The 121,896-nt window shown below is 35.9% G+C and overlaps 1 long non-coding RNA gene and 1 pseudogene across 1 annotated transcript; one reads left to right on the forward strand and one right to left on the reverse strand.

The window, feature by feature from the left end:
• Positions 1-57,665: 57,665 nt before the first annotated feature.
• On the reverse strand, positions 57,666-59,385 carry LOC119866769 (annotated as a pseudogene).
• Positions 59,386-59,822: 437 nt separating this feature from the next.
• On the forward strand, positions 59,823-121,678 carry LOC111093231. The gene is made up of 5 exons (XR_005380837.1): positions 59,823-59,922; positions 101,187-101,275; positions 109,916-109,992; positions 117,501-117,596; positions 121,612-121,678. It is a non-coding gene; the product is annotated as an uncharacterized LOC111093231 (long non-coding RNA).
• The last annotated feature ends 218 nt before the right edge of the window (positions 121,679-121,896 follow it).

Raw genomic sequence — 121,896 nt, forward strand, 5'->3', positions numbered from 1 at the left:
TCCTTATCCTATACTATACACAGAAATCAACTCAAAGTGGATTAATGTCTTGAACATAAGACTTAAAACCATAAAACTCTTAGAATAATACAGGTTTTGACAATGATTGCTTGGGTTTGACACCAAAAGCAAATTAAAATAAAATAAAATAAAATAAAATAAAATAAACATTTTGGACTACATTAAACTAAAAAAAACCTCTGCACAGCAAAGGTAATCATTCACAAAATGAAAAGGCAACCTACTAAAATAGGAGAAAATATTTTCACATCTTATATCTGATAAGGACTTAATATCCAAAATATATAAATGACTCATATAACTCAATAGAAAAATAAACAATCCAATTAAAAACTGAGTAAAAGAACGGAATAGACATTTTTCCTAAGGAGACATAAAATGGACCAAGATATATGAAAGGGTATTTATTATTATTAAGCATCAAGGAAATACAAATCAAAATCACAAGAGGATATCACCTTACACCCGGTAAAATGACTATCATTAAAAAGACAAGTAATAGGTGTTGACAAGGATATAATGAAAAGGGAACACTTGTGCACTGTTTTGGGGATTGTGAATGGCTACTACGAAACTAGTACGGAGTTTTCTTAAGAAATTAAAAGTAGAACTACCATATGATCCAGTAACCACTGCTGGGTATTTATCCAAGGAAAATGGAAACAGTCTTGAAGAGTTATCTGCACTGCCTTGTTTGTCATAGCATTCTTTGTAGTAGCTAGATATGCAGATGAATGCATAAAGAAGTGGTAGACATATATACGTGGAATATTAGCCATTAAAATCAGGTAATTATGCATTTGCGACAACATGGACAGACTGCAAGGACATTATGCTAAGTGTAATATGGTCAGATAAAGAAAGACAAATACAATATAATATCACTACTATGTGGAATGGAATCTAAAAAAAAAAAAAAACAAACAAACTGCTAGAAACACGAGGTAGAATGGAAGTTACCAAGGTTTCGGGGGTGAAGGGAAATGGGAAGATGCTGGTTCAGAGTACAAATTTCCAATTATAAAATGAGTATGTGCTGGTATCTAAATGTATAACATTGTGATTATGGTTAATAATACTATAATATATACTTGAAAATTGCTAAGAGATTAGATCTTAAATACTTTCACCACAAAAAATGCTAATTGTGTCATAATGAAAGTTTTAGCTCATATATGGTGATAATATTTGCAGTATATAATTTTGTCAATACTTTGTACACCTTAAGCTTACACAATATTACATGTCAATTACATCTCACTAAAGCTGGAAAATAACTCTTTTAATTTTAAATGAAAGAAAAAATGTTTGTATAATGAAAATTTCGTAACCAGAAAAAATGTCTTAAAAGCAAATGTTAAAAATAAAACAATAAAATAAGTAAAAAGACAGACAAGCTTTGAGCTGGATTGCCTGGGTACAATTGTGTAATATTGTTCCAGTTACTGAATTTCTCTCTATCTCCACCGACTCACCAATTGAGATTATTAATAGTTCTCAACTCAGTGTTAATTAAATTAATGAATGTAAACTGTTTAGCATAATGCTTGGTAAGTAGTAGGTGTACAACAAAGTCTGACAAGTTATTATTGTCAGCCAAGGCTTCCCTGTGATCTGTGAAGCCAAGGATAGATCTTGATCATTGGAAGCAGAAACCTAGACATAGGGTAGAGCAGGGATGTGAGAATTTCTCAAGGAATCAGATCAAACTGCAAGCTGTCCCGCCTTGCTGCTCACTTTCCCACACCTTCCCAACACTATTCTTCCACAAACAGTGTCTCCAAGGAGGTAGATTTTTATCTTTCATGGAAAAAAGACAGTCATTTTTTTTTTTTAAATCACATTTTGGAGGCAATTATACAAAACATTATATTGGGCTTTTTGTGTGCAAGCCTCATTTAAAACTCCTCGGAGCCACTTGGGTGGCTCAGTCTGTTAAGCATCCCACTCTTGATCGGGGCTCAGGTCATAATCTCAGGGTGGTGAGATTGAGCCCCATTTCAGGCTCCCGACTTGGTGTGAAGCCTGCTTAAAATTCTCTCTTTCTCTTCCTCTTGCCCCTTCTCCACCCATCACCTCTCTCATTTGTATGCACGCTCTCTCTAAAACAAACAAACAAACAAACAAAAACCAAAAAGAAAAACAAGGAAACTTCATCAGAGCACTGTGAGATAGGCATTAGTCTCATTTTATAAATGAAAAAAGATGGCCGAGGAAGTTTAAGCACCCAGTCCCCCTTCCTCAGGTCAAGCAGCTAGCAAATGTCAACCCAGTTCTGTCTGGTTCCAAAGTCTTCTCTCCTTTCACTATGCCATGATATCTCCATATAAAATATGCAGAGAAATATTATCTTTTTATATCCCGCAAGGGGTAATGCCTGTTTTTGAGTGTACGTTTAACTTTATTATTTTTAAATTTTTATTATTGAAGTATAGTTGACTACAATGTTGTTAGGAAATGCCTTTTTTGATCATTGTATGTGCTCAATAAATGTTTGTTAAACAAAATGATAACTTCCAGTAAAACATAAGAGTAGTGAAATAGAGAAATTTTCTCTTGCCTGCTGTACTTTTAAAAAATAGGAAAAACTGGTCTACATTTTTCAAAATGCTTTCATATAAGTTATTTAAATTGACCTGTCAAAATGGGAAAGGCCTGACAGACATGGTTATAGAGTTTCAATGTTCTAGATCCTATATATTTTAAAAGAATCATAGTAAACTATTCAAGTTGCTCGTAATAATTTAATACAAATAAATATAAATATATGCACATTTAGAGTGCAATTGTTTTCAATAAAGGTATTTATTTGCATAAAAACTTACCTATATTTGTATTATATTTCTTATACTTTCCAGAATTTCCTTAGATTTCCAGAATATGTTATGACTTTCCAAAACATGTATATATAATTTTATGGGCTTAATATAGTATCCCCAAATATTCTACTATATAAAAGTTGGATAAATTGGCATCATCAAACCAAAACTCCTATGTTGATTTCAGAAAGGATGAGATTAAAATAAACAGTGGAAATATGATTCATAATGTTATGCATCACATAAAAATACTAGGCAGAAGACAAGCCCTTAGAAGAAATATACATTGAATGCCTCCTTTCTGTTTATTATGAAAAAAAAGGACTATTTTGAATCACAAATGCATGCATCAAAATAACTCCTAAAGTAAATCTTGAGGTATCAAGTGCATCTATATTATTGATTTTTTACTTTAGGAAGATTACAAATTGCTAAAACATTATATTCTGTATTTATGTATTTTCTGATTTAGCCTGATATTTTAAATGGTGCCCCTCATCAAGATGAAACATGTTGGGGGAACTAATTATTCATTGGGAGGGGTGGAATGCAACCGGAGATAATAAACTTAAATGATTTTCCAGAGAATAGGAGATATACCATAGGGATGGAAAAAAAGACCAAAATTATATCTAGGTTTTAATTTTCAACTTTCCAATTTTCAATATCTAAAAATCAGGTGCAGGAAGAATAATATACTTGCATATATTCTTTAAATGTCTATTTGCCTGTTAATAATAATGTGTTTTGTCAGAATAAGAAAAAAATTTAAATGAGGGGACAGATGAATTATAGTTTCTTTTATTGAAATAAAAAGACACGTGGTCACAAGACCATTAATTACTTAATAGCAAGATGTTAAATAAAAGTCATGGCTTCATTAAGTGGCTTGAGTAGGTTCAAAGACATTCAGGTTCTCTGTTCTACTATTCCACTATCCTGGGAAGGTTGCCTTTCATTCTCTAGTTTGTTGCTTTCTTGCATCACGTTAGCTGTTAAAGTTGCAGGCCTCATTTCTCTGTAACTGTTATCAAAAGCAGGAGACAGATAAATTCAAAAGAGACTGGTACTTTTTACACTTCTCCCTCCTTTAGCCCAGGGGAAAAGAAAAAGGCTACCTAGGAAGCTCTAGACATGCTTAATGTCTACACTTAGTTGTTTATAGCTGCTTTGGAAACAGAATTCAGCTTATTTGTCTTGATGGAAATCAGTTAAGAAATCAGAACTATGTGATGGGTTTCTGATTTCCATCATATAGTGAATGGCTGTTGAGTAAACCATTCAATGCATTCAGTTCTATGACAAAAACTGAGCTCCATATCAGGCTCCCTGCTGAGCGAGGAATCTGTTTCTCCCTCTTACTCTGCTCCTCCTCCCATTTGTGCTCTGTCTTGCTCACTCTCTCAAATAAATAGTCTTAAAAAATATTTTAAAAAGGAAGAGAAAGAAGATTTAATTATCTGGAAGGGAGATATATTTTATAATATAGAAGATATATATTTTATAATTCAGAAGTTACAAATATTTCTTATGCAATTTCCACAACAAACAATTGTGTTTGATGCATTTTATACTTAAGACCTGAGAAATATAGAAAAAAATATTTGAGAGCTCAAAAATTCCGTATTCATAGTTGTATGTTCTATTAAAAATTGCTATTAAAAAGTGTAGCCATTGATCGAAACCCTAAGGGTTTTAGTCTTTTAAAATTATGCCTTGTTGTACTGCTCCTGTAGGCACATTAATCTCCTTTGCTTTCATTTTAATAATCCCTCTTCTGTTTCACAGATTATTGAGGGTAATTCATTCGTCCTTTCCAAGCTAGAATTAGCTCGGATCTAAAATCAATCTAGGATATAAATCTAGAATTGAAATCCAAATCTATAGTCTGGAATCTAAATATAAAATTGAAATTTCAATCTAGGATTAAAATTGTCGGCTAGATTTGCACATTATCTCAGTCATAAGAGCTACTAGACAACAGTTTTACCAGTTGCTTTGCCATCACTTAAGATTATGTCCAACTCATAGCCAGGGGGAGGGAATTCTTACTGCCATCCATGACATTTCAGCTCAATTGAATCTCAATTTTAGTGTCAAGCTTGTAACCACAATTACAACTATCAATTCTATTAGAAAATTCTATTTCAGATGCAAGTGAAAGAAATTCATCTTCAAACTAGCTCTCACACACAAAAGGGCATTTATTAAATCATTAAATCAGGAGATTCAAGTTGTGAATTTTCATGAAGAGACAGATTTAGGGTTTCAAATGATAAAACCAGAAATCTGTGTCTCCATTGTATCTTCTCTCTTCACTACTTAGTCCTGGATTTATTATCAAAAAATCTATCATATGAGACAAAAAGAAGGCAATCACTCCTATAGGTTTATATTGCCTTCCAAACCCACAGAAGTCTTAGACATTCCCCTCAATTTCTTTCTTTTTTCTTTTTTTAAATTTTTTTAAATTATTTTTTCCCCTCAATTTCTAATTAGGTTTTCTAATGATTGTCAAAACAATTTTGGAATCTAGCACTATGGGATCATTTGGTTGGCAAGGGTTGGATCATACATATATACCTGAGATAATGTGGAAATTGGGTTCTTTTCATGTAAACCCAATGGAAGCAGTTTTCAACAGTAAATATGTATTCTCCTATCAAAAGAATGGAGGACTAAAACGGGATGAATTGATGATGATAACTGTTCTATTCATCTCACTTAAAAAGTGTTATGATAGATATATAGATTCTCAAGCAGTAATATATAAAAGTGTTGCAAAGATATTGATACGGTGTTGGGAATTCCTTGATTATTTGTTATTTTGCTATTTTGAGACACAAGGGCAAAGACACAAAGCAATAGTGTTTTTGAAAAATAGCTCCTGTCAGTTAGTGGCAGTTGTTTAAATTAATAAACAAACAAAATATTTCATAGAAATAGACTGGTCCATGCCACATAGAGTTATAGGCTTCACTTAAAGATACTGAATTCTAAAGACAGTAAAAGTGAAAGATTATCCATGAACTTTATATAAATGATAGAGCTTTCTGAAGGATGTCTGTGTGGGTATGCATGTGAAATGCTGATGCATCAGAGACTACAACAATATATCCCTGAATAATGCTTTTTCTATGTTAATTTCAAAATCAGATACAGCAAATGTTATATGGAAATCCATAGCATTCATTTAAAGTCATCTTAAGTTATAAGAACAAAAGTTGTACATATTATCTAGCAGGAGATTGATTTTCAGAAATACTTATAATCAAAGGTAAATCCATTTAAAGTTCTGAAATAACACCTTTACCTAATCTCTCTGAAATCTTTTCCGTATCATATTCAAGATAATTGAGAAGTTTTTTCAATAAAGCTCTTTTTTTACCATGTCAAATGTACTATCTTCCTACTCAAGATGGTTTATGATATACACATTTTTAGCACCTTTCTCTTTCAAAGTTCTATTGGAATAAATGACTACATATAAAAATAAAAAGTTAATTTATTTCACCATTTTAAAACTAGAAAGATCTGAGCAGTGAAGAATTAATGGACCCAATAAAGCAGGTGGAAAAAAAAGGACATAAAAATAAGTTCACATTAAGTAAAGTCTGGAAATAATACATGAAGTAGCAGAGAGCATGAGAATGAGTTAGCTAGGCACAGTTGGTCAGCTAATAAATGAAGGAACAAATTGGAAAGTTTGTCAAGTCTTGTGGTAGGCATAAGGATAAAGAGTTTATCCTGGATTTTCCATATGGCCCAGTATAATTATGGGTTCTTCTAGTGATTGAGAAAGGCAGGAGAGTCAGAAGAGAGGTGATGACAAAACCATAGGTTGTATCAATATGATCATAAATTCAAGTAGCCTCTGGAAACTGGAAAGGGCAAAGAATATATTTTCCCTCAGTCTGCAAAAAGAATTTAGTTGTGCCTACACCTTGAGTAGTTTTACTTTCATAAAATCTATTTCAGACTTCTGACCTCCAAAAATGTAAAATAGCAATATATATATATATGTATATAGTATATATATATATATATACTATATATATATAGTAGTGCTTTAGGCCACTTAATTTGCAGTATTTTTTACAGCAGCAATAAGAAACTAATACACATCTCAAAAAAAAAGGAATTTTTAATCTTTGAGTTTGAGTAACAAAAAACATTCTTGAAATTGAAGTTCTAATCACAAAGAGTTCTACATGTTTTAGTGTTGTTTGTTTTATTTTGGTTAAATAAGAGAAGCAGGATAGTGCCCTACTTATTTGAGGAGCATATCTGAGACATTCCTCTCTTGACACCCTGAGCCAGCTGCAAATCCAATCCTCTTACTCCACCACCAGAGTTTAACAAAAATACTAAGGCCCTGCATGTACCACAAGAAAAGAAGAATTTCTCCTTTGGATGCAGCAAATCAATCTTTTAAAAAAAGAGAAGCACCAAATCCAAAGAAGATTTCATCTCAAAGAAAATGAATTAGCAAAGGAGATAAATGAAAAAAGATTAAATAAAATTTTCTCAATACCCAATTAAATTCATTACATGTGAGGATTTTTATATGTTCAGTTCCTTTTCTTTGGAATAATCTACCATATCTTGATGTAGCATTTTCACTCCTTTCATCTGAGTTTCAAATTTTACTTCTCAGAGAAGATTTCCTAAAGACACTAGTTTTGTTTTTTGTTCGTTTTAATTTTTGTTAAAGTTTTCCCTCTTGCTTTACTTTTCTCCCTAAAATTTATCACTCAGGGCAGCCTGGGTGGCTCAGCGGTTTAGTGCCACCTTGGGCCCAGGGTGTGATCCTAGAGGCCCGGGATCGAGTCCCACGACGGGCTCCCTGCATGGAGCCTGCTTCTCCCTCTGCACCCCACCCCCCCTCATAAATAAAAAAAAAACAAAAACAAAAACAAAAAAACTTATCACTCAGCTCAACAGCTTTCCAACTAGGAAAGAGAGGAATCTAATTTCTCTATTTGACAGAAGAACCTCTATAAACAGCATACCTAATGGTTTTTAAAAAGTACATCATAAAAAAAAAAGTACATCATGAGGGCGGGGCAAGATGGCAGAGGAGTAGGGGCCTCAGCTCACCTGGCCCCACCAACTTACCTAGATAACTTTCAAATCATCCTGAAAACCTACAAATTCAACCTGAGATTTAAAGAGAGAACAGCTGGGAAGCTACAGAGAGAAGAGTTTTCACTTCTAACAAGGTAGGAAGGCGGAAAAAAAAAATTAAAAAAGAATCAAGTAGGGGGAGGGGCCCCACAAGGAACCAGGCTAAGGCCGGGTGGCCTTGGGGACAGGACAGCCCAGCCCCAGAGAAGCGGGAACCATAGAAATCCACACCGGATTCTTCCCGGAGGGAAAGGTGCTCAGCAGGGCACTCAGGCAGAACGGCAGGAGCGGCGGTGGAGCCTCCAGTTTCCTGGAGTCACTAACAGAGGAGGTGCGGGGGGTGGGGGTGTGGGGGGGTGAGGGGGTGGGGATGTGGAGCACACCGCAGACAGTGGGCCCGTCTCCGCAAAGGGCTAGAGCAGCGCCCGGCAGTGCCTCTGGAGCAGCCCAGGGCCCCAGGGGACACAGCCCAGGATCCTGCGGTCCCCCCGGGACGGGCGAGGCAGGGAGGGCACAGGACAGGGAGGATGCTCCTGCCACCCGGCGCCCCCTACCGGGAGCATCCAGGCCAGTGCAGCCTGGGAGACTGCGGTAGTTACTGTAGGAGCTGACTCCAGGGCTGGGGACCTGGCCTCTGCCAGTGTTGTTTTTCCTCCGGGGGAAAATCTAATACTTTCTGTGCCTGAGACAGAGTGGGGCCACCAGGGAACAGGGGCCTCACAGGATAAACAGCTCCCACTAAGCCTAGTACCCGAGGGCGGGGGCAGCTCCCCCAGGTGCACACACCTGAGAATCAGCACAGCAGGCCCCTTCCCCAGGAGACCAGCTGGAAGGACAGGGAAGAGCAAGTTCTCCACCGAACAGCGACAGAAAGCTCCTTGGGAAGTCAAGGGATTTATAGTATATAGAATCAGAGGGTACCCCTCGTTTTTTTTTTTTTTTTCAGTACAATGCAGTTATATATCAGACTGTAAATTTCCTATTTTTTTTCTCTTTTCCCACAGTAACTACAATATTATACCACCTCTTCACTTTTAAGATTCTTCCTTTTTGACTTTCATATTTCTACAATAACAGGTTCTAGATATATTTTCCACTTCTAGATTCCCTTCAACATACTCAACTTAATTTTGGGAGATATACAAGATATATTTGTTTTGTATTTTTTGTTTTCTCTGCCTCATTTTGTTCTACAATGGTGGAAGTTGATATCGCCTAAAACATGACCAGCATGCACACAGAACCAAGTGATATACCATGCTGGTTCATTCTGTGAGGTTCCTCATTCCCATTCTGTCCCCCTCTTTTATCTATGTTTTGGTGGTCAATGTTGGGGCCCTCTACAAGTATTTCTGGTTTATATAAATTTGAGACTGAGCATCTTTTAACATACAGAACTTAATATACTCAGAAACAAGAGGCTCACCCTCTACAACCCCTCAGGTAGACTACAACTTCACCAGCACTATCTCCCAGTCCCCCCACTTTTTTTCTTCTCCTTTTTCTTTTTCTTTTTTCTTTTTTTCTCTTCTTTAGGATTCCTGGCCTTTTATTTTTTACTACTTGGATTTAAAATTGTTTTTTTCAATTTAGTGGTCCTTTTGTTTTATTTTGTTCTGATCTTTGTTTTCAATTTCTGGTCTCTGACATTGGCAAAATCATCTAAAGTGAAATGTTCTTAGGTCGTGGTTGATATTCTTGACGCAGCCCACTCATACGGCCACTCTGCACTGAGCAAAATGACTAGAAGGAAGAACTCTTCACAAAAGAAAGAATAAGAAACAACACTCTCTCCCACAGAGTTACAGAATTTGGATTGCAATTTGATGTCAGAAAGCCAATTCAGAAGCACAGTTATAAAGCACAGTTTGTCTCTGGAAAAAAGCAAAAGGAATTGAGAGACTTCATGACTGCAGAATTTAGATCGAATCAGGCCAAAATTAAAAATCAATTAAATCAGATGCAATTCAAACTGAAGATCCTAATGACAAAGGTTAATTAGGTAGAAGAAAGAGTAAGTGACATAGAAGACAAGTTGATGGCAAGGAAGGAAGCTGAGGAAAAAAATAGAAAAAACAATTAAAAGACCATGAGGAAAGGTTAAGGGAAATAAATGACAGCCTCAGAAGGAAAAATCTACCTTTAATTGGGGTTCCAGAGGGTGACAAGAGGCACAGGGCCAGAAAACATATTTGAACAAAGCATAGCTGAGAACTTCCCTAATTTGGTGAAGGCAAACAGGCATTCAGATCCAGGAGACAGAGAGGTATCCCCTAACATCAATGAAAAACATTCAGCACCTCAACATTTAATAGTGAAACTTGCACATTCCATATATAAAAAGAAAATCCTTAAAGCAGCACGAGACAAGAGACCCCTAACTTATATGGGGAAAAGTATTAGATTAACAGCAAACCTCTCCACAGAGACCTGGCAGGCCAGAAAGGGCTGGCAGGATATATTCAGGGTCCTAAATGAGAAGAACATGCAGCCAAGAATACTTTGTCCAGCAAGGCTCTCATTCAGAATAGGAAAGATAAAGAGCTTCCAAGATAGGCCACCAAACAAGCTCTGCAAGAAATATTAAGGAAGACTCTGTAAAAGAAAGAGGATGCCCAAAGAAACAATACACCAAAACAGGGACTGAGTAGATATTATGATGACACTACATTCATATCTTTCAATAGTAACTCTGAACATGAATGGGCTAAATGATCCCATCAAAAGACAGGGTTTCAGACTGGATAAAAAAGCAACACCCATCTATTTACTGTCTACAAGAGACTCATTTTATTTTATTTTTTTACAAATATTTTATTTATTTATTCATGAAAGACACACACACACACAGAGAAAGAGAGAGAGAGGCAGAGGGAGAAGCAGGCTCCATGCCAGGAGCCCCATGCGGGACTCGATCCTGGGTCTCCAGGATCGCACCCTGGGCCAAAGGCAGGCACTAAACCGCTGAGCCAACCAGGGATTCCTGAGACTCATTTTAGACCTAAGGACACCAACAGCCTGAAAATGAAAGGTTGGAGAACCATTTACCATTCAAATGGTCCTCAAAAGAAAGCAGGGGTAGCCATCCTCATATCAGATAAATTAAGGTGTATCCCAAAGAGATAAAGAAGGAAACTACATCATACTTAAAGGATCTATTATCCAACAAGAAGACCTAACAATCATGACTATTTATGCCCCTAATGTGGGAGCTGCCAAGTATATCAATCAATTAATAACCAAAGTTAAGACATACTTAGATGATAATACACTACTACTGGGAGACTTGACATGGCACTTTCTGCAAATGACAGGGCTTCTAAGCACAACATCTCCAAAGAAACAAGAGCTTTAAGTGATACACTGACCAGATGGAGTTCACAGATATTTACAGAACTTTACATCCAAACGCAATGAATACACATTCTTCTCAGGGGCACATGGAACTTTCTCCAGAATAGACTACATACTGGGTCACAAATCAGGTCTTAACTGATACCAAAAGATTGGAATTTTCCCTGCATATTTTCAGACCATAATGCTTTGAAACTTGAACTCAATCACAAGAAGAAATTTGGAAGAAATTCGAACACGTGGAGGGTAAAGACCATCCTGCTAAAAGATGAAAGGGTCAACCAGGAAATTAGAGAAGAATTAAAAAAGATTCATGGAAACTATAAGAATGAAGATACAACCATTCAAAAGATTTGGGATACAGCAAAAGCAGTCCTGAGAGGGAAATACATCGCAATACAAGCATCCCTCAAAAAACTGGGAAAAACTCAAACTTACAAGCTAACCTTGCACCTAAAGGAACTTGAGAAAGAACAGCAAATAAAACCTACACCCAGCAGAAGAGAGTTAATAAAAATTCGAGCAGACTCAATGAAATCGAGACCAGAAGAACTGTAGAACAGAACAACAAAACCAGGAGTTGCTTCTTTGAAAATTAATAAGATAGATAAGCCATTAGCCAGCCTTATTAAAAACAAAAGAGAAAATACTCAAATTAATAAAATCATGAATGAAAAAGGAAAGATCACAACCAATACCAAGGAAATACAAATGATTTTAAAAACATATTAATAGCAGCTATATGCCAATAAATTAGACAATCTAGAATAAATGGACACATTTCTGGAAAACCACAAACTACCAAAACTGGAACAGGAAGAAATAAAAAACCTGAACAGGCCAATAACCAGGGAGGAAATTGAAGCATTCATTAAAATCTCCCAAGACACAAAACTCCAGGGCCAGATGGCTTCCCAGGGGAATTCTATCAAACGTTTAAAGAAGAAACAATACCTATTCTACTAAAGCTATCCTGAAATATAGAAAAGGACGGACTACGTCCAAACTTCTTTTATGAGGCCAGCATCACCTTAATTCCAAAACCAGACAAAGACCCCACCAAAAAGGAGAATTATAGGCCAATATCCCTGATGAACACAGATGCAAAAATTCTCAAGAAGTTACTAGCCAATAAGATCCAACACCATGATCAAGTGGGATTTATTCCCAGGATGCAAGGCTGGTTCAACACTCATAAAACAATCAACGTGATAGAGCATATCAACAAGAGAAAACACAAGAACCATATGATCCTCTCAATAGATGCAGAGAAAGCATTTGACAAAATACAGCATCCATTCCTGATCAAAACTCCTCAGAGTGTAGGGTTAGAGGGAACATTCCTCAGCATCTTAAAAGCCATCTATGAAAAGCCCACAGCAAATATCATTCCCAATGGAGAAACACTGGGAGCCTTTCCCCTAAGCTCAGGAACATGACAGGGATGTCCACTCTCTCCGCTGCTATTCAACATAGTATTGGAAGTCCTAGCCTCAGCAATCAGGCAACAAAAAGAAATAAAAGGCATTCATTCAAATTGGCAAAGAAGAAGTCAAACTCTCCCTCTTCGTAGATGACATGATACTCTACATAGACAACGCAAAAGACTCCACCCCAATATTCCTAGAACTCATACAGCAATTTGGTAACATGGCAGGATACAAAATCAATGCCCAGAAATCAGTGGCATTTCTATACACTAACAAAGAGACTGAAGAAGGAGAAATTAGGAAGCCAATCTCATTTACAATTGCACCCCAAAGCATAAGATGCTTAGGGATAAACCTAACCAAAGAGGTAAAGGATCTATACCCTAAAAACTATAGAACACTTCTGAAAGAAATTGAGGAAGATACAAAGAGATGGAAAAATATTCCATGCTTATGGATTGGAAGAATTAATATTGTGAAAAAAACAAACTATATAAACTAGCCATGGCTACCCAGGGCAATTTACACTTTTAATGCAATCCCTATCAAAATACCATGGACTTTCTTCAGACAGAATAAGTCATCTTAAGATTTGTGTGGAATCAGAAAAGATCCCAGGGGAATATTGAAAAAGAAAACCAGAGCCGGGGGCATCACAATACCAGATTTCAAGGTGCACTACAAAGCTGTGGTCATCAAGACAGTGTGGTACTGGCACAGAAACGGACACATAGAACAATGGAACGAATAGAGAACCCAGAAATGGGCCTTCAGCTCTATGTTCAACTACTATTCAACAAAGCAGGAAAGACTATCCATTGGAAAAAGGACAGTCTTTTCAATAAATGGTGTGGGAAAATTGGACATCCACATGCAGAAGAATGAAACTACACCACTCTCTTTCACCATACACAAAGATAAACTCAAAATGGATGAAAGATCTAAATGTGAGACAAGATTCCATCCAAATCCTAGAGAAGAACACAGGCAACACCCTTTTTGAACTTGACCACAGCAACTTCTTGCAAGATACATCTATGAAGGCAAGAGAAACAAAAGCAAAAATGAACTATTGGGACTTCATCAAGATAAAAAGCTTCTGCACAGCAAAAGAAACAGTCAACAAAACTAAAAGACAACCTACAGAATGGGAGAAGATATTTGCAAATGACATATCAGATAAAGGGCTCTTATCCAAGATCTATAAAGAACTTATTAAACTTAACAGCAAAGAAACAAACAATCCAATCATGAAATGGGCAAAAGACATGAATAGAAATTTCACAAAGGAAGACATAGACATGGCCAACACGCACATGAGAAAATGCTCCACATCACTGGCCATCAGGGAAATACAAATCAAAACCACAATGAGATACCACCTCACACCAGTCAGAATGGTGAAAATTAACAAGACAAGAAGCAAATGTTGGAGAGGATGTGGAGAATGGGGGAACCTTCTTACACTGTTGGTGGGAATGTGAACTGGTACAGCCACTCTGGAAAACTGTGTGGAGGTTCCTCAAAGAGTCAAAAATAGATCTGCCCGATGACCCAGCAATTGCACTGCTGGGGATTTACTCCAAATATACAGATGCAGTGAAACAGCAGGACACCTGCATCCCAATGTTTATAGCAGCAATGTCCACAATAGCCAAACTGTGGAAGGAGCCTCAGTGTTCATCAGAAGATGGATGGATAAAGAAGATGTGGTCTATGTATACAATGGAATATTAGTCAGCCATTACAAACGACAAATACCCACCATTTGCTTCAATATGTATAGAACTGGAGGTTATTATGCCTGTGAAGTAAGCCAATCGGAGAAAGACAAACATTATATGGTCTCATTCATTTGGGGAATATAAAAAAATAGTGAAATAGAATAAAGGGGAAAGGAGAGAAAATGAGTGGGAAATATCAGTGTGTGTGACAGAACATGAGAGACTCCTAACTCTGGGAAACGAACAAGGGGTTGTGGAAAGGGAGGTGGGCTGTGGGGTGGTGTGACTGGGTGACGGGCACTGAGGGGCCACTTGATGGGATGAGCACTGGGTGTTATGCTATATGTTGGTAAATCATATAAAAATATACAAAAAATAAAATAAAAAATATAAAATATACAAATATACAAAAAATAATATATATATAAAATATACAAAATATACAATATATAATATACAATAAATAAAATATACAATAAAAATATACAAAAAATAAAATAAAAATATACAAAATATACAATAAAATAAAATATACAAGAAATAAAATAAAAAATAAAAAAGTACGGCTCACTGAACCAATGGTATAATAAAGCAAAATGTCAAGTGCCTGGAAGAAGCAGAGTTAGGGAACAAAAATATGAGTAGAAGATCATGATTAGCAATTATGTCATTATAATTGTACCTGATTATAAAATATAAAATATACAAAAAATAAAATATAAAATATACAAAATAAAATATACAAAATATACAAAAAATAAAAATATACAATAAATAATATACAATAATAAAAATAAAATAAAATATACAAAATCTATAAATAAATATACAAAAAATAAAAATAAAAATAAAAATATACAAAAAATAAAATAAAAAATAAAAAAGTACGGCATACTTAATGGTGAAAATAAGATAATTCTGTGTGAGATAGGGAACCTGACAAGTATGTTCCCTCTTACCACTCCTATTCAACGTTGTACTGTAACTCCAAGATAATTCAATAAGACAAGAAAATGAAATAGGTTTGGAGATTGCGAAAAAAGATACACAATTTAGGGGATCCCTGGGTGGCGCAGTGGTTTGGCGCCTGCCTTTGGCCCAGGGCGCGATCCTGGAGACCCAGGATCGAATCCCACATCGGGCTCCCGGTGCATGGAGCCTGCTTCTCCCTCTACCTGTGTCTCTGCCTCCCTCTCTCTCTCTGTAACTATCATAAATAAATAAAAATTAAAAAAAAAGATACACAATTTAATCTGTTCATATGATATCATGCCTATGTAGAAAATCCCAAAGATTTAAAAAACTCTTGAAATTACTAAGTGGGATTGCCAGATTCAAGGTTAATATACAAAGTTAATCAATCAATTTCATGTACACCAGCAAAGAGCAATTGGAATTTTAAAACTAAACCCATACACAATTTATATTAGTACCCCCCAAAAATGCTTATATGTAAATCTAACAAAATGTATTCAATATATATATGATAAAACTAAAAATTTGATGAAAGAAGTCCTGGATGATGTAATAAGAAAGATATTCTACTTTTTAAATCAGAAGTATCAATATTTTAAAGATACCAGTTATTCTCAACTTTAAAGATTCAATGCAATCCCAATTAAAATTTCACAAAATTACTCTGTGGATATCTACAAACTAATTCTAAAGTTTATATGGAAAGACAGAATGCCCAGACTAACCAGTGTAATAATTTGAATAGAATTATAGCCACTAAAAAAAAAAAAAAAAAAGAATTATAGCCACTACTTGGCAGGTGTTCAATATTTGTTAAAAAAAACATCTTTAGTGAAGAGAAATGAGTACAGCCATGTACAACTATTTTGTTTTGTAGTTTATATATTTTGGGTTGAAGTTGAAAAAATGAAATTAATATTTTAGGCCTACGTTGAGTGATAACATTCCTGTCATGCCCTGACCCCCTCTCTAACTGTGGTCTTAATAAGGGTTAAATGCATGAGCTTTGTTGCATGAAACAAAGAAATGCAAAGATGGAAAACAAAAGATGATATGAGAATTGAAGGTAAAAGACAAACTGTCAATTTATGATCTCAAATATGGAGAAGTTCTCCTTTTCTAGGGGAAACAACAAACTTTTCTGATTTTGCATTTTGTTGTAATTTATTAACTGCTTCTCTTACATGCTGCTCAAACCCTGTTAAATCTTCTCAATAATTTAATCATAGAAAAAACTACATAATTTTATAATTTGCTATACTATTTGGAAATACATATTTCTCTCAAAGACCAGTATTTCACATGAGCATTTTCATAAATCAGGTACAATTATAATGACATAATTGCTAATCATGATCTTGTACTCATATTTTTGTTCCCTAACTCTGCTTCTTCCGGGCACTTGACATTTTGCTTTATTATACCATTGGTTCAGTGAGAATTAACACAACAGCTTGGATAACATCAATTGACAGGCTATGTCTGTATTGAAAAAGATATATTGCCTACAGCATATACACAAGAGTATAATGTACAATAATGTATTTTTGTTTGAATTTAAGATTGTAGAAATCTGAAGAGACTTAGGAGTTCACAACAATATTTTAATCTATAGGTTTGAAGTTTTAGTGTACCATTTCTTAGTGATAATTTCACTAATCATACCAACTAAAGTTAAGACTATGTGACAGAAAAAGAACATATTTCAAGGAAAAGCAATGGAATAATGAGTGTAAGTAATATCTACAGAGAAATTATTTTGGACCAGGTACTATTCTACATGATTTGCAAACTAACATCCACAGCAAAACCATATTTTGCAAATTAGAAAACAAAACAAAATCACAAGGTCAAGAACATTTCAGAAAGTTCCTAAATGTTACAAAGCTAATAAACGGATAAACCAAGATTGAAATGAGGCAACCTGACTTTATGTTAATCACTCTTATTACACCATTCTTGTATGTTACTAAATACAATAAATGATGGCTGTGATGATTTGAAGTAAAAAAAAAAAGAAGTAACATTAAAACCAAATATACAATAAGCATTGGAATATTATTATCTTTATATAAGAAAATATGGTCTAACATGCTAGTATTTGAATTTTGAGTTTATGCTGATGTGGTTTCAAGCCCAGACAACAGAGAATACCTACAGGTTAACATTAACTGTGTCTTGATGGTAGTTTATTGTACTATATGGATGGAGCCCAAGGTATTTTAAGACTTGTAGTAAAATTCAATCTAACAAGACTTTGGCTAAGATGTCATCTACGATATCTTATAAATGTGAAAAATTATTTCCAGGGAAGGGTTATTTTAAAAGAAAATTAAAACAATAGAGCTCTTCAAGTAGATTATGTAGGCAATGCTAACCAAGAGTTGCATTTATGAAAATATTTTCCTGATTTCTGAAATGTGTAGAATGAAATGAAGTGAAGCAAAAAGATTAGCATCTTAATCAGGGCTTTCTGGAGAACAGACCATTATGAGACAGATGTACATATGTATGCAAGATTTATGGCAAGGAATTGGCTCACATGGGGCTTGCAAGTTGGAAATTCATAGGTCAGGTTGGAAACTCAGGCAGGATTAATAGTGCAGTCATGAAGTAGAATATCTTCTTCTCTGAGAAACTTCAGTGTTTGCTTTCAAGACCTTTCAACTGATTGGAGAAGGTGCACCACATTATGGAGGATGATCTCTTTTATTTAATGTCTATTGATTATGGATATTAGCAACATCTACAACATATCTCCAAGGCAGCAGCTGGATTAGTGTTTGATTAAACAACTGGATACCAGAGTCTAGCCAAGTTAACACATAAAACCAATCATAACAAGTTCTAAATTTACAACCACAGATTCTGGATTAGTGATTGATGTGTGGTAGAAATAAAATAATGAATGTCTATTATGATCTTAAAAGATGGTCTTAAAATGAATGTCTATGATGGTAGAGTAATAAAAAAAAACAATTTACTAGAGAACAAAATGAGAATTAATCTGAGATTTGAGCAATGGATGGAGGGAGGAATAGAAAAGAATTAACTCCTGGGTGGTTCAGCCAGTTAAGTGTCTGACTCTTGATCTCAGCTCAGGTCTTGATGTCAAGGCCCTGAATTCAAGCACCATGTTGGGCTCCATGCTGGGCATGGAACCTATTAAAAAAAATTCCTGAAAAAAAAGACTGGAAACAGAAGACTTGAAACAGAAGACTGGAATAGAAATTATATGTAGTCATTTAGAAAGAAATTTTATGCTTAAGCATCTGAATAATGTGAGCTGCTCATAAGTAAAAGCATAGCTCGTCAAATATTTGGTGATGCAGATTTTTCTTACATCAGAAGTATTTTTTTGATATTTATTGCCTTTCTAATTTTGCATTCCCTCTGTTAGGATAACTACAATAAATTCATAACTATACACAAAATTATAAGTTTGATAGTTACGTATGAGATTGAAAAAATATAGATACTTTTGATGTAGAAAACAAAGAATTCAAGGATTTCATTTTTGTTAGGAAAAATCTACTCATTAATGATAGAATGTCTAGTGATTTTCATTTCCTTACGGATCTAGTGGAAAGAAGTTAGTATTAGCAGCATGTAAAAATTGTTTAGGATATAAGAATGAAATTAAACTCTCAAGAAATATATAAGGAAAGGATCCTAGAATGAAACTTCCTCATTATCAACCTCAATTTGTTATTTACTACCTTTGTGACCTTGGGAAACAGCCAACAATTTTGTACTCTTTCCTCATTTGCAGATTTGGGATAACAGTGTCTAATTCATACCGCAGTATGAAGATATAATGAATTCATGCTTAAAGTACTTTAAAAGTCTCTGTCATCATCTGTATTCTAATATTACTATTCCTATAAGAGGATCGGTAGTTATTACTCATAATTACTACGTAATTGATAGCTCACATGTTAAAACAAAGTAGAGAACAAGGAAACATGCCAACTAGGCAACAATTCATCTACTTTCAGTCTCTATTTTCTGGACTTTTCAAATATATGGACCACACCATCTTTGTGATTTGCTTTTTTTACTTATCATTATATCTTCAAGATGCATCCACTATATAGCATGTATCAGTATTTATCCTTTTTCAATGGCTGAAAAATATTTCAATATATGAATATATCATATTCTATTTACCTATTCATCTGCTTATGAACATTTGGGTTGTTTTTCCTTTTTGGCTATTATGAATGCTGCTGCTATAAATATTCATGTACAAGTTTTTAAATGAGCACGTGCATTCAATTCTCTTGGGTACATACATAGGAACAAAACTTCTAGGTCATAACTCTTATTTTTAACATTTTGAGGAAAAAAAATTGTTTTTCAAAGTAGCTGCATCATTTAAATAAATCTTACCATTAGGTAATTGCTTCCAATTATTCCACAGATTCATCAATATTTGTTACTGACCATATTTTGTATTTTATCTATTTTACTTGGTGCAAATTGTATCTCTTTTTGGTATGAAATACACTTCAGTTGCTCATCTGACATTTATATATCTTATTTCAAGAAGTGTCTATTCAAACCCATTGTTTTTATTTAGGATTGTTCTTTTTTAAAGATTTTTTAAATTTATTCATGAGAGACACATAGGGAGAGGCAGAAATATAGACAGAGAGAGAAGCAGGCTCCTTACAAGGAGCCCTATGTGGGACTCGATCCCAGGACCTGGGATCACACCCTGAGCCAAAAGCAGACAGACACTGAACCTCTGAGCCACTCAGATGCCCTAGGATTTTATTCTTTTATCATTAAGTTGTAAGAGATCTTTATACATCCTAGATCAAACTTGCTATTATATACGGTTTATAAATATTTTCTCCTATTCTTTAGCTTGTCTTTTCACTTTTTTGATGATGTACTTTAAAGTACAGACACACACAAATTTAATGCTGTCCAAATTATCTATTTGTTTTCTTTTTGCCTGTGCTTTTAGTATTATGCCTAAGATTCATCACCAAATTCAAGGTCAGAAAGATTTATCTGTACATTTTCTTCTAGGAGTTTAATAGTTTTAGCTCTTACATTTAGGTCCATGAAAAAATGGACCTAAATAAAGAATATAAAATCTGTAAATCAATTAAGTAAAACCTAAGTTAAGTTTTGTATTTGGTGAGAGAAAGGTATACAACTTCATTACTTGTGTGTCGATATCTAATTTTCTCAGTACATTTGTTGAGAAGACTCATATTTACCATTGACTTATTATGGCGTCTTTGTCAAGTCAATTGACCGTAAGTATAAGATTCATTTCTGGAATCTCAATTCTATTCCAATGAACTATTTGCCTATACTTACATTATTACAACACTGGCTCAATTACTGTATTATTGTAGTAATTTTTAAAATCATGAAGTATTAGTCCTCAAAATTTGTTCCTTTTCAAGACTGTATCGAGTATTCTGGTTCCCTTACATCTCCACACGAATGTCAGGATGAGCTTGTCAAATTTCTGAAAATGAAAAATTATCTGAGATTTCTATAGGGACTGAAATGAATCTCTAGATCAATGAGGGAATTACTGGAATTTTAAGTAATAAAGTTTTCTGATTCATGAACATGGAATTTCTTTTTATATACTTATCTCTTTGATTTCTTCCAGCAAAGTCCTATAGTTTTCAGTGTACAAGTATTGCAATTATCTGTTAAAAACATTTTAAGTGGGGATCCTCGGGTGGCTCAGTGGTTTGGCGCCTGCCTTTGGCCCAGGGCGCGATCCTGGAGTCCTGGGATCAAGTCCCACGTCAGGCTCCCGGCATGGAGCCTGCTTCTCCCTCTGCCTGTGTCTCTGCCTCTCTCTCTCTCTCTGTGACTATCATAAATAAATAAATAAATCTTAAAAAAAATTTTTTAAGTGCTTTTTTATTCTTCTTAATGCTCTTGTAAATAGTATGTTTTCATTTTTTCCATAATTGAGATACTTAATGCTAATGTGTAGAAATACAATTGATTTGTGTATATTAATCTTTTAGCTTGAAAAGTTAATGAACTCATTTCTTAATTGGTTCTCTGTGTGTGTGTGTGTGTGTGTGTGTGTGTGTGTGAATTCATTAGAATTTTCTTTATAGATGAGTGGTCACTGGCAAATAGAATTAATTCTTCCTCTAAAGTAGATATCTTTTACTACTTTTTCTTGAATAATTGCTACAAGGCATCTTTATCACCAGAGATAGAGTATTTAGGTCCAAGAAGGCAAATCTTATTTCTTCACTTTTTCAATACCCCAAGCTTAAACTTCTCTGCTTTGTCAATTTTTCATAAATATATTGTTTCCTTGTCTTAGAAGACATACAATCTTCCTACTTTGGTCACTTATTTATTTTTATGGGCCCCCTGCATGTACAAAATTAAAATTATTTCTTTCCTGTTTATCTGTCTCATGCCAGTTTAATTATTAGACTAGCTAAAGCACATAGAAGGCAAGAAGTGATCTATAGTGCTATGCCTTGGTTGCGGGAGACAGCTTTCCCCATGAGGCTTCCCACATACAGCCTTTGTAATTGCTTGTCATTAGGCCTGAGAGCTGCAGGATCATGTGTAGGTTTTTAACCAGGAGCCCAACTCTTCACCACTAATGTCCCCTCATTCTTTCCTGATTTTATTCATTTGGATTTTCTCTCTTCTCTTGTCCGGTCTATTGTCAATATTGCTGATTTTTCAACTAATCAACTTTTGATATTTTGAGTTTTTCATTGTTTTACTGTTCTCTGTTTCACTTATTTCAGATTTATTATTTACTATTTTCTTTCTTTAGCTAGCTTTGTGTTTAGCATACTCTTCTTTATGCACATTCCCAAGGTGGAAAGTAAGGTTATTGATTTGAAATTTCTCCTTTTTTATTACAGATATTTAAAGTTATAAAGGCAAACTTAATGTCACCCCACATTTCTGAAGCTTTGCTCATTTTTCTTCATTATTTTTCTTCTCTGTCCTTCAGGTTGCATAATCTCTATTGATCTCTTTAAACTTGCTGGTTCTTTCCAGCTCCAATCTATGAGCCCCTCTAGTGAACTTTTTATTTTATTTATTTTACTTCTCCAGAATTCTCTTTGGTTCCTCCCCCACACACACGCACAATTTCTTTCTCTTTACCAATATTACCTTTTGATGAAATATTGTCACTATAACTCATCAAGAAGTTCTTTGAACATAATTATAGTAGCTACCTGATAAATCTGATATCTAGTCCCTCTAGAGCACAGGCAACTTCTGCTGTCTTTTTTTTTTTTTTGTATAAGAATCACACTTTTCTTTTTTTTTCTTTTTGCATGACTAATAATTTTTATGTGTAACTGAGAATTTTAAATAATAATTCTCAGCTCTGAATGTTAACCCAGCCCCACAATAATAGCTACAACAATACCAACAATATGGCACTTGCCATTGTTGTTTTTGTCAGTGCTGGTTGTTTATTTAGTGACCTTATTGAAAAGTAAGTCTATATTCTATTGTGTGTGTCCACTGAGTCTTTGTTCAGTTATTTTCAAAGTCAGTGAATGATTGATTTAGGAATTTCTTGAATAGCTGAAATAAATCAGTCTCCAAGTACTTATGGAGGCAATCTGTATGCACAAGGGGTATGCCTCAATGCTCATGCAGGTGCTCTACAACACTAACATCACATCCTTCTTATACAGAGCCTCAAGCTCAGTTAGATGTGAGAGTTAAGAGCTTTCTTAGGTCTTTCTTGGATATATGCCCAATCCTGTACAGATATGTATCCTGTATGTGTGTAGTCTTCCTGATTCCAGGTAATACAGTTGATATTTTCAAAAGTCCTTATGAATATCTTATTTTCCATTTTTTCTTTTTAAGAATTTTGGTCAGCTTCCTGTTTGCCTAAACTGTAATTTCTGCTTCAAGCAATGCAATTAAATTTTTTTTTTTTGACAAGTGTCCTCAGGAAAAAGACTGCACTGAGTGAGCTCTGAATCAGATCAAATAACACATGCCCTGCGAGCGGGGGCTTCCAGGAACTTGTGGGACAAGTTGAATAATAAAAAATCTCAAGAAGTGATACTTTGGGGAGTGCTATATTTATCTATCTGCTCAATTTACTCCTAGGCTATGGATTTTCACTATGATTGCAGGCCTGTTGGATTTCCAGACTACTGCGGAGCTGGGGAGAAAGGAACAACAATAAGGCAGGTTAAAATGCCACAAAGCTGGCTGTTCTTACTGAGTTACAATCATTTTTCTTGAATAAACACTCTTCAGATTGTTGTGACTTTTGTAAAATTTCTGAGTTCTAAAAAAGTTGACCTCAGCAGTTTTTACAGTATTATTTGCCTTCATGAAGGAGAGGATTGTTGGAGGTCCTTACTTTGCTCTTTCTGCTGAAGTTTCTTTGTACCTTATTTTTAAATTCTCTAAACAGTAGAAGAGATGTCTGAGTCAGCAATAAGTGCTAGTAATACACACCTACACTGGACTGAATATATGTCCATTACAAATACATTACAAATATTTTTGACTCAATGTGGATAAAGAATGAAGACAACAGTGTACATGCCCAGAGTCTTTATTGGTGGCACATGAAGACAACAGCAGCATCCATGGAAGCCACCTCAGGAAGTCTGTCATCTGTGATGCTACTGACAGCAGAGCTCTGGGGTGGGTTTGCTGCCTTTAGAAATAGCTGGAGATAAGTCCCTTTGAACTAATGTTTCAGTCAGATTATGAGTTTAAGATGAAAAAATGAAAAAAAAAAGCTAAAACAGCAACCAATGGATGAGTTTGAAAATCATAGATTTATTTTCAAACATGCACAGTGCATAATGAAATGATCATCACACACTGGTCTTTCCACAAACACTCCACACATAAAATTATTGCAATCAACAATGTTATTGTTCAATTGGGAAGGATAACAATGTATTATTAGAACAAAGTCTCAAAGCAGAAAGAAAATGTCTATCATTATATTATCTGATTTCAACCTAAGTTATTTTGGTCCACTTGCCTTTTCAAAGAATTTTGCTTTACCAAAATACTTTTCAAATAAGGACAAATTCCTTTTCTTTGTAATAGTTTGTCAGTTCTCAGGGAATGGAGAGCATCTAGCTCAGGGTTGAAAAAAATTATCATGACATTCATTCTTAAAACTCCATTCATTTCAAACAGCAGAAAAAAAAAATTGAACTCTCCTCAGGAAATAGTAGTTAAAGACTAGACCTATTTTCAAAATAATAAAGAAATTGATTATTCATAACATAGCAATTGTCTTGTCTATGCATATGGTTTCTAATACATTTTTCTTTTTAAAAATATTTTATTGAGGTCTAATTGATATATAACACTATATTGATTTCTTTTTTATAATAAATTTATTTTTTATTGGTGTTCAATTTACCAACATACAGAATAACACACAGTGCTCATCCCGTCAAGTGCCCCCCTCAGTGCCCGTCACCCATTCACCCCCACCCCCCAACCCTCCTCCCCTTCCACCACCCCTAGTTCATTTCCCAGAGTTAGGAGTCTTTATGTTCTGTCTCCCTTTCTGATATTTCCCACACATTTCTTCTCCCTTCCCTTATATTCCCTTTATTGGTTTCAAGTGTGCAACATAATGATTTGCTATTTGTATATATTGTGAGATAATCAACAAACTAAGTCTAGTTACATCCATCAGCATACAAAGTTAACTTTTAGGATTTACACTCTAGACAATTTCCAAATATGCTCTACAATATTATTGACAGTATTCACCATGTTATACATTATGTCTCTAGGATTTATTGTTTTCTGTAACTTTTTCCCATTCTCCAATCCTCCCCCCATTTAGCAACCACTATTTGTTCTCTGTATGTATGATTGTGGTTTGGTTTACTCATTTGTTTTGTTTTTTAGATTTCACATTTAAATGAAATCATATTGTATTTGTCTTTGATTTATTTCACTTAACATAATAGCCTCCAGGTCCATCCATGTTGTTGCACATGGCAAGATTTTGTTCTTTTTTAGAGTGGGGCAAAAAACCATTTGCTTCGACGTGGATGGAACTGGAGGGTATTATGCTGAGTGAAATAAGTCAATCGGAGAAGGACAAACATTATATGGTCTCATTAATTTGGGGAATATAAAAAAATAGTGACAGGGAATAAAGGGGAAAGGAGAAAAAATGAGTGGGAAATATCAGAAAGGGAGACAGAACATGAGAGACTCCTAACTCTGGGAAATGAACTAGGGGTGGGGGAAGGGGAGGTGGGAAGGTGACTGGGTGACGGGCACTGAGGGGGACACTTGATGGAATGAGCACTGGGTGTTATTCTATATGTTGGCAAATTGAAAACCAATAAAAAATAAATTTACAAAAAACAAAAAAAAAAGAGTGGGGAAAAAAAAGTTCAGTCTGGGGTACTTACCTTTGGAGCGTAGCCAAAGGAACTCATGTTCTGAGAAAGCTCAGACTATAAGGAATAGCTAAATACAAGTGTCTGAGAATGCTCTAGAGAACAACTCAGCTGCCAATCAGAATAACCACCCAATATATAAGTGACTAAATATTCAACTGGTTCCAATCTCTTGACAGAGACTCTCAGCTGAGGACGCACATATTGGTGAAAGGAAACAAATAATCCCTGTTGTGCCAAATTCCTGACCCCAGAATCTGTAATAATAAGTGATTGTTTTACACCAATATTTTGGCAATTCATTTTGTAGCCATAGTATCTAGAACAATGATTAATGTAATTTACAAAGACTCACAAACACCAGAAAATGATGAATTTGAAAACCTAAATTATCTTTGTTAATATTAATATTGGTACACAGTCATAATAATACTATTATAAATATTTTGACATAAATATTTTGTGGAATTTTTAATTTTATTGATTGCTACAATCTATTTAGGTTTTAGTATTTTTATCTGTCATAATGTTTCACCTACATGTGTCTAGATGCTTATTTTTTTATTATTCTTATCTTTCTCAATTAAAAGCTCTCTGAGGGCTGGGAAGATATCCCTTATTTTGATCACCTTTGTATTTTCACAGTGCATGGAAAATCGTATAATTTCAGTAAATATTTATTGGGTGGAAAAAGGAATATCTTTTTAACATATCATTTCTATATGGCATTCAGTTATTTTTTTTCCTATCTAAAGCTGTAAACCTTAAATTCGGATAATTGTCTTCACCAAATTTTGTATTCCTTCATTCTACAACTAATATCAGTCATGAATCTTTCATTCTGAGAAAACTGGTTGGGTTTTTTTTTTTTTTTTGCAATATTTCTTATATTTCTGGTTTTGTTAGAATGAATTACTTGATTTGTTTAAGATTGAAGAAAACTATGCTCTACTCTTCAGTCAAGTATTCTCAGGTGAGAAACAACTTCTGCTTTATTCCTGGGCCTGATAGAGGCCAGATGCTTGAAGATGGGCACTTACAATGGTTGCATGCAACCTTAGCTGTCCATATAAATTGCATGTTTTCCAACTCACTAAGCAGTTCATCATTAAGTAAAGGTTATGACCAAGATTGAGCAGAAGTCATTTTCATAAATAAATGATTCATATTCCTCTGGACACCCATTCCAGGGACATGTTTCCTTCTTACAACCTGTATCAAATATTTTTGTGAGCCATGAACTAAGAAATACTACATTTTCTTGTGTTTTTTGGATTGTTTACCACAATATTCTGGCACCACTCAATAGCAGACAGCTGTAGGACTAGAGTCTCATTCAGGTATCATACTGAAGGACAGTGATGAGGAGAAATTGTACTCCCAACCTAATACAGTGTGTAGAATTTTGAACAGGGCAATGGATCATTCTTTTTACCTAAAGAGAGATAGCCATATGGATCCATACTAATTCACGAACAATGAATAAATGTCTGGCTCAGTGATCAGGGACTTTGAGGCCATATAATTAGAAAATTGGTGAAAAACAGATCTTGGGAAAAGGTACAAATGAACCTTTCCAAATGGGCACAGAGGGTGAAAATATTTGTGATTTATGTAAATGCTTATTAAAGAACACTGTCAGTATAAAATATCTTGATGGTCAGGTAGATAAGATGAAATGTTAACTGGATACCAGGCACCTACTTCTCTCCTCTCAGCTGCTCTTAAACTTGCCTAATGGTCTTATTAGAGAATATCGTACCCGGCAACAGAGATGGGAGTTACAAATAGGCACAGCAGTATAGACTTCCATTCACAAAGGCCAATCTGATCACCACTACTGATTATTGCTTAGCTTACCAAGAGCAAGACCGCAGCCCTTCAATGGCACTGTTATCTAAGGAGATAATCCAGTCATTTGGCAGGTTGATTACATTGGACACTTTTCATCATGAAAAGAACGGGGCTTTTGGCCGGGGGGCTAGATGGTGAATAGGCATTCACATACTAGATGTGACTGCTTTCTTTCCCTTATAAGTGTTTCTGCCAAAACCCTCTACTGTGAATTTACCTAATACCTTATTCAGTGTTATGATAATTCATACTAGATTTATTCTGAATATCGACTGATTTTATACCAAATGAAATGCAGCATGAACACATGCTGATGGAATTCACTGGTTTTACCATCTTCTTTATTACTGTGGCACAGCTAATCCAGTAGAATGGGGGGATGTCTTTTGTTTTATTCTTTAACATATATCGAGCTCTTTAATATATTTTTAGGTAAATTATTGTAAGTTTGCAGAAAAATTGAGAAGGTAGTACAGAGATTCCCATATATTCCACACTCAATTTCCCTCAGTATTAACATCTTCTATTAATATGGCACATTTGTTATAGTTAATAAACTGATATTAATATGTTATTATTAACTAAAATCCATACTTTATTAAGATTTCCTTATTTTTAATTCATTTAATTATTCATTAGACCTTTTGGAAAGGAAGTATTTTGAAGTATTAATGACACTTGTTGGGTGGTAACTCTGGGAGACTGAGTCAGTACTTCCCATAGCCAGGATTTACAGGGAGCTGACAACAGTACATTCATTTAATATGCAAAATTCAATTTGTGACCTTAGAAATTTCTATCCTGGTACTACAATAGCCACAAGAAATCAAGGATATGGTTCTTGACTTCAAGAAACTTGCCTTTTTATTTATACAGATGAAAAAAATATTGATGAAAATACTAGAAAAATTAATCAGTCATCTGTCAATGTGGTAAAATGTGGTAAAAAATCATAAACCAGTTAGGCTTACATTCAGTTACTTTTCTTTTATAAATAGATGTATATGCAATAAAATATAATGATTTTAATGAGCTCTGCTGCATACAACTGGGATATTAAGAATGGGAAAGAGACCAAGAAATGAAATGCAAGGCAGTAAGTGTTGTAATTCAATGACAAACTACATGACTTTAACTCCTTAATAACTGCTTTGAGGGTTTTGATATTAAAAACAGAAATGGTAATGCAAGGGTAGAAAAACTATGTGAAAATAAATGAAGACAGGCAATGAGTTCCCATGTAAATGGCATTATATAAATAAAAAGGTTCAGCTTGCCTAAGTTAACTTTTCTATGCTTGCTTCACTTCTGTCTTATTAAGGGACATAAAATATGTCATTATTTTCTCTCTACAATACAATTTCTCAGAATAGAGAACGTTAGTGGAAGTGACCTTCTTCCTCCAGCCTCCATTCTGCATCCTCTCAGCTGGCCTAACTCCCTCTGGAAACCAGAGACTGTAATTCCCAAGCTGTGTCCCAAGGGCATTCTCTTTTCATGGCTTGATTTACTGCATGAGATGGACAGATGAAACTTGTTACACTCTGACACTCTTGCTGTAGTAAAATGCGTAAGTTTTATACTCATGTTATTAAAGACAGAAGTGGTTTCACTGCAAATCTGATGATATTTTCCTTTGCTCTAAGAAATGTTTATCTCATATGTTTTGGGAGATAGTATATGTTTTAATTTAAAGGTACTTTTAAAAATGAAATAAAAATCACATGAGCAAATTCAATAATTTTTAACCAATTAAAATTACATTTTCCTTCATTAGACATAAATGTCATAAAACTTTTTACTTTGTATTATTAAAAAATACTAGAACAGAAATGTTATCTAAATGAAAGTAATGAACTATTATTTCAACAACTCTTCTGAAAATAGTGCTTTTAATATTTTAATGGATACCACCTTAATCTTTGTAGAGATGTAACACTATAATTTTATTCCATTACCTTTTATATTTGGGGCTGAGATCTTTTTAAAAGATTTATTTATTTATTCATGATAGACAGAGAGAGAGAGAGAGAGAGAGAGAGAGAGGCAGAGACACAGGCAGAGGGAGAAGCAGGCTCCCTGCCCGGAGCCCGATGCAGGACTCGATCCCGGGACTCCAGGATTGCACCCTGGGCCAAAGGCAGGCACCAAACCGCTGAGCCACCCAGGGATCCCCAAGGGCTGAGATTTTTAAGGAAAAAAAAAATTCATACGATTTCTCAATAGAAAATTTTAAGTGTGCTTGGAAAGATAACTAAAAGAAAATTTGCTCAGGTGTTTAATCTTAGAAATGATCTCTATGGCAAATAGATCATGGAGCAACTAACCTTAATGTTTTAACATTTATCTTGAGAAAAAGGAAAAAAAAATGAATTGAAAATAGTTTTAAAATCATTTTTTTAAAGATTTTATTTACTTATTCATGAGATACAGAGAAAGAAAGGCAGAGACACAGACAGAGGGTGAAGCAGGCTCCTCGCAGGGAGCCCAATGGGGGTGGGGCTCAACCACAGGACCCCGGGATCACACCCTGAGCAAAGGCAGGCTCTCAACCACTGAGTCGCTCAGGTGTCCCATTTTTAAATCATTTGAACTCAATGATAAGACCAAAGTGACTGAAAATAAAGATAGAACTACTAGGGTCAAAGGATAAGAAAAATCAATATCAATTTGGATATTTTGGAAATATGGGTTTATTTCCTGTGTGTAGTTATATCATTTATAATATGAACTTGATTGAAATAATCTCTATGTGTATACTTTTACCCCAAATGCTTTATAAATCAAATAAAATCTCACAAATTTGAGGGGTTTCAATACTTAAGCTCAAATATGCTGAGTGTAAATCACAGGATGGCTAAAATGTCTTCCTAAGAAGTTCCTAAGAGAATGAAATAAGCAAGCATGGTGAGATGTCATGGAATAAGTAAATTAATTTGATAAAACTAGAACTAGGATTTGAAGATCTGAGATATGTGCTCTGGATTAAAACAGAAGATCTTAAGGAAATGTTTAGGATGAATTCTCAGGTATAATTCAAATTCTAGACTAATGACTTTTTGAAATTAAATTGTATTTTTTTCAACTTTATTATGTTAGTTGTTTAAAATATAGCTTCTAGAATAATAATTCTACTATATAATTATGTAATTCTAAATAATTTTCTTTTTTCTTTTTATTTATGTATTTATTTATTTATTTTATAATAAATTTATTTTTTTATTGGTGTTCAATTTACCAACATACAGAATAACATCCAGTGCTCATCCCGTCAAGTGCCCCCCTCAGTGCCCGTCACCCATTCACCCCCACCCCCCCCGCCCTCCTCCCCTTCCACCACCCCTAGTTCGTTTCCCAGAGTTAGGAGTCTTCATGTTCTGTCTCCCTTTCTGATATTTCCCACACATTTCTTCTCCCTTTCCTTATATTTCCCTTTCACTATTGTTTATATTCTCCAAATGAATGAGAACATACATTGTTTGTCCTTCTCCGATTGACTTACTTCACTCAGCATAATACCCTCCAGTTCCATCGACGTTGAAGTAAATGGTGGGTATTTGTCATTTCTAATGGCTGAGGAATATTCCATTGTATACATAGACCACATCTTCTTTATCCATCCATCTTCTGATGGACACCGAGGCTCCTTCCACAGTTTGGCAATTGTGGACATTGCTGCTATAAACATCGGGGTGCAGGTGTCCCGGCGTTTCATTGCATCTGTATCTTAGGGGTAAATCCCCTGCAGTACAATTGCTGGGTCATAGGGCAGGTCTATTTTTGACTCTTTGAGGAATCTCCACACAGTTTTCCAGAGTGGCTGTACCAATTCACATTCCCACCAACAGTGTAAGAGGGTTCCCTTTTCTCTGCATCCTCTCCAACATTTGTGGTTTCCTGCCTTGTTAATTTTCCCCATTCTCACTGGTATGAGGTGGTATCTCATTGTGGTTTTGATTTGTATTTCCCCGATGGCAAGTGATGTGGAGCATTTTCTCATGTGTATGTTGGCCATGTCTATGTCTTCCTCTGTGAGATTTCTCTTCATGTCTTTTGCCCATTTCATGATTGGATTGTTTGTTTCTTTGCTGTGGAGTTTAATAAGTTCTTTATAGATCTTGGAAACTAGCCCTTTATCTGATACGGTCATTTGCAAATATCTTCTCCCATTCTGTAGGTTGTCTTTGAGTTTTGTTGACTGTATCCTTTGCTGTGCAAAGCTTCTTATCTGGATGAAGTCCCAATAGTTCATTTTTGCTTTTGTTTCTTTTGCCTTCAGTGGATGTATCTTGCAAGAAGTTACTGTGGCCGAGTTCAAAAAGGGTGTTGTCTGTGTTCTCTTCTAGGATTTTGATGGAATCTTGTCTCACATTTAGATCTTTCATCCATTTTGAGTTTATCTTTGTGTATGGTGAAAGAGAGTGGTCTAGTTTCATTCTTCTGCATGTGGATGTCCAATTTTACCAGCACCATTTATTGAAGAGACTGTCTTTTTTCCAGTAGATAGTCTTTCCTGCTTTGTCGAATATTAGTTGACCATAAAGTTCAGGGTCCACTTCTGGGTTCTCTATTCTGTTCCACTGATCTATGTGTCTGTTTTTGTGCCAGTACCACACTGTCTTGATGACCACAGCTTTGTAGTACAACCTGAAATCTGGCATTGTGATGCCCCCAGTTATGGTTTTCTTTTTTAAAATTCCCCTGGCTATTTGGGGTCTTTTCTGATTCCACACAAATCTTAAAATAATTTGTTCTAACTCTCTGAAGAAAGTCCATGGTATCTTGATAGGAATTGCATTAAACATGTACATTGCCCTGGGTAACATTGACATTTTCACAATATTAATTCTGCCAATCCATGAGCATGGAATATTTTTCCATCTCTTTGTGTCTTCCTCAATTTCTTTCAGAAGTGTTCTATAGTTTTGAGGGTATAGATCCTTTACCTCTTTGGTGAGGTTTATTCCTAGGTATCTTATGCTTTTGGGTGCAATTGTAAATAGGATTGACTCCTTAATTTCTCTTTCTTCAGTCTCAGTGTTAGTGTATAAAAATGCCATTGATTTCTGGGCATTGATTTTGTATCCTGCCACACTGCCAAATTGCTGTATGAGTTCTAGCAATCTTGGGGTGGAGTACTTTTGGGTTTTCTATGTAGAGTATCATTGTCATCGGCGAAGAGGTAGAGTTTGACTTCTTCTTTGCCAATTTGAATGCCTTTAATTGTCTTTTTGTTGTCCTGATTGCTGAGGCTAGGACTTCCAGTACTATGTTGAATAGCAGCTGGTAGAGAGTGGACATCCCTGTCGTGTTCCTGATCTTAGGGGAAAGGCTCCCAGTGCTTCCGCATTGAGAATGATATTTGCTGTGGGCTTTATGTAGATGGCTTTAAGATGCTGAGGAATGTTCCCTCTATCCCTACACTCTGAAGAGTTTTCATCAGGAATGATGCTGTATTTTGTCAAATGTTTTCTCTGCATCTAATGAGAGGATCATATGGTTCTTGGTTTTTCTCTTGCTGATATGATGAATCACATTGATTGTTTTACGAGTGTTGAACCAGCCTTGTGTCCCGGGGATAAATCCTACTTGGTCATGGTGAATAATTTTTTAATGTACTGTTGGATCCTATTGGCTAGTACCAAATAATTTTCTTATGGAGCACGAGTAAAACAAAAATGAAAAACATGAAAATCGAAAAATGACTGATTCTAGCATCAGGGCAGGAGATGTACAAGTAAGACTGGAGCAGTTTGTAGGGTCAGAAATTAGGGAAGTGATCAAAACCCAAAACTACAGGATATGCCAAAGGGACACAGGGGTCAACTGAAAGCACTTCCAATAGCCGAAGCTGGAATAATTAATTAAAGAATAAGAAAAGCAAATAATACAGTAATAGATTATAACCATACTGCTACAGACTGAACTGTGTTTCTGTAAAATGTATATATTGAAGTTCTAATGCCCAGTGTGATAGTTTTTGATGATGGGGCCCTTGGGAAATAATCAAGTTTAGATGGGGTCCCAAAGAAAGAATTAGTGCTCTCCTAGAAGAGTTTATTTTTCCTCCATCTCTCTCTGTCGGGTGAAGACACAGAGAGAAGTTGCACTGTATTAAGTCAGTAAGAGAGTCCTCACCAGGGAACTGAATCTTTCCAGACCATGATCTTGGACTTCCTAGTAGCTGTGACTGTAAGAAACATATTTTTGTTGTTAAACCACTCAATGTATGGTATCTTGATAGAAATAACTGGTTAAATGAATGACAAAATAGGAGAGAAGGGACAAAACGCTCTGCAGAATTCCAAATAATTTATGTAGATTCTCCCCTCAAGAAGGGGCAGCGTAATTCCCATAAGCACAGGCTGCACTTGTGACTTCATCCAGAGTGTGAAAAGATAGTCTGAAAAGGAGATAAGAGTAACCAAGGCATGGAACCCTAGCAAATATCCATCAGCATATGGTCAAGAGTAACAACAACCATGATAAATCATTTTGAGAGATGTACTCTTGACATGATATGATGGAAATGACTGTTTACCTTTTAGTACTTAACATAAAAGGTATATCCCAGTTTGAATGTGAGAAAAACACCACAAACAGGAGTATTTCTACAAAATACATGACCAAGACTTCTCAAAATTCTTCGGTCATCAAAAACTAGGAAAGTCTGAGAAACTGTCACAGCCAAGAGGCACCTAAGGAGACATGATGACTATGAGTAGTGTAGGGCCCTGGATGCAATCCTGGAACAGAAACAGGATATTAGGTAGAAGCTAAGGAAGTGTGAAAAATTCTAGAGTTTAGGAAATGGTTGTGCACCCACATCAGTTTCTTAGTTTTGAAAAATTGGGGAAACTGAATAGGAGTAAAATGGAAATTCTACAGACTTTTTAACTTTTGCACAAATAGGAGCTAGTCTATATAATATAAATATAAACTATTCTAAGATAAAAATATTTTTTAACAAAAAGCAAGTTGGAGATAAAGCAAAATTCCTATTGTCAGCATTGCCAGTCCTCTTGTACATGAACATTGGGATTTAATAAACATGTATTAAATTTCAGTTATGAAAAAAATGAATTTCAGTTATGTAAGTATTTTATAATGATTTTGTTATTAGTTAAATATTTAGTGAGTATCCCAATTATTTTATAATAAAGATTTAGTCTTGATTTTTTCATTTTCACCTTTTTTCTCTTCGTTATAATTTTTAGTGTTTTCCCCCTGAAACATTTTGTTCATAGAATGCTTTCCTGTTTATTCAGTAACTTAAAATATACTTCTGTGGTCATCACTCACTTGCTATCTCCCCAATAATAATAAGTTAATATCTGGACTTATTTTAGAAGTCCCTGTATTGCTATGGTTGGAATATGCAAAGGGGTGATAAATGGCAATTACCTATATCCTTCCTACCTGAATCTATTTCTTGTTTCATACCTATAATGGCATCTCTCTGTTTATATCTGTATTAACATTATTATTTTCAATCATTCTGTCTATATTTCACATCATAATGGGGAGTGTAAACTACAGAACATTAGTTAGCTACCAACACAATCTTTAATCACCTTTGTGTTGCTTCTACAATGTTTTCTTGTAGTCCTCTGTGGCATAGTGACAGAAAAACACACCTATTCCTCAGTTAGGTTCTTTCCCTCCACATGAATGAATCCTGTATTAGAAGAACACTCTGGCCTTTATCTAGTCTGTCAAGCATTCTTGTCCATAGAAATATTGGTGAATTATCTGACTGGTATGATAGAAGCATCAATATGCACAACACAATCCCTTTCTACTTTCTGTTTGAATACTTCTGTCTCTAGGAAGTAAATAAACAAAGGAAATAGGAAGGAGGAAAGGAAGGGGGATGGAAGAAAAGAGACAGAAAGAGAAAATATCTGTTCCTTCACATTATAGGCTTTCCTGGCAGACACTTCCTCTGAGGGACATGTATGCAACACTGTCTTTAATTAGGTAAGTAGATGTTTATCTATAGTTATTTCATTAATAAAGATGTTGCTTTAATTTCTGCTTGCTCAATTTCCTGTCTCACAATTGATTCTGTATCTGTCTATAGAATTATTTATTGGGTTTTCTGGAATCTACAATGTTCACTGTTATGGTCTTACTTGTCTTCTGTAATCTCCTTACCCTAATAGCAGCAAGTACTAAGAATCGGCATTTAAAAAATATATATTTTGGGGGATGCCTGGGTGGCTCAGTGGTTGATTGTCTGCCTTTGTTTCAGGGCATGATCCCGGGGTCCCAGGATCAAGTCCCACATCGGGCTTCCTGCATAGAGCCTACTTCTCTCTCTCTGCCTATGTCTCTGACTCTCTCTCTCTCTGTGTCTCTTATGAATAAATAAATAAAATCCTTAAAAAAATTTTATGGCAAGCCATTGAACATTAAACCACTAAGGACTCAGTAATTTAAATTAGCACATTGATCTAGTTCATCTTTATTATTCCCTTTTCACATATGAAAATTTAATGTGGAGGCCCAGGCTCCAGCAAGTCTAAGAAGCTTAGCCACTGAACAACATAGGCCTTAACACTAGCTCTTTCCTAATGATTTCCAAATCTGTTCTATCTCTGCTGCCCATGCTCCTGTCCTTATTTTTATTTTGTTTTAATCTCTTGTTTGGGCCATTAATTTCATTTGACCTCATTTTTTTTTTTTTATTCTATGGGCTTCTATAATTTTTTCTTTACAAACTTTCATTGTTTCACTCTGAAAACCAACACTAGTGTAATTTCCTGAACGAGGTACTCAGGTTGTTTATAATTGGACACCACCTATATGAATACCTTTCAATATTTATTAACTGAATGTCTGAAAATATATTAGCACATTGAGGTTTATAGCTTTTATTCAGTCATAATTCATGTTTTCTGGGACTACAATAGTATTGCCCAAAGTAAACGTTTGTTTTTTTGCAAGATTTTATTTATTTATGTTAAACAGCGAGAGCATGAGGGGAGGCAGGAGGAGGAGTAGAAGGAGAAGGACAAACCTGTTCTGCACTGAGCATGGAGCCCAATCTGGGGCTTTATCTCGTGATCCTGAGATCATGACCTGATCTAAAACCAAGAGTCAGGTGCTTAACTGAATGAACTACCCAGGCACCACTGCCCAAAGTAAATTTGAAAATAAAATTTACTTTTATGTTTTCTTTAAAAAAATAACTGTACCTTTAGTTGAAATAATTTTAAAATTGAATTAGATTAAAAATCAGTATTTTCTCAGCAATAGAAAAAGTTTATGGAAGGTGAACACTAAAAATAAATAAATACAAGTATAATATATTATCAGATACTTCAGGTGATTTGAAGACATGTAAACCAAGGAAAGGGGATGGGGACATGGGATGGTGCATTTTAGAGTAAGTGTCACAAAAAATGCTTCTGAGAAGGTGCAATGAGGGAGAGAAATGTGCAAATATCTGAGGAAACTGTTCAGTGCAGGTCAAATAGCAACGCAAAGGGCCTGAGATGGGATGATCCTGCTATTGGAAGAAGAGTAAAGAGGCCAGTATGCCTTGAGGGAGGAGTGAGGGGCAAAGGGGGATTTTTGAGGTCAGGGAAATGACTAAGGCTAAATCATTTAGAGTGATAACCTAAGCATGGAGTTTAACTTATACTCAAAATGAACTTACACTTGCAAAGGAAAGCAAGGAGAAACATATCACACATCTCTTCTCTTTACCTATTTTGTTCTTTGTCCATGTCTTCCTTCTTTTTGGATAAATCGCATAATCTTCAGGATTTCATTTTCATTATTTTTTTTTTTAAGAAAGAGAGAGCATGTTGGAGGTGGGGGAAGGGCAGAGGCAGAGAAAGAGAGAGAATTGTAAACAGGCTCCATATCCAATGGCTCAATGTCAGCCTCAATCTCACAACCCTGACATCATGATCTGAGCCAAAATCAAGAGTCAGATGCTTAACTAAATGAGTTACACAGGTACTCCTCATTTTCAAGATTTTAATTTATTTCATTTCATTGACTTATTAGCTATAAATTTTTAATGGCTATAATTATTGCTTTAGGATTTATAATATATATCTAATTTATCACAGTCTGATTTTAAATGATATACCATTTGACATATAGTATAAGAACCTATAGCAGTATGCTACCACTTTTCTGGTTTTTTCTTTCCATTTTTTGCTCTGGTATTCATGTCTTTATGTTAATTATTTTACACCTAAGTATAGAATGAATTTCACAGGACATTGTTACGATTTGGCTTATTTTTAAAATAAATTTAAGGGACTCCTGGGTGGTGCCCTTAGTTGAGCATCCAATTCTTGGTTTCAGCTCAGGTCAAGATCTCAAGGTCTTGAGATCAAGCCCCACATCAGCTCTTCACTCAGCACAAAGTCTGCTTCAGATTCTCTCTCCCTCTCTCTCTACTCTTCCAGTTTATGCATGCATAGATGCTTGCTCTCTCTCTCAAATAATAGATGATAGATAGATAGATGATAGATAGATAGATAGATAGATAGATAGATAGATAGATAGATAGGTTAGATAGATAAAGTAAATCTCTTTTAAAAAGACATTTAAGTTTTAAGTGTCTATTATATTCTTTCCTTTCATGGCTGAATAATATTTCATTGTATGTGCTCACTACATTTTGTTTATCCGTCAGTTAATAGATATATGAGTTATTTCCACTTAACTATTATGAATAATTTTACTATAAACATTTGTGTGCAAGTTTTTGTGGACATATATTTTTATTTCTCCAGGGTATATTTATATGCCTGAGAATAGAATTGTTGAGTCATATGGGAGTCCTGTGTTTTGCTATTTGAGAAATTGGCAGATACAACATTTCACATTCCTACTCACAAAGTTTCTCCCTTGACCAGACTCTAGCCAGGCTCCTCTGAACCCTCTTCTGAACTAGACCTCAACCTTTGTCTATAGATATTTGAACAAACACTAATGTAGTTTCGAACCGCTCAAGATTGCCTTGCTTGTTGATCCCAGCCTCCATTAAAGTGCCTGAGAAAACTGTGGCTGCCAAAAGGATTTACTTTGCTCCAGGCAGCGCCTGAACTGTGGCTGCCAAAAGGATTTACTTTGCTCCAGCAGCTCCCTGCTTTCCACAGTGTGAGAGGGTAGGATCCTCAGTTTAAAAGAGCCGCTTAGCAAATCTGTATGGTTTTCGCATGAAACAACCTCCCCCACCTCTGTCATGCTTTTTGTAATTTTTTTACTTTCCCAAATTCTACTCAAACCATGCTATTCCCCCAACTTTCCTTCCATTCAGTCACTTCTATACAAATCAGTTGAATTGAGCTCATCCTGAATGAACCCTTTTCCCTATCACAATAGTATATTAATTAGTATTTAATTAATAATTAGTATTTAATATATTTTAACTAGTGTCTTAGACTATTTGGGTTGTCATACAAAATACCATGGAGTATGTGGCTTAAACAATAGACATTCACTTCTCATGGTTCTGGAAGCTAGAAAGTCCAAGATCCAGGTACCCACATATTCTGTGTCTGATAAAGACTTTAGTCTGCAGGTGGCCGTCTTCTTGTTGTATGCTCACACAGCAAATAGAGAGGGCTCTGATCTCTTCCTTTTATGGCAAGGGTATTAATTTTGTCATGGGGGCGCTATCCTATAAGGAGCTAAATCTGACTACCTCCGAAAGCCTCCATCTCCAAATACCATTACATTGGGTTAAGACTCACCAGAAGAGTCTGAGAACACTAGTGTCTCACTTTGCTCATCTTTAATACTCCCAGCAGTGCTAAAGTATATGAAGATTCTGATTTTTCTACCTTCTCACCAATACTTATTATTTGAATTCTTGACTCTAAATTTGTTTCTTTTTATTGCTGAGTGTAATATTGCAATGTAGGACATTATGGTTGTTTCTGGTTTGGGACTATTATAAATAAAGCTATGAAAATTCATAATAATATTTTTCTATGTACATGTATTTATTTTCCTGGGATAAATGCCCTAGAGTATAATTACTGGGTCATATAATAATTGCATGTGTAGTTTTTTAAAAGGCACTGCCCAACTATTTCTGAAGTGGCTGTACAATTTTATATTCCCATCACAAACATATAAGTGATTAATTTTGGCTACATGTTATACTTTTGTAAAAGATTGATTGATTGATTATTTATTTGAGAGAAAGAGAGATGGAGCAGGGGAAGGGCAGAGGGAGAGAGAGGGAGAGAAGCAGACTATCTGCTGATCACAGAGCCTGATGGGAGGCTTGATCTCACAACCCTCATCATGACCTGAGACTAAATCAAGAGTCAACTGACTGAGCCACCCAGATGCCCCTTCTCTGCATTTTAAAAAGCATTTTGTATTGTCACTATTTTTCATTTTATCTCTTCTAATAGTGTGAAAAGACATCTACTTTTTTCATAAATAGAACTGAAATTGAGAAAAGTTTATTGTATTTATCCATATATTCACTCTTTCCATTGTTCTTTCTTCCTTCTTAATATTTCAGGATTCTTTATTTTATAATTAATTTTCCCTTTGGAGAACTTCCTCTACGTCATTCTTACAACATAGTTTTTTTTTTTTAAGATTTTATTTATTTATTCATGAAAGACACACAGAGAGAGGCAGAGACATAGGCAGAGGGAGAAGCAGGCTCCCTGCAGAGAGCCCAACTTGGGACTCAATCCCAGAACTCCAGGATCATGACCTGAACCTAAGGCAGATGCTCAACCACTGAGCCACCCACCCAGCTGCCCCTACAGGATAGGTTTTATCATGACAAATTCTCTTAGTGTCAGTTCACCTCACACTATTATCTTGATTTCCCCATCATTCCTGGAGGGTATTCTCACGGGGTACAAATTCTGTGTTGACAGGTCTTTTCCTTTAGTACATGGATCATGTCAGACTCATTTTTGGCCTTTGTAATTGCTGATGAGAATCCACTAATATTTGAATTGTTTTTCCTATTAATGGAGTTGTGCTTTCAAGGTTTTCTGTATCCAGCATTAAGAAATGCATAATATTTCTTGGTATATGTTTCTTTGGGTATGTTTGTATTTTGTTTAGCTGCCTGAATTTATGGACTTTTGGCTTTTGCCAACTTGCAAATTGTTCAGCCATTATTTTCTGTAATGTTTGTTCAGTTCTACTCACTTTCTCACTTTCCTTTTTGGAATTTTGATGATGCGAATATTAGATCTTTTGTAATAGTTCAATAGGACCCCACAGTTGTGTTCTTTTTAAAAAAATTTTTTCAGTCTATTTTCTCTCTAATAATTCTAGAATTCTATCTTCAAATTCAGTGATACTCTTCTCTGTCCTTCCCATTTTGCTGTTGAGTCTATTCATTGAGGGTTTTTCTAAATTTATTATAATGTTTTTTTAGTTATAAAATTTTCATTTGGTTGTCTTTTTACCTTCCATTTCTTCACTGTGACTTCCTATTTCTTTGCTAGGATTATTTTCCCATTTGTTTCAAGCATGTTCATAATTGCTCATTGAAACTTTTTTTGATGGCTGATTTGAAGTCATGGACTAGAAATTTCATCATCAGTATATCATCTTTGTGTCAACATATGTTGATTATCTTTTCTTATTCAAACTGAAATTTTTTGCTTGTTTCTGATATGACAAGTGGTTTTTGATAAGTACCTGGGCATTTGGGGTACTATGTTATGAGACTTTAGAGCTTATTTAAACCCATTATATTTGACTTTGTCTGACACTTCTGTGATGGAGAAGGTGGTTGCCTTGTTGATTTCAGGAGAAGGTACAAGTCAGGCTCCCCCATAGGTTTTTGTTGATACTCATGGGTAAACTTTTATATGATGGTCTGAGATAAAAGTTCAAGTTTTCTGACACGCTTTCACTGATGTTATCCTTTGCTAAAAGTATCTCTTGATACTTGTAGTCATGTGGCCTCCACTGGCACTATGGTGGAGAGAGTGTGACTTCACACCTGGGTTGAGGTAAAAGTCCTGGCTCTCCACTGGGCCTTCTTTGACATTACCCTGCAGGGACAAGAAAGAGTTTCTCACACTATCAGATTGGAGTGAAAGTCCACTCACATGACCCATGCAGTCTCCGTTGAAGCTGTGAGGCTGGAATCTTATTATTACCCAGCAAGAATGAAAGTCCTGGGTTTTTCTAAAACCCAGGTTTTTCTAAAAAAGAATATATAACAACAGAAGTCTTTGTTACCTGAAAAGCTTAAAATATTTATGCCTCACCTTTTATAGGACAAATTTATAAGCCTCTGCTTTACAGCAAAAGAAAACATGCAAGAAAGTAAAACAAACATACTATAGCTTAGCTACACAAAGTATCATGAAAGTATGATTTCTGGTTTCTAGTCTTACTACATCTCAGTAGCATGTGAGAAATATAAGCCAAAGATACACCAAGTAATCTCATTTTATTGATTCTATTGGCCCGAGGGAAGTAGGCACACAAAAAATCTATATAAATGTCAAGTTCTTAGACTGGGAGTACTCTAAATTTCTATTTAGAGTAAATCCAATTTGTTTTTTTCAACCTTTCCCTCCTCATTAGCACAACTATTATTATAGGTACCCTACAATTTTACTCCTTGTCTCCATAACCACTCTAGGAAAACCCAGACCTATACACCAATTTTCCTTCATTCAGTCCTAGCAAGCCAAGAATAACTAAAGTCAGAGATTTGTAGTTTGTCAAAGGAATTAATACAAAATGTTGTTAATGAAGTACCTGGAAGAATAGGCAACTGTTGACACAGGTGCTCTGAAAATCCAACTGCTGAAGTGGCCATTACATTATACATTGTGCCTTAATTTATAGGAGAAAACAGAAAAATTATACTTTGATTTGTTATCTTCCCCTCCTTCTTTACCATTTTCTCATTGCTCTCCTCAAACCCTTTTGTTATTTTCAAATGTATTTGCCAATAAGCTACCTCAGGTCTACTATATGCAATTATATATTCTTATGATTAGTATTGCCTCCAGGAGAAAGGATTGTGGATGTGGAGATGTAGTCAGGAACCAGCAATCATAGAAGGCCATTGATACACTTGGCAGTTGAGAAGATAACTTGATGATAGGATCTGGAGTATATTTCAAAGTTAAAAAGGCCTGGATCTAAAATCTAATATCTAAAATCTAAAAAAATCTAAAATCTAAAATCTAAAATCCACCTCAACTTCCTAGTGGTATTATGTTGTATTGGTCAAGTGGCCTTGTCTCAGTTTCCAATGGTTCACAACTCCTATCTAAGTATACCAAATTGGCTGATGCTTCCACTTGAGGTCAAACAGACCTGGGTTTGAAACCAGCCATGTTAATTACTAGCTGGGTCTTTTAAGAAAGTTATAAGTAACTAAGGTCTCTTTGTCTTAGTTTATTATTTTGTAAAATAGTAAATCTTTAATCAGGCCTGACATATATAAACACTCAATATATTTTAATTAACAACACAATCACTGTTAATACACATCACTAGGCTTCTCTTAAGTATGACTTCAATGATTGCAAAAATAACATGATTTTATAAGTTGAAGGTTCAGAAAAGACAAGAAAAGTTTTAGAAGGAGTGCCTGGGAGGCTTAGTTCATTAAATGTCCAACTCTTGATTTCAGCTCAGGTCATGATCTCAAAGTCATAAGATCAAGCCCTGCTTTGGGTTTTGGGATGGCATGGAGCCTACTTAAGATTCTCTCTCCCTCTCCATCTCCCCATTCCCCGTGCCTGTCCATCCTTGCTTGTTCATGTGCACATGTGTGTACTCTCTCTCACTCTCTCTCTCTCTCTCAAAAACAAAAGTTTTAGAAAAGACAAAAGTAAGAAAATTCAATTTATACACAAAATTGTAACTGAACAACCGACTTTACAAAATTAATTGCCATAAAATAAATCTATTGCAGTTTAGTAAACTAAACTGAAAAGTAACCCAGATTATATCTGTATGAAGGGAATTGGCATGAACTCGATGTGAATATAATAAAAAAAATTACTGCCATGATTAGAATTATGCTATGCCTTTACTTTCATCTGAATTAATTTTTTATCTTTCTGAGAATAACTTATAATTTTGCTCAAGTATTAAGAAATTATGAGAATAAATTATAACAAATATCTTCCATATTGATGTAACTGCCATGAAGAGATTTTATGTCAGTGAATAAATAAGCCTATAATAGTTCACAAAAAAAATAGGAGTGATTGCTTTGCAAATATATTGTCACTTTTTTAATGTATCCAAATATTCCCTCTTCTAGTGATTGTTTGCTTATTTCACTTGACTAGAAAACTTGATGGAATAAAGAATACTTCAAACCTACAAGTCAATTGAAATAATGCAAAGAAAATACCATTATGCACAGTAATTGAAATAATGGGATTTCTGTAAATCCCTATTAACACACAATAGCTGTAATCAATATTAGTTCCTTAAATCTATTTGCCTTGAATTATGTGTTTATAGGTAAAATCATGTATGCTTCAAAGAAATCATTATACTATAAATTGCAATATACACATACACTTATACACATAAACTGCAGTGTGTGTATATATATATGTATAATATATATATACACACAATAAAACTTTACTGATACATAAATTTAAATTTTAAAATTTTTTGCTATAAGCTTTATTCATTTATGAGAAGCTGTAGAAGTCATTAATAAATCAGTGTAACATTTAAAATCTAAAGTGATGCTTTACCATACATAAGTTATTTCTACTTTATTATCTTAAGAATTTTTTAAATCAAGCAAAATGTATGAATTTTATTAACGTTTTTATTCTGAAAGATGACTAACTTTAAAAAAGCACTCAATAATCGTGTAAGATTATTCAAGTTATTCAACTGTATCTTTGAAATTATATATTAGAAGATCCTATTTTCAAATTTTTAATTGTGGTAAGCTATACTTAACATAAAATTTGACATAGTAGTAATTTTTAAGTGTATGGTTCAGTAGTGTTAAGTACACTCATGTTATAGACCCAATCTCTAGAACTTTTTATCTTTATGGCTTAAACTCTGTACCCATTAAACAACTTCCCTTTCCCCCCTCTTCTAGCCCCAACCACCATCTATGTCACAGCATGTGACAGAATTTACACCTGCCTTTAGGCTGAAAAATACTCCATTTTATGTTTATAACACATTTTATCTAATCATCTATCAATGTACAATGCCATGTTGCTTGTACCTTTGGTTGCTTCCACCTTTGGTTATTATGAATGATGCTGTGTAAACATGGAGTGCAAGTATGTGTTAGAGATCCAGATTGCAATATTTGTGGATATATACCCATGAGTCAAATGGCTGGGTCATATGGTGATTCTGTTTTTCATCTTTTGTGGAATGTCCCACTGTTTTCAATAACATCTGTACCATTTTTCTTTAGAAATAGCCATTCAAGTTCTTTTTTTTAATTTTTTTTTTATTTTTATTTTTAATTTTTATTTATTTACTTATGATAGTCACAGAGAGAGAGAGAGGCAGAGACACAGGCAGAGGGAGAAGCAGGCTCCATGCATCGGGAGCCTGATATGGGATTCGATCCCGGGTCTCCAGGATCGCGCCCTGGGCCAAAGGCAGGCGCCAAACCGCTGCGCCACCCAGGGATCCCAAGTTCTTTTTTTTTAAAGACATATTTATTCAGCATCATGATCAGACTATTACATTTAGCAATCAACAACATGGGTGCAAAACAAAAAATCTACATTAAAACCCTTTGTTGGAATGCTTTACACTTTCCACAGAACAGAAACTAAAATAACCTGTTATACAATTAGTCACAAATACAGTCCTCAAGGTTTTTTTGCCCATACACATGAGTATTGTCTAAAACATGTCTTGTTTTAAAATATTTTATTTATTTATTCATGAGATACAGAGAGGGGGGTGGGCAGAGACACAGGCAGAGGGAGAAGCAGGCTCTATGCAGGGAGCCTGACGTGGGACTCGATCCCAGGTCTCCAGGATCAGGCCCTGGGCTGAAGGCAGCACTAAAGCGCTGAGCCACCCAGGCTGCCCTAAAACATGTCTTCTTTGTAGCAGCTAGGACCCTGCCACCATTGTGCTTGGCTGAGTTCACAAATCTGTTGTAACCTGTAACTTCCCTGTCACTTCTCTGGCTCTCTTCTCCTGCTAAGCTTTGTTTTCTGGCAGTAATTAATACCTTCTGCTACTGCCATAGCAGCTGCTGTTGCTGGAACCACCATAGCCACCTTGGTTTCGTGGTTTGGCAAAATATTGGCCTCCACCACCATAGGGGCCAGAGTTTCTGCCTCCAAAATTTCCTCCTTTCGTGGGTCCAAAATTTGAGGATTGATTGTTGTAATTGCCAAAATCGTTATAGCTTACGCCACCTCCAAAGTTGCTTCCATCATTGTCCAAATCCATTATAGCCATCCGCATTGCCACCGTATCCACCACCACTTCGACTGCCACCAAAGCCACCTCAACCACTGAGGTGACCAGTGGTTGTCATGATCAAAGTTGTCATTCCCACCAAAACCACCTCCACGACCACCACCAAAGTTTCCAGAACCACTTTGGCCTCTTTGGCTGAACGAAGCACTAGCCATCTCTTGCTTCAGTAGGGCTTTCCTTACTTCACAGCTGTGGCCATTCACAGTATGGTATTTTTGAATGACAATCTGGTCTACAGAGTCATGGTTATCAAATGTCACAAAAGCAAAACCTCTCTTTTTGCCACTGCCTTGGTCAGTCATGACCTCAATCACTTCAAATTTCCCATACTGTTCAAAATAATCTCATAGATGATGTCCTTCATGTTCTTCAGTGTCTTCTTTAATGCCACCAACAAAAATCTTTTTCACAGTTAAGTAGGCAGCAGGTCTTTGAGAATCTTCTCTTGAGACAAACCTTTTTGGTTCCAGAACTCTTCCATTCACCTTGTTTGGCCTCGCATTCATGGCTGCATCTACTTCCTCCACGGTGGCAAACCCATGACATGACATGACATGACAAACATGACATGACAAACCCAAAGCCTCTGGAGCGCTTGGTGTTGGGGTCTCTCATTACCACACAGCCCGTAAGCGTCCCCCATTGCTCAAAATGGCTCCTCAGACTCTCATCGGTTGTTTCAAAGCTCAAACCTCTAATGAAAAGCTTCCACAGCTGCTCAGGCTCTTTGGGAGACTCTGACTTAGACATGACAGTGGTGGGAGGGGAGACTTTAATGATGCTTACCCGGTGGCATCCAGGGGCAGAAAAGCGCCATTCAAGTACTTTGTTTTTAATTGGGTTACTTACTTTTGGTTGTTGTAGTTGAAATATGCTTCTTTTTATATTCTGTATATGAATGATTTACAAATTCTTACTCCAATTCCATTAACTGTTTTATCACTCTGTTGACTGTTCTTTGATGCACAGACATTTCTAATTTTAATATAGTCCAATTTATCTATTCTTTTGTTGCCTCTACTTTTGGTGTCAAATTCAAGAAATTCTGCAAGTCCAATGTAACAAAGATTTTTTACCTTCGTTTTCTGCTAAAAGTTTTATACTTTTAGCTTTTATGTTGAGGTAGTTTACTCATCTTGAGTTAAATTTTGTATATGGGGCAAGGTGAAGGTCCACCCTCATTCCATTACATAAGAATATTCGGTTTTCACAATGTTTATTTGGTGAAAATACTATTCTCTCCTCATTGAATGGTTTTGCATCCTTGTAAAAAATTACTTAACGATGTATGTGAAACCTTATTTCTGGCTATGGATTCTATTCTAGTCTATGTGTTTCTCTTTTAAGCAAGTATCACACTGTTTTGATTATTGTAGTTTTGTAATAAATTTTGAAATAAGAAAATATGAGACCTTTAAATTTGCTTTTGGTTTTTCAAGATTGCTTTAGCTATTTAGAGGCACTTGAGATTTCATATGTTTTAGGAAGAAATTTTCTTGTCCTGCAAAAACAGCCTGAGATTTTGATAAGGATTGCATTGAATCTATAAGTCACTTTGCATAGTATTTATGTTTTAATGATATAAAGTCTACTTATTCATATACACAAGATGTCTTTGTGTCTTTTTAAATTTCTTTCAAAAACTTTTTGCAATTTTGCCTGTACAAGTCTTTTTGCCTCTTCGGTTAAGCTTATTCCTAATTATCTTATTCCTTTTTATGCTATTGTAAATTAAGTTTTTTCTTGGGGCACCTAGATGGCTCAGTGGTTGAGCATCTGCTCTTGTCTCAGGTCGTGATCCCAGGGTCCTGGGATTGAGTCCTGCATCAGGATCCCCACAGGGAGCCTGCTTCTCCCTCTGCCTGTGTCTCTGCCTCTATGTGTGTGTGTCTCTCATGAATAAATAAATAAAATCTTCTTGGTTAATTGAATGTTCTTATTATAAAAGGGTATTGAATGTTGCCAAATCTTTCTTTTGCATCAATTGAGATAATTATGTTGTTTTTCTTCTTTATTATGTTAATATGGTATATTATATTTATTAACTTTTATATGTTGAACTATTCATGAATTCCAGGAACAAACCCACTTGATCATGGTGTATAATTTTTTAATGTGTTGTTCAGTTCTACTTGCTAGTATTTTCTTGAAGATTTTTTCATCAGTATTCATATGGGACATTGAGCTATAGTTTTCTTAAAATGTTTTGTCTTTAGTATCAGGAAAATGCTGGCCTCTTAGAATGAGTTTGTAAGTGCTTTTTTCTCTTAAATGTTATTGAAGGTTTTGAATATTGATGTTAATTTTTCTTTATATATTTGATAGCATTTGTCAGTGAAGCCATCTGGTTCTGGACTTTTCTTTCTTTTTTTTAATTTTTATTATTATACATTCAATTACTTTACCTTACCTGTTATAGATCTGTACAGATCATTTTTTTTAACACTTCAGTTTGGTGGGTTGTATGTTTCTAGGAATTTATTCATTTCATGTAGGTTTTCTAATTTGTTGGAATAGAATTTTTCCTGATACTCTCTTATAATTATTTTTAATTCTATAAAATTGGTTATACTATTTTCTCTTTCATTTATGCTTTAATTGAGTCTTCTCTTTTTTCTTAGTCAACCTAGCTAAATATTCGCTAATTTTATTAAGCTTTCAAAAAACAAATATTTGGTTTCATTTATGTTCTCTATCGTTTTTCACTGCTGTATTTTTATCTCTACTCTAATCTTTATTATTTCCTTCCATCTATTAGCTTTGAGTTTAGTTTGCTCTTTTTCTGATTTCTTGAGTTATAAAGATGGAATTCTGATTTTAAATCTTTTTGTTTGTTTTCATTTTTCTTAAGATTTTTCTAATTTCCCATGTAATTTTTCTTTGACTCATTGGTTGCTTAAGTGTATGTGGTTTAATTTCCGCATCTTTGTGGATTTTTTAGTTTTCCTTCTGCTATTTATTTCTAGTTTCTTTCCATTGTGATCATAAAAGACACTTTGTATGATTTTAATCTTTTTAAATTTACCATGACTTACTTTGTAGGCTAATATTTGATCTGTCCTAAAGAATATTTTGTATATGCTTGAGAAAAATGAGTTATATATTGTTGCTTAGAATGTTCTGTGTATGTCTGTTAGTCCAATTGGTCTATAGTGTTTTTAAGTCTTCTGTTACTTTATTGACTTGTCTAGTTCCATTATTGAAAGTGAGATATTAAAGTTTCCTAGTATTATTTTAAATCTATTTTTCCCTTTGATACTGTTTATGTTTCACATATTTAGGAGCTCTGATGCTTATATATTTACATTTTTATATTTTGTTCATTTGAATTTTTATCATTATATAATATTCTTTCTCTTGTAACAATTTTTAAATTTTTTTTTTTTTTAATTCATGAGAGGTGCAAAGAGAGACAGGGAAAGAGAGGCAGAGACACAGGTAGAGGGAGAAGGAGGCTCCATGCAGGGAGTCCAATGCGGGACTCGATCCCGGGTCTCCAGGATCATGCCCTGGGCTGAAGGCGGTGCTAAATTGCTGGGCCACCGAGGCTGCCCTCTTGTAACAATTTTTAACTAAAACCTTATTTTGTATTATATTAGGATAGCGTTACTGTCCTCTTTTGCTTGTTATTTGCATGGAAATATATTTTTCTATCATTTCACTTTTACTTACATATGTCCTCAGGTCTAAAGTGAAACAATGTAGTTGAATCCTATTTTTTAATCCATTTTGTAATTTCTTTTGACTGAGGAGTTTAATCCTTTTCATTTAATATAATTACTAGTAGAGAAGAGCTTACTTTTGCCATTCTATTGTTTTCTGTAGGTATGTACCTTTTTGTCCCTTACTTCCTTGCTTGTTGACCTCTTTTCTGTTTAGTCGATATTTTTGTAGTGACACGTTTTGATTCTTTCTTCATTTCCTTTCTTTGTATATTTTATGGATGTTCCTTTGTGTTTACAGGGAGGACTCCATAAATCTTACCAATGTTGTAACACAATTTTGATCTGATAACAATTTAGCTTCAATCACTTATAAAACCTACTTCACATATCCCCCCCCCATTTTTTGTTATTAATGTCACAAAATATGTTTTTATATATTGCATACCACTTAAAATAAATGTACAGTTATTTTATATTTTTTATCTTTTAAATTTTATAAAAGAATTAAAAGAGAAAAAGTAAACCAAAAATAAGTAATCTTTTTTACATATAGCTACTTTTATCTGAGAGTTTCTTATTTTCTAATTGCTCCAAGTTACCCTTGGTTACCTTTTCATTTTAATTTTAAGAATTCCTTTAGCACTTCTGGTAGAGCAAGTATAGTAATAATGAACCTTGGGTTTTGTTTGAGAATGTCCTAAGTTCTTCCACATTTTTGAGGAACAGTTTTGCCAGATATAGAGTACTTGGTTGACGTTTTTTTTCCTTTTTTTTTCTTTTTTTTTTTTTTAAGATTTTATTTTATTTTTTTATTTATTTATGATAGTCACACACAGAGAGAAAGAGAGAGAGAGGCAGAGACACAGGCAGAGAGAGAAGCAGGCTCCATGCACCGGGAGCCCGACGTGGGACTCGATTCCGGGTCTCCAGGATCGCGCCCTGGGCCAAAGGCAGGCGCCAAACCGCTGCACCACCCAGGGATCCCTGCGTTTTTGTTTTTTGTTTTTTCTTTCTTTCAGTACTTGAAGATCTCATCCTTTCTATACCTATCAATGGCTGACTTCTAAGGTTTATGCTAAGAAATCCACTAATCATGTTTATAAGGGTTTCCATATACATCACAAACTATATTTCTATTTCTGCTCAAGGTTTTCTCTTCATATTGACTCTTGACAGTTTAATTATAATGTGCCTCAGTGTAGGTCTCTTTTGGTTTCCCAGTTTAGAGATCATTAAGATTCTTATATTTCTATATCAATTTTTTTCCTCAAATGTGTAACTTTTGTATTCTTTAAATCTGTCATATTTCTTTAGATAAGCTTGGTGTAACTTTTTTCTATCTTTTCTCCTTCTGGTTCTCTCATAATATATACACTTGTCTGCTTGATTTCATACCATAATTCCCTTTGACTCTGTTCACTTTTCTTCATTTTCATTTTGTTCCCAGACTCAATAATTTCAAATGATCTGTCATTAAGGTCATTGGTTTTTAATTTTGTCTGTTCAAGTCTGCTGTCAGAACTCTCTAATGGATTTTTCAATTCATTTGTATTTTTTTAGCTCCAGAATTTTTATTTGGTTCATTTTTATAATTTCTACATCTTTTTATATTCTTACTTTGCTTATGAATTGTTTTCCTGATTTTGTTCATTATATGTCTCTCTGTACTCATTAAGCTATTCAAGACATATGTTTTAAAAGTCTTTGTCAAGTAATACATAGATCTGTAGTTTTTAGACTCTTTCTAGGGACTTACTTTGTTCTTTTATCCTTGTGTGCCGTTATCTTTGTTGAAAATTGGAAATTTAAAAATTAACCACTTCTCCCAGTCTCCCAAAGGGCTGCAGTCCTTCTGAAGCTTTTTTTAATCATGGGCTTCACCACTGCTTTCAGCAGCCTCTTACCTAATATCCTCCTACCCATGCTGTTCTCCTTAGCTTTCCAAGTCAAGCATAAACCAGTTCCTTGGCAGCCACTTGCCCCCCAGTTAAGCCAAAATATTGCAAGTTTCACTTTTTTCCTTCTATTTTAAAGAGGAACTAGAATAGCATATTCCCCACTGCACCATGGTCAACCGGGGATGGGATAGGGAAAGGTCAAGCAAAGATGCCATGAAATTTCCTGGCATTTTAATTGTGGCTCTTTATTGGTTGGGCATTTGCTTGATTGCTGAAGCATCTTAACTATACTCTGGAGTTCTTACAAAGCTATGTTGATCTGTATGTTGGTTTTTGTGTGATCTTTCTGTGGGAGTGAGGGCTTGTAACTTCCTGTCTGCCATCTGTTGACATTGTTTCAGAAGTATCCATGTTTATGCTCCACTAAACCTCCTGGGTGTGCTCAAACTTACAATCCCCTTTCTTCTATTGACTGTGTTTAGGGATGGCTCACTAGGCATAACTAATAATAACAGGACACACTACCCAGAGCTACAAGTATTTAGATACATTTTATTTAGATAAAATCATATTGGTATTCAAAAATGTAAGTTTAAACAGATAAGACCTTAAAATGTGAAAACTGAAAAAAATTGTAATGTCTCATCAAATGTACATTTATAATTTAGTGTTACTTTACTCATTATTACTTTTTTGTTCAACAAAATGCTGCTAAGTATAGACAGGCAACAAATATTTTCTCTTTCCCCTTCTTACTCAGCTGTCTTTCACCACAATTTACTCTTTTTTCACTTTCTTCCTCCCACATGTTAACCAAAATTTTACAGTCTCAATCATGCTCAAACTCACTGAATTCTGAAGGTCTTTTCTATTAATTATATTCAATAGGTGCTAACATAGCATAAATCTATTAAAATATTCTTGCATACCAAATATTGTGATATGTAGTCTTTGATGACTAAATTACAATAGATTGATGTAATGCTTTTGATTAAGTGTATGCCAGGTGTTCTGACCTTGAGATTATAATGAATAATGATTAGCACAGTTTCCTACTGAACATAATCTAGAACAATGCAAAATATACTCTGATTATTTTTATTATACCTAGAAAAACTATATTAACTATATTTTTCTTGGTACTCACAAAAATCAATAAAGATCAACTCTACTATTTCTGATAAATTGTTCTCATCTTAGAATAACCACTGGGGCCAAATTGGGTCAAAGCCTTTTTCGACTTAGTCTGTGGGAGCTTGATTTCAAGAATCAATCCCAGCTTGATTGTACTAAAACAAGTACACTATTTGCATTAGACATAATGCAAATATATTTTGCAAACTATCTCAAAAGATTTTGAAGACATAAAAATTGGGGGATTAAACACTTTTATTACAAATGTGAAACTTATTTGTACCATCTGCATATTAATGAATCTTACTGCCTTTATATTACTGTTCTTTAGTTGCAGCCTGTCACAAAATGTAGAATCTTTAGGGCTCCTTCAGGAACAATATGAGATCTTTAAAAATCAGGACAATAAAGTTAGGCAGGACATCTGGGAACATGAAGAATGTGACAATGTGATCAGAATGCTTTGTCAAAATGAGAACAATGAGGAAGGATTTCTAATGACTCCCTAAACACACTTATTGGATGACATAGTTGTAATACCAAAGTTAAAATGAAAATAATTTTTTCCCTAGCACTACCATAGCATTTATCTTATTGCCTTTTGGTTTTACATTTTTTAAATCCTCCACAAGATATTGAACTTTTTATTTTAGAACAAGTTCTGCATTTTTTTTTATTTTTGTTATGTTTTGTTTTGCCATAGTCCATTGTGTGATGTCTGATACATAATGGATACTCAATAAGTATTTATTGAGTGAATAAAGGAAGTTAATGTTCTGCTAGACACATTTTCTACTAGAATAAAAGCTAATGGGCAATTAGAAACTAGAAGCCATTTATAAATATATGATAAGGGGAATCGGTAGATTTCAAAATATTCTTTTGAGTATTCTAGTCTACTAATTGAAGGAATGTTCCAAAATCATCTAATAGAAATTACTGAAATGAGCCCCAAGATATAGGAACCACCCTATGTAGCTGATGGGATTATAATTTGGATATTAGACTCAATTTAGAAATATCAGAATTTGATTCTTCCCAGAAATAATTTTAAAAATCTAAGTATTAATATGCTCAAATTAAACCTGAGTTATATATACAAATACTAATGAGCTATATTTAGGTTTTTCTTATTTACTGATTTCTATATTATTTGATTTGACCAATTATGATCACAATACTGTTGGTGATGATGATAGTGATGATAGTGGTAATGATGATGATGATGATATTTGTGGTGATTTACACATATGGGATTTACTTTGATAATGTGCAAATCACTATTTAGTGTATAATGCAGTGCAATTTAGGGTATGATACAGGCATAATTTCCCTTAATCTTACTGAACAGATAGATCATATTGAGTTTTCCATAAATGTAGCAGTTCACTCAACTAAAGTCTATAGAATAGAATGTAGATTGAAAGAATAATGTACTGTAGAAAATCAAAGAACAAAAAAAAAGGCTTATACAGAATCAAACAGGGTTAGAGAGTCCTTAGAACAGGGAATTCTCTCCAAGATACCCATAGAAATTTGTTACCCTTGTGAATGTATCATTGTTCAGGATATTGCCTTTCTTTTGTTTTGAGGCTCACAAATCTGACTTTATAGAAAATATTTTAGGTTTGGGCCAATGTTAAACCAATTTGTGAATTTCGTACAATAAACCCACATGTTTATTTATTGATTTCGCATCAGGGTGTGTTACTGTAGCATGCACTCAAATTCTCATGATGGTATAGTACATTTTTTTTCCATTAAAAGCGGGATGTGTTGGCTTGAGATCCTCAGAAATGAACTCTGAGATAAGAATCTGAGTATAAGTGGTTATGAAAGTTTCCTAGAAAAAATGAGCCAGGGAGGGAGAAATGGTACAGGGAAATGGGGAGACTATTGATAGTCTCTCAAAGAAATTTGGAGTGTGCCTAACCTCAGAATTGCCCCACCTGGGAAAAAGGCTTCTGGAGCACCTGTCATTGCACACATCAATCACTCAGACTTGTAAAGATGCAAATTCCCAGGCAATTGTGTTCTCCATTCATACAACTAATAAGGGCTCCCATGATCCTTGGGCAGCCTTCCAGAAAGAACGAGTTGCAGCTACTGACTATTGGAAGCAAAATCACACAGAAGATCTGGGAGTATACAAAATGATTAAAATGAATCCAAGTGGTCTGGGCAGAGCACCAGTATGGTTCTCGTGCACAGACGTGTTTAGGAAGCTAAACCATGATCGTAAAGTTTTGTGAAAGCAAACTAGAATTAAATTTTACTTACAGACTGGATGATTTCATGTTACCAGGTAAAATAATCTGGTACATCACTGTTTACAGGTAGTATGGTCTTTCCCACAGGAAAGAAGCAAGTTGGCAAGGTATTTCCTCTCCCGAAAAAAGTATGCAGAACTAATGGAAAAGTTTGTCTTTGTGATTAGATATACTTTTTCTTCTTCTTTTTCTTTTCTTCTCTTCTTCTTTTATTTTTTTATACAAATAATCAATCCCTGTCAGAATATCTTGTTCTTACTTTGGAAATTTCAATAATCTTAGAATACAGTCAAGATTATCAGGCCAGCAATTTATCCTATAGTTCTAACATATTACCCTCAGTTTGCAACACTCTCAGGAGCTTTTTGTTATAATCTCAGACCAACTGGCATAGGCACAAGTCAGGAAGAGACTGAAAAAAGAAGCAGCCACTCCGAGTTGGCAGGTGGAACTTATAATAAGCAGAGACTTTACACAGGTGGCTTGTCTTGGGTAGCAGCTAGATGAACAGATCCCCATATCTGCCCCCACATCTTAAAAGTTTATAAAGAAGCCTTCACTGGTTTTAGTCACCACACACAATGCAGATGTTTTCAACATCATATACCTTCTCAAGGTTCTGTCCCAGAGCAGCCTCTGAGAGTGGGAAAGGCAAAGCAGAATCACATCTCAAGGACAGGGGAAGGGCCTCAATATGCCCACCAGCAGCACACAGGTCAATCTGCAATCATCTCTCTTTAACGACCTCTCCCCAAAATTACTGTATTTCTTTTATGTTTAAAGTGTAAATTTCAGAGGGCAAAATTGTTTCCAAGTTATTAGTAGAGGCCTATAGTGTTCAAGTACTAAAAACATATACTGACACTACATGAATTTAATAAAACTAATTTAGTTATTTTACTTTGATCAGAACAAAATTAACCAAATAAGCAACAAATACAGATGATATGAGAATTTTAACCCATGTTGTCATAACATACCTAAAGTTACATTAATAAAGAACACTTCTAAAAAAAAAAAAAGCCAAATAGACACTTCCAGTTTCAATTTTCTCATCTTTAATGAGGTGGTTCTAGCTATGATGGCATTATCTTTCCTCCTGCTATAAACAACCAAAGCACTGGGCAAAATATATGATAAAACTTTTTCCATGTGTCAGACAAGGGGCACACAGGACTGAGATCCATAAAGAAGAAGAAGGAAGGGAGCCCACAACAGTGCTGGCTCACTCTCAGAGGCTGCTCTGGACCATAGGGCAGTATGGGAGAATGGGGGACCCCCAAGGGAAGTGCCATGCTTCTCTGAGCCCAAGAGGGTTAGGGGAGGAGTCAGGGGAGGAGGAGGTGGATGGGATTCAAGTGCTAGAGTAATGAGGAAGGAACTCTGCAAACCAAGAAGCCCAAAAATCTGCATAAAGAACCCTTAATACAGAGTCTCACATACACAGAGTGAAACATGTTGCAAGCAAAAAAGGGACAGGAAGTGTAATAATTGCATCAGCTCTCGCATCTTAGGGAAAGTTTGTGTTCTGATCAGCAAGGTTAAGACTCCTTGTTAAACCCCTGGGCATTCACTCCAGAACTGTAGTAGCAGGGTGAAATTTCCCTCCCAAAACTACACTGAGCAGCAAGAGTTGTACTTCACTAGTTTACTCTTGCTTTCTTAAGAAGCCCCATGATGTAAAGTCCATGTTACCAATCATTTGCAATTTGTACTAGCTTTTTTGTAATTATCATATCTTTTTATGATTTTACATTTTTGTATTTAATATTATCCTGCTATTAGCCACATTGGCTTCTCCAAGTTATACTAGCGTAATCCTATTTTCATTTTGCCTTTCTACTGTTCTTTTAGTGAAAAAAAATCTGTATATTTGCCCCTGTTTTATTTAATCTACTTCTTGTTTGCCAAAAAATTAAGTCATTTTGTTTTCCTTAACAGAGCCACATTTTGTTTATAATAATAAATGATATATTGTTATCATGAGTACATATTGTAATAAAAGTCAATGAGTCAGTTTATTTTTAGAATAGTTTTGATCAAAATACTTCCTTTCTGTTATATTTCACATGCATGGACCTCACAATGATATATGAGTTCTTGCCTTAGTACTTAAAATTGCTGGTGTATTCATTACACACACAGTGTTTTTCCTTATCTCTTTGCCTAGAAAACAATGCAATTATGGAAAATATAGTGTTTGCTGTGCATAATATTTCCCAAATGAGAGATAAAAGTTTACATTTCTGCCATGATATGGTTATGTTTTCTCTGAAATATTTTCATATTCATTAAGTATTATGTGCAGAGTTGGGTACATATGAATATAAATGCTATATGCCTTTCTCTAAATTTAATTAGTCTACAAATAATATAGCTCTTTATTTAAAAAATATAAAAAGTGAAAAAAATTATAATTTCACCATTCTAAAAATCATTCAAAAAAATTTTTTTTTTCGGGCAGCCCGTGTGGCTCAGCGGTTTAGCGCCGCCTTCAGCCCAGGGCGTGATCCTGGAGACCCAGGATCTAGACCCACGTCGGGCTCCTGGATGGAGCCTGCTTCTCCCTCTGTCTGTGTCTCTGCCTCTCTCTCTCTCTCTGTCTCTCATGAATAAATAAATAAAATCTTAAAAAATATTTTTTTTCCTAAAATATATAACATGCACAAAAAAAGAGCACAAGATACAAACATAAAGTCTAAAGAATTATCATCTCAGGAAAACAGTATCCTGGCCAAAATATTGGATATGACAGTATCCAGAATTTATCATAAAAATCACTCTTTGTCTTCCCTGAAAGTACCTACTAATATAACTTCTAAACCTCTATTCTACTAGTTTTGTGCTTCATATAAATGGAACTATAAAACATATATTATTTTGTTTCTGGCTCCAGAGGTTGGATGCGGCCATGCACAGTGCCATCATACAAGTTTGTAAGCAGAAGATGAAAGCGTGGGAAGAGCCTCTGCGCCCCGACAGCCCAGGGTGGAGCAGAGGGCAAGGTCGAGCGAGGCCCCTCCGCCCCCCTCTGCCTCCCACTCTGCCGTGGCTCGCAGGGGTCTCCATGCTCTTCTGCGATGGGCTGGGGGCAGGAAGAGGGCCTTGTCGGGGGCAGTCCCCAGCTCCTGGGACAGGTGCTAGGACAGCACAGCGCAGCGGCCACCCCAGCCGTGTGCGGTTCAGGGTCTGGAAGATCCTGGAGATCTGCAGCGCGACCGCCGGCCTCCGGGTCGCTCGTCCACTGGGAGCTGCTCAGGGGGGTTCAAGCATGTGTCCAAATGCTGGTAACATTTCCGGGCTGGTCAGGCCCGGGATGGCTTGAAAGGGGGGCAGCTGGGGTCGACGCGCAGCTCCTCGGGGGAGGGTTCTGGTCTCCCAGCAGCCCCCACAGGCGGCAGTCTGCAGGTGGTGGTTCACTCTCAGGGCATCGCTCACCTCCCCATCGAAGCCCATTTCCATCAGGGAAATGACAGCCCGAGCGCCGGGTCGAAGCCCCCTTTTCCTCTGGACCTTCTCGGAGATCTCCGTGAGCTGGTCCCTGGGCTCCCGGGCTCGGTGCGCGTCCCTGCAGCCGCGGGCGCCGCCTCGGCCGGTCCCCTCCCGGCGCGGCCTGGCCCGGGGGAGGCGAGTCCGTGTCGGCTCCTCCGCGCGCTCCGTCACCCACCCCGTGGCCTGGGCACCCACACGGCATCAGCGGGGCCCCGGCGGCGCTGCTCCCCGGAAGCCGGTCTCCGCGGGCTGCCGCGGGCAGCCTCCTCCCCTCCCATCCTCCTCCTTGTCCAGCGTCCATCCGCCTCCTCAAACGGTCCCACGGCCTCTGGGCTCGGGGCTACCAACTTGATGAGAGCCGCCGGGATTTTCTGGAGCTCCGGAGCGGTCTGATGTCGGTCTGGACCTCGGCCGGGCCCCGTGGCAGGCCGGCACGTTGGCGGTCGCTCAGGAGACGGGACCTCCATCTGGGGCTTTCTGGTCTTGCGCTTTCTTCTCTTCTGCTGGGACGTCAGCCCTTTCGGGAAGCGGGGTCGGGGCGCACGGCTTTACCCACAAGACATCTGGGTCTTGGCTCTTCGCGTCCAAGATTGTTTCGGCATCGCTCTGCACCCGCTCTGGAGCAGCGTGTGTCAATTGTGACGGGTCACACTCTGGGGTCTTCTAAGCTCCCACGGGCACCGCGCTTGGGGCAGCGCGCCTTGAGCTCGGCCGACGTGGCCTCGGTTGCCTCCTCCTCCAGCCCCTCCGCCCCGGCGCCGTCGCACGCGGACCTGCAGCCGCAGCGCTTTGCCCGCGAAGCTCTTCTCCTGCCCGAGCCCCGCGCTCCCCGCCGGCCGCGCCCGCCCGGCCCCGCCCCGCCCGGCCCCGCCCGGCCCCGCCCGGCCCCGCCCGCCCGCCCCGCCCCGCCCCGCCCGCCCCGCCCGGCCCCCGGCCCCGCCCCGCCCCCCCCCTCCCGGCCTCGCCCCGCCCCGCCCCGCCCCGGCCTCGCCCCGCCCCGCCCCGCCCCGCCCCGCCCCGGCCCGCCCCGGCCCGCCCCGCCCGGCCCCGCCCGGCCCGGCCCCGCCCCGCCCCGGCCCGGCCCCGCCCCGCCCCGTCCCAGGCCCCGCCCCGCCCCGTCCAAGGCCCCGCCCCGTCCCGCCCCGCCCCATCCCGCCCCGGCCCGCCCCGCCCGGCCCGACTCCCCTCCGCCCCCCGCCTGCCGCCGGCGGCCCGACTTCAATACTTTAAGGCCGAAGAATCACACGAAATGCCACAATTCTGGTGATCATCCAAAAAGTCGGATGGGAAATGAAAGCACCACGAATGGCACCTTTTAAGAAGATGGACGTTGGTAAGGGAAATGGAGACGAGGAGGCAAATCTCCGGGGAAATCCAGGAAGCTAAGTGAGAGGGCCTGGTCGCTAAGCTAACGTGCCAAGTATCGCGGATTCTAAGTTGAGCAATTGATACTTTTAATCATGACTAAAAGCGTAGTAGAGGAGAAGGGGCAAGGTGTAAGAAATAGGGCGTGTCATCCAGATTATATAAAACATAAAGTGCTTGTTCCACTTCTAGTTGAAGTAAGGTATAATAATAATAAGCATAAAAATATGTCTGCAACCATCATAATAACCCCCTCAGGCAAGAAAAATGCCAGCATTCTAATTTTTCCAATAAAAAGGAGAATTAAGAATGTCTCCATGACTTATTTTCAGCCACACTTCTATAAAGACTTCCAATCCCAAACTAATTGTTCTGCCCGATAGCTTGCCAGTGGGCTTAGGGATTGCATAGCCTTTGGAAGCAGCAAAATGACTTTCACACACTGATCAGAGAAGTGCATTCTGCTCTTCCATGTCTGTGTGCATCTCGTGGTATTCTCTTTCAAGTCTGGGCTTCAATACTGCGGTCAGTTTACAGTGAGTAACTGTATCATCTTATACTTCTCCCTTCAGTGGTTCTAGGCTTCATAGATATATCTCCAATGGTCTACATCATATCTTCTTTTGTATACTACTTCAGTTAGGCTTTATTTTCTTATAATTTGCAGAACCATCAACTTCAGACGGCTTAGGCAATAAAGGACTACACATCAGAGTTAGAAACAGCTTCAGGGTTGGTTTGATTTAGCAGTTCAACAGTGACATAGAAACCTACTTTCTTTCCATATCTCACTCGGCTTATTTTAAGACTAGCTTCCTCTTAGGGTCACAAGGTGAATGCTAGCAATTACCTTGGCTTTCTACTTTGTCTTTGGGGAGAAAAATCTGCATTTATTCTCTCGGACAGCAGTGGAAAAGTGCTAAGGTCTTTGGAACTTGACTTTATCTTCTCCTATTTCAATTACTCTTGGACAGGCTCCCAGTCTGCCAGCAGTCATGCTTCTTGGACAAATGAGAGCTTTGTATTCCTGAGAGGAAGATGCTTCAGTAGACACTCACTTGCTGATATTGACTATCTACAGGTCATTTACATGACAAACATTAAGACTGCTCTTTAGTCTTTGCTAATATGTGATGACAAAGATTTAGTATAAACAATGTTCTCTGAAAAAATTTAACTAAATAACATGAGTAGTTCTGGTAACACTTTTCTTCATCTAGAGAGATGTAGAGTAGCTTTGGAAGCTTTCTCAGACAGGAAAGGAAGTATCGTTCCCTATAAACCCTCACTAAAAGTTTTCTCCAGAGGGGCACCTGGGTGGGCTCAGTCAGTTAAGCATTGGACTTTTCCTTTCAGCTCAGGTCATGATCTCATGGGTTATGAGATGAAGTCCCACATACGGGCTTCACACTCAGAAGTGAGTCTGCTTAGAGATTCTTTCCCTCTGCTCCTTCCACCCCTCATGTGCTCATGCACACACACACACACTCTCTCTCTCTAAAATATATAAATAACATCTTTTAAAACAAAGTTTTCTCTATGCTCATTGGTTAAAAATGGGCTCCTATCCAACAATGAAAGAATAAATGGTAGCAAGAAATGGGAGTTTCTGACTAGAGTGTGTCTGGGCTACATCTTGGAGCCAGAAGTAAGGATAACTTCTTGGAACCATTTGAGCTGTTGTTAGGGAAGAAGGGACCTGATCAACAATTTAGGATCCTTATGAAAGAAAGGGATTTTTGTGTTGAGAAAATAACACCCAAACAGTAAAAAAAGACAATTCTTACTTTATAAATCTAAAACAGGATGTTGCATTTTTTCCCACAATTAGTCTTTCTCATCTCAGTTAATGGTAACATAACCTAGTGCCAATTACAAAAAAAGAAACAAAGAAGAGAAAAGAAAAGACAAATAAAAATGAAAATCCTAAGAGACACTTTTTTACTTTTGTATCATTAATACCCCAATGTGGTTTAAGCACATCCATAGGGCTCTAGATGCAATCTAGTGTTCTCTCTCCATGCTCACTACAGAGCTTCTTTGACAAGATCTTTCACAGGCCGCCCTAGTATGCCTCCACATCTGCTGCTTTGTAGTCCACTCCACAAGTGAACATAGATTCTTTTCCTACCTCGGGCTCACGCACAACAGTAGGATCAAGATGTGGAAATATAAGATGTATAGAAGTACACTCGAGATATGAATTACAAATTTACCTGCTATTCCATCATTTCTACATGCAATAAATAAAAACGGCATGGTCTTCTGTCCTCATGACTGACTTCTCACTCAAATGAGAATCTGTCAGTAAATATATTCCACCTGATGGGAGCTGTACAAGTTATCAATCAATATATCTAGGTGATTTATTTGCAAACTTTATCAATGATGAAAGAAGGTTTCTTTCTTAAAAACAGCTTAGCCATTACCTAACTGTGAAGCCATTCGGAAATATTTATTGGGTTTTAGTTGTAAATAGAAAAATAATTAACTGTAGACCTCAACAATAATTACACAAGATAACAACTGTTATCAAGGTAGATAATAAAAGGACATCAATACTGACTAAATCAGGGATCCCTGAGTGGCGCAGCGGTTTGGCGCCTGCCTTTGGCCCAGGGCGCGATCCTGGAGACCCAGGATCGAATCCCACATCAGGCTCCCGGTGCATGGAGCCTGCTTCTCCTTCTGCCTGTGTCTCTGCCTCTCTCTCTCTCTGTAACTATCATAAATAAATAAAAATTAAAAAAAAAATACTGACTAAATCAGTAAGGTAAGTTTCAAACTAATATTACAGTAAATGAAACTGACTCTGTTTAGGAGGTGAATGTGTATTTCAATGATTTTATATCTCTATATATTTAACAGTGCTGTAATGATTGTTTATGCATCTATATTTTAATGATTATGTTGTTATTCATCACTATTTTTTATGTCACTTAGAATTCTAGCCCTGGCTTTGTAAATACCAAGTGGGTAATTTAGAGCAATTTGTTAAGCTTTTCTGAAATTCAGCATCTATAAATGCTTAGTTTCCAATGTTGTTGGGAGACAATTTAAAATTTAAATCTAAGCAAATACTAAAATTACTTTGAAATTAAAGTTTTCATATTATACCAAAATTAGCATTTTTGATAATTTATATCATTTTTTACTCTTCAGGTTTTTTTTTCTTCTGGTTTTTCATCCCTAATCTACTGAGCACATTTTTGTTAGATTATTCCCCTTACTAGCCATAAACAATTGGATGAGGAAGGGGAGGCAGAACTAGGTGGGGTCCCTTTACCTTATGGTCTTTTAATATGCAACTAAGAGAACTTTTTTTAGAGATAATTCCAGTGTGTATCTTCAAGCAACTTTTTTTTTCACTTCTATTGCAGCTGTCATATTTATGTTATTATGTAAACAATGACTTTCATTTTTTTGTGATTAAAAAAAAGAATGAGGAAAAAACCTGTTTGTGGGTTTACTAATATGTTAGATGTTTCAAAATATTTTCTCATACAAAATAATTGAAATGTTCTAGAAAACTTAACAAATCACTGTTTTTTTTCTCCAAACTTTTTCCATAACTCTGAACTAGTGTTTTTTTGTTTTATGTTTTTTTTTTTTAGTTTTTGACTTGAATGCAAGAATGCGTTCTCATTTTTTATGATTCAGAGAATTTCAAAAATTATAATTGGCACAGGCCTTCAAAAACACAAATATTCATTATTATTTATTAAGTGCTTATAATATGTCAAGTATCATTTGATATGACTTAAATGTTTTATCTCGTTTCATTTTCAAAATCAACACATTAAGGGGGTATTGCTTTTCTCCTTATTATTTTGCAAATGGTAATGATTTAAAAAGTAAATAAAAGAAAGAAGTCCCAGGGTGATTGGGTGGCTCAGTTGGTTAAGCATCTGCCTTCAGCTCAGGTCATGAGGGTCCTGGAATCGAGCCTCACATTGGACTCCCTGCTCAACAGGGACTCTGCTTCTCCCTCTTCCTCTGCCCCTCCCTTCTGCTCAGGTTCTCACTGGTTCTCTCCTTCTTCCTCAAATGAATAGATTAAAAAATAAAGAATGAAGAAATGAGTCATGGAAATAATATAATCTATTCAGACTCATATATGAGCATGTGCCATGCTGCCAACAGTAAATGACTGTATTTTCTTATTTTCAGATTTTTTTAGTAACTAGAAATTCTATTTTATTTATTTACAGTCCTACAGATAACTATTAAAATCCATAAAATACGCTATCCTATCAAAGACAACAACAAAGTAAAAACAAATAAAAAAAGAAAGCAATACTACCCTGCAATTAAGAAAATTTCATAATCATCCTACTTAGGCAGTAAAAAATAATGGGAAATAATTGCTTTTGTTTCATTAAAATAAAGAAGCTGGCCAGATTATGTCTAAAGTCCTCTATTGCTCTAAAATTTAGGATTCTCTCTTTGAGCCATGAAAAATATGTAGCTTTATAGAAATCCAGTATTGCTAAAAAAAAGTTATCCATGTAACCAAATAGGCATTTCATCATCCCAGAAATTTCCCCTTTATTGTCAATCACCAGCCCTCACCATTCTCAATCATGCTCTACATACTCTTTTATGTTTGGTTTATTTTACTCAACATTATTTTAGTGACATTAGTCTATGTTGATGCATGCATTACCAATAGATGCATTGAAATATATTCTGGCCTATTTATGACAGTTTATTTTTCTTTTTACATCTTGTATTAGCTCAGGATGCTGTAACAAAACACCATAGACTGGGTAACTTACACAGCAGAAATTTATTTTCTCAGAATTCTGGGGGCTCAAAGTCTGAGATCAGAGTGCTAGCATAGTCAGTTCCTGGTAGGATTTCTTTCTGGCTTACAGATGGTTGCTTCCTCTCATTGTTTGCTCACAAAGCAGAGAGAGAATGAGATCTCTGGTGTCTCTTCTTAATGGACATCAAGGACATTGGAAAAGGTCCCCCTCATATAAAACCCTCATTTCCTTAATTATCTTCTTGTTTGCCCTACCTCCAGATACAGGCACATGGGGGATTAGGGATTCAACAAAACTTGGGGGACTCAATCCAGTCCGTAACACATATTGACCAACAGGTGGTTTCTAGTTTGGAGTGATTCTGAACAAAATACTATGAACAATCCTGTCCAAAGCTTTTTTAAGGACACATGCTTTCATTGCTTTTAGATCCATTGAGGAAGCAGAATGCCTAAGTTACTAGTTCCTAAGATAGTGTATGCTTATGATTCCCGAAAAAAAACTGCCACATTTTTCCAAAGGTAGCATTTTGCATTCCAATCAACTATTTCAATAAGGTCAGTTCAAAGTCCTCAAAAAGTTTTTCATTATCCAGACCTTTAATGTTAGTTTTCTAGTGAAAGTGATGTGATATTAAATTGGGGGTTTACTTTTCATTTATCTGATCTGTGAGGAAGGTGAGCATATTTTCAAGTGTATTTGGTTGCTCATATATCTTCTTTTGTGAGATTTCTCTTCACATCTTTGCACATTTTGATTGGGAATTTTTATTTTACTATTCTAATTTAATTTGTTTTCTAAATATTTTGAACATTTTTATTTAGGATATAAATTGTATGTCACATATTTTTATATGAATATCTCCCACAAATTTTGATTTACACACAATTTCTTTTTCAAGTTTTTATTAAATTCTAGGAAGTTAACAGATAGTGTAATATTGGTTTTAGCTATAGAATTTAGTGATTCATCCCTTACATATAAAACCCAGTGCTTAGCACAAGTGCCCTCCTTAATGCCTATCACTCATTTAATCCATTCCCCCCATCAACCTTTCCTCCATCAACCCTCAATTTGTTCACTATAGTTAGGAGTTTCTTTTATGATTTGCCTCTCTCTTTTTCTCCCCTTATGTTGAACTGCTTTTCTTAAATTCCACATGTGGGTGAAATCATATGGTCTTTGTCTTTCTCTGACTGATTTATTTTGCTTAGCATAATAGTATCTGGCTCTATTGATGTCATTGCAAGTGGCAAGATTTCATTCTTTTTGATGGCTTAGTAATAGCCATATATATGCTATATACTATATATATATATATATATGTTACATATACTATATATATTCTCCTTTTATATATATACATATTTCATATATATGTGTGTATATTATATTATATTATATTATATTATTATTATAATTATATTATATTCCTCATCCATTCATCAGTCAGACTTTTGGGCTCTTTCCATAATTTGGCTATTGTTGATAATGCTGCTATAAATATAAACATCAGGGTGCATGTATCCCTTTGAATCTGTATTTTTTAATCTTTTGGGTCAATACCTAGCAGTGTAATTGCTGGGTCATAGGGTAGTTCCAATTTTAACTTTTACAGGAAACCACAGATGGTGAGGTTTTGAAGAAAGGGGAATCCTTGTGCACTGCTGGTGGGAAAGCAAACTGGTGCAGCTACTCTGGAAAACAGTATGAAGATTCCTCACAGTTTAAAATGATCTCATTGAAGCTTGGTTTTAGAATTTCTTAGGGCCTTCAATAGCTGTTATCTTAATATAGCTTCTTATTCTTAAGTGTGGTCATTCTATTGTCTTATTTGAATACTTTACATATGTAGTAAGATCTTCCCATTCTGGCTGGTCTGAAACTCCAATGTTTTCCATGTGCAGTGCCTCTAGCATTTTCATTCTGCCATCAATCCAAGAAGCTGCACCTATATAACCAAATGACTTAGCCAAGGATCCTTGAGGAATGCTCATAGAGGTTTCTATCTTTCCTTTCCCCAGTTCTAGTTCTTCTCTAAGGATCAGATCCAAGTAATTCAGAGCCTCTATTATGCTTTCTCTCTCCTCAGTACAGTGGGATTATCACATTCTTCTTGTGTTCCATGTCTATGCATTGTTTCAATTCCAGGAAATGTTATCTGTGCAGAGAGCCAAAGAATATATAGCTCTTACCTCATGAATTTCCCTTCTCTGAGAAATAGTCCTGTGCTTATAATTTTTAAGGCCTAAAAATAGATGTTTTGGGGCACCTGGGTAACTCAATTGGTTAAGCATTTGCCCTCAGCTCAGGTCATGATAACAGGGTCCTGAAATTGAGTCCTGCACTGGGCTCCATGCTCAGTGGAGAGCCTGTTTCTTCCTTTGTCTGGCCCCCTGCTCAGGCTTTCTCTCTCAATCTCTCTCAAATAAATAAAACATTTTTTAAATTAATAAATAAATAAAAATAGGTGTTTTGTATATTTTGTGAATTCATTTATAATTGCCAGGAAATTCTAAGTTATTTTATCATGGAAAGAAGTGTAAGTAACCATTTAAAAAATATATAACTGAATATTTATCCAAAGAAAATGAAACTAATTTGGAAAGATATAGGAACTCTTATGTTTATTGCAGAATTATTTACAATAACCAAGATATGGAAAAAAACTAAAAAACCATTAATAGACAAATAGATAAGGAAGATGTGCTGTATGCAGTGGAATAATATTATGCAGCCATAAAAAGTGATTATGCCTTTTGAGACAACATAGATGGACCTAGAAGGTATTATGCTAAGTGAAATAAGTCAGACTGAGAAGGACAAATACCATATGATTTCACTCATGTGTGAAGTCTAAAAAATGAATAAATAAAAAGAAGAATCAGTCCCATAAATGCAGAGAACAAATTGATGGTTGTCAGAGGATAAAGGGGTGGAGACCAGGAAAAATGGATGAAGGGGAGGGGATATATAGTCTCCTAATTATAGAGTGAGTAAGCCATGGACTAAAATGCACAGCTTATAGTCAATGACATTGTAATAACAATTTTAAAAGACAGATGGTAGTTACACTTGTGAAGAATAAACTTGTTAAGCAGCGCCTGGGTCACTCAGTTGGTTGAGCATCAGCCTTCACCTCTGGTCATGATCCCAGGGTCTTGGGATCAAGCCCAAATTGGGCTCCCTTTTCAGAAGGGAGTTTGCTTCTCCCTCTGACCCTCTCCCTGCTCCCGCTCTCTCTCTTTCTCTCAAATAGTCTTGTCGAATCATTATGTTGTATACTTGAAACTAATGTAATGTTTTGTGTCAACTATACACAAATAAATAATTTAAAATTTAAAAATAAAAAAAGGAAAATAATTTACAAGAGAGCTTGATACTCTTCCCAGTCATGTGATTCAGGATCATCAGTTTATCTTCACAAACATGCGTGTCCTTCCAAACTATCCTAGTTACTTGGATGGGAAGCTCAACATAGTCAAATGTTAAAATAAAATCATCTGAAATAAATATGAAAAAATATACCTGTGGATGTGTATGAATACATACTTATGTTTAAATTTCTCATTTCTTAGATATTCCAGATAATAATATTCATATTATGTGGTTATTTTTAATCCATTTTTTAATTTAATAATGCTTCATGGAGATTTTGCCATAATAGTCCAAAAGATATTTTTACACTTTTTACAGCATTGTGTACTACATTGTATGGCTATATAATAATTTATTAAACTAGTATTATATTGATAGACATTTGAATTATTTCTGGTCTTTGTCATTTAAAGGTACTGTTTAGAATAGTATTATGCATATATTTGTTTATTCATTTTTTTGGGCAGAGTATCCTTGGTTAATTTCTTAGAAGTGGGAATGCTGGGCCAATGGGTATGAAAGTTTATATAAAGTTAAAACTTTATGAAAGTTACATATATTACATATTATATAATGTATATACAGCTTTATTAAATATGACAAATTATCTTTCATTGATGGTACAGTTTCATTTTGCATTCCACCAGTAATAAGGAAGAGTGAAACACACTTTGTGGAAAGCCCATTTATATTATAAAAGTTATAGTAAAAAGACAAATTATAGAATAAGAGGGAAATGTCTTGCTAAAACTCTTTTATTAATTATAGACAATGATATCCATAAGTGTCCATTACCTTGTTGAAATAAAGTGTGTTCAATCCTTTGTGTTTAAATTAAACAAATGAATAATCCAGAAGAATAAAATTTTTTGAAATTTTTTTTCTTGGAGACCATACATCTTTAGTTAAACCATTAACTCCAGCCTAACTTCTAAATTAGAGAATGGTTACTGGAGCTTTCCTTTAGAAAGTTACTTATTTTTGCCTTTAAGAAAGGTAAGATATACAGGGAAGAGAATCTCAGGGACAGATATATGGTGGTTCTGATCATTACAAAAGCTTCCATTGTGTATTTGATTTCAAATCATATATAAATTATTTAATTAACGCTGAGTTTAAAGTATGAGATATGTGAACTCAATTGAAACAATGATCTGAAAGTGCCGATTCCTTCCAAGTTACATAATTGAATTATTCTTTTTCTGAAGGAGTATGGATGGTTTATTGCACATGAAAACAAAAGATAAAATAAAATAGGGAACATTCAACTTAGAGATATGATGGGAGAAGTAATATCTAATCTGTTCAAATTAAATCCCTGATTTTATTCTTTATCATTATATAAATTAGTGATGTTAAAAATAAATTGGGTTGAAAAACAATCTCTTTAAAAATCAGAGGACAGTAACACCGTATCTAAAAATACAATTACACACAATAAATTTCAGTTACCTTGAATGTAGAAACAACAATGGAGAAGTTATGTAAGGTTTTTTTTGTTTGTTTGTTTTCTTTTACTAGATCAATTTAACAATAAAATATCTACAGGTAAAGAGCAATAGCAGTGCTGTTATAGTTAAGAGTATCTAAAAATAGTTGGAATATTATTAACTCAAGGGGAAAATGCACTAAAAATTTATACTGGGTTTATTTTATCTTCATTTTCTTTGCTTTGTTTTATGTTTTTTGCTTTTGTACTAAATCAGACAGTTCTTGGAATAATATAATTGTGATGAGAAATCCTACAATAAAAAGTAATTATCTACTTCATTTAAATATTTCATCAGAGGGAGGGAGGGGCAAGATGGTGGAAGAGTAGGGTCCCCAAGTCACCTGTCCCCACCAGATTGCCTAGATAACCTTCAAATCATCCTGAAAATCTATGAATTCGGCCTGAGATTTAAAGAGAGACCAGCTGGAATGCTACAGTGAGAAGAGTTGCGCTATTCTGTCAAGGTAGGAAGACGGGGAAAAAGAAATAAAGAAACAAAAGGCCTCCAAGGGGGAGGGGCCCCGCGAGGAGCCAGGCTAGGCCGGGGCGAGTGTCCCCAGGACAGGAGAGCCCCGTCCCGGAGAAGCAGGAGCTGCACCAACCTTCCCGGGGGAAAGGGGCTCGCGGGGAGGTGGAGCAGGACCCAGGAGGGCGGGGATGCCCTCGGGCTCCCGGGGACACTAACAGACACCTGCGCCCCGGGAGAGCGCCCCGAGCTCCCTAAGGGCTGCAGCGCGCACGGCGGGACCCGGAGCAGCTCGGGGGGCTCGGGGGCGGCTCCGCGGAGGGGGCTGCGGGGCGGGAGCAGGGAAGGGAAGGGAATCTGGGAAGGGAAACAGGCATTCAGATCCAGGAAATAGAGAGATCCCCCCCTAAAATCAATAAAAACCGTTCAACACCTCGACATCTAATAGTTAAGCTTGCAAATTCCAAAGATAAAGAGAAGATCCTTAAAGCAGCAAGAGACAAGAAATCCCTGACTTTTATGGGGAGGAGTATTAGGGTAACAGCAGACCTCTCCACAGAGACCTGGCAGGCCAGAAAGGGCTGGCAGGATATATTCAGGGTCCTAAATGAGAAGAACATGCAACCAAGAATACTTTATCCAGCAAGGCTCTCATTCAGAATGCAAGGAGAGATAAAGAGCTTCCAAGACAGGCAGGAACTGAAAGAATATGTGACCTCCAAGCCAGCTCTGCAAGAAATTTTAAGGGGGACTCTTAAAATTCCCCTTTAAGAAGAAGTTCAGTGGGACAATCCACAAAAACAAGGACTGAATAGATATCATGATGACACTAAACTCATAGCTGTCAATAGTAACTCTGAACGTGAACGGGCTTAATGACCCCATCAAAAGGCGCAGGGTTTCAGACTGGATAAAAAAGCAGGACCCATCTATTTGCTGTCTACAAGAGACTCATTTTAGACAGAAGGACACCTACAGCCTTAAAATAAAAGGTTGGAGAACCATTTACCATTCAAATGGTCCTCAAAAGAAAGCAGGGGTAGCCATCCTTATACAAGATAAACTGAAATTTACCCCGAAGACTGTAGTGAGAGATGAAGAGGGACACTCTCTCATACTTAAAGGATCTACCAACAAGAGGACTTAATAATCCTCAATATATATGCCCCGAATGTGGGAGCTGCCAAATATTTAAACCAATTAATAACCAAAGTGAAGAAATACTTAGATAATAATACACTTATACTTGGTGACTTCAATCTAGCTCTTTCTACCCTCGGTAGGTCTCTAAGCACAACATCTCCAAAGAAACGAGAGGTTTAAATGATACACTGGACCAGATGGATTTCACAGATATCTACAGAACTTTACATCCAAACTCAACTGAATACACATTCTTCTCAAGTGCGCATGGAACTTTCTCCAGAATAGACCACATACTGGGTCACAAATCGGGTCTGAACCGATACCAAAAGATTGGGATCGTCCCCTGCATATTCTCAGACCATAATGCCTTGACATTAGAACTAAATCACAACAAGAAGTTTGGAAGGACCTCAAACACGTGGAGGTTAAGGACCATCCTGCTAAATGATGAAAGGGTCAACCAGGAACTTAAGGAAGAATTAAAAAGATTCATGGAAACTAATGAGAATGAAGTTACAACCGTTCAAAATCTTTGGGATGCAGCAAAATCAGTCCTGAGGGGGAAATACATCGCAATACAAGCATCCGTTCAAAAACTGGAAAGAACTCAAATACAAAAGCTAACCTTACACATAAAGGAGCTAGAGAAAAAACAGCAGATGGACCCCAAGCCCAGCAGAAGAAAAGAATTAATTAAAATTCGTGCAGAATTCAATGAAATCGAGACCAGAAGAACTGCAAAACGGATCAACAGAACCAGGAGTTGCTTCTTTGAAAGAATTAATAAGATAGATAAACCATTAGCCAACCTTATTAAAAAGAAGAGAGAGGAGACTCAAATTAATAAAATCATGAATGAGAAAGGAGAGATCACTACCAACACCAAGGAAATACAAACGATTTTAAAAACATATTATGAACAGCTATATGCCAATAAATTAGGCAATCTAGAAGAAATGGACGCATTCCTGGAAAGCCAGAAACTACCAAAACTGGAACTGGAAGAAATAGAAAACCTGAACAGGCCAGTAACCAGGGAGGAAATTGAAGCAGTCATCAAAAACCTCCCAAGACACAAGAGTCCAGGGCCAGATGGCTCCCCAGGGGAATTCTATCAAATGTCTAAAGAATAAATCATACCTTTTCTACTAAAGCTGTTTGGAAAGATAGAAAGAGATGGAGTACTTCCAAATTCGTTCTATGAGGCCAGCATCACCTTAATTCCAAAACCAGACAAAGACCCCACCAAAAAGGAGAATTACAGACCAATATCCCTGATGAACATGGATGCAAAAATTCTCACCAAGATACTAGCCAATAGGATCCAACCGCCCATTAAGAAAATTATTCACCACGACCAAGTAGGATTTAGCCCTGGAACACAAGGCTGGTTCAACACTTATAAAACAATCAATGTGATTCATCATATCAGCAAGAGAAAAACCAAGAACCATATGATCCTCTCATTAGATGCAGAGAAAGCATGTGACAAAATACAGCATCCATTCCTGATCAAAACTCTTCAGAGTGTAGGGATAGAGGGAACATTCTTCAGCATCTTAAAAGCCATCTACGAAAAGCCCACAGCAAATATCATTCTCAAAGGGGAAGCACTGGGAGCCTTCCCCTAAGATCAGGAACAAGACAGGGATGTCCACTCTCACCACTGCTGTTCAACATAGTACTGGAAGTCCTAGCCTCAGCAATCAGACAACAAAAAGACATTAAAGACATTCAAATTGGCAAAGAAGAAGTCAAACTCTCCCTCTTCACCGATGACATGATACTCTACATAGAAAACCCAAAAGCCTCCACCCCAAGATTGCTAGAACTCATACAGCAATTCGGTAGCGTGGCAGGACACAAAATCAATGCCCAGTAGTCAGTGGCATTTCTATACACTAACAATGAGGCTGAAGAAAGAGAAATTAAGGAGTCAATCCCATTTACAATTGCACCCAAAAGCATAAGATACCTAGGAATAAACCTAACCAAAGAGGTAAAGAATCTATACCTTAAAAACTATAGAACACTTCTGAAAGAAATTGAGGAAGACACAAAGAGATGGAAAAATATTCCATGCTCATGGATTGGCAGAATTAATATTGTGAAAATGTCAATGTTACCCAGGGCAATGTACACGTTTAATGCAATCCCTATCAAGATACCATGGACTTTCTTCAGAGAGTTAGAACAAATTATTTTAAGATTTGTGTGGATTCAGAAAAGACCCCACATTTTAAAAAAGAAAACCATAACTGGGGGCATCACAATGCCAGATTTCAGGTTGTACTACAAAGCTGTGGTCATCAAGACAAGTGTGGTACTGGCACAACAACAGACACATAGATCAATGGAACAGAACAGAGAACCCAGAAGTGGACCCTCAACTTTATGGTCAACTAATATTCGATAAAGGAGGAAAGACTATCCACTGGAAGAAAGACAGTCTCTTCAATAAATGGTGCTGGGAAAATTGGACATCCACATGCAGAAGAATGAAACTAGACCACTCTCTTTCACCATACACAAAGATAAACTCAAAATGGATGAAAGATCTAAATGTGAGACAAGATTCCATCAAAATCCTAGAGAGGAACACAGGCAACACCCTTTTTGAACTCGGCCACAGTAACTTCTTGCAAGATACATCCACGAAGGCAAAAGAAACAAAAGCAAAAATGAACTATTGGGACTTCATCCAGATAAGAAGCTTTTGCACAGCAAAGGATACAGTCAACAAAACTCAAAGACAACCTACAGAATGGGAGAAGAGATTTGCCAATGGCATATCAGATAAAGGGCTAGTTTCCAAGATCTATAAAGAACTTATTAAACTCAACACCAAAGAAACAAACAATCCAATCATGAAATGGGCAAAAGACAGGAAGAGAAATCTCACAGAGGAAGACATAGACGTGGCCAACACGCATATGAGAAAATGCTCTGCATCACTGGCCATCAGGGAAATACAAATCAAAACCACCATGAGATACCACCTCACACCAGTGAGAATGGGGAAAATTAACAAGGCAGGAAACCACAAATGTTGGAGAGGATGCAGAGAAAAGGGAACCCTCTTGCACTGTTGGTGGGAATGTGAACTGGTGCAGCCACTCTGGAAAACCATGTGGAGGTTCCTCAAAGAGTTAAAAATAGACCTGCCCTATGACCCAGCAATTGCACTGCTGGGGATTTACCCCAAAGATTCAGATGCAATGAAACACCGGGACACCTGCTCCCCGATGTTTCTAGCAGCAATGTCCACAATAGCCAAACTGTGGAAGGAGCCTCAGTGTCCATCAGAAGATGAATGGATAAAGAAGATGTGGTCTATGTATACAATGGAATATTCCTCAGCCATTAGAAACGACAAATACCCACCATTTGCTTCAACGTCGATGGAACTGGAGGGTATTATGCTGAGGGAAGTAAGTCAATCGGAGAAGGACAAACATTGTATGTTCTCATTCATTTGGGGAATATAAATAATAGTGAAAGGGAATATAAGGGAAGGGAGAAGAAATGTGTGGGAAATATCAGAAAGGGGGACAGAACGTGAAGACTCCTAACTCTGGGAAACCAACTAGGGGTGATGGAAGTGGAGGAGGGCGGGCGGTGGGGGTGAATGTGTGACGTGCACTGAGGGGGGCTCTTGACAGGGTGAGCACTGGGTGTTATTCTATTTGTTCGTAAATTGAACACCAATAAAAAATAAATTTATTTTGTCTACAAAATTCCTTATAGGAATTGTCTACAATTCCTTATAGGAGTTTCATTGTTTTAGGTCTTACATTCAAGTCTGTTATTTATTTCAAGTTAATTTCTGCATATGTTCAATGAAAGTGCTCTGGTTTCATTCTTTTTCATTTGGCTTTTCATTTTTTCCTGCACCATTTACTGAAGACTCTGTTTTTTTCTCCATTGTATATCATTGTCTCCTTTGTCATAAGCTAATAGTTTCTATATGTGTGGATTTATTCGGGGGCTCTTAATTATGTTTTATTGGGCAGTGTTTAATGCCAATCCCATACTGTTTTGATTATTGCAGTTTTGTTGTATAGTTTGAAATCAGGGAGCATGATTCCTCCATCTTTGTTCTTTCTCAAGATTACTTTGGCCATTTGAGGTCTTTTGTCATTCCATACAAATTTTACAATTATTATCTTTTTTATTTCTGTGAAAAATGCCATTGGGGTTTTGATAGATATTGCATTAAAATTTTAGATTGTTTTGGGTACTATGGGTATTCTAACAATATTAATTTTTCTGATCTATGGGCACAAAATATCTTTTTGTTTATGTTTATCTTCTGTAATTACTTTTATCACTGTTTTATGGTTAAGTGTTGATGTTTAAAACACAAAACAACTAGGGACACCTGGGCAGCTCAGTAGGTTGTGTCTGACTCTTGATTTTGGCTCAGGTCATGATCTTAGGGTTATGAGATTGAATCCCATGTCAGGCTTCATGGTGAGTGTGGAACCTGCTTAAAATTCTCTCTCCCCCTCTTCCTCTGCTTCTTCTCCTCCTCTAAAACAAAGCAGCAGCAGCAGAAACAACAACAAGCCCTGAAAGTGACATTAGTAAGATGATAATATAGAAGCCCAGTTCCTTGTACCTCCATGGAGAAGCCGACTTAATATCAATATATGGAATGAATTATCTTTATGATATTTCCAAAAATAAGTTTAGAATGTGCAGCACCTCAGGCAAACACAAAACCAAAATCCACATCAAAACAGATAAGAAAGTTTATTGCATTTGCCAGCTACAGCCCATTCCTCTTCCCTGGAACAGCATGGCATGACTGAGAGAAAACCACCAACCCCACGAGGGAACAGAAAAGTGAAATGTGCATCCAACTTTCTGGCTTTTAAGGGGGCTGCCTGAAGGACTTGTTTCTGCCTTGCCTGACTCAAGCACTAAGGGAATAGTGGTATTAGTTGGTCACCCGGGTGGGGGCCCACTGAGAACAGAGATAAATGTGACAGCTTAGTATAGCACCAAAAAGTCTGCAGTACTCCAGAGAGACACCAGAGGGAATAAGAAATTATGGGCACTTGGAAACAGAGGCAAAACTCCCTAAGTAGGAAGTTAACTGCATAAGCCCAGAGAATGTAGGCCCATAGAAAAGGTTTGAAAGGACTTCAGAATCTCTAGTTAGTCTTAGTGACAAAAGTAATTACGTGTGAAGCCAATCCGTAAAGACTGAGAAGAGCAACTATCGTTCAAACAATAAGATCTCAACAACAACAACAACAACAACAACAACAACAACAGAATATCAACATAGAGAAACCATTTTTAAAAAGTGTCAAAAAGGGGATCCCTGGGCAGGTTTAGTACCTGCCTTCAGCCCAGGGTGTGATCCTGGGGTCCCAGGATCGAGTGCCATGTCAGGCTCCTTTCATGGAGCCTGCTTCTCCCTCTGCCTGTGTCTCTGCCCCCCCCCCCCTATATCTCTATCTCTATCTATCTCTATCTCTATCTCTATCTATCTATCTCTATCTATCTCTCATGAATAAATAAAATCTTTAAAAAAGTAAAAATAAAATAAAAAGAGTCAAATGAAAATTTAAAAAAATACAGTGACTTAATTGAAAAATTTACTAGAAGCATTTAACAGCTGACTTGATTAAGCAGAAGAATTGGCAAACTTAAAAACAAGTCATTTGAAATTATTGATCAAGAAGACTACAAAGGAAAAGAATGAAGAAAATTGAAGAGCCTGAGGGACTTACAGGTAATTAGCAAATAAATCACTTATGTATTATAGAAGTTGCAGATGGAGAAAAGAAAGAGAAAGGGAAGAGAGCCTAATTGAGAAAATAATGGCTGAAAACCTCCTAACTTTAAGGAAGGAAAGGGACATGCAAATTCAAAAAGTTCAATTAGCTCTGATGAGGATAAGTCAAAGGGGCTCACACTGAAACATATTTTCTTTTCCAAATAAGAACATAATTTCCTAAAGTAATCTTTAAAATGTGAGAGATTTTTATGAATAGTTGCTAACATCAACCAAATCTTTACTGATTACCTTAGTTAGAATGTTAATATCACTATCTGCTACAATTTAATATTTATGGTTTCTGTGCTTAGAAAAATATTCCAAAAGGATAATACATATTTTTAAAAAATAAATAATAGCTTTATATAGTCTATTTTTAATCTAATCATACAAAGTTACAAATTATTCAGAAATAGAGTATTATCATTCTAAATTCCCTTTGAAGATAGCCACCTTTGCTTCACTTCCTCTAGGTTATTATTAAATTAAGATAAATATTTAAATAAATTTATGTTATTTACTAAGTTTTGTAATAAGGAAAGTATTGAAATTTCTATAGATCTGTATGACTAATTATATGAGAATAACAGCCAATTGAGTAACATCTTTTGCTTTTGACAAGTTATCCTGTCCCACAATTACTAATAAGAAAATTATCTACATATTCTTAAATTAGATTGTAAAATATTTAGTCAACTCCTTGATGAACTCCATAGCAGGCAATTTTATAGATTGATGAGTATGAAACTTAATTACCACATTTTAAACTTTATATTTAAAATATCTCTCATTGTTAAATGAAGAAAAATGTGCCTTCTTTTACTGTGTTATCCTTTTTTATTATTCTTTATAGTATGTTACAGATACTTTGCACAATGTTCTGATAAAGAAAACAAAAATACACTTGCCTTTACTTAACTAGCAGTCCAGTGATAGCTAGCATTTATAGACTGGCTGCCTGGCAAGAAATCTAAAAAGATTTTACATATATATATATATTTTTTTTTTTCAGTTCATTCTCACAAAAATATCAGTAAGTCCTATCTTTTTAAGCGCTTCACAGATAGTAAAATGAGATATTAAGTTATTCCTAAGGCCACACAGTAAAAGACAAAGTCAGGCCCGTTCAAGCATGTCCTCTAGAATTCCCTTCTCTCTTACTTTACTGCCAGGGGCACTGACGCTTAAGGTATCAGCTCATTTATTGGTCACATTTTGTAGTAAGTATTCAAATTCCCACTTTATAGATCAGTAACAAAATTTCTGAATGATTATATAATTTTCCAATCACAAAATTTGAAAAGGAGCTATTGAAATATAAAGCCAAGTCTTCTGAGTCCAAAGTCAAAACTCTTAACCTGAAAGTAAAATTGGTAAAAGTAGAAAAATGCCTTATTCCTAATCTTGTGCTGTATAATGTCAGTGCTATCACTAAGTGGAATAATGTAGACTGAAATATATTCCTCCTGGAATGGCTAAGAATTATAATATATTTACAGTACTAGTTACCAGTGAAAGTTAAAATCTCTACATTAAAGATTTTCAAAAGTGCTGTACCTGTTTAAAGTGGGAAAGAGTAATATTAACTAACAAATGTTACAAATTTTAAATGATAAAATTCAATTAAAAACTTTTAAAACAGACGTTTAGATTCAGGACATTATATTTAGGTACTATGAACATTTAGTTGACTTATCCCTACTTGAAAAACATTTAAGAACACACGTGTAGGGATGCCTGAGTGGCTCAGTGGTTGAGCATCTGCCTTTGGCTCAGAATATGATTCCAGGATCCTGGGATCCAGTCCCACATCAGGTTCCCCACATGGAGTCTGCTTCTCCCTCTGCCTGTGTCTCTGATTCTCTCTCTGTCTCTCTCTCTCTCTGTGTGTATCTCTCATGAATAAATAAATAAAATCTTTAAAAAAATAAATAAATAAATAAATAAAATCTTTAAAAAAGAGAGACATGTGTAACTTGTGCATTTTCATTCTCACATATGATAGAGAAGTTTCAGTGTTGGACACATAAAAGCACAAGTTTGGTTCCACGTAGCCTATAGGAACAGTCTAATGCCATCAGTTTAGCAAATTTCTACACAGGCTGATCAAGAGGCTGGCAGCTGGACAAAATGGTAGCAGCAAGCAGTGGCGCGCTGTCACAGAGTATCCACTGGCATTGTCCTCTTTATGAATGATTCCCCATTTCTTAAACCAAAGGATGCTAGCTTTGACATTGGTGTATTTTTACCATTTTAGCCAGAAGTTGGCACAGATGCTACTGTATTAAGGTTGTCACTAATTTTCTTAAGGTATATTCTGAGTTCCATAACACTTTACTTGTTTTCTTTATCCCTGAAGAATAGAGTGATTCAATGGAGTCCGTTTTGTTAACCTCAGCAATTAGTTGTTTTATACCCTTTGTGGAATCCATAAGAGCATGCTCACAGATCAGCCTGTTCCTGGGGAGGCTATCTTCAAATTGATCAACATCAGTTGTAATCTTTTTCCTGGTGAAGGGTCTTGCCTCCATGTTGATAGCTGCTGACTGATCCAGTGGTGGTTGCTGAAGGTTAAGGTAACTATAACAATTTCTCAAAATATGAAAATAGTGAAGTTTTCCACATTGAATAGCTCTTTTTTTCATGAATGATTTCCTGTAGCATGTGATGCTGTTTGCCAGCATTTCACCCATAGTAGAACTTATTTCAACACCGGAGTCAATTCTTTCAAATTCTGCTGCTGCCTTATCAACTAAGTTTATGTAATATTATAAATCCTTTGTTGTCATTTCAGTAATCTTGACAGAATCTTCACCAGGAAAAGTCGGAGTAGAAGTAGATTCTATTTCAAGAAACTACTTTCTTTCATCATCCATAAATAGCTTGATCTCCACTAAAGGTTTACCATGAGATTGAAGAAATTCAAATATAATAATAATGAAAAAGTTTGAAATATTGTGAGAATCACCTAAATATGACACAGAGACATATAAGTAAGCAAATATTGTTAGAAAAAAATGGTACTGATAGACTTTCAATGCAGGTCTGCCACAAACCTTCAATTTCTAAAAAACACAGTTATCTGTGAAGTGCTAGAAAGTAAAATGCAATAAAATGAGGTATGCCTGTACTTCTGCATATATTATAACTAGAGCACACAATGCTCTTGTTTTATGGTTTCAGTAATCAGGTATCTTTTAGGAAAACTAGACAAAGTGGGAACATCTTTTCTCATTTCCAGCATTTTTTTTTCTTCCTATAAATTCCTTTCTTCAACCCTAAAAACATCTTTTAGTTTTTGTTTTGTTTTTGTAATGTAGGTTCATTGAGAAGATATCTCCATTTGGTTACCAGAAAGTGTATTTATTTAACCTGCATTTTGAAGTGCACTTTCCCTGGATATGGAATTCAGAGTTTCTTTCCTTCAGTGCTTTGAAGATGTTACTCCATTGTCTGGCCTTTACAGTTTCTATTGACAAGTCAACTAAAATGTATCATTATTTCTTTGTGTATAATGTATTTTTTTTCTCTACTGATGTTAACATTTTATCTTTTTCTTTGTTTTTAATCATTCTATGTGTTTATTGTTACTCTTTGTTTTAATTCCTTAATTATATTTTTTCTGTTCATTCTATTAGTTATTATGAAAGGATCCACTATGTAGGTTTATTCTTCTTAGAAAGAAAGTTCTGGTAGGTTCTGTATGTAATTAAATCCATCTGTTAGCAAAATCAATTTCAAATATATTTTTTCACTTCTAGATTTTTCTACAGATTAAGATTCTATGGTTAAGTTCTCCATTCTTTTATCTATATTCTGTATCTTTTATTTTCGTGAACATATGAATTATATAATTATAGTTAAAGTTTTTATTTGTTAACTTAGATACCCAGATTGGTGGTGACTCCTCCTATTTTCTGTTTTATTCTCTTACTATTGATCACATGGTCTTTCTTCTTTTAACATCTATTACTTGTTTTTTCTTATATGCTAGACTGTGTATCTGTAGGTGCTTCAGGTGGCTAATGCCTGTCTCCTTCTTCTTCCTTTGGGGCTAGTCACCTCAATCCAGTTATTGATTTGGTTGGATGCGGATGCTAGTAGCTTTGCTAAAACTCTGTCTTCAATAATTCTGGATTCTATAATGCAGCTTTCCAGGTCTTTTAGTTGAGAGTCTGTCAAGTTTCATCTAGTGAGCCTTAAATGTCTATAGAGGAAACTTCTTCCTTTCAGAGAAATTCAATTTAGCTCTTTAAGCTTCTATTTCACATATCCTTTAGTTTTTCAATTGTCCTGAGTGGGAAAGTGGCTTCATGTGTGCCTCCTTAAGTGTCTGAGCTTCCCACTCTGGCCCAGATGGATATCAGTATCGTTGTTCTTTTTCTGTCCTACAGGGATGCCTTTTACTCAGAGCTGAAAGCCATCTTGCCTCTTCTAGCTATACCCAGAATTCTTATGTTCCTCTTGGTAAAAGTTACTATAGGTCCTCAGTATAATTCACCACTCCTTAATGGTTTGCCTTATTTTGTTTCAGGATCATGCTTGTGTTAAGTCTTTGTTTTCTGACAAGAGAATATAAGAGGCTTCTCTCTGATTCCTGGAAGTTTTCAGGCCAGCAGTGGAGATCTCTGTATAGTTTCACAGTGCCGTAATGTTTTATGGTGAAATGCATTGCTTGGTAGAGGTCCCTCAAAATTTCACAACCAGCCAGATAACCTCAAAAAGTTGGATGGCTTGTCTTCTCTATAGTAATGGTCCTTTCCCTGAGCCAACTCTTGATCCTTGCACATTAGCTAAGATTCTAGCTGTCTCCTCAGCTTATCTTGGAACTGTTCCTGTTTTTCTATAATCTAGTCTATCTTGTCTTCATAACTTTTAAACTTTTTCAAACCTTCAAATAAATTATTTTAAATTTATCTGGCTTTTCTCTTTGGTGTTTATGGAAACATTGCCCTTATTACTTCTTACCCAGAAGCAAAAATTCCTGATCTGGAATGTATTTCATTTGAAATTAGCATTGATACTGACATTTTCATGACCATCTGCATTTAGAGGGAAAAATTTGTAGAAATGTATTTTTTGCCCATGATTGCAGCACTCTTCCTTTCTGCTCCCTGAAGAGGAATTACAAGAAGGTACTACTAATTCCCCTTAATTTGCAAAAGGTTACAAGGCTCATTTCAATAAGTTTATTTGGGAGATTGAAACTCAAAAGTGAGTCATAGTTATTTATTTTGAAGACATTAAAAGAATCCCCTCACTTTTGGAAAGAGAGCAGAAAAGATCCAGTTATACTTTTTTGGCCAAGGAAACTGAATATCTTTCTATTTGGTACAATATAATGGTTTTCACCAGTGATTGGCAAAAAATTTAAGATAGATGTAGATTAAAAAAATAGATGTAGATTTTTTCCAAATGGAATATTCCAAAACAGATTATTCAATAGAAGGAAAAAATGTGGTGGCCTGAGCCGGCACTGTTCTTTCCTATTTGCACTGCATCTGGTTCTTTCCTACTTGCTTCCCCACATTAACCATAAAGGAGTTCCAAGCAATAACTTTGAAAAAGGCTGCCTAAAACTATTTTGATTTTATGTTTCATTTATTTTTCTTTTCCTTTTACTGGAAACAAAGAAAATATTGGTTGCATTATGTTATACGTCAAGTTCAATCAATGTTCAGAGGAAGTAGATGAGAACTTCTGATTCTTGAGATTACTTTCTTCTCTCCTCCCCAACAGTTGTTTTGGTGCTAAAGCAATTTAGAGCCAACTTTAATTTATATGTTAATAAGATTAGATTATGGGTAATAAAGCCACAGGCAACCATGATTAACCTAACAGTTTCAAAAGAATTTTACATGCTTATTTAAACTGTCTTACTACTTCAGGTAATAGATGCTAAGATGACAAGAAATGGCTATTACTTTTTTTTTTTACTATTGATTAAGAAAACATTCAAGTCAAATACTAGAGAAAATTTACTTGATTCATGATATTTTTTAAATCTTAAGTTAGGTTTGAACAGAGTATTTTTCTAATAAGGCACTTTAGCTAATGCTGAAGGCAGTATTGAAATGCAATTTGCCTTGTCTCTGAGGATCCTGAATATCTGACTTCTATTATGCCTTCTATGCTGCTGGAGGAATTCTGGGAGGAGAGAAATCACTGGCAAACACACTCTATTAGACTTTTATCCTGGATCATCACATCCTCCTTACAAGTCACAGTGGGAAAGGGCTACATTTTGCAGGAAATCCCAAAGATATTAATAAACTATTTTCCCTGTTCTTTTCTCTTATGCCCAAATTCTTTTATCTATCTAATAGCATGGAAGTTAACCTATCAGAATAAAAAATTATGCCACATGAGAGCAACCTAGGGAATCCAAGTGTCTGTGCTTGAGGCTCAGGAACAGCTAGCCTACTTTTCTGTTTTCTTGTCATTTGTAGAATGAAGTTCCTAAATTCTCAACCCCACCGAAGCTTTAGAGTATGAACTTCTAAAATTATTATTTTTCATCATGCCTATCCCAATAGGGATTGGACTTCTTTTCTTAAACTTGAACCAGTTAGATTTGGAGGCCTAGATAGTTCCTCCCCAGTTGTGGTATGGAGTGATATGGTCTGAACTCTCTGTCCTTGGTTACTGACTGATTCTGAGGATTATACTATCAATGATAACCCAGAATCATGCTGTTGTACCCCCTGCTCAAACAGGATCAAATGTGTTTGTACTATCATGCTGCTAACAAAACCCACACTCCCTGTGTCCCTTTGAACATTGTATTTTACTGGTAGGTACTGGGAGTAAAAAGCTTCACAATTTCAAATGTTTAAATGAAATCTTGGAAACTGCAAAAACATTTGGATTGTTATAAGAAAAAAAAAATGTTCTAACAACAATATTGACCTCAAAATATGCAAAATCTCTCAAGCCACTACAGTGTTCACAGCTCACTAAAAGCAGAAGTCCCCCAATTCCCTGTCTTCCCACCTATTGACTTCTGTTATTTTTCTCATTAATAACCTAATGTAGAATACACACTTTTTTTGCAAACAAGTCTCCTAGTAGAAGCTAAACAGTTATTTCTTATTAAATTGCAAAAAAAAAAACCCACATAGACTTATAAAGACATCAATTTCATATTTATACAAATAGTCATGTACTCTTTAGAATCTTTAAAATATGTAAGAAAATAAAAAAAATTAAATTCAATATATAATTATGCTAATACTATTTAATTCTCAGCTAAAATGTTGTATCTATTATATCTTCCATTATGTCATCCAAAAATATAGTTAAGCGTGTCAGGTTTGATCCGGTTGGTGGTGAAATGAAATAGAGAGGCCAGGCATAGGTGGGTGGAAGCAAGCTTTTAATGGAAGCCCTCTCAGATGAGGTTCCACGGCCTGCAAGGGAGTGAGATGGGGAAGTCACAGGCTGGGGAAGTTGCACTCGGGATAACACTGGCAGCTCCTATAGGGAAGGGTAGGGTGGTGCCAGTCTAGGTGAGAGCTGCGTATGTCTATATAGGGTAGGGCTTAGGCAAGGTTCGGTTTCTGTTTCCTGCATAGGGTCCTGTTTTCCCTTGACGACGCGTCCTTGGGCGGTGCGCTAGTGGCGGGAAAGTCCCCAGGCGAGGGTGACAAGGCGGAGGGTCCACTACCATTTTGTTGGTGCCTCCCGATCCCCTTGATCCTGCCGGCCCAACAAAGAGATTATTCTTCTATTTACATATTTACTCTGACGTATTTAATGTATATTTGATTACTTATCTAATATAGACTTTGATATAAGTAATCTCAGTGCTTCTGACAAAGCAGTTGTCTAAAACATAATTAATTAATTAATTGTAAAAAGATTTATGGAAAGAAAGAGGAAATTAATTCTGTTAAATGATTTAAATGAGACTTATGGATTTTTTTTAATAATATACTTAAGTACATTTCTATGAAGGCTCATTTCTTTCCTGATGGCTATATTCAGGCAGAATATCAATAGGACACCTCTCCATAAGGACAGCCTATTCTAAAAACAGAATCACAAGAGATCAATTCTTTAAAACTTCTAAGGATTTCTGCCTGAAGTAATTAAAACACAAAGAAGTTTTATCTTTATTCATTCAGTTTACATTACATGAAGAATTACATTATTTTAAGAAACAAGTATCAGTGGTTTTCTTATAACCTAAACATTGAGTGGGGCCAAGAAAATGTTAATAAAATCTGTTCTTCATTAGGCTTTATATCCTTCCTAATTTTTCCATAAAATTGTTCTCTGATAATCATTTTTAATATGTTTAATTATTCTAGCAAATATTTCCTCCTATAGCTAGAAATTAATAGAAACAGAATTAATAGAAATCAATTGGATTGCAATCCAAAGTATAAAATTTTTTAAATATTTAATTGTATTAAATAATGAAAGTTTCATAGGATAAACTGTACCATATACAACTACAACACTCAAGAAAAGGATATTCTAAAAACAGAGAAGAATATACCATCAAAGAGGAGCAGAATGTGCCACCCCAAAATTTGTCTGTTTGGCATAAGAATTATTTTGAGATGATTATTTTTCTAAGAAACTACAGACTCAAGAGAAGCTCTGAAAACAGAAGTACCTTTTTGTAAGAGAAATCTACAGTTATAAACAATTTGCATTAGAAAAGGAGAGAGCGGGCAGCCCCTGGTAGTGCAGCGGTTTAGCGCCTGCAGCCCAGGGCGTGATCCTGGAGACTCAGCATTCGAATCTCATGTCAGACTCTCTGCATGGTGCCTGCTTCTCCCTCTGCCTGTGTCTCTGCCTCTCTCTCTCACTCTCTCTCTCTCTCTCTCTGTGTCTATGAACAAATAAATAAATAAATCTTAAAGAAATAAAAAAGTAAAAAAAAAGATACTCCAAAAAAAAAAAAAAAAAGGGAGAGAGCTATTAACAGAGATAACTTTTTCATTCATCTGTAAGACCTGCAACCTTTGTTTAGCACTCTTCTCACCTTTGTGAATTGCCTTCCGCACTTTGAAATCCAGACCCTTATCTCTTTCCTTAGCTCAGGATGGTATATAAGTCTCAATCATCCACTGCATTTTGAGTCTCATAACTTTGTGAGGCTTTTATAAATACGTATTTTTTTCTCCTGTGAATGTGTCTTTTATTACAGAAGATTTCAACTGAGAACTTTCTAGAGTAGAGGAAAAATTATTTTTCTTCCCATACTCTGTGCATGTCCTAAATCAGTTGTTAATATGTTTAACTAAATGAGCCTTTCGTTTGCCTTCCATGTATACAGATACTTTGTGTATCATGTCAGCATTTCACCAGCAATTACTGCTCTAAGGGAAAGCCAGTAATAATATTCTGAAAACAAGAAAAATAAAAATGCCTTTCGATCTTATGGAACAATATAATATACTTTATGTGAATTATAGTATAAACTGATATTTGACTTTTACTAAATTATGAAAATATCTATAAATAAAAATGATGTTAGACTTTTAAAGGTATAGCAAATAAAAATGTGCTGAATATTATTATTAGCAAAACAGTGCTACAAATGTATAATATAAGGACTTACATGTAGATTTCATCCCATTTCAGATTTTTGAAAATGTACAGAACTATGATTTTTATCTATAGTTACAAAATTTCTGGCTAAAAAATCTTTTTTAAAAAGAATTTATTCATCAGACAGAGCCCGAGAGAGAAAAGCACAAGCAGGCTGAGCAGCAGGCAGAGGGAGAGGGAGGGGGAGAAGCAGACTCCCCACGGAGCAGAGAGCCCATAAGGCTAGATCCCAAGACCATGGGATCAAGACCAGAGTGGAAGGCAGACACTTAACAGACCGAGCCACCCAGATGCCACCTGTCTAAAAATTCAAACAATTGTCAATTCTGTCATAGAAGACAAAGTACTTCAAACTGAGAGATGCATTTCTCACAAGTCCAGCAGGCTTTGTACCAATAGCACTCATTAAGCAGGTTTTGGGAAAACTCTACATCCTACTTCTTCCATGTTGCTGGTTAATTTCTCCACCAAGAAGCTTCATGAAGAATTTCAGAGATTTACTCTCTTTCACTAAGAAATTCACTATTTCTTCACTTTAATTTTTTATACCTGTGGTGATAATGTTGTTTTAGAAAAAAAATTTTATGAAAAAAACAAGACTCTTTTGGTAGGATAAATTGAAAAATAGAGTAGAAAATTAAAGCCAGAGTTTTGTATCCATAGTTCAATCTAATTCTGGCAAATAAACACTGCTGATGCATTCAAAGGCCTGCAGCTATGTGTGGATGCCAAGTACCTGCTGTCCATGTTGAGGTCACTTTTTAGGAGGGGGACATAGCATTGTCACATATCTCTTTTCTCTCCTGTATATATGACTGCTCCCTGTACTCTGGTTTGTTCTGATGAGAAAATGCCTTTCCTGAAGATTTTTTTTTCTTTCAATGTATATATTCAAGGACTCCTGATTCCTTTATCTTCAGTATAAACCTCTCTCTAAATTCCATACCAGAATGGCTACATATCTACTGGAAATATATTCTTGCATGTTCTACAAAAACATAAAATTTCCAAAATAGACATGAGTTAAGATTTCTCATCCCACCCAAAGTTATTCTTGCTACTGTAGACAACATGCATCCAATGAATGGACCAGTTGAGGTCTATCAGATGATACTGCAGAAAAACAACCTCAGAATTTCGGTGACTGAATGCAACAGTTTGTTGGTTGTTTATGTGAATAGTCCTACACACAAGACATTCATAAAACCTTCAGTATAAGTTTATTGAAGTCCAACTTCTCTTTTCTTTTACAAGTTCCAATCATCACTTGCAAAAAGATTCACATGAGGTGGACAGGACAGAATTCCATAAGGCAGGATTCTATGACTTGTAATAGTTGACATTGGACAATAAAAGTCAGAACTATGGTAAAACTTAGCATGGGAAAGTTCAGAGATCAAATTCCAGGCACAATATTGAAGGATGTACTGTAAAGGCATTTAAAAGAGCTTTTTATTTATTTATTTTTTTTTTTAAAGATTTTTTTATTTATGATAGACACACACACACACACACAGAGGGGAGGGAGGGAGAAGCAGGCCCCATGCCGGGAGCCGAATGAGGGACTCGATCCCGGGACTCCAGGATCGCGCCCTGGGCCAAAGGCAGGCACCAAACCACTGAGCCATCCAGGGATCCCCAAGAGCTTTTTATTTGAAAATAGTTTTGCGTTTACAAAGAAGTTGTGGAAATAGTGCAGAGAGTTTTCACACACCCCAATCTGGTTTCTTGTGTTTCTACCATCAAAATATACATTGTGGCACAGTTGCCACAATCAATGAAAAAAGATAAGCAAACAGCTAAGGAAATGAGAATGAAGTATGGAATGTCACTGGCATATTCCAGGATCCCATCCAGGATTTCACAGTACATTTAGTCATCATGTCTCCTTAGGCTCCTCAAGGCTGTCACTTTCTCAGACTTTCCATATTCTTGTTGAGCTTAACAGTATTGAGGGTTACTGGTCAAGTATTTTGCAGAATGTTCCCCAAACGGGATTTGTCTGATGATTTCCTCCTAATTATACTGGAACTATAATGTTTTAAGATGATTACAGAGATAAGGGCATTTTCATCACATCATATCAAGGGCACACTCTATTGACATGACTTATCACTGTTGATACTGACCTTGAACAGCTGTCTGGGGCAGTGTTTGTCAGGCTTCTCCACTGGTAAATTACTCTTATCTTTTCTCTGTCCATGCTGTATTCTTTGAAAGGAGTGTCTATGTGCAGCCCGCCTTCAGGAGTGGAGAATTATGATCCCCTTAATGATCAAGGAGAAAATTACTTGGCAATCTTCTGTATAAGAGATTTGTCTTTTTGTCCCTATTTATTTATTCAATTACTTATTTACATCAGTAGGAACCAACAAATATTTATTTTATACATTTTGTTATAATTCATAGTTTTCAATTCTTTTCTTTTTCTTTTTCTTTTTCTTTCTTTCTTTCTTTCTTTCTTTCTTTCTTTCTTTTCTTCCTTCTTTCTTCCTCCTTCTTCCCTTCCTCTTTCTTCTTTCTTCTTTGGGTAGGGGGTAGGGGGGAGGGAGGGCGGGAGGGATGGGCGGGAGGGAGGTGGGAGGCGAGGGAGGAGGGGGGAAGGCAGGAGAATGGTGAAGGAAGGGAAGGAAGGACGGCGTCGTTAGTTCTTATTTCTTTCTTTCTATTTTATTTCTTTTTCTATTTGCTTTCTTTCTTCTTTCTTTCTTTATTCGTTCTTCTTTCTTTTCTTCTTTCTTCTTTCTTCTTTCTTTCTTCTTTCTTCTTTTTCTTTCTTTCTTTCTTCTTTCTTTCTTTTTCAGATGTTCCAGTTTCATCATTGGGAGCTCTTTCATTGGCTCTTATATTCCTTTGACATATCCATCTTTTTTTCTTTGTTTGTTTACTGCCTTACCTTCTGGCACTACAACACTCCACAATTCCCTTGTTCTCTGTCCCAGACCTCAAGTCAACCATTTCTTCAAAGGGCCCTGGCTTCCTTTATTGGTGAGTGATATGAAAAACCAAGATATATAAAGTAGATGGACTTATCTACTGTAGGTATCATTGCTTGCTAGTCTTTCCAGCTGAAAGAGCAAGAAAATATATGTGTATTTCCAGACTTGTGTTTCTTTCTTTCTTTCTTTCTTTCTTTCTTTCTTTCTTTCTTTCTTTTCTGAATGTGTATTCATCTATATTTATGTTGGATACACAGGTGTTCATTATGTCATACACAGCTCTAATCTTAGATACATGGACCAATCCAGACTCCCTTTTGCATATCTAGGATTTCCCATTTCAATAATGAAAATCTTGACTTCCACCATCTGCCATCCAATTACCTAATTACTTTACATTATAACACTATAACACTATACTATAACACTATAACAATTCATCAGAAGCAACTTTATCAACTATACTAAAGTGGTTATAGGTAGTTTATCTTGCCTATAATTGTATAGACTACACTCATTTCCTATGCTACTTAGGTCAGCCCCATCCCCCACTCCCCTTACCTTGGGTGAGGTAGTTTCATATATTTGTATTATAGTTAGATTATTTTCACATCTGCATTCCATCCTGGAATTCCTCAACATCTTAAATGTCTTTTTAAAAATTGTGGACATCAAGGTTCCTACTTTGTGCTTTCTATGGCTTCTGAAAAAGGCAGTGTTATGTATCCATAATTTTCTCTGCTGGATTTTCATCCTTTTTCATGCAGAAGTAGAGGGTGCTTTTTGATAATCCGTGGTACCTTGAGTTCCTGCCATGTACTTCAGCAGTGAAAGTTCATACTAACACTCATCATGTTAGTGAATGAACTGCTGAATTTATCAATGAAAATCTACCTAGCAAAGCATCTAGTGGTGATTGAAATATAGACAAGTGTAAATTATCTGCCAGTGTAATCTATAATGTGAGCTTTCTGATATAATACTAGCTAACCATCTCTATACTATGAATTTTTTATTAGTAAAATGGACTTAGGTTGAGGCCAATTAAATAATAAATTCATAATATCACACACTATAATGCAGAAGTATTCTAAATGAGAATTAGAGACTACATAACATATTCTCTAACATTTATACAGACTTTCTTCCAAACTAGACATTTCATAATAATTGAAAATATTTAATATCTGACAAAAGTAAACAATGAGCTTTATAGTCCATAAGAAATTTTAAAGCAAATGAATTAATTTAAAATGGATAGCCTGAACAAAATTTTTTTTTTAATTTTAATTTTTTATTTTTAATAATAAATTTATTTTTTATTGGTGTTCAATTTGCCAACATACAGAATAACACCCAGTGCTCATCCTGTCAAGTGCCCCCCTAGGTGCCCGTCACCCATTCACCCTCACTCCCCGCCTCCTCCCCTTCCACCACCCCTAGATCGTTTCCCAGAGTCAGGAGTCTTTATGTTCTGTCTCCCTTTCTGATATTTCCCACACATTTCTTCTCCCTTCCCTTCTATTCCCTTTCACTATTATTTATATTCCCCAAATGAATGAGAACATACACTGTTTGTCCTTCTCCGATTGACTTATTTCACTCAGCATAGTGCCCCCAGGACAAAATTTTTCATCATAATTGTTCACCAAGGGCTGGTGCTAATTCAGTAGAGACTGGTGTTCGGTAACTATAACATATTAGCTGTCATAGAAACCTGAAGTGGTATTTAAAAAAATAATAAATATATCCAACAATTCACTCTACAGTAAAAATTACTATCTTATAAATATAGTGCTTTTTCCTTTCTGAGTTTCATGAGAGACAAGCGATTAGGCACATTGTTATGTTTCATGACATATGAGTGAAGGAAAATTTTTCATGATTTTCTACTTTAATTATGATAGATAGCATTGCAGGGGTTTAGATAAGATATTGAAACCTGGGCATATTGGAGATAATTTAACTTTTAATTGAAATTTTAAAAAAAATATAGAAATGTAAGTGAGTTAGGTTTGAGGCATCTACTGCATGTAGAAACTACTTGATGTATTTTGAGTCCCTAAAATAAAGGCTATAATTCTTTAAATCAATCTTCTTTAAAATTTACGTTAAATTTTCTATCTAACATTAAAAAATTACCACCCTTTTTACATTCTGATAACCTAAGGGTGGTAAGAAAGTTAAGAATATTAATTAGGTGTGATTTCTCATTTTCTTTTCCCTTACTAGGTACCTTCTATTGCCCAGAAACCATAGGAATCCATAAAAAAAAAACCATCAGGAGAGTCCTTCACTTGGGCAAAAAATTATTATCAGGTGTATTTTAGAAGGTATGTGGAATGTGGGCCAGAAGACAGAGGAGTTAACTTTTTGTTTCATTTGTTTTTTGATACATCTTAATATCCAACTTTTCATTAAATATTGATGAAATCAGTGTTTGTTGCTTTGGGAATCAGTAAAGACATGAAACCATTACAACCTGGAAAAGCTTATGGTATATTCTATTCAAGGACTTTCTGTAAGGTTGATATTGATCTGCAGCTTGTTCTGTCTATAATGAACACATGATCACAATTCAATTTGCAAATAACTATACTCTGCATTTTTTAAGTATAGAAATACATTACACAGTGCTGTTAAGAGAAAAAGAGAAAAATCAACATGTGCTGAAATTAAAATGACTTTTGAATGTCAGTGTAGAATTAGAATAGCAAAATTATGCAAATTTAAATAATCAGAAACAAACCACCCTAGGAACAGTTTTTGAATTGTTTTATTGCTAACAATACATTCTGCATTTATACTGTAATTACTAACTTGCAAGTCTGCATTACTAAAATGAAACTAGATATGTGAATGTCTTTTAGGAGGCATTTTAACCCTTGGATTCAGGAAGATATACAATAGTTAATTACATGAAAGGTCAGATTATAAATTATACAGGCTGAAAACCAAGAGGCATAATATGAATACTTTAAAAGATGTCTCATTTCAAGGTACCTGAGAATCAAAAGTATAAATTATAAGAGCATTCCCTCCTACACTTTAATCAAAATATTGCTGCAAAGGAAGAATTTGTAGCACAGAAAAAGGGCTTAGAATGGAACAGAGAGTTACTGAATTATCTACTACTTTAAAATCAATATAAAGTAAGGTGGGAATCAGTATGAAAAATGTGGGTGGCATGGTTTCAAGGTAGTGAAGTAGTTCACACAGCTGTGATGATCCCAGAAGGATGGAAAAAGTTCCAGAAATAAGGCATAGATTCTGTGTTCAAAGAAGAAGAAAACAGAGAACAGATGGTTCTCTAGTCAGCTGGTGCATTTTGAACATCATGCTTCCTGTTGTGTGATCTTGTCGCTGTGTTGAATTAACTGAAAGCCAGTGATTTAAATACAGGACATTTTGCAACCTTGGTGCGGGCCCACCAGTGGTCAGTAGGTCTCCCAATCATAGTGACAAAGTGGTCCCTAAACATGAGCACAGGAGTAGGTAGGAGCCTCTTTAGATTAGGGCTGCAATGGAAAGAAAGCAAACCAAAATGTCATACTTAGAATGAATATATTTGCTTTTGCATTTTTAACTTTTTAGTTTTAAACAATTTTTGATCATAGGAAACTGCCTGACAAAGTCCAGAGGGGTCTCATATGCCCTTTACCTAGTTTCCCAATATGGTTACATTATACATGATTATCCCCAAACCAGGAAAGTGAAATCCACATGATGTCTGTGCTTAGTTCTATGTCATTCTTTCACTTGTAGAGATGTGTGGAAGTACCCCTGAAATCAAGATACGTATCTCCTTTGTCACCACAAGATTCCCTGGTGCTAGCCTCTCAGTTACACATGACTCTTTCCCCCAAATACCTACTCATTGGCAATCACTGTTTAATTTTCCATCTTATAATTTTGCCATTTCAAGGTATGCTATAAATAGAATCATACATATGTGACATTTTCATGTAGGCTCCTATTATTCAGTGTAAATGCCTTTGAACTCCATCCAGGTTAGCATGTACAAACATCTAGGTACTTTCCATTGCTAGTAGATTCTGTGGTACAGATGTGCCACAGCTTGCTTATCTACTCACCTTTACACAAATTTTGGATGTTTCCACTTTGGGTTATTACAAACAGTTGATATGAGTAGTCATGTGAAAGTTTAGTACAGAAATAAGTTTCCATTTATCATCCAGTACTATGATTGCTGGATCATGATAAGTATAGTTTCTTAAGAAATTGCCAAACTATCTTCCAATTTGGCTTTTCCACTTTACATTACCATCATTTATTGTCAGCACTATTTTTTTTAGCATTAACTAAACTGTTCTAATAGGTGATATTTCATTGTACTTTGCCAGGTACTTTGGAAATATTTTTCCTCAATGTTATTCTGATTTTTTTATCCTGTTAACAGCTATTTTCATAATAAGAGTTTTAAATTTTGTGCAGTTCAATTGAAAGATGGAAAGGAAAAAGTAAAATACTATTAATACATGATGTAATTGTCTATGTAGAAAATCTTAGGGAATTGACAAAAAATACCTATAAAAATAAACAAATTTAGTAAATTAAGAGATTGAAATGTTAAAATACAAAATTCAATGCAAAATATTGGAAAACTGAATTTTAAAAATGCCATTTACAATTTCATGAAAAACAGAATAATTAGGAATTAATTTGATAAAATTTTGTAATATGTCTGTAATATTTTTATAGATAAAAATAGTATCTAATAAAAAGATGTATATTTTGTTGATAGATTGAAAGATTCAATATTGTTATTTTGTCTGCTGTCCCAAAATTGATTTAAAAAAATCAATGCAATCTTGATCAAAATCCCTACAGATTTCTATCTTAGAGGTTCACAATGTGGTTTCATAAAAATAAAATTTTTTAAATGGGTCTCTAAAAATTTTTGTTCTCTGTTTAGTTTGTTCTGTTTCCTTTTTTTTTTTTTTTTAGTTTTCTGATTTTTTTTGGATTATTTTTTATAAATTCCTTTATGTCCTTTTTATTTTGCTCTTATTTGCTACAACCCTTTGTGTATTATTTTAGAGCACTCTTAGTACTTACCTTCTACACATTTAACTTATTAAGCTCTACAATCAAAGATATTATGTCACTTCACATATAATATAACTTACAAAATACATTTTCATTTGTCTCCTCTTGGCCTTCGTGTTTTTATCATCATAGACTTTACAGTTATCTCCATCATAAACCTGACACTGCACTGTTGCCACATTTTGCTTTAAACAGATAATTATCTCTTTTTTAAAGATTTTATTTATTTATTCATGAGAGACACAGAGAGAGGCAGAGACACAGGAAGAGGGAGAAGCAGGCTCCATGCAGAAGCCCAATATGGGACTCGATCCCAGATCTCGGGATTATGTCCTGAGCTGAAGGCAGACACCCAGCTGCTAAGCCACCCAGGCATCCCAATAATTATCTTTTAAACAAGTCTAAATACTCATTTTTATCCAAGTAATCACCATTTCAGTTGCTCATCATTCCTTTGTGTAAAACCAGATTTCCATAAGGTATCATTTTCTTCTGCATAAATGGCTTATTTTATTACCTACTAAAATGCAATTCTGTGATGAATTCTTTTAGGTTTTGCTTGCCTGAAAAAGTCTTTAATTAATTCAAATTCTTTTTTCAAGGATATTTTGTTGGGTGTAAATTTTCAATTGTCTGTCATTGCTTTAAAGATGCTCCAATGCCTTCTGTCTTATACTCTTTTTTAATGATACTCTACTGTCATTCTTATCCTTGTTCTTTTGTATATAGTATGTCTTTTTCCTCTGGCTACCTTTTATTTATTGCTAATTTTGAGCAATGTATTATAGTTAGCTATGCTGTATAGTTTTTCTCCATGTTTCATCTGCTTATATTGCACTTAGCTTCTTGAATCTATACGTTTTATACCCTTCATCAATTTGGAAAATTTTTACCCATTATTTTTTCAGATATCTTTTCTGTCTCTTCCTCTTTCTATCCTTCTTTTGAAACTCTATGCGCACAAATTCTAATTTTCTTGATCTTTCCACAACATATTGCTGCTCTTTATTTTTCCAGAATTTTTCTCTTATTTTGGATTAATTCTATTACTCTGCTTTCATGTTCACTACTCTTTCCTTGTACAATGATCTAATCTAGTGTTAATTTTGTTGACACAAATGAACAAATCCTTTTTTTTTATTAAAAAAATGGAGAGTTTTATATGAGCCCAAGTTAGGACAGCTGTCTAGGATATACACTCTTTATCAAAAAAAAAAAGAGTGCTTTGGGGAAGGAATATTTAGAAAAGGGTTATATAAATTTTTTCATTAAGAGCTGCAAATCATGACAAAAAGCATTCTAGAAATTACAGATCTTATCATAAGCTTTTAGTACATGAAGGAATGCCTGGCTCCAATCTTATGGGGACTAGGAAGGTTTTACTCTTCATGTTTGAAATGTTTCTTTTTAGATTATTTGTTAATGAAGCATATATATAATACGTGCTCAGGGCAGAAGTAGAGGCTATGCTTTGAGGTTTTCCTGACTCTAGTAATGACTGAAGTATGGCTTCTGTGAGGGTCCGTGAGCAGGATCTACAAATATTAGAAGTCAAAAATTTTCTTTATCAATTCCATTCATCTTTTTTATTTTTAATTATCTTATACTTGTTAATACCTCAAGAAGTTAGTATCTCAAGAAGTTAGTTCAACTTTGTCTTTTTATAAGTTCCATGTGTGTAAATAACATTATTTCCTCTAACTTCTTCAATATGTGAGGCAACATGTGAACATATGAAGAATAGACACACATGGTAGAAAAAATTGAAAGATTAATTATAATGATATTCTTTAACTTTTCAATTATTTCTACCATGTGTATCTATTCTTCATCATTTTGTAGTAACTGATTTTCCTTCCTATTATTTATTGTGGTTTCTAGCTTCTTTGTATGCTTAATAGTTTTTGCTTAGATCCCAGATATTGTCAATTTAAATTTTTGGTAGTTTATGGTATTTTTGTATTTCTATAAATACTCTTGATGATTTGGCTTGTCCTATTTGTATATTCCATGAGTTAAAAATAGTTTTTTTAATATATTTTTAAGGGTAGGTATAAAAGAAAAGACTACAGATAGCCCTCAAAATATAAAAATATTTACTGGATGGTCATTTAGAGAACAGGTTTTCTGAGTCCTGCTCTACCCGATGCATTACAAATTTGAGGTTTTCCATTATGGCTGGTAGAAACATAGTTTTGTTTTGTTTTTAAAACATATATTCCTCATTCTATCAAAATTGAAAAAAAAACAGCTCTAAGTAATTCAGAATCACTTTTGTGGCACAAAGACAGTATTGCATGGATTGTTATTGATACACAATATTTTTTCCTTCTAATTCTCTAAACTGTGTTTGCAAATTTCTATAACATTGGAAAAAACACTCAGATCATGATAAACGGGCATATTTTTCTTATGGCTGATCTTAAGGGGGTGCTTCTATAGTTTCTTCCTCAGCTGAAATTCTCAATAAAGGATTTTGGTATATAATCTTTATAATACTAGGATATTCCCTCTCTGCTCCTCATTTGGTCAGAAAGTTTATTATAAGTATTTATTGAATTTTATCAACTACTTTCTCAGTCTATTTGACATTGTCTCCTTTGATACATCAGTGTAGTGGAAACAGTGATTCATTTTTTTTCTGTTCTTGTTCTTGAAAACATGCCTTTAAAGTGGAGACTTTATTAGGACTGGGTACAGATCATGGTACAGTAGTCCAGGATTGGTGGCAATAACAATACCAGGACTTAGAGATGAGGAATTCTGGAAGTCTTATAGAAGAAATTGTCTACTGATGGTTACCATTAAAGAGTTTATGAGTCTTTCCTGAAATAGCTGGTATAAGCAATCAAATCATTTGCTTAAGCTACACTGAAAAGAAGTGCAATTGAAGACGTTTAATAGCAAGATCAAGTTAATGTAATCAGTAAGGTGTGGTTTTGGTATTTAGTGTCCAGACTGAGTGAGAGTGATAGTTTTGGTCCTCAAATTTATTCCATTATTGTTACTCCATATCAATGTTTCCTCATGTCGATATACCTTTTATTTCAGAGTATAGCAAACTCACTAGTCCTTAAGTTTGATTATTTCATTATACAGAGGATGTTAATTCACTCAGTAATTTTCTCTTTTATCTTGTGCCTGCAGACCTAGAATTTTTATGTGCTTTGCCACACAGGAAGAAGGCCCTAGACTAAGACACATATCAGGCTACATTTTTTTTTTCAAGCTACATTTTTGATGTGAGTCACCTAACGCACATGTAGATGATCTCCACACACTTGTTCCTTCACTGGTTCCTGAATACATTGATCACATGTGAGTTCCCTGTGGTGACTTAGTTTCTGAACTCCTGGCCCATGCCACAGGAGTCACCAGATGACTCCGGATCTTTCACTTTAATTTCATACTAATTCCTTGATTTGCTCTGTTGGATTCCAGTGTTTCATCCACAATTTGTTCTCTTCTATTATAATACATATATATCTGCTATAGCCATTAAATTCCATTAGGATTATACATGTTTGTCTTTTGCCCTAATTTTCTGGATTCTGAGAGTTATTGCACACTCTGAACAATACTCTACTACTGTTTCAAGGAAGACATTATCAGCTAACTCTGAGAAATATTTTCTTTTCAGGGAGGGGAGAAACTCTTAAATGAATGGAAAGTTTTTGTGATCTTAGATGCTGTTTAAATTATTATTTGGTTTAGTAAGTTTTTCAACTTTTAAATGAGTCACAATAGTTTGTCAATATCAGATATAAATAAGACTGTTTACTTGTTTAGTCTTCACATCTTCTACTTAACAAAATGCAAAAACACTTTGGGTTTTTTCCTTAAGATTCATTTATTTTTGAGAGACAGAGAAAGGGAGAGCACATGAGCAGGGGGGAGAGATTGTGGGAGGGGGAGAGAGAAAATCTCAAGCAGACTCCGCACTAAATGCAAGGTCTAATGCAGGGCTGAATTTCATGATCCTGAGATCATGACCTGAGCTGAAATCAAGAGTCAGACACTAAAGTGACTGAGCCACCCTGGCAGCACAATGTTGTTGAGTTTTCTTAATCCATCATTCTGGGATGCTCAGAAATGTATTTAAATGCTTTATTTTTATAAAAAAGACAGAAAAAGATGTCTCCTTGTACTCTGTATCAAAGAAGTACTTGTTCATAGAAGTTCTCAGAGTTTATTGGAGCTCACACAGTTTAGCTCATTTGTTCCCCATCACAGCCTTTTGAAGCCAAGAGGGTATCATGACCCTCTTCATGTGGCAATTCTACATACAAACAAATAAACCTCTACAAGTAAGAGATTATGTGTTTTGTCTTAACTCCCACAATAAATGATTTCCAAAGCTAGGACTGTGTGTTAGACACTAATTTTAAAACTTAAACACTGTACAAGATCAGGACCATAGACTCTTCCCATTGGAAAATAATGTTTTCCAAATTTCAAAAATTTCCTTTCACAGGTAAAAAAATAAAAATGAGCAATAAAATCTGCTTACTAAGATTTAGATTATTCTAATTTGAGAGGCTTAGACAGTGTTTAGAGAAGAACATAATTTCCCTTTGTTAGATTAATGGCTCCATTTAAAATCCTAAATTTTGAGCAAATGCCTTCAATTCTGCAAAATTGCAAAGAATTAAAACAATTAAACTCTTTAATCCACTGCCAAGCCAGAATTTAACATAGCCAGGCATTTTAAATTCTACCATTGTTTACTGTTGCTCAGATATTTTAGTATCTTCACTTCTAATTGCTATTGCTTTACTCAGAGCACATCATTCACTTTACGTCCTAACATAATCAGCATGGCATTTTCCCTAGAATGTGCTAGGTTACATTATAAAGCAATGATAACAACTATGTGATATAAATATTTGATACTTTAATATCATGTATTCATAGCATTTATCTAAAAAGCTGTTATAAAAATATATGCCTCTCAAAGTATATCACTTACAATTTAAAAAGAGTATCAATTTATCCTGCTGCCCATACATTATTCATAATAGTTATGCACACCACTCTGTAACTATGACTGGAAGGTAAGTGCAACTATAAATGACTCTGGGTGCTTAAAAATATTTCTGTAGAAGTTAAAACACTTAACTTTTTTTTTCCCTGAAAACTTGTAAATGTGTTATTAGAGTAGGATTGATTATCTGTAGTTTGAAAGTGTGGATTATTATAGATAAGAGGTATCCACTATCAACACTAAAATTTAGAAGTGGTATTATGACTGCTAGCATTGATTGTGAAGATGTGCATCTTACAGGAGACAGATCACTGGTATCTCTTCATATTTCCAGCAAGAAAGATTTGGGGACAGCCTTCCATGTTATTTGAGAGAGAGGAAGTAATCACCATGTAGTGAACTTGCCCCATCCCTACTGCACTGTCCTCCTCAAGGCTAACTCTGTTGGTCCTGGGACATAGAAAACCAACTGTTCAGAATATGAAGAAGATGCCCAGGAATACGCCTCATGTAGTTTGATAATTTGGGGCTTAGTTAAAAGTTGAACTTGTAAAAAAAAAAAGTTGAACTTGTGGTTCAAAGGGGAAAAAGGGGACCAAAATTGTTTTCAGTTCACCAAGTACTTTCACGTTTTTCCTCCCACTCATCTGTCTCATTGGTGATGCTGTGGAGAGGCTGAGAGGGAAGTTGAAGGGAGCAGACTACATTTGACAGGCAGAGAAAGTATGGAGTCCTGGGTGCCCCAGAGGAGTTTGCATCTATTCTGAAGCAAAGGTGGACTTAAAGCATTATTCCTCCCTCATCTGCCACCTGATTGAACTAATATGCTTCCCTAAATGTCTACTCAATTTCAGAGTTGTGACTCAGCCACCAAAGGTAATGGACTCAAGGACACTTTAAATCAAGTTTATTGCTTCAACCTTTAATTTTACACTCTAATAACATTATCTTTTACTTGCAGAGGTAAATATCTTATTGATTCTCTTCAACAACTTTACATCTTTAGTTTACTTCACCTGTATCTACAGATGAGCACAGAACATAAAGTGATTAAAAGTCAGGACATATGACTGGACGAAATAATCTGATGTTCAATTGTGTTTCACATGAAATAAGTTAAAGCCATCGATTTTCCCATGAGTTCTTATAAAATCTTCATTAACAAAGTTCCAGATATGAAGTATGCCATTGTCAAAAAAAAAAAAAAAGTTTAGAGAGTGTAAATTCTGTTCTAACTAGTTACTAAGAACATCTTTGGGGTATCTTGTTTGTCTGAAATCACAGGGCTATCTATGCTTTCCATGCTGACAGGATAAGGCTGTGACCCCTGATTTTGGCTCAGATCATGACCTCAAGGTTGTGACATCAAGCACCATCTCACGCTCCACACCGAATGTGGAGCCTGCTTAAGATTCGCTCCCTCCATCTCCTTCATCCTCTTCCCCCCCCCAAAACAAACAAACAAATAGGAGAATATTTGCTTTATTCATTAGATTTTCATAGTGACTAGGTTCATATCTGGAACAATGCAATAAGATTTTGTATGATGCAGTCATATGTTGAGAAATACAGCTGTAGAATGGAAAATTGAAATTAAGTTTGTAAAATGATGTTTTCAATGATTCTGAAACAGGAAGAAGAAAATAATAAGCAATAATCCTACTTACAGTTTTTTCAAATGAACATTCTTCTCTAGATATGAAAAGGAAAAGACACAAATAGGTAAGGACAAATCTAGAAAATATTTTTTACTAAAATCTTGAGAATCAATGTTTGTCTATTTACATCCTTTCATTATTATCTTTTAGAAAGTGTCTGGGGATTTTATTTATCATGTCACACATGCTATATTTTATACTTCTAGGAATATTTTTCCTCAATAGTGCTCAGTGGAGACAGTAAAATGAGATTCAATATTTTGGAGGTAGTTCCAGGAGATTTGGATGTAAGGGGATGAGATTTGGAAGAAAGGCAGGCAGAGACAGGAGAACCCTGTCCTGAGAGGAAACCACCCTTAAAAGGATTTTACACCATCTTGGAAGGAGTCCTCCACCCTTTCCCATATGTAGGTAGATGACAAAAACCTGAGTGGCTGACAGGCTTATGGAGGGTTAATCAGATTAAATAGCCCACCAACAAGCCCATAAAAACCCTTAGACTTAGAAACTCCCATACAGCCCTTTCAGGTCCCCTCCCTCTTTGGGAGTTTTATACTATCACTCAATAAACTTTGCTGGCCATCAGTCTTCTTCTGGTCTACCTCTTTGTTCTTTGAAGCCACAGGACCAAGAACCTTGGGCACCAAAGGAAAAGAAATCCTGCAACAGTTACACAGAAGAAAGACAAGTGGAGGCTTTCATAGAATTCATGAATTTCATGAATTTCATACAATTTCATTGTAATTAAAAATGTGATTTGTCATGGCAATATGTAGTCCAATAAATAGAAGTTATTTAAGAAATACAAAACTAAAGTGAAAAAAGGGAAGGAACGAATCACTAAGATCTGAGAACATGTTAAACAATTGCAGAGTCCCCAGCATCAGTGTGAATTACCAGCTGTGGTGGTTGTTGTTAAAGGCCTCTCTTCCAGTCACTAACGCAATATGATTGACGTCTCTTCTGTTGACAGTTTGCTTACCACCATCACACATTTGGTTCATCCGAATATATATTCTCTTATAGTAAAGATTTGATATCTACTATTCTTCAAAGAAACCATGATTCCTGGCAAAGAAGGCAGACAGAAAAGTAGGCTATTTTTGGCCAAAAGCAAAAACATAATTTTCAAAATGGAAAACGTTGATTACAAATGAGTGGAACACATGTAACAGTGGCAAGATGTGTGAGCAAGATTGATTCAGGATATGATGGGTTGGTTGTGAAATAAATATGTGTTTCTAATTTGGAGGCATATTAAAAAAATATAAACTATGCAAAATATCTAGTGTACTATTTATTGAGTAGCTATTAGTATATAAAAGGCCAAAATCAAATAGGCTGTTCCTATAAAAAGAATGTATAATATTCATGTAACTGGTATATTAGCATATCATATTTTATTGCATTTAACCATGAATACCAACTATTTTTCAATAACTACACCCCTAAAATGATGTATGGAAAATATTGCCTTTCTCCTATTGAGTAGTAGCTCACTGAAAAGTTAGTTGCTGGAATCCATCAGCTCTTAATCAGTTTTGATTATTATAATTTACCATGTAATTAATAACTACACCATTTCAAGATTTTAACTCCAAATTTGCTTCAAACCTTGCCTCTTCCTCTTTACCTTCTCTCTTTTTTTTTCATTATTTATTTATTTATTTATTTTAGAGCGTGAGATCATGAGCAGGAGGCACAGAGATAGGGAGAAGGAATCTCAAGCAGGCTCTGAGTTGAGCATGGAATCCAACCTAAGGCTCAGTCTCACAACCCTGAGATCATGACCCTGAAATTACAACCTAGCTAAAACCAAAAGCTGGACACTCAACTGCCTGGGTCAATCAAGTGCCCCTTCACCTCCTCCTTTTTAAACAAAGCTTCTAGGCATTAGGCATAGGAGGAGAAGTTTGACCATATAAAAGAATATATGTTACCTTCACATATGATATAGTCTCATCATTAAAAGGGGATGAGTTTAAAGACAAATCCAAACAAGAAATTTTTATTCTTTAGGGAATTATTGTTATCTTATATAAATGTTCCTTTAAATTGAGCATAGATGATGAAATTAATGAAAGGACAATATTTTTATTTATATTTTTAATACCCAAATCACATATTTAAGTAGCATTGTATTTCTAAGTATATACAGCCAAATACCTTTCTGTTTAATTGAAAGATGCAAAAATGGACTCTAACAAACCAAATAAGTCAATAATAATCAACCAATCAATTGTACCTATATTAACTTAGGTATTTTTATTCTATATTTTTGCCTATTTAAAAACCTTAGAAAACAATATACACATATTTTTTCTTTTTTTCTGTACATTTAATGTCCTACCATATCAACATACCACATTTTATTTATTCTTTGCCTACTAGCTAATTTTTTTTTTTATTTTTTTTTATTTACTTATGATAGTCACACACAGAGAGAGAGAGGCAGAGGGAGAAGCAGGCTCCATGCACCGGGAGCCCGACGTGGGATTCGATTCCGGGTCTCCAGGATCGCGCCCTGGGCCAAAGGCAGGCGCCAAACCGCTGCGCCACCCAGGGATCCCCGCTAATTTTTTACTATATATGCTCCTTATCTCATGTGCCCTTAGTGCTTCTCTAGGGTAGACACAAGAATTATAAATATGTAGATACAGGGTATGCCCAGTTTCAGTGTTACTACATTCATCTAAATTATCCTTCAAAGTGATATACCAATTTATATCAAAGGCAAAAGTACCCATTTTCTCATCACCAGCACTTAATATTGTTAAAGCATTCATTTATGTTGACAATAGAAGGAAAAAGTTAGCTCATTACAATTTTATTTTTAAAGACTTTTAAAAAATTTATTCATTCATGAGAGACACAGAGAGAGAGGAAGAGACGTAGGCAGAAGGAGAAGCAGGCTCCCCACAAGGAGCACGATGTGGGACTCGATCCCGAGACTGGAATCACGCCCTGAGCCAAAGGCAGACACTCAACTGCTGAGCCACCCAGGCATCCCTACAATTTTAATGCCTAATATTCTTGTGTATAATGAAATCAAGCAAAAAATAAAAATAAAAAATAAAAAAATGAAATCAAGCAACTTTTAATTATAGCATCAGCTATTTAAGAGCCATTTTGTTCTGACTTGCTTCATCATAACATTTGCCCACTTTTCAACTTATTTTAATTTGATTGCTTCTAATTAACTTGAAATGCTATAAGACAAGTTTATGAGTATTTTGAAGTATTTATGCTCTTGTTTTGCTTTATTAATTTGTCTCTAATGCATAAGTCTGTGTGTCTTCTGTATTCGTGTGTGTAGTTTACTCAGTATATTTAGTGTGTGTATGTGTAGTCTATTTAACCTTTTTCAACATAGTTTTATGAATAAGGCATTCAATTATTTCAAAATGATTTATTGGGGGATATCATTCTATTTCTTTAAATAGATTCAAATTCCTGCTGCAATAGATAGGATTATTAAATCACTCACCCTATCTGTCTTTATTTAACTTTGAATTCAGCTTATCCAAAAATGAGACGAAGTATTTGACTGCATAATCCTTGTGGAATCAATGCTAAGAACAAATAGAACTGCAAAATAATAATAATAATAATAATAATAATAATAATAATAATAAATATTTACAGTAATCATATTGTTAGTGGTAGCATTGGTATGTTTGTTTTCATTCTTTGATTTATGATTTTTTGGGATAAAGCAAATTTAGTAATTATCCTATCATCATTGAGAATGATAATTTTCTGCAGAGGAGATGAGAAAGGTGTCAACTGAAGGTGAGTGAGATTATGTGAAAATACTCTAGTCCTAAATTTGACCTACAAGTGTCATTATGAACTCATGATGTAGAATATCACAAATATACATACACAGAAGACTTTCACTGATAGGAGGGAGAAGTCTTTGGCAAACCAACCATTATAACAAGGATAACTCAAAAAGTAGAATAAAACACAAACATGTTTGCAAATGTACAAGATTTGCTGAATCAATAAATGCTAAAGGGCCAAGAATCTACAGGGAGACCAAGCTGGAAAGGTGAGATCACAGTCTTCCCTGCTTTTCCCTGAGGACATTTGCTGACATTGATCACAACTAAGCAGTTGAGCATCCAGATTTTCACTAATTTGTCCAGGAACAGTCACTGCTGGAAACAAGAAATCAAAAAAGATTTTGACCATCTCTCAAAGAAGAAAGACAAAGATGAAGACCTGGACATTTCCTATGAGACATTTGCCAAATTCTTTATTCTCTAGAAAAAAGGTCAGGGCAGCCCTGGTGGCTCAGTGGTTTAGCGCAGCCTTCAGCCCAGGGTGTGATCCTGGAGACCCAGGATCAAGTCCCACATCGGGCTCCCTGCATGGAGCCTGCTGCTCCCTCTGCCTGTGTCTCTGCCTCTATCTCTGTGTGTCCCTCATGAATAAATAAATAAAATCTTAAAAAAAAAAAAAAGAAAAGAAAAGAGGTCAAAGCTTTGTGGGTTTGGGTTAGGGTTCAAGGCTTCCAAGGGAAGGGGCTGATGTGAGTGGCAGGAGGAGTAAATCAGCCTAGACTGAAATTAGCTAAGTCATGAAAACATTTCTAAGACTAAGTTGACTGGACCTAGAATGGAGAATTATGTGCCTACCAATCATGGTCTTCAACCAGACGCACACTTTTGATTCCTAGTCATGGGGCCAGTGCAGTATGAATCAGGCAATGTTTCCATGATGTGGATGCCTTAGGAACTTGTCTCACAGTTACTTGGGCTTTCATTGTCCCCAAGGCCTATTTTAAAGTATTCAGTCATTGGGCCAGTATCCTAGCCAAATTAATGACAGAACAACTGAAGTTTTCCACAGAGTTTTACCATTTCTCAGTCTTGTTATAAGCCATGAACAGAGTAATCCAAAGTCTGTTCTGACATTTCTTCCATAGAAGAGGGTTTCCTCTCTCAGAAACACTCTTGCGTCTAGTGGTTCACCAGTCTAGTCTGAGCACAGACTCTAAAGTTTGGGTCTTGTGATCCTAGAAACCAGAAACACTAAGCAGTGGAGGGCCAGCCCTATTCAGGGAGAAAGCATGGTTTTCCATTGTTGTTAAAAATGTTAGCATCTGGGCTGCCCACGTGGCTCAGCGCTTTAGCACCACCTTCAGCCCGGCCTGATCCTGGAGACCCGGGATCTAGTCCCACATCAGGCTCCCTTCATGGATCCTGCTTCTCCCTCTGCCTGTGTCTCTGCCTCTTCTCTCTCTCTCTCTCTCTCTCTCTCTCCCTGTATCTCATGAATAAATAAAAAAAAATGTTAGCATCTGTCTTTGTCATCTTGGACTGCTATAATAGAATACTATACACTGAGTAGCTAATAAAAAATAGAAATTTATTTCTCACAGTTTCTGGAGTCTGGGAAGTTGAAGAGCAAGGCATGAACCACCTCACAGATTGGGTGTCTGGTGAGAATTTACTTCCTGATTTATAGTTTGGCTGTGTCCTTACAAGGCAGAAGAAACAAGGGAGCTCTCTGGAGTCTCTTATAAGGCACTAATTCCATTCATGAAGGTGGAGCCATAGATTACCTTTCATACAGTTCATATTGGACTTTATCACATGAAAATGTTATATATAAGCTGTGTGTTGATCTGGAATTATTCTGGTATTGGAAGTATTTTAAAGGAATTAAAATGTTTTAAGGAACTAAAGATAGCTGTTCATCTAAAACTCTGAATTTTAAAGCTGAAAGAATATTAAAATTTCAACTAATACCTGCATAGTAGCCAGCACCAAACCAGGATGTGTTCTGGAGAGTGTCAGTGAAGGCCATGTGTCTCTTGCTCTGTTGGAATAGCTTGATGCAAAATGCTCCCACTAAAAAAGAATAAGAAAAATGAGATAAAATGCAAAGTAAATAATAAAAATGTCCTAGCTATCAAAGATATTGAGAACAAACTTATAAAGAGATGTGATTAACATGTTATAAAACACAGATTACAACATGAAGAATGTAATAATAAGGGACTCAAAGGATGGATTTCATAGCAGAATGAATACAGCAGGGGAGAAAATTAATGAATTGGAAGATAGGTACTGAACATGTTTCCAATAAAATCTATTAAATTTCTTTAGCTATTACCAACACAGTGAATGTAATTTAAGAAAAATTAACTGAGATTGTGCATTTGTATATTTTACTTGTTTCTAAAGGATTCATATTTATCCTTCTATTGTACTAAATCACCCCGGATTTTTTCAGAAAGTAAAAGCCATACATAATCCTAAAAATAATCATTTGGATGTATATCTATATACAGTATACATCTTTACTATTTTAAATAATAATTTAATACCAAAATATCATAAAATATGTATGACCATATCTTCTACTTAATAAAACAAATTCAAATTTGACTACAGGTCCATATAAAAAAGTCAAATTTTTCACTTGGCCACTCCATTTAGTGATTTAGTACATGATTTTTCTGGCTTGTTGTTGTTTGTTTGTTGTTTTTTGAGACATCTTTTTTTTTAAGAATTTATTTATTTATTCATGAAAGACACAGAGAGAGAGAGAGGCAGAGACATAGGCAGAGGGAGAAGCAGGTTCCCTATGGGGAGCCCAATGCGGGACTCCTTCCCAGGACCCCGAGATCATGCCCTGAGCCAAAGGCAGCGTTCAACTGCTGAGCCACCCAGGTGCCCCTTGAGACATCTTTGAATCCAGTCAAATTATTTACTTTATCTTAACTTTAACTACTCAGCCACTTCAAGGTCTATTTGAATAAGTTGTTTCATTTATTTCTCAGAATTATACTTGTTCTTTTTGTATCTTATTTCCATTTACTTTCAGTTTCTGTTCAACTTATGATCCAAGTGTTTCTCTATTTTAAATCAAAGTTAGCACTCTGAGCTTTCACTTTTATCTTTGTGTCTGAGTTCAGGTTGTGTCTTTGTCAGTTTGGCCTGCTACAACAGAGTACCATAGACTGGGTGGCTTAAACAACAAACATTTATTTCTCATAGTTCTGGAGGCGGGAAGACCAACATCAAGGTGACGACAAGGTAGAGTTTACTCAGATGCCTCTTTATCTGGAATGTAAGTGGCCACCATCTCTCTGAGGGCTCATATGACCTCTTTTTTTTCTGCTTGTTTAGGGAGAGAGAGAGAGTGAATTCTGACTCTTGTCTTCTTATAAGAATACTAGCATCATCAAAGAAGTTCTACCTTCAGGACCTTACAATCTCATGACTTCCCAATGGCTCAATTTCCAACTACTATTGATGTAGGACCGAGTTAGGGGCAGATGGGGCTAGACAGGGAAAGATAGAGTAAAGGCCCCAGAGTTAGGTTTCTGCCCATCTCAAGAAAACACAGATCAGAAAGTAAAAACAAACAGAATAAACCGGTCTCCCTAGCTCCAAAATATTAAGTAGCATCATCCCCCCTTTTAATGGCTACTAAGAGATCATAGAAATATGTCATTAAGGTATTATGAATAGTCCCTACTCAAACCAAGATGGCACAAGAATCTCAAGGCCTACCTGACTAGTCTCACAGAAATCCCAGATACAGTAAAATGTTATGGGGGAAATTTTTTTTTTAAAGATTTTATTTATTTATTCATGAGAGATAAAGAGAGAGAGAGAGAGAGAGAGAGAGGCAGAGACACAGGCAGAGGGAGAAGCAGGCTCTTCACAGGGAGCCCGATGTGGGACTTGATTCCCAGACTCCAGGATCACACCCTGGGCAGAAGGCAGGCGCTAAACCGCTGTGCCACGCAGGGATCCCTGGAGGAGATACTAACCAGAGAGAAGGGAATACCTTGTATGGGCCATTATATTTACAAAAACACCTTGTTTGTTATTATGATAGTTACAAGTCCACAATGTTTGTTCTAAACATCCACCCTGATATTGACAAGAAATTTACCAAGTGCTCTGGTCAGGTTCCTATAAAAGAGACCATAAAAGCCTTCAGTGGCAACTCTGTCAGGACCCCTCTCACTTTTGAGAGCTTTCTCTGTATCTTTGTTTAATAAACTTCTGTTGCTTTGCTCACTCTCTGTTGTCTGCAAGATTCATTCTTCAACTCCATAAGATAAAAGCCAAGCTCTCCCATATCATTATCATATTGGGGATTAGAGCTTCAAGATATGAAGAGAGGTGGGGCAAGTCACAAACATTCAGAAACTAGCACACTTTCTCAGTAATTTGACCTATCCTTCTGAATTTTCTAGATTTTAAATAACTGTCAGTTAATTCAAGCTGTTGTTTCAGCTATTATCAACAATAGACTAAATTTTCTTTAATCCTTCTACGCTTGTAAAGCAAGAAAGAAAATAAGTAGTTTGACAGTTTAATGTGCCTAGTAAAGATAAGTTGGATAAATTCATAAGATATTACTTTGTTAGGAGGCACATTATTAAGTGTTCAATTTAGGTCAAAATTAACTGGGCTTCAAACATTGATCTAGGTAACACTTCGTGTCATTATTAAAGTCTTTGATTCTGTGATTCCCTGAGCACTTATGATGACCACAATACTATGACCCTGGAAGAATAATAGAAAAACAACAAATATTACTAGAATTAAATAGAAGTGTTGAAATGGATGCACACTGGTGAAGTATAAGCATACCTCATTTTATTGTGCTTCACCTTATTGTATTTTGCAGATACTAGTTTTTTTTTTGATACTGATTTTTTTTATTACAGACTTAAGTTTCAAGACTTCAGTAATTGCAGATGTGATGGAAAGAGCAAGAGAACTAGCATTAGAAGTGAATCTGAAGGTGTGACTGAATTGATGCAATCTCATGATAAAACTTTAATGGATGAGGAGTTACTTCTTATGGATGATCAAACAAAGTTTCTTGAGGTGGAATCTACTCCTGGTGAACATGCTGTGAATATTGTTTAATTGACAAGAAAGAATTTGTAATAAACTTAATTGATGAAGTAGCATCAGAGTTTGAGAGGATTGAGTCCAATTTGAAAGAAGTTCTACTGTGGATAAAATGCTATCAAACAGCATCACATGCTACAGAGAAATCATTTGTGAAAGGAAGAGTCAATTAGTGTGGCAAACTTCTTTATCTTCTTCTTAAAATAAATTGCAGCTTATCTCATGGGACCTTGGGAAAATGTGGAGGAGGAGTACCCTAACTTACCTGGACTCATGTTTACAACTAGATATCACCTATATCAAAGTCAATACACTGAAGAGCAATCCAAAGACTGGAAGAACAATCTCCACATCTAAATACAGAGAAGAAATTTCATCTGAATTATTAAAAGGGAAGGTCAGAAAGGCATAAGGAGGCTTCCCATAAAAGGGAGGGACTTGCATGCACATAGTGGCAGAAAAATGGGCCCTCACATCAGGATGCTCACAGGGAAGCCTAATACCCCTAATATTCAGCTTTAAAAACCAGAGGGGCTGAATTCTGTGAGTTTGTAAAAGCAGTGAGACTTGGAGCCTGGAACTTTAAAAGTCAGTTGACTCAGCACTGGGTGAGCCCAGACGGTGAGTGGTAGCTGGGTATCTACCATTAAAGAGACAGAAGCCTGTGCTGGGAGGCAACATAAAGACTGTAATTTACACACCAGGAACAAATGGAAGACAAATCTCTTCATACAGATTTCACAGCATCACAGCATCTTGGGCAGGAGAGACTTTCCTCCCTTGCTCCCAGCATAAACACAGAACCACCTGCAGGAAGTAGTGCTGTGCAGACACTTGCTACCTAACATGCCAGCAATGAGTAAAGCCTACAGATTCTCCCGAGGACTCACCCACTCCGAAAATTGCTGTTAGACTGGCCCTGAACTATAGCAAATCTGTTAGTGCTTGCAGCATGCTCTCCCTCTCAGTCTACAGCTGCCTCCATGCAACCTATGCAGTTGCCAATCAGCAAGCACCCTGCCGCTGCATCACACCCAGCCTTGCACCCCTAGTTACTCCAGTGCATAGCCCCAGGAGCTGCACAATTTCAGGAAATCTGGCATAGGACTAGTGGCCCAATGCAAATTTTGCTAATACCACCAGTCTGCTCCCAAGTTCCCTGGTGGGCATGTTCCCTTAGAGCTAGCCTGTCTGGATCCCACTAACACCACAGCACAGTCCATAACAGGCAAAGAGTCACTGCAGACAACTGCACTGAAAGGAAAAGTGACTCAGACACAATAGCAGGGAATAAGCAACAAATGTAGGATATTCTCCTGAAGTGTCAGGGTCTGAAGAACAGGGTTATACTGCATTGCAGGGCCTAGGATCTCTTCTTCATCAAGACACCACTTTCAAGAGCAAAAGATAAGCTGACTTTCTTACCAGAGATAAACAGACACAGAGAAGCAGACAAAATGAAGAGACAGAAAAAATTATCTCAGATGAAAGATTAGGATATAGTCAATATCTAAGCAAAACAGATATAAGTCATGCTTGATAGAGTATTTAAAGCAATATACATAGTTAATGTATATTACATTATCAAAATGTCAGCAGCATTTTTTACAGACCTGGAGGACACAATCCTAAAATTAGTATAGAACCACAAAAGACCACTAGCCAAAGCAATCTTGAAAAAGAAAATCAAAGATGGAAACATCACAATTCCAAACTTGAGGGTATATTACAATGCTGTAGTCATCGAAACAGTATAGTACTGGAACAAAAATAGACACATGGATCAGTGAAACAGAATAGAAAACCCAAAAATGGACCCACAACTCTATGGTCAACTAATCTTCAACAAAGCAGGAAAGAATATCCATTGGAAAAACAGGACAGTCTCTTCTACAAATGGTGTTGGGAAAACTAGACACCTACATGCAAAAGAGGAAAACTCAACCACTTTCTTATACCATACCCAAAAATAAATTCAAAATGGATGAAAGACCTAAATATGAAACCCGAAACCATAAAAATCCTAGAAAAGAGCTCTGGTAGTAATTTCTCTGACATCAACAGTCTTTTCTCTTTTCATTCTGGGGAGTCTGGCAAGGCGGGTTATCAATGTTCTTCTTTCAAAGAACCAGCTCCTAGTTCCACTGAATCTGTTCTATTGTTGTTTTGCTTGCTTCTATATCATTTATTTCTGCTCTGATCTTTATAATTTCCCTTCTGCTGGCTTTAGGCTTCAGGCTTTAGGCTTTATTTGCTGTTCCGTTTCTAGCTCCTTTAGGTGTAAGGTTAGGTTGTATAAATTTGAGACTTCTCTTGCTTTTTGAGGTGATCACTTTTGTTTAATCCCAAAAATTTGCTGCCTCCCCAAAATTTTGGGCCATCATGGTTTCATTTCCATTTGTTTCCATGTATTTCTTTATTTCTTCTTTAATTTACTAGTTAATCCATTCATTCTTTAGTAAGATATTCTTTAACCCTCATGTATTTGTGGTCTGTCCAAATTTTTTCTTGTAGATGACTTCAAGTTACATAGTGTTGTGGGCTGAAAATATGCATGGTGTATTTTCAAAATTTTTGTACTTTTGAGTATTTGTTACCCAGCTTATGATATATTTTGGAGAATGTCCTGTGTGCTCTTGAAAAGAATGTGTATTCTCTGCCTTAGGATGGAATGTTCTGAATATATCTGTGAAGTTCATCTGGTCTAGTGTGTCATTCAAAGCCATTATTTCTTTGTTGATTTTCTGCTTAGATATTCTGTCCATTGCTGTGGGTGGGATGTTAAAGTCCCCTACTGTTATTGTATTATTATCAGTGTGTTCCTTTATGTTTGTTTTTAATTGATTTGTATATCTGGGGGCTCCCGAGTTGGGAACATAAATATTTACAATTGTTAGACTTCGTTATCCAACCCCTTCATTATGATATAGTTCCCTTCATCATCTCTTGTTATGGTTTGGTTTAAAATATGTTTTGTCTGATATAAGAATTACTACTCAACCTTTATTCTGATGAATAGCCAAAGTAATATTGAAAAAGAAAAGCAAACCTGGCAACATCACAATTCCAGACTTCAAGCTATATTACAAAGCTGTAGTCATCAGGACACAGTATGGTACTGGCACGAAAACAGACACATGAATCAATGAAACAGAATAGAAAACACAGAAATGGCCCCACAACTATATGGTCCTTGACAAAGCAGGGAAGAATATCTGATGGGGAAAAAAAAGTCTCTTCAACAAATGTTGTTGGGTAAACTGGACAGCCACATGCAGAAGAATGAGACTAGCCCACTTTCTTACACCATACACTAAAATAAATTCAAAATGGGGACCCTGTGTGGCTAAATGGTTGAGCATCTGCCTTCGGCTCAGGGCATGACCCCCACGGTCCTGGATCCAGTCCCACATTGGCCTCTCTGCAGGGAAACTGCTTCTCCCTCTGCTTATATCTCTGCTTCCCTATGTGTGAATCTCTTATGAATCAATAAATAAAATCTTTAAAAAAGTAAGATAAATTAAAAATGGATTCATCCATTTTGGGTGTTTCAACACCTAAATATGAAATAGGAAACTATTGAAATCCTAGAGGAGAACACAGACAGAAACCTCTTTGACATTGGCCATAGTAACTTTTTACTAGACACGTCACCAGAGGCAAGAAAAATAAAACCAAAAATGAACTATTAGGACTTAATCAATATTAAAAATTTCTGCACAGCAAAGAAAATAATCAACAAACCTAAATGGTAACCTATGGAATGGGAGAAGATATTTGCAAATGACATATCTGATAAAGGGTTGGTATTCTGATATGCCTGAGTGGCTCAGTGGTTGAACTTCTGCCTTTGGCTGAGGGCATGATCCCAGAGTCCTGGGATAAGTGCTGCATCAGGCTCCCTGCATGAAGCCTGCTTCTCCCTCTGCCTGTGTATCTACCTCTCTGTGTGTGTGTGTCTCTCATGAATAAATAAATAAAATATTTTACAGAAAAAAGGGTTGGTATCCAAAATCTGTAAATAACTTATCAAATACAACACCCGCTAAACAAAAAATACAGTTAAGATGTGGGCAGAAGACAAAAACTGACTTTTTTTCCAAGGAAGATGTACAAAAGGCTACAGACATATGAATAGATGCTCAACATCACTCATGACCAGCAAAATACAAATCAAAGGATGCCTAAGTGGCTAGGCTGTTGGGCGTCTGCCTTTCGCTCAGGGTGTGATCCCAGGGTCCTGGGATTGAGTGCCACATCAGGCTCCCTGCATGGAGCCTGCTTCTCCCTCTGCCTATGTCTCTGCTTTTATCTTTCTGTGTCTGTCATGACTAAATAAATGAAATCTTTAAAGAAATGTTTTTCAAATCAAAACTACGATGAGATACCACCTCAGTCAGGATGGCTAAAATCAACACAGGAAGCAACAGCTGTTCATGAGGATGCAGAGGAAGGGGAATCTTCTTACACAGTTGGTGGGAATGCAAACTGGTGCAGCCACCCTGGAGAACAGAATGGAGGTTCCTCAAAAAGTTAAAAATAGAACTATTCTATGATCCAACAAGTGCACTACTAGGAATTTATCCAAAGGAAACAAATATGCTGATTCAAAAGGACACATGCACCCCAATGTTTGTAGCAGCATTCTCAGCAATAGTCAAATTATGGGAAGAGTCCAAATGTCAATTGAATGATGAATGGATAAAGAATAAGTGATGTATACACACACACACACACACACACACACACACACACATATATAATGGAATATGAAACAGCCATCAAAAAGAATATCTTGCCATTTGCAATGACATGGATGGAGTTAGAGTGTATTATGCTAAGGGAAATTAGTTAGTCAGAGAAGGACAAATACCTTATGATTTCACTCATATGTGGAATTTAAAACCAGATGAATAGGGAAAGGAAGAAAAAGAGAGAGAGATGGAGGCTAACTATAAGAGACTATTAACTATAGAGAACAAACTGAGGGTTTACTGGAGGGGAGGAGTGTATGATGGGCTAAATGAGTGATGGTATCAACAAGAGCATTTGTGAGGAGTACTGGGTTCTATATGTAAGTGATGAATCACTAAATTCTACTCCTGAAACCAATATTACACTGTATGTTACCTAACTAGAATTTAAATAAAAATTTGAAACAATGAGACATGGGTGGTTCAGTGGTTGAGTGTCTGCCTTTGGCTCAGGTCATGATCCCTGAGTCCTGAGATCAAGTCCCACATAAGGTTACTACAGGAAGCCTGCTTCTCCCTCTGCCTGTGTCTCTGCCTCTTTCTGTCTCTCATGAATAAATAAATAAAATCTTTAAAAAAACTTGAAACAAAAATAAAAATAAAAAATAAGAATGAAAAGTAGGCAGAAGACATGCACAGACATTTCTCCAAAGATATTCAGATGGCCAACAGACACATGAAAAAATATTCAACACTTACCAACAAGGGAAGTACAGATCAAAAGTACACCTGTCAGAATGTCTAAAACCAACAGCACAAAAACCAACAAGTCTTGCAAGATATGGAGAAAAAGGAACACTCATGCCATTGGTGGCAATGCAAAGTGGTGCAACCACTATGGAAAACAGGTGATTCCTCAAAAAGTTAAAAATAGAACTACCCTGCAGATCTATTAATCATACTACTGCATATTTTCCCAAAGAATACAAAAATATTAATTCAAAGAGATACATGCACCCCTATGTTTATGACAGCATTATTTAAAATAGCTAAGACAGAGAAGCAGCCCATGGCAATTGATTGATAAATGAATAAAGAAGAAGTATATATACATACACACATATATATATATGTGTGTGTATAGACACACACACACACACACATATGTAAAAAGAATGAAATCTTTCCATTTGTGTTGACATGGATGGAGGTAAAGATTATACTACTAAGTGAAATAAGTTAGTCATAAACAAATGCCATATGATTTCACTTATATGTGCAATTTAAGAAACTAAACAAATGAGCAAAAGGAAAAGTGTGAGAGAAACCAAGAAACAGATTCTAAATTATACAAAACAAACTAATGGTTACTAATGGAGAGGAGGTAGGGGGATGGGTAAAATAGGTGTTGGGGACTAAGGTTGGGTTGAGCATTGACATATAGAAGTACTGAATCACTATATTGTATACCTGCACTAATATAACACTGTATGTTAGCTAATTAGAATTAAAATTAAAACTTCAAAAAGAGTTTTTCTCTCTTTTTTAAAATTTATTTTAGAGAGAGAGAGAGAGACAGAGCATGAGTAGGAGGGGTAGAGGGAGATGGAGAGACAGAATCTAAAGCAGACTCAGTGCTGAGTGCAGAGCCCTATGCAGGGCCTGATCTCATGATGGTGGGATCACAACCTGAGCCAAAACCAAGAGTCAGGTGCTTAACCAACTGCATAACTCAGTTGTCCTCTCTTCCCCCAGAAAACACTTATCTCTTAATGAAAGAAAATAAATAAACAAACAAATAAATAAATAATAAAAGTGAAAAAAAGAAATCATCATAGCCTCCTCAATCTTTAGCCACTACCATCCTGATCAGTCAGCAGCCCTAGATATCGAGGCAAGTCCCTCCACCAGAGGAAAGGTCACAATTCCTTGAGCTCAGAAGACAGTTAGGATTTTTTAGCAATAAAGTATTTTTAAATTAAGGAATATATATTGTTTTTTAGACATAATAGTATTGCACACACACCAGACTGCGGTATAGTATAAACATAACTTTTATATACACAGGTAAAGTAAAAAATTCATTGACTTTGTTGTGATATTTGCTTTCTTGTGGTGGTTTGGAACTGAGTCCACAATTTTTCAGAGGTGTGCCTTATAGTTTATTAATATAGTTCTAAGAAAACAAGAAATGTTGTTTCTTCAATTTAAAAAGTCTAAGAATAAATTGCTATGTTCCAATGGGGGAGTTTTATAGCTTACACAAATATCAGTATCATTTAATAAAGTTCTAATTTTATTTGATATATTTGAAACACCACATTTGATTAAAAGGTAGCTAGAAGCTAGAACGGTAGCCTTAAATATTAATAAGCTATATAGATGTTTATATGCAGATCTATTGCATACACTGTGTACTAGAAATAAGCATTCTGGGCCATTTTGTAAGCTTTCCTTGGTGTTAAACATTTAATTAAAATTTATCAAAGCCTAATTAAATAGTTGGATTTAGATGATAAATGGAAATTCAAGCATTATCTCATCAATGCAATTCTGCAAAATTTAATATCTGCCCACACAATACATTTTTAAAACTACACACAAGAAAAGATCTGATTTACTTGTTTTAGTCTGTGAAAACTTTAACACACTGTACCTTGAGAGAAGAGACTGGATAAGTAGTAAATATTTTTGTCCACAGATGTCCCCACATGTCTCAGTCATTGGTAGTGTCTTCCTTCATTATAAATGTGATGACCCACGTTTCCTATCTGCATCCAACGTCAGCAAACTCAAGGTCAGTTTATTCTGAAATAATTTTGAGTTTTCCTCTAGAGCAGACCAGGGAAGGGTATTCTCCTGTCAGATGTGACCTGCCACAGAGGCTGCTCTATTTTCATGGTGGTCTTGGGCTTCTCTTTGATCAAGTCTTTCTCTCCATACTTGCTCTCCATTTCACACTGCTGAGAATTTATCCTGAGCCCTCAACTGTCTATGCATACTCCCCTCATGTCACAATTAACACATGTCTGACAACAAAGAAGTATTTTTAAGGCTTTTTCTAAGTACTAGGGTAAGGAAGAAGCAGAGATAACAGAAATTATCTATCCAGAAAAGGGAAAACAAATTTAATGGTTCTTCATTCATTCAATTCATTCTATTCATTCTGCCTCCTATGGGTCAACACTGTGGCAATAATCTGCCTAATGATGATCATTATCAACATCTATAAGGAAGAAATTGTTAGTACCACTTACAGTGTTAGGTGTTAGAGTTGTAAGACTTGTGTCAAAAGTTGGGTCTCCCACTGTCAGCGCTTTGACCTTGAGTAGCTTATTTAAAATTCCCAAACCTAAATAATATTTCCTGTATTGGTTAGTGATACCAGTAAAAGCAATCTTGTAAGAGTGTTAGGAAAAGTAAAGGATATAATGTATAATGTATTCTTAGCAGTGTCTGCAACAAATTACCATTTCATAAATGTTAGCTGTTACTGTTATTTTATTTTATTATTCTAATAAAAAATACAGTCATCATTATATAATAGATGCTGGTGAATTCCTTTTGGTCACTGGGTTTTCCACTGTTAGTTGCATGCATGAGTAAATTGAGCAATATTGCTGGCTATGTCACCACAGAGCTCTAAGAATAGGGTGTCCTAGACAACTAAAAAGCCTTAGGACCTAGCCAAGAATCTTGACTTAACCAGAAGAACTTTCTAAGTTGATCCAGAAAATAAACTGTGCCACAACAGTCCATCCCATCTACACAGGTGAGCTGTAGACATATATGTATCAATAGCAACAGTCACTTCCAACAACCTCCTCCTTTGTTCATGTTCCATTTGGGTCTTTTATTTATCTCTTTTTAGTCTTGATTCTCCCTTCTGATTACCTACCACACCAAGTTTCTCCACCTTATCTCTGAAAACTGTCTCTAACTCAAGCTTTGGCTCTTTCAAAGGCAACTTAGTTGCTGTGAGTGGGATGTTTTGCCCTGTTTGAGGTACTTGTTATTCAAATCTTGGTCCTAACTCTTATGAATACAGCTTAGCTCCCTTAGCCATGAATGAAGAGGTAACAATGGTCAGGCCATAGCCACTGCTTCCAGTGAGATTCCTTTCCAACATAGCTCTGTTTTTATTCAAGAACTAAACCTTTTATTTTTTTGAACTCACCAATAATTATCTCTTCACAAATTATCCATAACAATACTGTATATTCTGTGAAGCAGAGACTAGTAAAAATACCCCTTTATAAACTCACCTATGTAATATTTGTCCTTTTGGTAAATGACATACTGTAATATTTGACCAACCATTAAGAAAGTTTGTGATGAATAATAAAATATATACAATTTCTCATGTAAACATCACAATTGAAATACAAAAAAATAATTTAACTTAAAAAAACATTCATATCTTAAAAATTACCAAAACTTGAAGAAAATGTTTATTGTACACTGTTGGCAATAACCAATTTTGCAATAGACACCCTCTTTGTTTTTTTTTTTTTTTTCTTACCTTATTTCGATATGTTAGCCATTATAGGAAGCACAACTCTAGATTCAAAGTGCTGCTGATTATTATGCTCTACTCTATCAGTTTACATATTCATCAACCTTTCCCTCTTTGTCTTTCATTCCACAGTTCAGGAGGGGAAGCATCCATATACAATGCCCTCAGAGTGCTGGTTTAAAGTTAACCACAATATCCTTCTTTATTATGGTTACTTAATAAAATTAACATTAAGTTTAGCATGGCAACACTGAGTAAATGACCTGGAGACCCACCTCCTTTGCTCCTGTCCCTGCCCCTCCTGGCACTATTTGTCACACTGTGGTGTGCCTTTTTTTCCACATCTGTGCAGAGTAAAGATAGCAGTGTCTGCTCACAGATCCAAATATAAACACTGAGAAGTGTTTGTAGACAGTGCTAGGTTTTCTGGTTGGTGGTGTTATTATAGAAGTGGAATAGAATACAGTTTTAAGATAACCAGCATGATGTCCTCGATTTCTTCAAAGAAACTTGCTATCCAGAAAACTTCAATGATCTGAGTGTCAGAGGGAAATAAGTAAACTTATGAGTAATGAAAACAAATTATAGTGGTGTTCTCATCTCATATGTTACATTTATTTGTGAATCTCTTTTCATCAAGAAGCTTTAAAATATCATGAAACATTTCAAGTATATTTTATTGACTTCTTACATTTTGCATTAGACAGATTGACTTGAGGGCCAATTCCTACATGTAAGGAACTAAGGGACTAGCTTCTCACCTAAGGCCATTAGTAGAAGCATTGGGAGCATTTTGGACCAAATGGAAACAATACAACTATGATATGTTTTGAATAAATGAAAAACGACTGGGAAAATTAAGAAAACTAACTAGCACAAAGAGCTAGAGCTTATGAGAAGTGAATTTGAATGTGCATTCTGACACTAGCTGATCAGGTCAGAGTTGATATTACACCTGAATACATTCTCAAGATAGAAAAGGAAACTGCCACAGGAGAAATACTCCCATTTCTTGAAGGCTGCTAAATGTTCTGTACCCTTAAAACAGTATTCTGCAAAGAAAAGCGTGTGTGTGGTAAGGAGAGCAGATGTTGTTGTCAGAAAACACTTCCAATTATATTTCATATGCTCCTGTGTTGTAGAAAATTTGAGACTGTTTTGTAGGTTATGTGGGAAAAAGGAAATAGAAATTTGCTTAACTTACCCTCTGGTCTAATGATTCGAGGTCTACAAGCCTAAACTCATAAGAAAGAAAATTAAGTAAACTATGTATGATAATGATAAATGACCATAATGCTAATTTTCACCGTTTAACCAATGTGAATAGTTAAAGGCAGATATAATATTTGACGGTTTAGCAGTGACAGAGTCATTACTTTTCAGCAGATAATTTATGTATACCAGTTAAGTAGGGGAAAAAAGTCATTATTTTCTTTGATGAAAAATCTCATAAAGTCAATATTATACCTTTTACAAAATTAAATAAAAATATTTGAATGTGGCCAGTTTGAAAGTGGAATGGCATATTGCCATTCACATAAAGCACAGTTGTAACTGGCTTTTTAACCAATTGAATGACACACACAAATATTTTTATCTGACCTGTGGTTCCTGTGTACCATCACTGACCCTGAATCTTTGATTGTCTGATAGCCACTGAAGACGCAGGGCTCTATTAACACAGGCATGATTATCTCAAGATATAGATTGTGTCTGTGAATAAAAATAAATAAAATGAACCCCCTTAATTCAAATTAAGATATAGCAAACAAACCACATTAAACTGTCTGAAATAGTTATGAGTGATATAGTAAATTTTGGTTTGGCATGGCAGTCTGTTATGTTATCAATTATAATTTGTGTTTTCAATTAATGAGACAAAAATGCTTTATATAACTGCTACAGATTGAATGCTGTATTAGGTACAAATGGGCAGTATTTACAATACACACTCACGTGTGCACATATCCATACAAGTATTAAACTACAAGGAACTTAAAATCCTTTTGAAAAGACAAAATAGGGATCCCTGGGTGGCGCAGCGGTTTGGCGCCTGCCTTTGGCCCAGGGCGCGATCTTGGAGACTCGGGATGGAATCCCACGTCGGGCTCCCGGTGCATGGAGCCTGCTTCTCCCTCTGCCTATGTCTCTGCCTCTCTCTCTCTCTCTCTGTGACTATCATAAATAAATAAAAATTAAAAAAAAAAAAAGAAAAGACAAAATATACACATATTTCAAGTGTTAAAATGATCAAATCACCATATTAATATTGTTATGTCTATATGATTTCACATAGGTTTGATCTTCAAGCAAGTAAAGGATCTAACACGAATGCTGTATATAATTAAGTAGACATGTAAAATAAATGCATTCTCTTATTTAACTCAGTTATCTTTCCATGTTAATCTCTGTAATTACTTCCTAGCTCTGAGGAATATCAAGAAACTCAATTTCAGTCATAATTAATTTTATTTTTTCTTTTAAAGGTTATTAGTTTAAAAAAAAATGTGTCCCTGCACTGGCCATTAAAAAAATCAACATTTCACTTTTTAATGTAATATTTTTGGGTTTTAAGCATGTC

The sequence above is a fragment of the Canis lupus genome, chromosome 29 (assembly GCF_011100685.1).
Source record: "Canis lupus familiaris isolate Mischka breed German Shepherd chromosome 29, alternate assembly UU_Cfam_GSD_1.0, whole genome shotgun sequence".
In the NCBI taxonomy this organism is placed as follows: Eukaryota; Metazoa; Chordata; class Mammalia; order Carnivora; family Canidae; genus Canis; species Canis lupus.